General features: G+C 49.2%; 6 protein-coding genes across 9 annotated transcripts in view; 2 read left to right on the top strand and 4 right to left on the bottom strand.

The window, feature by feature from the left end:
* Positions 1-1,869: 1,869 nt before the first annotated feature.
* On the top strand, positions 1,870-7,245 carry LOC309541340 (interferon-induced protein with tetratricopeptide repeats 5-like). Its single transcript, XM_082239116.1, has 2 exons — positions 1,870-2,020; positions 5,145-7,245. Exons 1-2 carry the CDS (start codon positions 2,016-2,018, stop codon positions 6,532-6,534), a joined length of 1,395 nt encoding a protein of 464 aa, XP_082095242.1. The 5' UTR covers positions 1,870-2,015; the 3' UTR covers positions 6,535-7,245.
* An 889-nt stretch (positions 7,246-8,134) lies between these two features.
* On the bottom strand, positions 8,135-61,850 carry LOC309542444 (uncharacterized protein; the record flags this gene model as incomplete). Its single annotated transcript, XM_082241244.1, has 20 exons — positions 8,135-8,708; positions 11,923-12,014; positions 13,356-13,460; positions 14,442-14,588; positions 15,898-16,044; positions 17,349-24,113; positions 26,614-26,742; positions 30,086-30,279; positions 32,447-32,585; positions 34,269-34,398; positions 35,111-35,224; positions 38,784-38,936; positions 39,662-39,800; positions 42,817-42,941; positions 51,715-51,788; positions 54,132-54,209; positions 55,680-55,844; positions 57,060-57,152; positions 60,197-60,332; positions 61,789-61,850. 20 exons carry the CDS (start codon positions 61,848-61,850, stop codon positions 8,621-8,623), a joined length of 9,075 nt encoding a protein of 3,024 aa, XP_082097370.1. The 3' UTR covers positions 8,135-8,620.
* A 4,305-nt stretch (positions 61,851-66,155) lies between these two features.
* Positions 66,156-70,272, bottom strand: LOC309542209 (interferon-induced protein with tetratricopeptide repeats 5-like). Its single transcript, XM_082240841.1, has 2 exons — positions 69,874-70,272; positions 66,156-68,023 (listed from the first exon to the last, which is right to left on the bottom strand). Exons 1-2 carry the CDS (start codon positions 69,876-69,878, stop codon positions 66,634-66,636), a joined length of 1,395 nt encoding a protein of 464 aa, XP_082096967.1. The 5' UTR covers positions 69,879-70,272; the 3' UTR covers positions 66,156-66,633.
* Positions 70,273-73,274: 3,002 nt separating this feature from the next.
* SPMIP1 (sperm microtubule inner protein 1) lies at positions 73,275-79,671 on the bottom strand. The gene is made up of 2 exons (XM_082239316.1): positions 79,105-79,671; positions 73,275-73,449 (listed from the first exon to the last, which is right to left on the bottom strand). Exons 1-2 carry the CDS (start codon positions 79,565-79,567, stop codon positions 73,340-73,342), a joined length of 573 nt encoding a protein of 190 aa, XP_082095442.1. The 5' UTR covers positions 79,568-79,671; the 3' UTR covers positions 73,275-73,339.
* Positions 79,672-88,569: 8,898 nt separating this feature from the next.
* ATP6V1F (ATPase H+ transporting V1 subunit F) lies at positions 88,570-95,263 on the top strand. Its single transcript, XM_082239361.1, has 2 exons — positions 88,570-88,777; positions 94,080-95,263. The coding sequence occupies exons 1-2, from the start codon at positions 88,620-88,622 to the stop codon at positions 94,279-94,281; spliced, it is 360 nt and encodes a 119-aa protein (XP_082095487.1). The 5' UTR covers positions 88,570-88,619; the 3' UTR covers positions 94,282-95,263.
* A 780-nt stretch (positions 95,264-96,043) lies between these two features.
* The window catches only part of FLNC (filamin C), a 132,580-nt gene continuing 105,220 nt past the window's right edge, over positions 96,044-123,403 (bottom strand). For all 4 annotated transcript variants that reach the window (XM_082238677.1, XM_082238678.1, XM_082238679.1 and 1 more), the window contains 15 exons: positions 122,079-122,207; positions 120,791-120,964; positions 119,494-119,655; positions 118,331-118,534; positions 116,789-116,941; positions 115,796-115,918; positions 113,077-113,322; positions 109,382-109,651; positions 108,133-108,270; positions 107,481-107,596; positions 105,495-105,627; positions 102,625-102,801; positions 100,122-100,340; positions 98,988-99,212; positions 96,044-97,459 (listed from right to left, as the gene is read on the bottom strand). In XM_082238677.1, coding sequence (XP_082094803.1) covers positions 97,272-97,459; positions 98,988-99,212; positions 100,122-100,340; positions 102,625-102,801; positions 105,495-105,627; positions 107,481-107,596; positions 108,133-108,270; positions 109,382-109,651; positions 113,077-113,322; positions 115,796-115,918; positions 116,789-116,941; positions 118,331-118,534; positions 119,494-119,655; positions 120,791-120,964; positions 122,079-122,207 — 2,657 coding nt within the window. In that variant the 3' untranslated portion in view covers positions 96,044-97,271. The remainder of the gene's footprint in view (positions 97,460-98,987; positions 99,213-100,121; positions 100,341-102,624; positions 102,802-105,494; positions 105,628-107,480; positions 107,597-108,132; positions 108,271-109,381; positions 109,652-113,076; positions 113,323-115,795; positions 115,919-116,788; positions 116,942-118,330; positions 118,535-119,493; positions 119,656-120,790; positions 120,965-122,078; positions 122,208-123,403) is intronic.

Below are 123,403 nucleotides of genomic sequence, written 5' to 3'. Positions count from 1 at the left end.
ATAGCTCTCTTGTACTATTTCAGACACGTGGTTCATATATATGCGTTTGCCTTGCACATTTATGAATGTTTAATTTATATTTGAGATCTTAGAATTCTTAGAACAGACAGCTTTCCAAGTCGTGTGGCCAGCATGACTAAACTGCTTTTGGCGCAACGGAACACCGTGACGGAAACCAGAACGCATGGAAATGCCATTTACCTTCCCGCTGGAGCGGTACCTATTTATCTACTTGCACTGGCGTGCTTTCGAACTGCTAGGTTGGCAGGAGCTGGAGCAGATCAACGGGAGCTCACCCCGTCGCGGGGATTCGAACCGCCAACCTTCCGATCGGCAAGTCTAAGAGGCTCGGTGGTTAACTTTAGACCACAGCCCCACAAACCTTTATTTGCAACCTCAAAAGGGGTTCATTTAAAAGCTTAGCACACTTCTTCGCGATGCCACAAAACTCCATCCTCCAGCCCAGGCAGCTTTGAAGGTGCTGCACTGCAAATGGGGAATCAAGGAGGGGCACCGCTGTCGGGGTGCTCTGTTCCAGGAATGCAGCCATGCCCCTCGCCCTTGGAGCCTCTCCCCTTCACCCCCTTTGCAGGTTTCTCCTCCGTGGCCAGCCTGGGGCTTACTTCCAAGTAGACATGCCTGGAATCAGGAGAAAAAGAAAAACTAGAAATATCAATAACCTCAGATATGCAGATGACACAACTTTGATGGCAGAAAGTGAGGAGGAATAAAAGAACCTTTTAATGAGGCTGAAAGAGGAGAGCGCAAAATATGGTCTGAAGCTCAACAGCAAAAAAACGAAGATCGTGGCCACTGGGCCCATCACCTGCTGGCAAACAGAAGGGGAAGAAATGGAGGCAGTGAGAGATTTTACTTTCTTGGGCTCCATGATCACTGCAGATGGTGACAGCAGCCACAAAATTAAAAGACGCCTGCTTCTTGGGAGAAAAGCAATGACAAACCTAGACAGCATCTTAAAAAGCAGAGACATCACCTTGCCAACAAAGGTCCGTATAGTTAAAGCTATGGTTTTCCCAGTAGTGATGTATGGAAGTGAGAGCTGGACCATAAAGAAGGCTGATCGCCGAAGAATGGATGCTTTTGAATTCTGGTGCTGAAGGAGACTCTTGAGAGTCCCATGGACTGCAAGAAGATCAAACTTCTCCATTCTGAAGGAAATCAGCCCTGAGTGCTCACTGGAAGGACAGATCCTGAAGCTGAGGCTCCAAGACTTTGGCCACCTCAGGAGAAGAGAAGACTCCCTGGAAAAGACCCTGATGTTGGGAAAGATGGAGGGCACAAGGAGAAGGGGACGACAGAGGACGAGATGGTGGGACGGTGTTATCGAAGCTACCAGCATGAGGGAGGCTGTGGAAGACAGGAGTGCCTGGCGTGCTCTGGTCCAGGGGGTCACGAAGAGTCGGACACGACTAAACGACTAAACAACACCAGCTAATTCTGCAAAGCCTCGCAGAGGTTCGGAGGCAGATGCTTCACTTGCCGAGCTGGGGAGACCTTGCAAGTGTGGATTGACGATCCCTCCCGACCTTGTGGACATGGGATCGGGATGGGGAGGAGAGCGGGAGGCGCTGGGGAATCGGGGAGCGGACTGGGGCGCGAGCAGGCAAGGATGGAGAGCAAAACGAGCCGGGAGGAGCTTTGCATCGATTGCAGGGGAGAGCCGTATGGCCCCCGTTTAAACCCTGATTTACTCATTTCCGCGAGTGGGGGGCAAAAATGTTGCGCTTGGGGGGGAAATTTAAATTTAAATTAAATGTTGCGCTTGGAGACTTTGCAAGCAGCCAAGGAACATTCCTCTCCGCAAACAGGGAACGGATCTCTCTTTTGAGTTTCGGTTTCTAATCTGTCCGAGTGAGCTCACTGCGTTGCTTATATAATCTGAGAGGGCGAGGCAAAAGTTTGCAGACGGAGGTTGCATCCTGCAGACTGCTGGACCGCTGGCGAGGGAAAGTTCGCTTCCTGCGAAATTCAGCCTCCTCTCTGGAAAAGGAAAAATGAGGTAAGCAGGGACTCCCCCCCCCCTGCGTAGATCTGACTCCTCCGGCTTAAAGACCTCCCGTTCTGCATTTTGTGCTGCAGGAGTTAGAATCCCAGAATGGGAGAGATGGGAGGGAAACCCCCCCCCCTCGAATAGCCTGGCCCCCTGCAATGCAAGTTGGGTGTTGCTGGCCCCCAGCTTCGGCAGCCAGCATGGCCAAGGGCCGGGGGGAAACGGGAGCGGGAGTCCCGCGACATCAGGAGAGCGGCAGCTGTGGCTCAGTGGTTAGAGCACCTGCTTCGCAATGTAGAAGATTTCAGGGCTGGACTAGATGACCGGGGCTGTCTTAAGCATATGCAGCTGGGGTGGAAAGATCCGCCAGGCGCCGCCCCCCCCCCCCCAGCCCAGGGCAACAAACCAGCCCGAGGCGTCGGCATCTGCAACTGAGCGAAGCTGCGCACCTCCTGGTGTACCACATTCACAGTACAGTGGTACCTCGGGTTACATACCCTTCAGGTTACAGACTCCGCTAACCCAGAAATAGTACCTCGGGTTTAGAACTTTGCTTCAGGAGGAAAACAGAAATTGTGCTCTGGCGGTGCAGCAGCAGCAGGAGGCCCCCTTAGCTAAAGTGGTGCTTCAGGTTAAGAACAGTTTCAGGTTAAGAACGGACCTCCGGAGCGAATTAAGTACTTAACCCGAGGTACCACTGTACTGAGGAACAGAACCCCCAGGGATGTTTCCCTGAAGCACCCCCCCCCCACCCAGAAAGAATCCTGTTAACTGCAGTTTACACATCAGAGGGGCATTTCCAAGCATCCTTCAGTTCCCAGGGTTCTGGCAGTGCGTGCGCACTTTCAATGCGCTTTGAAGGATGGTGTGCGCACAGTCTCAGAGGCAGGCTGCCTCTGGCACTGGAGATCATGGAGTTGTGGAGTTGGAAGGGACCCCCAGCGTCATCTAGTCCAACCCCCTGCAAGGCGGGAATCTCAGCTAAAGAATCCCTGGCAGGTGGCCATCCCAGCCCTGCTTAAAAACCTCCAAAGGACTTTTGTTTTCCTCAAATTCCTGCGCTTTGCATGCAGAAGATATCAGGGCTGGACTAGATGACCCTCGGGGTCCCTTGCAACTCTAAAATCCTGTGGTCCCCTGATGGCATCTGCAGGTAGGATCGTGGAACTGTAGAGTTGGAAGGGACCCCAGGGGTCATCTAGTCCAACCCCCTGAAGTGCAGGGATCTTTTACCCCAGGTGGGGCTCGAACCCACAACCCGGAGATCCAGAGTCTCCTGCTCTACTGGCGGAGCTGTTATTCTGACACTCTTTGGCCAAATCTAGGGAGTAGAAGCAGGCACCTGCCCGTGTGGGTGGGGCCTAGGGATAAAAGTGGGCGGGCCTCGTCACAAAGTGGGCGGGGCCTATTGTTAAAGTGGGCGGGGCAACAGGTGTGACCCTTCCTTTTTTGGCAAGAGGCCACATTCCAGTGACAACCAAGTCTAAATCCTAAATCTTCTGGGCCCTTTTGGGCAAAGAACTCCTGCCTGCAGCACCCCTTCACCCTTTCTCTCTTTTTATTTATTTATAGTTTTATTAGATTTTTCTAATTTACATTTCAAGATATTCATTTAAACAACCTCAAATCATTGACTTCCCTTCCCTTCTTTCCGTGGTTCATTTTGCCTACCATACATCCCTGCATATTGTGAATGACCTAAACCATTCCGTATTCCATTGTTACACCATCAAAACTTATTTGCCCTGTTGAATTTACCTTAAGGCTGCCGGCATTTTTAAATGTATACAACTTTCACCCACATAATCAGTAAACATTTTCCAGTCTTCTTTAAACATACATGCTTCTTGCTCTCTTATTCTGTATGTCAAATCTGCAAGCTGTGCATATTCCATCAGTTCAAGTTTCCATTCTTCTTTGGTTGGAGCCTTGCTCAGTTTCCATTCTGGGGCTAGCAAAACACAGTAGTAGCAGTAGTAGCATACATAAAGGACCCCTGACCATTAGGTCCAGTCGTGGCCAACTCTGGGATTGCGGCGCTCATCTCGTTTTACTGGCCAAGGGAGCCGGCATACAGCTTCCGGGTCATGTGCCCAGCATGACTAAGCCGCTTCTGGGGAACCAGAACAGCGCACGGAAATGCCGTTTACCTTCCCACCGGAGTGGTACCTATTTATCTACTTGCACTTTGACGTGCTTTCGAACTGCTAGATTGGCAGGAGCAGGGACCGAGCAACGGGAGCTCACCCCATCACGGGGATTCAAACCGCCAACCTTCTGATCGGCAAGCCCTAGGCTCTGTGGTTTAACACACAGCGCCACCTGCGTCCCTTCAGTAACATACATAAATAGCCTTTTTTTGACACCTGGGAATTTCCCTCTGAATTATCCCCAACAAAAAGGACTCCGGTTTGTTGGTTTTGGAAAGGTACTTTAAAAAAAACAAAAAAACCAATTCATTATACAGTCGTACCTCAGAAGTCGAACAGAATCCATTCCAGAAGTCGACTTCTAAAGCATGGCTTCCGATAGGCTTCAGGAAGAATTTTGGAAAACCGGAACACTCACTTCCCGTTTTCAATCGTTTGGGAGCCAAAACGTTTGACTCCCAAGGCGTTCGGGAGCTGAGGTACGACTGTACAGTGGTACCTCGGGTTAAGTACTTAATTTGTTCTGGAGGTGAGGTCCGTTCTTAACCTGAAACTGTTCTTAACCTGAAGCACCACTTTAGCTAATGGGGCCTCCTGCTGCCGCCACCATGCAATTTCTGTGCTCATCCTGAAGCAAAGTTCTTAACCCGAGGTACTATTTCTGGGTTAGTGGAGTCTGTAACCTGAAGCGTATGTAACCTGAAATGACTGTAACCTGAGGTTCTTAACCTGAAACTGTTCTTAACCTGAAGCACCACTTTAGCTAATGGGGCCTCCTGCTGCCGCCACAATGCAATTTCTGTGTTCATCCTGAAGCAAAGTTCTTAACCCGAGGTACTATTTCTGGATTAGTGGAGTCTGTAACCTGAAGCGTATGTAATCTGAAATGACTGTAACCCGAGGTACGACTGTATATCCTCTCAAGAGTGTCCCTCACCCTTTCTCGATCTCCCTCCCTCCCTCCCTGCCTCTTCCCTCTGCAGCCGACCTCTGAGATCGAAGCTGGAGAGCTTGCAGTGCCACTTCACCTGGGACTTCGAGTTCAAGGACAAGGTGGATGCCTTGCACACCTTGCAGACCCTGGCCCCACAGGCCCAGCACACCCCACACCGCAACCAAGGTGCCTACCTTGCCATGAGGGCCTACCTCCAGGACTTCCAGGGGAACTACGAGGAGGCCCTGGACAGCCTCCGAGAAGCAGAGGGGGCTCTGAAGAGGGACCACCCCTCCAACTTCTCCCGCCAGGCCCTGGTGACCTACAGCGACTATGCCTGGGTCTACTACCACTTGGTCAATTACGACATGGTGGACCTCTACCTGGGACGCATCCACGACATCTGCCGGTCCTTGGCCAGCCCAGAGGCCTACTCTGTGATGATCCCTGAAGTCCATGCTCAGAAAGGCTGGTCCCTCCTGGCCGGGGGCTTCCGGAACGGGGACCAGGCTGCAGAATGTTTCCGGAAGGCGCTGGAGGCGGAAGAGTCCAACGAGGAGTTCCAGGCCGGACTGGCCATCTCCGTTTATGCCTCCTACACTCATTCCTGGACCACCAAAAAACGGGAAGAAGCCCAGAAGTTGCTGGAAGAAGTCGTTGCTCACCAGCCGCAGAACTACGAAGCCAAAGCTTATTTGGCTCAGACACTTATGGCGGTGGACACGGAAAGAGCGCTCTTCCTTGTGGACGATGTTGCCCGGGAGAGCGTGAACCCTGAAGTCCTCCGAATCGTCTCCAAGCTGTACAAGCAGCAATCCCTTCCCCGTACCATTTCCATTCTGAAGAAGGCCATTTCCATTCTGAAGAAGGCCATCGCCCTAGATCCTGGCTACCATCTCCTCCACTACGACCTTGGCATGTGCTACCTGCAGATGTTGGAGCACTCTCTAAGCGATGTCAGAGAAGAAGCCATCGAGCCTGCCATTGAGAGCTTCAAACGCGCTCTAGAGATGGATGCTTTCTCCATCTTCACCCAGCTGAAGCTGGCGAAAGCTTACGGTGAGAGGTCACCGGCTTACGAGGAAGAGATCTACCTTAACCTGATGGAGGATCTCCCGGGAGCCAGCAAGAGATGCCAGCAGTCCATCTACATGCACTGGGGGGACTTCCTCCTCCACAAGAAGGGGATGAAGAGCAAGGCCTTAGAGATGTACCAGGCGGCCGCCAGGATCCCCGGAGACCACTCCCTTGAGAGGAAGCAGCTGGAAATTCGCCTGAAGGGGCTGGCGAGGACGTTCAGGGAAGACGGAGAAATGGACCAAGCGAGCGCTGTCTACAGCTTCCTTAAAGAAACAGGGCTTCAGGTTACAAGTCAACAGGACGGATCGTGGCGAAGGGGAAGGGGTTCGTGGCGAGGGAACGGCAGGGCCCAGCAGTGAAGGACCTCCACACTCACACACTCGCAGAGAGGCAAGGGGTTGTGGCTCTTTCCTTCCAGTTTTGGAAGAGGCTCTTTCTGCAGCCTCTGAGACCCTGGACCCTCCAGCAGGTTTTGCTGGGGAAAAGCTGATTTCCATGAAGTTTCGTTGCAGTCCCCTCCCCGCACTAAAGGAGAGGAAAAAAAGCTTCCAGTTGTGTTTATCTGCAAAAAATGTGGTTGTTTCTAGAAGTGGCATTGCTAATAATAATAATAATAATAATAATAATAATAATACTATTTTTAGTCCTGGGTCCTGCAAGGGTTAAAATCCAATGGAGGATTCCATTGCTGAACCAAGGAGCAGCAGGTTTCTTTGTGGAATAATGGCTGTAGTTGCCACGCTAAGTACTGCCATTCCTTCTCTTGAATAGACATGGGTTTCCCAATCTTTTTCCCCCTCCAGACTACAACTCCCATCATCACTAGCTAGCAGGACCGGTGGTCAAGGATGATGGGAGTTGTAGTCCAAAAGCAGCTGGAGACTCAAGTTTAAGAAACTCCGAGTTAGACAAAGGCTGTTCAGTGCAATGATGAGTTTCTTTTCCGCTTGATTCCAAGGCTGTCAGTATGGAAGAAGCAAGACCTTTGGGGGTGTTAAGTCTGCGAGCCCCTCCATCTTGGGCTCAGGTTGTATATATGTTGTGCAAATAAACCATATATCCTAAGGACACCACGGTCTCCACTGTTGCCTTTTCCAAGGAAACCGAACCCTGGGATATCGCTCTGCTCAGAGATTTGGGGGCCACATAACAGTATTAAGATTATGGTGACCACATATTGCTTGCCCGTCACCCTAAGGTCCCAGGGCGGGTTGCAACCATTCAAGTTATTAATATATCGAAAGATGGCATTGCACAATATTGCAAACAGTTTAAAGCCAAGTAGGAATTGACGGGGGTTGAAATAGATTAGCCTTTGGGTCACTTCCAGAAAATCACAGAGGGCAACCAGAGTATTTTGAGAAGCAAAGTAGCTAGTAAGCCTGATCTTTATTCAAGGAAGTGTTGCAACAGGGTCCCCACTGACCCCACGCAGGACGGAGGAGAACCCCGAACAATGGTGCTGAAGCCCTTATATAGACTTTTGAAATTTCCCACCCTGTCGCCCAAGACCACCCCCCAAAAGCATCAAACATACATCACAGAAGGAGACTGTCTACAGCAGAAATCCTGTTTGCCAGAACACCTGATAATGGTCACTGATTGCTTCACCTGGGCAGCCTGGCCATTCTTTTGTGATGGTTAATACTTTAGTTCCTGAATCCAGGTCACAGGCTCACCCTATTCATCCACAAATACATCCTTAAGACAGGATTTGTAAGCAAAAAGACAATGGGAAGGCTTTCCCCATTTGCCTCCCTTCCCGCAGAGGAATATTTGTGGTCATTGTGAGAGTCAAAATGGCTTCAGGATTGCTCTCCTGTACTATTTCAGACACATGGTTCATATACTTATGTATGTGTTTACCTTGTACATTTAAAGGTAAAGGGACCCCTGACCATTAGATCCAGTCGTGGCCAACTCTGGGGTTGCGGCGCTCATCTCGCTTTACTCGCCGAGGGAGCCGGCGTACAGCTTCCGGGTCATGTGGCCAGCATGACTAAGCCACTTCTGGTGAACCAGAGCAGCACACGGAAACCCCGTTTACCTTCCCGCCGGAGCAGTACCTATTGATCTACTTGCACTGGCGTGCTTTCGAACTGCTAGGTTGGCAGGAGCAGGGACAGAGCAACGGGAGCTCACCCCGTCACGGGGATTCAAACCGCCGACCTTTCAATCAGCACATCCTCTGTGGTTTAAACCACAGTGCCACCCGCGTCCCGCCTTGTACATTTATGGGCGTTTAATTTATATTTGAGACCTTAGAATTCTCATAACAGAGGTGAAGCCATACAATTATTGCAAAGGGGAAATCGGAACAACCATTGAAGGCTTTCGAAAAGTTGAACTAGCAATAGGCTTAGAAACCTATGAGGAAGGTGGGTCCTGCAGGAAGGCAGGCGGAAGGGGGGCGGATCTGAGGGGCACGTCCTCCTCCTGCTCTGTTCACGACTCTCCAGGCTGTTCTTGCTCAGGAATCTCCTCTTCTTCGGCCACCAGTGGGTTCAGGAGCTCCTTGAATCGCAGCGTGTTCCTGCAGGATGGAGAGAGATCTTGTGGGGCGTTTACATCCCCCCCCTCCTTTCCCCCCAAGGAGTTTGAGGTTTGCTGTGCCGAGTTCTCCCCCTCCTCATTTAATCCCCACAACAACCCAAGGCTGAGTGTGGGGGGGGGGCAGATGCCCAACGTCCACCCCACCCCCCGCCAGCAGCAAGCTTTGTGCCCCTGTGGGGATCATAGCTGTCGACTTGCAGATTTGAAAATAAGGGACCAGCAGCCTCGAAAATAAGGGACCAGCAGCCAAAATAAGGGATCACAGGTCCCAAAGTAAAGAGCTCAGCTAATAGCAACAGTTCTGCTCCTCCTCTCGCCAAAGTTGCGCTTTGTGCGTGGGGGGAAAGCGGCGGGTTTAACCCTTTGCGTGGAAGCCTGCTCTCATTTCATTTTAAAGCACATAAATATATATACAGTGGTGCCTCGCAAGACGAAAAGAATCCGTTCTGTGATTCTCTTCATCTAGCGGTTTTTTTGTCTTGCGAAGCAAGCCCATTGACGGATTAGCGGATTAGCGCTATTAGCGGCTTTTAGCGGCTTATCTGCTGATCGGATCAGCTGATAAGCAGCTTAGCGGCTTAGAAAAAGGGGAAAGGAAAAAAAACCAGCAGGAACTCGCAAGACATTGTCGTCTTGTGAAGCAAGCCCATAGGAGATTCGTTTTGCGAAGCACCTCTAAAACGGAAAACTCTTTCGTCTAGCGAGTTTTCCGTCTTGCGAGGCATTCGTCTTGCGGGGCACCACTGTAAGTCGTCCCCATCTCCTCGCAGTCTCCGCTTTTCTTTTTCCCCCAACCACGATGGATGACGAGAAGGGCAGATGCCAGCAGCGCAAAAAGCGTGGCACCACAAGCAAGCCGCACGGGAGATGTGATCGGGGGCCGGGGGAGTGTTTGCAAGCCTCAGCCCCCGCCCCAAAAGCAATCGCGGAGAGCGACGGCCGTGAATGAACTGCCGCCGCGGCCGCCCCCCCCCAAAAAAACGCAGACACCGAGCAAGCCCTACGGCGCGCCTAGAAGAAAGGAGGAAGAAGAGCCGAGTGGAGGAAGAGAAGGAAGAAGAGGAGACAACAGCTCGCTACCTCCCTCCCGCCCTTTGCACCCTGCTGCCCGCTCCGGCCCCGCTTGCACAACTTGTCTCTCTTTTTTGCAAATCAATGCAATATTGCGCTTGACCTTCCCAGCTCGCCGGAGCCGCCGGCGTAAGACGTGAAGCCGAGGGGAGATTCTGCTCTGGTCAGACCTCACCTGGAGTACTGTGCCCAGTTCTGGGCACCACAGTTCAAGAAGGACACTGACAAACTGGAACGTGTCCAGAGGAGGGCAACCAAAATGGTCAAAGGCCTGGAAACGATGCCTTATGAGGAACGGCTAAGGGAGCTGGGCATGTTTAGCCTGGAGAAGAGGAGGTTAAGGGGTGATATGATAGCCATGTTCAAATATATAAAAGGATGTCATATAGAGGAGGGAGAAAGGTTGTTTTCTGCTGCTCCAGAGAAGCGGACACGGAGCAATGGATCCAAACTACAAGAAAGAAGATTCCACCTAAACATTAGGAAGAACTTCCTGACAGTAAGAGCTGTTTGACAGTGGAATTTGCTGCCAAGGAGTGTGGTGGAGTCTCCTACTTTGGAGGTCTTTAAGCAGAGGCTTGACAACCATATGTCAGGAGTGCTCTGATGGTGTTTCCTGCTTGGCAGGGGGTTGGACTCGATGGCCCTTGTGGTCTCTTCCAACTCTTCTAGGATTCTATGAGAGCAGCAGAGGCTACATGAGGCCCCAGCCAGGTGGGCGGGGCTCGAGCCGCCCGCATCCCAGAAACTGGACACCAAATAAGGGACGCTTGACAGCTATGGTGGGGATTCGAACCCTGGTCTCCCAGGTCCTACTCCGACACTCCACGCTGGCAAAGGGGATTTCGCTGGCTTTTCAGCTGGGTCCCCCCCCCACTTGGGGAGCCTCCACCTTCGCCCCAGAAGTGTTTACTGGTTGGGGAGGGGCATGCACTTTGCACATGCTCAAAAATCATTCTCACTTCACATGCGTCAGGTGGAGTTCTCATGGAAAGGGAACAAAAGATGGCCTCTCAAGCCCCTCTCATACCCTTGCTTTTTATTGCTTCTTTGCAACTTTTCCCGACCTGGTGCCCTCCATGTGGTCTGGACTATAATTCCCATCAGCCCCCACGGCAGGCTACACAACCACGCTGGCCGGGGCTGATGGAAACTGTAGTGCGAATCCGCCGAAGGGCGCTAGACAGGCTGCTAGATTGCCAGATTGACACTGGGCTGGACGAACTCTTGCTCTGAGCCAGCAGCCGGGCTCCTCCTGCATTTTTAGCCTGGGCACCTTTCATAGAATCACAGATCTGTGAGGTTGTAAGGAAACCCCAAAGGACATCTAGACCAACCCCTGCAATGCAAAAATTGCAACTGAAGAATCCCGGAGAGGTGGCCACCCAACCTCTGTTTAAAAGGCTCCAAGGAAGGAGTGCCCACCCCCTTTGAGAGCATCCTTTCCAGTGCTGAACGGCCAGGAAAGTTCTTTCCTGATGTTCAGTATCCTTTCTTGTAATCACTTGGTCCAGATCCTAGCCTCTTTTCTGTGGGGCAGCCCTTGAGATAGTTGAAAATGGCTCTTATGTCTCCTCTCGGTCTCCTTTTATCCAGGCTAAAGGTGAAGGTAAAGGGACCCCTGACCATTAGGTCCAGTCGTGACTGACTCTGGGGTTGCGGCGCTCATCTTGCTTTACTGGCTGAGGAAGCTGGCGTACAGCTTCCGGGTCATGTGGCCAGCATGACTGGCAAACCAGAGCAGCGCACAGAAACGCTGTTTACCTTCCCGCCAGAGTGGTACCTATTTATCTACTTGCACTCGATGTGCTTTCGAACTGCTAGGATGGCAGGAGCAGGGACCGAGCAACGGGAACTCACCCCGTTACGGGGATTCGAACTGCCGACCTTCTGATCGGCAAGCCCTAGGTTCTGTGGCTTAGACCACAGCGCCACCCGTGTCCCAGGTTAAACATCCAGTATCCAGGCTAAACATCCCAACTCCCTCAATTGGGCTTGGTTCCTAGGCAATTTTATCATCTTGCTGGCCCTCCTCTTTCCACTTTCTTAAACTGGGGTGCACAGAACTAGACACAGATTAGAGGTCCAGGGCAGATATTGATTCCCCCCCCCTCCTTCCTTACCTCTCCCTCTTGGACTGCATGACATAGGTCCGCTCTCTCTTCACCTTCTCCAAGTGAAGTTTCACTGCGGTTTTCTGTCCAGCCTGGTCTTGCTGGAACGGGAAACGCAAAGTTACGCTGGCTCCCCTCACAGCTGCCAAGGAGACGTCTCTTAGGACGCAGACATGGCCTAGGCAAGATGATACCCAAACCCACCCATGGAGCCATCCCAGTAAATCTGCAAGAACCAGAACCTGACATTGGAAAACTCAGAACAGGGTCCCGTGCAGAGATGCGGTGGGCACACTCTTTCCTGGGCGAGCGGTTCAGTTGCATGCCTGCACTGGGAGTGACGGAAGCGAGGTCACTTCTTCTGCTGAGATGGGGAAGGAGCTGCTGGGAAGGAGGCAGAAGGCAGAGCCCCTGTATCGTGCAGAGACACAACAGGCACCTTCCTCTGTGGACGGGTATTTCTGGACTCGCTGCAGGGTGCAAGCAGTTCTGATGCGGCACGTTGCAGTATGACCCTACTTTAAGTGGGGATTTGGTTTCAAGGGTACTCCATAAAAATGGCAATTGTGTTGGAGCTGTCACCATGGCTGGCAGCTGAGGTGGAAGGAGGGGGAGAGGGGGGGGACTCCCTGGTCCCGAATGGGGTAACTGTGCCCCTGAAGGACCAGGTGCACAGCCTGGGAGCCATTTTGGACTCACAGCTGTCCATGGAGGCGCATGTCAATCCTGTATCCAGGGCAGCTGTTTACCAACTCCATCTGGTACGCAGGATGAGACCCTCCCTGCCTGCAGACTGTCTCGCCAGAGTGGTGCATGCTCTGGTTATCTCCCGCTTAGACTACTGCAATGCGCTCCACGTGGGGCTACCTTTGAAGGTGACCCAGAAACTGCAATTAATCCTGAATGCGGCAGCTAGACTGGTGACTGGGAGTGGCCGCCGGGACCACATAACACTGGTTCTGAGAGATCTGCATTGGCTCCCAGTACGTTTCCGAGCACAATTCAAAGTGTTGGTGCTGACCTTTAAAGCCCTCAATGGCCTCAGCCCTGTATACCTGAAGGAGCATCTCCACCCCCATCGTTCAGTCCAGACACTGAGGTCCAGCACCAAGGGCCTTCTGGAGGTTCCCTCACTGTGAGGTTGCAGGGAACCAGGCAGAGGGCCTTCTCGGTAGTGGCACCCGCCCTGTGACCCTCCCTTCAGATGTCAAGGAGATAACGAACTACATAACTTTTAGAAGACATCTGAAGGCAGCTCTGAATTGGGAAATTCTTAATGTCTGATGTTTTACAATTTTTATATATGCTGTAAGCTGCCCAGAGTGCATGGGGAAACCCAGCCAGATGGGCGGGGTATAAATAATAAATTATTATTATTGCTGTTTCTCAAACGACCTTGGCATCCACAGACAACCGACCTCAGCCCGGAGGAATAGCCTCACCTGGCCCTCGTACTCTGATGGGAGAGGCCAGAACTCTGCCGGACTGCTTCCCAGAAGGTCATTCTCAGATTTGCGGTGTTTGGCAATGGACAGCCTCTCTTGGAACTGAAAAGGAAGAGAAGATTTGTCTCAGCATTTCCTGGTGGTTTGCATCTCCACCCCCATCGTCCAGCCCGGACACTGAGGTCCAGCTCCAAGGGCCTTCTGGCGCTTCCCTCCCTGTGGGAAGTGAGGTTACAGGGAACCAGGCAGAGGGCCTTCTTGGTGGTGGCACCCGCCCTGTGGAACGCCCTCCCATCTGATGTCAAGGAAATAAACAACTATCTGACTTTTAGAAGACATCTGAAGGCAGCCCTGTTTAGGGAAGTTTTTAATCTTTGGTGTTTTATCGTGTTTTTAATATCCTGTTGGAAGCTGCCCAGAGCGGCTGGGGAAACCCAGTCTGATGGACGGGATATTATTATTATTATTATTATTATTATTAGATTAGGTTATTATTATTAGATTCCGGAATCTGGTACCATCGAGTTCACCAATTTTGTTGTATTCATTAGAACAGCTTTTGCTGGGCTTTAAATAAATGTGCAATTGTTACCATTTTCAATTTTATTATTATCCTCCTTAGTGGTCTGTGCTACTCTGAATAACTGGAGATGAGTTTATGGAACAAACAGGGCGGCAGCCCTAAAATGTTTGGAAGCCACTGCTCTAACCATTGCACCACACTATCTACGTAGATCTGTGCACAGACAGGACACAGCATAGGTAGTGCAGCCTTCGCCAACGTCGTGCCCTCCAGAGACTCGGAGCTATGACTCCTGCCAGCATGGCCGACGGGAGTCGTAGTCACCCAGTGGGCGCTATGTTGGCCAGCGCTGCGTCAAGGAGAGCTGGCGCCCTCCTGCACATGCGAAACACGAGGTGGTCTGTGTGTGCACATGCGCAGCAAGTCAGGGTTTGGTGCTTTCTGCCGTTGGAAGGCACAGCCATCATAACGCCCCCCCCCCGAGCAGGGCATTTCAAGGGTGCTGGGTTCGAAACAAGAGGAGTCCCCCGACTGCCTCTCCGCCATGCTCCTGGTCTCACCCGCAGGGTCTGGCGCTCCTTGTCCCGCTGGTGCCGCCGTTCTCCCTCGGCCTGAAGTTCCGCCAAGCGCCGCAGAGCCGCCTCCTTCTCCTGGCGGGACAGCCACACAAAGGCCTTCTCCCGGCACGGTGGGCGAGGGCGGGGAGGCTGTGGGGCAGGGCAGGGGGCAAGGTGGAGGGGTGCAAAGGCGAGTCAGGAAGGTCCTCCGTACCCCGAAGGTCCTCCGTACCCCGAAGGAAAAGCTCCCCACCGGCGCAGGGGCAGGAAACGCACCCTCCAAACGTTGGCCGGACTCCCAGCCTCTGTCATGCCTAACCATTGGGCGTCCTGGCTGGGGCAGACGGGGGTTGTAGTCCGGCAAGATCCGGAGGCCGCCGTGTCGGCTGCCGCTGTGCTGGTAGTTCTAGCCCACCCACGACACACCTGGGACCTTCCAGACAGGGCCAGCTCAAGACATTGAGGCAAACATTCAGCATCTGCCACCTGAGGCCACGGTCTCCCTCTGCCTCCTCTCAGGACCGGCCCTTCTTCCAGATATCCTGAGCTGCATTTCCCACCGGAGCCGAGCCAGTTTACGAAATCATCCCCCAAATACTCTCGCCCCACTTTCTCCCCAGGCCAGACGTCTCTCTTCCTCAAGAACCTCCACCCAACTTTGAACCTGCCTGGATGGAGCTCAGAAAGGACAGGTGAGTTGTAGAAACCAGCCTACTTTACGAAGATGACATGTCGATGTGGGGGGCATGGACCAATATTGTGCCTACACACACACACACCATCGCTGTCAACCGTCCCTTATTTGGTGGGAAAGTCCCTTATCCCAGCGCTGTGTCCCGCTGCTGTCCTGGATTGATGATGTCCCTTAAATTTCCTGGGTTTCAAAGGAAGCAGCTCTTCTCCCTCCCTCCTTGCTGGCCAGGGAGGAGGGAGGCTCCAACTGTGTTGCTTGGCTGCCTTGCTCACCCAATAAGGAGTTGGAGAACGACTGGGGAGTGGAGCTTGCATGCCTTGTGCCGATCAAATCGGCCACGTTGCCTGGGGACTCGCCTTTGCTCAGCGCTTCCCAGCAGAGAGGTGACGGTGGTTTTCCTTGCTGCATCCCCTTTGCTGGGTTGCTGCGCTGTGGGAAACACCGCTTGAGGCTTCGTTTGGCTGCTGGCTGGGATTTCTGCCTTTGGCTCGGAGGGGCTCAGAAGTTGAACATACCTGTGCTTGGAAAATCCCTTATTTTGGTTGCTGATCCCTTATTTTCGAGGCTGCTGGTCCCTTATTTTCAAATCTGTAAGTTGACAGCTATGACACACACACACACACACACACACACACACACACCACTATGTGGCCCCTGCAGGAGAGAATGTGGCCCCCAGGCCAAAAACCTTCTCCCTCCTTGCCTCCTTGACGCAAAAAAATTACGGTGTGAGATCGATAAAAGCAAAGGCTGCATTTTCCTTACCTGGTGCCCACCTGCCTCTTCTGCAGCCGCACTGCGGGAGCTGCCTGCCATCGCCCTGGAGCCACTGTCTGCCTCAGAGTAAGCAGCTGACTCCTCCCAAAATGGAGAAATCATGGAGCCTGTGGAACTCATGTCAACTTCGCCGTCCTGGTACGGGGCAGAGAAAGAAATCAAGACAGGGAGGGATTGGGGCCGGCCCGAGACATTTTGCTACCTGTGGTAAGCTTGCTTCAGCAGTGGCAATGGGGCAACCCTCTTGGGGCAGTAGGGCAGGTGGGGGGGGTTAGGAAATCTGCAGTCAAAATGACCATTAAGTTTGTTAAATAAGCCTGTGGAGAGTTTAAGATTCACAAAGTTCCTGTATTGCTGGAGAAGACAGGACAGACCTATATCCTATACCTTGTGGCAGAAAATAGGTCAAAAGATCTTAATTGTTTCTCCTTCCTCCTTGCCTCAGTCTCTCCCTCTCTTCTTTCAAGCGAGGGCTCCGCATAGAGCCCAGACTTCATTTTGGAAACTAATTTTCCACTTTGTAACAAAGGAGAATTTTCACTTGTGTACTACTTCGATGTATTTGTTGCCTGCATTGAAATGTAAGTAAACCTTTTGTTTTTACTAAAACATGCGGTTCATTCTTAGCAAAGGGGGCAGAGGGGGGGAAAGGTCAGCAGACCACAAATAAGGAGGGTTAAAAGGTTTGATTTTCTAATTCCTAGTAAGCTGCAAAAGCGCATAAGTGCTAAAAGGGATTTGCAGTCTGTTTACTTTCATATTTCTCCCCACACATGTGGGATAGGAGGTTTAAATTACGTTTTATAGATTTATTCCTCAATTTATCTCCATCAAAGGGGTGTACAGCTCTGTCCCTTCCTTCTCGCTTACAACAAATCCAGGAGGTGGCAATTATTTGGCTCAGTCCACCATTGGCGCTGTGGTCTAAACCCCACTGAGCCTAAGGCTTGCCAGTCAGAAGGTCGGCGGTTCGAATCCCCGTGACGGGGTGAGCTCCCGTTGCTCGGTCCCTGCTCCTGCCAACCTAGCAGTTCAAAAGCACGTCAAAGTGCAAGTAGATAAATAGGTGCCACTCCAGCGGGAAGGTAAAAGGCATTTCCGTGCGCTGCTCTGGTTTCCCCAGAAGCGGCTTAGTCATGCTGGCCACATGACCCAGAAAAACTGTCTGCGGACAAACATCGGCTCCCTTGGCCAGTAGAGCGAGATGAGCGGCGCAACCTCAGAGTCGTTTGCGACCGGACTTAACTGTCAGGGGTCCTTTACCTTTACCATTGTCTCTGGTGCCATCAACTGCTGGGCCACCCTTCCACTCCCAGTGGGCACGAGACGTCAAAGTCCCATATCCATACTTGCTTCCCCCGTTCCTCCAGCAACACAGCCGCCCCACTTCTGTGCCCTAAACCAGGCCCAGATCCCACCTGCCCCACACTCCTCCTTACCCAAGACACTCCAGAGCACCTCTCGGGCTGGGCTATGCAGATGGAGCTCTCTCTTGACAGGCCCACGCCAAGAGCTGCTGGCGTCCACACGGACTCTTTGTCACGCTCTCCAGGGCTGGGGGGAGACAGCATGGCCATGGCGGTGGGCTTCCAGGTGCCAATTGGGGCCTGCTCCCACAGGGGAGATGCCTCCAGCCTTCTGCTCGGCGCTCCAGGCTCCATATCTCCCTGGTCCGAGTGGTACGTCCCAGGGGCTGAGAGCATCCTTGGTTGAGGTCCTTCAGCTGGCAATGCTTCCTTCAATCTCTGTTCCTGACTCTGAAAAGCCCGTGGTCCTTCCGTCCCTTGAGAATCAAGGGCTCCCACCTCTCCTTGGAGCTCCTGTTGCCTGCACACCCGGCACAGCTTCGCGCCTTCTGGGAGATGGCGCTGCACCCCGTCTTCCACCTGGAAATGATCACCCATGCCATGGACCTTGGCTTCCCTCAGATTCTGGCGGAAAAGGGTGTTTGGGTCCTGCACTTCCTCGGGAGTTCCCTGACGGTTTGGGAAATTGCTGTGGGGCTGAAGAGCTTGCTGTGGCTGGTAGTACGGTGGCTCTCGGGGTGAGGGCATCTCGCTGTCCTGAGAACGTGGGTCTTCTCCTGCCCTCCTCATTCCCCGGGTGTCCTCAAGGTCTTGTGTCCTCGTCAACTCCTGAGGGTCAAGAGACTTGGACCTCCCCAGCAGAACTCCCCACAACTCCAAGCGATGCTGCTCGTGGGGCTCTGTGGGTGCGGGTTCCAGCTGGGCCATGCTTCCCTCAGCTTTAAGGGAACCCCACTCAGCCTGTGGCTCCATGCTTTCCTGGGACTGGAAAACGTGGGGTTCGCTCACCCCTGGAACCTCGGCAGATGCCTCTGGTGAACATTCTTGCCCCGGGATTTTCTGAGGTGCCTTCAGCTTTGGCGATCTCACACGTCTTCCTGGGGGCTGGCAAGGCCCCTTCTGGCTTGGGGGAGGCTGAGGGATCATCTGCTGACCTTGCCGTGTCTCACGTGTCTCAGTGGCCTCCTGATCTGTTGGTGGAGGCTGGTGGGACTCCGAACCTCTCCACTCCTGAGGGATCTCAAGGCCCATGGTTCCCTGGGGTTCAGTTGCCGCTTGCTTCTCTGGTTCACCAAAATCCCTGTTTTCTTGTGGCTGTTGGGCCTCCCCAGTCCTCAGCCCTTGGGGCTGAAGAGCTTCCAGTTCATGGTAGAACCCTTCCAGTTCCGGGAGCTGCTCAAGATCGACCTGGGGGGCCTTGTGAGGAGGAAGGGACTGGGGCAAACTGACTGGCTGAGCTACGGACATCTCATCTCTTTGCTCCTGAAGGAAGTCCTGGCTCACAGGTAGAGATCTGGGGGATTTGATGCTCTCCGCCTCCATTTTGTAACCTTCTCTGTGGGAGTCAAGACTCCCTGGAGTCCCTTCAGCAATGTCCAGTGTTCTCTGGTCCAGTTGACTTTGCCCTTGAGTGTTTTGTGACTTCTGCCCCACAAGTCCCTGAAGCGGCTCCTTCACCGGTTGGTCACGATGGCTTTCTGGCCTTTGGACAAGACCATCTCCCCTTGTTGGGGTCCAGTGCCCAAGTGTCTTAGCCTTCCTCAGCAGGTTTCTCAGGAGCGGAGGGCTTTGCACCTCTCTCTTTTCTTGAGGATCAAGAGACTGAGGCTCCACCAGTTCCTGGGGCTCTGCTTCCCTTTGCACAAACCCCTGAATCTGAAGAGTCTCGCTCTGAGAAGATTTCTGGAGGGGAAGCTCCTCCACCTCTTCACATTCTTTGGCGTGGAAAATCTGGGCACCCTTCAGTTCTTGGGAACAAAGAACCCCTCCCCTGTTTCTCAGTGACCCCTGCACTTGGGGAGGCTCTTTCTCCACCTGCCCAGTCTTCTGGGTCCCACACTCAAGTTCTTGTTGGAATTGAGGGCCCTCTATGTGATTTGGAGGAGGTTCCTGAAGGGTTCCTGAATGGAGGACCACTGCTCCTCTTAAATCCTGAGGTTCCAGCTCACCTTGTCTCTGTGGGTGGCACGACTTGGAGATACCCATGTTTTGCAGGTTAGTGGGATCTCCTAGTTCCTTTCCCTGGAGTTCCCTCGGGTCAAGAGACTTTGATTTCCCCAGACCCAGCCAAGGTGGGAGGTCTTTTGTCTTCATATGTGATAAAGGCAGTTCAGCTTGGGACGTCTCATCCTCCATCAAGCTTTCCTCAAGCTGAAGAAGACACGGTTGCCTTGCATCTGGCGGACCAATGCCTTCCAGATCCCTTTGCAAAAGCCCTTGGATCTCCAGAGGGTTCTGCTCCATCTGTGGAGCTCCTGGTGGTTGGAGGTCTTCATTTTCTTTCTGCCCTTGGAGCTGTTGGTTGTCTTCCTGCGTTTCATTGGTGGCGCCTAGATCCTTCTGTCCAAGCTTCTCCTGAAGCTTCTGCACAGAAGATCCATCTTCGTTCTTTGCAACCGATGTGTCCTGCAGAAGGTTCTTCATCGCCTGTGTAGTTTCGCAAGATGTGATGTTTTCCAGCGCTTGGTTTTCAGGGACCTGAGGACAACCCTCTGCGTATCTCAGAGACTGGGGAGTTTCTAGTTCCTTTGAAGCCTGGCACCCAAAAGTGTGTGATCTTGACAGTTCCTGGGGCTCGAGAGACTTTGATTTCCTTAGCAGAGCTGCCTGAAGCTGAAAGGTTTCTTGCACATGGAAAGTTTGGGAAGATCTTCCCAGGGTGCCTTCCACCTCAGAGTACTGGTCATCCATCTTGACCCCACAGCACTGTGATTCACAATGTCCCTTGGGATCCACAGTTCCCTGGAGCTTGAGGTTCTCAGGATCTCTATGTGGTGAGCTCTCAGGTGGCCCCATCAGCTCACGGGATTCAGACGCTCTCTCCAAGCGGCTCTGAAGATGAGAAGGGCTTTCTGCATCTGGTCCCTGAGGCTGAGATGACCGTGATGTGCTCTGGGCCTCTGAGGCCTCCAGACTTCTCTCTTCCTGAGATTCAAAGGTCTGAGTCTCGCTTTGTGGTTTCATCTGGAGATCTTCCTGAACCCGAAAGGCTGTGGTCTCTGGCTGCCTTTGAACTGTAAGGGACTCCTGCTCCCTCAGTTTCTGTGGCTTCTGGGTCTGAAGATCTCTTGGGTCAAGAGACTTTGATTTTCCTAGTAATCTTCCTGGGGGCAGGAGACATTCAGTCCTACTCTGTCCCTCTAGGGCTGAGCAACCATTATCTTCAATCCTTCCAAGAGCCTCAGCCCTTTCCAGCCTCAGCTCCTTTCGGAGAAGGAACTGCGCCTCACCTGAGGGACCACAATCTTTTGTATCACACCCCTGGAGTTCCTGGCATGGATGAATGTGGCAGCAGCCAACTTTGTAGGAGCCACACATTTTGGGCACTTTTCCTTGTGACAGAGAAGACCCCCGTTTATCCTGCTTCTTTGGGGATCTCTTCACATCTTGGGGACCTTTTGCTGTCGGTGGAGATTTCTGGACAGGAACAGCCCTTGTCTCCTTCAGCACATCACGGGCCTGAGGGGTTTTCCTGGGGGGTTGAGTTGCTTCTGCCCTCTGCAAGCCCTGAGACCCCAAGCCTTGTGAAGCTGGCAACTTGGAGCCCACCTCAGGGAGAGTTTCCTGAGGCTGTGAAGATTTGGGGGCCTTCCTTTCCTTCTCCAGAACCTGAGAAGTTTCTGGTTCCTTTGGTTCCACAATATTTTGGTGCGCACGTTTCTTCGACTTCTGGGCCTCTGTCTGTAGCACCCTCTGGAGTTGGGCTGCTGGGGGCATTTCTGTTTCCTGGGGCTGAGGAGAGACCAACAAATTCCCATGTTGCGTCTCTTGCTGGGCCAGCTCCAAGGCCCACCACAGAAGAGGTGGTGTTTCTGGACTGCTACGTTTCTGATGCTGAGGAACCCTTGGGTTCCCTTCTGGCCCTGACTGTGGCTGTGTGCCATCATTCCCTATGTCTGTTTGGGTGGCCTGTGATCTCCTTGGTTCTTTTAGGATTTGGGGGCTCTGGGAGGCTATTTGTCCCTGCTGCCCATAGGACGCATCCGTCTCTCTCTGGATCTGGGTCTGAAAGGGACGTGGCCTCCTCAGCTCAAATGATTTTGCCTTCAGTCCTAGGATCCTCCACAGGAGAGGTGGAGATTCCAGGCTTCTGTGTTCTTCAGGCTGAAGAACCATTTCAGGCATTCTCTGGGCCCGAGACATTTCTGGAAACTTCTTTTTGTCAGTCTGAAGGGCCTGTGGAGCCCCCGATCTTTTAGAAACCGTCCCTGGGTCCTCTGATGGCTCCAGCTCTCTTTGTTGTTGTGCTTCCTGGCTCTCAAAAGCTGTTGTCGTCTTCAGTGGGGTTCCTGGGTCTTGATGTGCTTCCAGCTCTCTTGTTTCTTGACCTGGAAAGGTCTCCCTCTCCCTTAGAACTGGACCACATAACCTCTCAGGTGGAGCCCTCTGAGCTGGCAATACTCCATTTTCTGGCTGGGCCTGAGAGGCCTCATCTTCCCTCAGTTCCTGAAGAGTACAAGTATCTGGAACATTCCATCCCTGGGGCCTATGAGCTTCTGGTCCCACCGGTGGTCTTCTCTGTGACAGAACCATCAGTGACTTCTTCAGCTTGTGCTCTTCTGATTTCCTCATCTCAAAAGATTTTGACTTCAGTTCCAGAGCCCCCCACAGAAGAGGAGGAGACTCTGGTTTCTGGTCTCTCTGGGGCTGAGGACCCCACATCTCTTTTTGTGGCACAGTCTCTGGAGTCTGTGAGTCTTCCAGACTCTTCGTGTCACAGGGCTGTGATTCTCCTGAATGTCTAGGCCATCCCAGCTCCCTCTTGGAAATTTCCTCGCTCTGAAGTATTTGTTGACTTCTCTGTGGAGATTTTTCAACTAGATGGGTTTCCCTCTCCCTCATTTCTTGAGACATTTCTTGTCTCTGTCCATGGGTGAGAACATCTGATTGTCCCACCAAGGTTTCCTTCATCTTCTGATGATAAAGGATGCTCAGCTTTGGAGCCTCTGGTCGCGGCCCTGAACTCAGAAAGACATCTTTTTTCCTCATCTCAAACGATTTTGCCTTCTGCCACATAATTCTCCACAGAAGAGGCGGAGATTCTGGACTTCTGCGCTCTGGGGACTGAGGAACCTGTGTCTGCCTGTGTGGAAGTATGGCACCCTTTGCTCCCTCAGATGAAAAGTCCTGTGCTTCGTTCACATTTTGAGGCCTAGTAACCCTCACCCCTTTCTGGACCATCCCTTGCTCTAGAAAGGCCTCCTGAGGAAATTCCTGGTGGCTCTGTTGTTCCTTCTTTGCTTTCTTCGCCTCAAAGTCCTCTGGTTCCTGGAAATCTTGAGCCTGAACAGCTCCTGCGCCCATTTGTGGGTGCAGGGGCTGGGTGCCAGCGACATGCGGCTCCCTCAGTTCCTGGGGTTGAAAAGCCCACGACCTCCTCAGCTCAAGAGACTTTGACTTCCTCCACAGATTCCTGCAGTGAGGAGGGGTTTCAGGGTGTGAAAGTTCTGGTCCTTGCTGGCCTTGTGGGGTTTCCAAGCCCTCCGTCTTCTCCTCAGCTTGGGTCAGCTCCTGTTCCTGCTGCAGGCAAACATGGGACCTTCCTTGAGGTCCTCCTGGGATGTGAAGGCCTTCCAGCTGCCTCACACCCTGTAACTTTGCCATCTCCTCAGACTCAAGACCCAAGGGCTCTGGGACCTGAACGAGTGCGTCACGGCTTTCTGGGAACTTTTGACGCTGCAGACCCGCCCTCAAATCATGGCTCCTCAGACCTTCCTTCTCTGCCTGTGAAGTTCCCTCAACTTCCCATTCCTGGGGCTGAAGAGCTTGAGGATATCCACATTTCTGAGGTCCACATACCTGCTGCTGAATCTGTGGTGACCCCCATGTCCTTGCCCTGGATAAAAGCTGGGGCTCAAGAGATTTTGATTTCTTCCGGAGAAACCTCTGGAGTTGGGAGAGCTCTGGAGACCTCAGGTCCTGCTGGCACGGAATCTTGACATGTCTCGCGTCTGGATCCAGGGACTCCTTGTGGACATCTTTGTGGGTCTGAAGGACGTCCCACGATGGAGTAGCCTCTGACTCTCTCCATTCTGGGGGTTCGGGGAACTGTGTGCCCTGGGTGTGAAAGGCTATTTGACTCCTCTCACTGTTTGGGACTACTGGTTTCCCAGACACAAGGAGCTCCTGCTGAGGTTCCAGATCTGACGTTTCCCTCGTTTCGTTTTCTTGAAGGGCTTCTGTTTCCCTCTGTGGAATATACTGGAGGTCACCATGGGTCTGGGCATCTACGGCTTCCATCTCCCTACCCTGTGCTCCTGGGAGGTGGGCCATCTCCAGTCCTCCATGTGGTGTTTGCTGAGGGATCTCCACATCCCACAATCCTTGGGGCAGCGAATCCTGGCTCAACAGGAACTCCAGAGACCCCAGGGATTTTGATTTCCTCAGCAGCGCAACCTGTGTCTCTAAGGTATCAGGACTCAACTCCTGGAGCAGAAGACCTTGTTCAGCCTGAATCTCTTTGTCCTGAGGGAGGTTCCGGTTGCATCCAGGAGCTACGGAGCCCTGAGGGGCCTCTGAATCTTGAAATCCTTTTTGCTTCTTGTGTTGAGAAGTCTCCGGTTTCCTCCGCAAAGGCTCGCCTTCTCTCTCAGGTATCTCATCTGCAGTAAGTGCTTCTCCTTCAGATGGGGACGGTTCCTGGGTGAGGCGCAACTCCCGCTCCGTCTGCAGAGTTCCCTAGAAATCAAATCAAAGTTAAAGACTCAATGAAGTCCCATAAAACCAGATGTGAGCACCTCCTCCTTCTGGAAATGAATATTGAGGAATCAGCATTTCTGGAGCTGTTATCGCTCTGGCAGGGGCAGGCAGCGTGGGGGCCCTGCAGGTCTACATGACCCATAATCCACAAACTGGCTTATAAGTATAAAACCAAATTTACTAGAATAATAGCTAGAATAGAGATAGACTTGTAACCATTCAAGCAACAAACATATTCAGGTGCCATGTGCAAAAGAAAGCCTGAAGATACTGTAAACATGGAGTGGATAAATGTACAACTCTATCTTAACAAGTTACATGTGCACATGGGACGTGCCCAAGGATTAAGGCTTTCTGGGAGATGATCTATAATGAATTGAAAAAGGTATTTAAATATACCTTCTTGAAGAAACCAGAGGCCTTTCTCCTGGGCATAGTCGGCCAATTGGTGCCAAAGAAGGATAGAACTTTTTTTATGTATGCCACAACAGCAGCAAGAATACTCATTGCAAAGTACTGAAAGACACAAGATTTACCCACCCAGGAAGAATGGCAGATGAAGGTGATTGACTATATGGAACTGGCGGAAATGATTGGCAGAATCCGAGACCAGGGAGAAGAGTCGGTGGAAAAAGATTGGAAGAAATTTAAAGACTATTTACAGAAATATTGTAAAATTAATAAATGTTTGAACGATGTTGGATAGAAACTAAGGGGTTTTTAGCTGCAATACTATAAGGGAATATGAAAAATGGATTATTAATAGGTAAAGATTTAATGTTATAATATTTTAAGATTAAAGACTAGGATAAACAAAGAGGGGAAGGATTTGCTGAACCAACAAATTAAATTGGAATACAAAAAAGGGAGGCGTGAGGAGGTCCGGGAAACAAGCTAATGAAAAATAAGTAATGGAAAGATTGAGTTGTTTTTAATTATTTTTATTTTGTATTTTTCTTTTTTTATTATTATTTTGTAATACTTTGAAAATCTTAATAAATATCTTATAAAAAAAACAAGTTACTTGTGCAATAAACGTTATACATACTTTATAATTTCCTTAAACTTCAAGATCTGTCAGTATTTTTAAAGATATTCTTTGAACATTGTCCAATTTTCACTAAATTTCTGGTTAGAATCTCCTCTTATTCTCCCAGTCATCCTTGCAAGTTCTGAATACAGTCATACCTCGGGTTACAGATGCTTCAGGTTGCATTTTTTTTGGGTTATGGACCCGCCAAAACCTGGAAGTACCGGAACGGGTTACTTCTGGGTTTGGCAGTCGTGCATGCGCAGAAGTGCTAAATCGCACTTTGCGCATGCGCAGAAGCGCCGAATCACAACTTGTGTGTGCGCAGACGCAGCATTGCGGGTTGCGAATGTGCCTCCCGCACGGATCACGTTCGCAACCCAAGCGTCCACTGTATTCTATCATCTTCGCTTGTCAATCAGTTTTTGTGGGGATTACATCACCTTACCAGTTTTTTGCTATTAAAATCCTCGCCGCTGTGGTTGCGTACATGAAAAGGGTTCTGTGGGGTTTTTTGTACATCAATAAAAAAGCCCCAAATATTGCACCTCTCGCCATAGGGGAGTTGCTCCACCCCCCTGCTTGTTTTGGATGACCTTATCTGAAACTTTTGTACACGGAATTCCAAATCTGTGTACAGCCGACTTCTGGGGCTGCTGGAAGTTACAGCCCAGTAACTCCTGATGGGTCCCATGCGCCTGAGGTTGCAATATTAATAATAATAATAATTTGTTATTTATACCCCACCCATCTGGCTGAGTTTCCCCAGCCACTCTGGGCGGCTTCCAACAAAACACTAAAATACAACAATCTATTAAACATTAAAAGCTTCCCTAAACAGGGCTGCCTTCAGATGTCTTCTAAAAGTTTGGTAGTTATTTTTCTCTTTGACATCTGGTGGGAGGGTGTTCCACAGGGCGGGAGCCACCACTGAGAAGGCCCTCTGCCTGGTTCCCTGTAACTTGACTTCTCGCAGGGAGGGAACTGCCAGAAGGCCCTCGGAGTTGGACCTCAGTGTCTGGGCAGAACGATGGAGGTGGAGATGCTCCTTCAGGTATACTGGACCGAGGCCGTTTAGGGCTTTCAAGGACAGCACCAACACTTTGGATTGTGCTTGGAAATGTACTGGGAGCCAATGTAGGTCTTTCAAGACCGGTGTTATATGGTCTTGGTGGCCGCTCCCAGTCACCAGTCTAGCTGCCGCATTCTGGATTAGTTGCAGTTTCCGGGACACCTTCAAAGGTAGCGCCATGTAGAGCGCATGGCAGTAGTCCAAGCAGGAGATAACCAGAGCATGCACCACTCTGGCCAGACAGTCTGCGGGCAGGTGGGGTCTCATCCTGCGTACCAGATGGAGCTGACTGCAACACTTCCATCTTCCCACACCATGGCACTGACCCATGCCTTGGGCCCCGCTTCGTAAGTGGGTGGGCGAGCTTTCAAACTTACCCGTTGGCGGAGGGAGCGCTGCTGCTCCTGGGGAGAGGCGGGCTGCAAATCCCGGACCAGAGACGTCAGGGGTGATTCCTGCAGTCGGGCGAGGAGTTTCTCAAAGAGGGCAGGGCAAGAGGCTCCCTCCTGGGGGTGAGACGGCAAGCGGTGAGCCTGAGCGACCGAGTCACCTATTGCTGTGGGCTTGTGGGGTCAGTATGGATGATCTCCTGTCTCCCTTCCCATTCCTGGGGTCCTGCACCCAGTGAGGATTAGAATCCAGTGGAGGATTCTGTTGCTGAACTAGCCAGGCAAGCTCTTATGTAAGACAAGGGCCTCATAAGTGTTACTCCTTAACTTAAAGAAAACAAAAGAGATTATTGTGGACTTTAGGAAATGTAAATTGAATATTCAGCCACTCATTATTGAGGGGAAGTGTGTGGAACAGGTCTCGGTGTTTCGATTTCTGGGAATGGAGTTGAGAGATGACCTAACAGCAAAGACCTGATGAAGAGAGCACAGCAGAGGTTATATTTTCTGAGAATCCTCCGGAAAAACAATCTCTCCAAGGACCTGTTGATGGCATTTTACCATTGTACTGCTGAGAGTGTATTAACTTATGGTCAGTGTGTGTGGTTTGGGAGCTGCACGGTCAGGGGAAAAGCAATGCTGTTCAGGGTTGTAAAGACTGCGGAGAGAATAATTGGGTGCCCTCTTCCCACCTTGGATCAAATCTATGTTTCCAGGCAGTGCCATAAGAAAGCTGCAGAGATAGCACAGGATAGTGCTCACCCCGGAAATGATCTCTTTCAGCTACTGCCTTCTGGAAGAAGGTACAGGGTCATAAAGACTAGGACTAGCCGCCTGAGAAACAGTTTCTATCCGAATGCAATTTTGGTTTTAAACGCAGGTTTGGTTTTAAAGAGTCTCTATGGGAGTATATTGTATTTAATTATGGGGTATCAGAGTTTTTAGGGGGCTAAGTTGGGATAGTTGGGATAGCAGGCTTGTTGGTTTTTGAATGTCTTATGTAGATTTTTTTCAATTTCGTTGTTCTGTATGGGACAATGACAATGAAGATTATCGTATCATATCATATTGTAAGTGTTCTCGCCAGAATCCCAAAAGAACGAGCTAAGTTGCAAGAACTGCAGCTAAATAATGTGGGAACTGAAGGGGAGCAGCTGTGTGCACCTGGTGGCACAGCAATGAAACTGCACCTGGTGGCGCAGCAATGAAACTGCTAGCGCGTTTGCAAAGCTAAGCAGGGTCCAGTACGGTGTCAGATTGGATGGGGGACCATGTGGTGTGATTCCTGCATTGCAGGGGATTGGACTCGATAACCCTCAGGTTCCCTTTCATTCTCTGTGAATTGCTTCTCTGCATTAAAACCCAGGTTGTAAACGTGTGCAAAATAAACCATATTTCCTAAAGACTGTAGTCTTTGCTGTGCCTCCTTCCAGAGGAACACAGACTCTGGTTCAGGGCCAAGATCCCTGGAATTTTGCCACCCCTTGGCAGAGACGAGGGTGGCCTGCAATGCTGTGTGACGTGGGATCGCTGTTTCCTAGCGGAAAAGTAACCAAATAATTTAACACCTGTGTTGCAAACAATATATCAGTAATATCCAAGGCAACACGATGACCAAGTACAACAATGCGATGTCAATATAAACTCTTTATATAATCTATACAGAACATTGCACAGTATGAAATACCGTATGACAAACTGGAACGTGTCCAGAGGAGGGCAACCAAGATGGTCAAAGGCCTGGAAACAATGCCTTATGAGGAGCGGCTAAGGGAGCTGGGCAGGTTTAGCCCGGAGAAGAGGAGGTTAAGGGGTGATATGATAGCCATGTTCAAATATATAAAAGGATGTCACATAGAGGAGGGAGAAAGGTTGTTTTCTGCTGCTCCAGAGAAGCGGACGCGGAGCAATGAATCCAAACTACAAGAAAGAAGATTCCACCTAAACATTAGGAAGAACTTCCTGACAGTAAGAGCTGTTCGACAGTGGAATTTGCTGCCAAGGAGTGTGGTGGAGTCTCCTACTTTGGAGGTCTTTAAGCAGAGGCTTGACAACCATATGTCAGGAGTGCTCTGATGGTGTTTCCTGCTTGGCAGGGGGTTGGACTCGATGGCCCTTGTGGTCGCTTCCAACTCTATGATTCTATGATTCTATTTTTTGCTCTATAGGACGCACCGGACCATAGGAGGGGGAGAACGGGGGGGGGGAATTCTCCCCCTCTCTGCTCAGCGCCCCTTCAGCGAAGCGGAAGGAGAAACGGAGCCCCTTCCAGTTCTCCTCCCCCTTCACTGAAGGGGCGCTGCGCAGAGAGGGAAAGCTGCGCAGTGCCTCTCCAGCGAAGCGAAGCCAGGAGAGCAAGAGGGTTCAGTGTGCACTGACCCCTCCTGCTCTCCAGGCTTCAGGCGGCTATCTGCAAGCCTTCGGAGCGCAGCGAGAACTCCCGCTGCTCTCCGAAGGCTTGCAGATAGCTGCCTGAAACCCCCAGAGCGCAGCGACAGTTCGCGCTGCGCTCCGGCGGCTTCAGGCTTCTCCTTTTTAGCCACGGGGCTGGGGCGGGGGAAGCCTGAGCTTCCCCCAACCCCAGCCCCCAAAACAGGTCTGGGAGCGGCGGTCCCTTCTCCCTCCTGGGGAAAGCCCGCAAGAGCCGCGCGGAGCTTGTGTGCGGCTCTTGGGGGCTTTTCCTGCCTGCCTCCCCCCTGCATTCGCTCCATAGGAGGCACAAACTTTCCCCCTTAGTTTTTAAGAGGGAAAAGGTGCGTCCCATGGAGCAAAAAATACGGTATATAAAATGCACTCTCTGCAAAACCAAATAAACAGAAATCTTATAAATCTCTGAAAGTCACAAAATATGCACTCTTGTGGATTCTCTTGAAAGCATAGAACGAAATGAAAGTCTTATAAGACTCTGAAAGTCTTTGTAGACTATGCAAGTCTCTGAGAGAAGCAGCGGGCCAGATTCTTACCTGGTGAAAACAAGCCGTAAAGCTTTCTTTTATGACGTCCAATGCTGCCGAAGTGGTCCGCAAGCAGACGCAGTGAACAGTGATTTCGGATATACAGTACCCGCTGTTTCATGGAATTGCTATGGAGTAGTGATTTCTGTTTATTTGGTTTTGCAGAGAGTGCATTTCATATATTTCATACTGTGCAACGTTCTGTATAGATTATATAAAGAGTTTATATTGACATCACATTGTTGTACTTGGAGCAAGAGCAGTCCAGCAGGGGGAGGTTGTGGACTCTCCTCCTTGCTTGGAGGTTTCTAAGCAGAGGCTGGGCGGCCATCTGTCATGGATGCTTCAGCCGAAATTCCCGCATTGCGGGGGGGTTGACCCTCGGGGTCCCTTCCTATACAGTTCTATGGTTCTATTGTTCGTTTCATGGGCCCTGAATCTTTCGGGGCCCTTGGAGTGAGGTGACTGGCTCTGCTCCCCCTTCCCACCCTCCACGCCTCGCTTACCCTGTCGCTTGGGATCCCAGACAGACTCTCCAGGGTGCGGCTCAGCTCTTCCTGCTGCTCTCGCTGCAGATCGACCAGCACTGCGATGGCACCGTCCTGCCATGTCCCCTCCGTCCCGCTGGCTCTCCCCGGCTGCTTCAGCATCCGGGCGATGGCCTCGCACAAGGCCGGCGACGGGTCCTCTCTGCTGCGCTCTGTGGGGCAAGACAGGCAAAAGGCGACGTCTTACGGGGAGAGGAAGGGAGACGGGTTTGCTTAGGGCTCCGTAGTGAACTTGGGAAATCCTGGTACGCCAAACGTTGGTTCACGCAGGAGTGAGGCATTGTGGGAGAGATAAAATTGTGGCCTTCTGGGGGAATGGGTGTTTAGCCTCACGCGGGTGGCGCTGTCGGTTAAACCACAGAGCCTAAGGCTTGCTGATCAGAAGGTCGGTGGTTCGAATCCCCGGGTACGGGGTGAGCTCCCGTTGCTCGGTCCCAGCTCCTGCCAAACTAGCAGTTCGAAAGCACGACAAGTGCAAGTAGATAAGTAGGTACTGCTCCAGTGGGAAGGTAAACGGCATTTCCGTGCGCTGCTCTGGTTCGTCAGAAGCGGCTTAGTCATGCTGGCCACATGACACGGAAGCTGTACGCCGGCTCCCTCGGCCAATAAAGCGAGATGAGCTATTGTTTCTGTGTGAGTATAGCTTTAGCTGGTTATATTTTAAGGTAAAGGTAAAGGGACCCCTGACCGTTAGGTCCAGTCATGGCCGACTCTGGGATTGCGGCACTCATCTCGCTTTATTGGCCGAGGGAGCCGGCGTACAGCTTCCGGGTCATGTGGCCAGCATGACTAAGCCGCTTCTGGCGAACCAGAGCAGCGCACGGAAATGCCGTTTACCTTCCTGCCGGAGCAGTACCTATTTATCTACTTGCACTTTGACGTGCTTTCGAACTGCTAGGTTGGCAGGAGCAGGGACCGAGCAACGGGAGCTCACCCCGTCGCGGGGATTCGAACCACCAACCTTCTTAATGGCAGGTCCTAGGCTCTGTGGTTTAACGCAGTGAAAACCAGGAAGTAAAAAAAAAGGCTGGGGATGAGGGAGAGGGGAAAACTTCACAAATCCCCCGCGTCTCAGCTGATCCCCTGGGACGGAGCAGCTTGTTTTCAGGCAGGATAGATTTGAGCATTGTCTGGGTCCTAGTGCCCCTATCTCTTTTTGGTGCTCCTTTCTATTGCTGCTGGTGGCTGCTTATCACCCAGGCAGCAAGGAGAAGCGCTTTTACACAGCTAATGGCAAATCCCCTGCAATCCAAGTCCTCCTCACTTGCTCAAATCTATTCTGCCTCAAAACAAGGAGCGGAAGGAAAAGGCTGCAAACTGTTAAATGGAAAAAAACCCCAGGCACAGGGCAAATACCTTAAGTATACCTTTAAAGCAACAGTGCTCTTCCCCTCCCTCCTCCCCCCTCAGATCCCCGAAAAGCTCCTTCTCCACCCACCCCATGCGTGCTCCTTGTCCCTTGAGTGCTTTTCCTTCCCTCCCCACTTAAAACGTGGTTACAAAGCACGGATCCACCTGGATCCTCAGGATTTTTGCATTAGGCTACCCCAAACTCACTGTCAGATCACATGTCTGTGGCCACAGCATGAACCACAAAAATCATACATCCACTGTTTCATTTAGAATATTTTTTTCTTGTTTTCCTCCTCTAAAAACTACGTGTGTGTTATGGTTGGGAGCGTGTTATAGAGCGAAAAATACGGTATCTTAAATCCCTGCATATTTTACAAAAACTATACCATTCAGTATTCCATTATCGCATCCATCAAAACTTATTTACACTGTTGAAGTTATCTGAATGCTCATTTAATCTTAAAAAGACCGGAGGCCTTTTTATTAGGAATCATGACAACAGAAATTAAGAAGAAGGTTAGACCACCATTCATGTATGCCACAACTGCAGCCAGGATTCTAAATGCGAGAAATTGGAAAAGCGAAACCATCCCTTTGGGCGAGACAGGGAGGTGAGTCACCGGGGGATCAGAACCGGCTGTTACCCCGTCAGAGATAAAAGGCGGCCAGACCCCGCCCCAGGTTACAGGACCAACATTGTTGCTTTCTGGAGCCTACCTGAGCCCCTGTGCCTGACCTTGCCTGGTTTCCTGCCTTGGCCCTGTTGTACTGACTCCTCACGAAATCCTTGGATTCGGGAGGACCTGAACTGCGTGGCTCGGGTTAACCCCCGGGCCCAGCACAATGTGTAAATAAAGCCATATATCCTAAAGACACCACAGTCTCCACTGTCCCTCCTTCCAGGGAAAGCAAACCTGGGTAAGCGCTGGAATTTCTCTCTCTCTCACACTCCTTCCATTGCTGTACCTGCTCCCAAGGAGGTCAGCTGCTTTCTGCCACGGCCTCTTTCCTGGGCACCCTCTGGCTCAGCAAGAGCCAACAAGATCTGGATCAGGCAGGATCTGTCCCTCTGTTGCTGCAGCAGCAGGCGGTCCAGCAGCACCTGCTATGGGGCGAGAAGGAGAAACACACATGGCCTCCGTGGCCCCACATCTACAGTTCTATTGTTCTATGAATGCGCTACCCGAGCCCAGGTGGTGAAAGCAAGGGGAGGAGGTTTCCATACTGGGGGCAACATTCAGCCAGGTCCAAAGGCCCTGACCTTGAGACTGGAAGAAATTTAAGGACTATTTAAAGAACTATTGTAAAATGAATGAATGTTAGAAAGATGTTGGATAGAAACTAAGTGGTTTCCAGCTGTAATGCTTAGACATGAAAAAAGGATTATAAATGGGTAAAAGTTTAATAGTAAGGATTTGCTGAACTAACAAATTGAGCTGGAATACAAAGAAGGGAAGTATGAGGAGGTCGGAGGAAATAAGGGTATGGAAGTTCTGTCATTGAAAATTAATGTGCGTTTTTAATTGTTTATTATTTTGTATGTTTATTTTTTATTTTTTTTTCTTATATCCAATTTTTTAAAATAAATATCTTATAAAAAAACAACAACAAAGGCCCTGACCTTGGATACGTAAAACAGCTGTGCATTTGAAGCAAGTTTCTTATTTTATGTGCCTTTTTCCATCTCGCCTTAATTCTGGCAGCGTTATTCAAACAGGGCAAACAGCCTCCTTTTAAAAACAACCCCCTTCTTTTGTGGGGATGTTCGGGGAGACAGGAGAGGATATATTGTTTAATAATATCCTTCCTAATTTGTGCTAGCAAGTTCCTTTACTTAGCGGAGTTTACATTCCCCTTTTAAACACATAGCGGTTAGCTTGTTGCAAGCTGCTTCTCAGTATTAGGATTCCTTGTAATCCCCTTTTCTCCCCCTTAAAAAGAATAGACACGACATAATCTTCTGCAAAGTATACATAAAAGAAGTTTACTCACACATTCAGTTCACAGATGGATCCCTGAAGGCAGACTTAGCTACAGAGTATATACATGTGGAATCTACCCCATATGGGAATAGTCCCTTTGTGCATCTCTAGCTAAAAAGCTGCTGGTCCTACGATGGAGAGGAAGTCAAAAGAGAGAGTGTGCAGCGTGCCTTGTTCTTTTGTGTTACCTGGGCAGGTAAGGTCACGCAACCTCTAATCACATGCAGAGGAAGTTTGTCCCAGCTCAGGAGGAAACAGGAGGTTTTCTACTGACTGGAGGAAACATTCCCCTGCATGTCCACTCTAGGAAAACAAAGAATGTTGTACTTGACTGCTATCTATGCATCACATCCTACATCTTTGCCAAAGGGGTTTGCAAAAAGTAAAGCGCAACTTTATTGCTGGGCTGTGAAAAATGCGCAGCTTAAAGGCTCCTGCCATCCCAGCCTACCAGGAGGAGTGTGCCTGCCGCCTCTCTGAAGGATATGCTGTTCTTCAACCTGTTGTATTGCTGCATTGGTCATGAATGGTGCGTTTGACCACTCCCTGGGCAGTTTCCCAACAGAAAGTCCTCCCCAGAAAGGGATGTGCCCATTGTCTCTCTGTATGAGTAACAGCTCTGGGCTTGCCTCGCTCCATTTGCAGGCACGCACAGATCAGCAACTCGTGAGGAAGCAGAGAAGGGGCTCTTTTAAAGGCAGGAACCTGACAGCCACACTTGGGCCCTTTCTCTGCTGTTAAATGTTCCCCTTCGCCTCTAGTTGGCAAGCACCAATATCCCATTTGGCTGATCATCCTGGTTTTACCGCCATCAATCTTCCTGGCGCAGGTTTGGCCTCCTGCCATGCCGATGCTGGTCCACTCCCTGCGGCAAGCCGCAGCCGAGCCAACTCCAGGTGCCGGGCTCCGGGTTCGATGGGCTGCGAGTCCCAAAACCTGCCAAAGGAAGAGTCCCACGGAGTCAGCCTTGAATAGGAGCTGCCTGTCGTGATCTGAATTAGCATCTAAGCTGCTTGCCTTAGCTATGATTCCTGTATTGTAGCAGGGCTGGGTCCCTTCCAACTCTAAAAGTCTATTATTATTATTATTATTATTATTATTATTATTATTGATTTATATACTGCGCTGTGGGTTAAACCACAGAGCCTAGGGCTTGCCGATCAGAAGGTCAGCGGTTCGAATCCCCGCGACGGGGTGAGCTTCCGTTGCTCAGTCCCTGCTCCTGCCACCCTAGCAGTTCGAAAGCACAAAAGTGCAAATAGATAAATAGGTACCACTCCAGCGGGAAGGTAAACGGCGTTTCCGTGCGTTGCTCTGGTTCGCCAGAAGTGGCTTAGTCATGCTGGCCACTTGACCCGGAAGCTGTGCGCCAGCTCCCTCGGCCAGGAAAGCGAGATGAGCGCCACAACCCCAGAGTTAGTCATGACTGGACCTAATGGTCAGGGGTCCCTTTACCTTTATTTACCTTTTACCTACCAAACCAGCTTTTTAAGTGGTTCTCAACTATAAAAACGATCTGTAATTAAAACACACAATTCCATCAAGATGTTCTCCCTGTCCCAAGCGATGGCCTGCTTGCATAGGCCACCCTGCACCCTTCCGGCGAGAGCTGGGGAGACCCACCAAGGCCCCCCAACCACAGGCTCACCTTTCTCCCAAGAACAGCTCTATCGCAAGCAGAGCAGCTGGGAACGATGCCTCCTGGTGGACGAGCTCCGTCTGTGCGTGCAGATGTAACAGTTGGCGCGAGGTTTCTGGGTTGCTACAGAGAGAGGGGGGCAGCTTAGGGGATCCATTACCTCAGTGTTGCCTGCACTGACTGGCAGAGACTCTCCAGGTTTTCATGGAGGGGCCTCTCCCAGCCCAAACAGGGCTGGAGATGCCATTTAGGAGATGCCATTTAGGATCGAACCTGGGACCTTCTGCATGGGCCGCTGGCCCTCTGCCACTGAGCTATGGGCCTTCACTTAATGGGAAGGCAAGTCAGGGCCTTGATCCATCTTGCTCAGTACTCTCTACACCGACTGGAAGGCTCAGCACAGTTGTCCCTGAAATATAAGCCTGGGGCGTCTCTTTCTCTCTAGTTCCATGCCTTGAGGAGATGTTTTGCATGCATCTAGGCTGCACCAACAGGGACGCAGGTGGCGCTGTGGGTTAAACCACAGAGCCTAGGGCTTGCCGATCAGAAGGTCGGCGGTTCGAATCCCCGCGATGGGGTGAGCTCCCGTTGCTCGGTCCCTGCTCCTGCCAACCTAGCAGTTCAAAAGCACATCAAAGTGCAAGTAGATAAATAGGTACCACTCTGGTGGGAAGGTAAACGCCATTTCTGTGCTCTGCTCTGGTTTTGCCAGAAGCGGCTTAGTCATGCTGGCCACATGACCCGGAAGCTGTCTGTGGACAAACGCCGGCTCCCTTTGCGTATACAGTGGTACCTCAGGTTACAGATGCTTCAGGTTACAGATGCTTCAGATTACAGACGTTTCAGGTTACAGACTCCGCTAACCCAGAAATATTACCTCGGGTTAAGAACTTTGCTTCAGGATGAGAACAGAAATCACATGCCGGCGCGGCGGTAGCGGGAGGCCACGTTAGCTAAAGTGGTGCTTCAGGTTAAGAACAGTTTCAGTTAAGAACGGACCTCCGGAACGAATTAAGTTCTTAACCTGAGGTACCACTGTAGAGCGAGATGAGCGCACAACCCCAGAGTCGTCCGCGGCGGGACCTAACGGTCAGGGGTACCTTTACCTTTACCCAGGCTGCATCAACAGATGTCTAGTGTCCGGATCAAGGGAAATAATAGTCCCACTCTTTTCTGCCTTGGTCAGACCACACCGGGAATACTGTGTCCAGTTCTGGGCACCCCAATTTCTGAAGGGTGTTGACAAGCTGGGAGGCGTGCAGAGGAGGGTGACAAAGATGATCACGGGTCTGGAAACCAAGCCTTATGTCAGGGACCGTGCTGAGAAGGGTTCCACTGAGGAAGAATGGTGGGAGACACCCCCTTCCCTCGGATCCTGAATCTTCTCAGGAGCAGGACAGTATAGATTTGGAACAGTGGTTTGCAGAGGGGCACAGTTCAGAAGGCAGAAGCTGGGAAATACTGGATGGGGAACAGCTAGGAGAAGAAACACTGAAAGGGAGAGGGTTATCAGATTCACAGCATTCCTCCACCACCCTCCCCAAGATCGAGAAGAGCTCAGAAAGTCTGGGAACTGAAAACGCAGAGGATACAAGCTCAGCTTACAAGATGTAGGCGTGATGTAGATTAATAGGGGTGGAGCCTTAATTGGGAGCACTGCCATTCTAGGATGAACGGGTTCTTTTCTCTCTCACAGTGATTATTAAAGAATCTAAATGTTAAGACGTTCCTTCTATTTGATCTCTTCTTATTTAGAGGTCCCGGGCCCTAAGGAAGTCAGACTATCCTCCATCAGGGCCAGGGCCTTCTCAGTGATGGCTCCGACCTGGTAGAATGCTCTGTCCCATGAGACCAGGGCCCTGCAGGATTTAACTTCCTTCTGCAGGGCCTGTAAGACAGAGCTATTCCGCCTGGCCTTTAATTTGAATTCAGCCTGATCTTCTATTCCCCTTCCTTCCCTTCCCTTCCCTTCCCTTCCCTTCCCTTCCCTTCCCTTCCCTTCCCTTCCCTTCCCTTCCCTCCCCTCCCCTTTTTATGAAGATTACCCACTCTGGGATCCCACAGCTAATTCTCCCCTGGTCTCCTCACTGGCCCAAACAGGACTAATTTAGCCAGCCAGCCCTGGGGATCATCCAATGTTTATTAGATGGATTTCCCCCCTAAATTGATTTTTGAATTCTGAATTGTTATTCACGTTTTATACTGTATTTTATGCTATTTTTTGTTGCCTCAATTAAGTGTTTTAAATTTGTTGTTAGCCGCCCTGAGCCTGGTTTTTGAACCAGGAAGGGCAGGGTATAAATAAAAATTTATTATTATTTATTAAAATAAAATATCCAGAAAGCCTCATCTTCGGATGAGCAGGGGATGGGAGAGGATACATTGCAATCTAACCGGGAAGGGTGGGGTATAAATAGAAAATTATTATTATTATTTATATTATTTACTGCCACGTGGAAGGAAGCCAATTCCACGAAGCCTGACACATTGTGAGGAGCCCTTGAAGAAGCTGAGTATGTTTAGCCTGGTAAAGAGGAGACTGAGAGAAGATATGACAGCCATCTTCAAATATCTGAAGGGCTGTCACATGGAAGAGGGAGCAAGCTTGTTTTCTCCTGCTCTGGAGGGTAGGACTCGAATCCGTGGCTTCAAGTTACAAGAAAGGAGATTCTGACAGGAAGAACTTTCTAACAAAGCTGTTCCTCAGTGGAACGGACTCCCTCAGAAGATGGTGGGCTTTTCTTCCTTGGAGGTTTTGGAACTGAGATTGGGTGGCCATCTGTCAGGGATGCCTGAGCTGAGATTTCTGCATTGCAGGGGGTTGGACTAGATGACCCTTGGGGTCCCAGCTCGACAATTCTACGATTCTATGCAGAAGGTCTCCGGTTCAGTCCCCAGCATCACCACAACAGAGCTGAGAAAGGCCCACAAGATTGTGGGATGTGAAACACAAGAGCAGTCAAGTACAATATTCCTAGAGTGAACATGTTTACACCTGGGGAGGAATGTTTGTCCAGCCAGCAGGTCAACTTCCTGTTTCCCTCTGGGCTGGGACAGACTTCCTCTGCATGTGACTAGAGGTGGGCGTGGCCTCACCTGTGCAGGTAACGACAAAAGCACAGGGCAGGGCAGCCATCTCTCTCTTTTGACTACATGCATCGAAGAAGCAACATCTGCTTAGCCAAAGATGCTCTCTTGGCTTCTTTTTATACTTCTATAAAAGTATAAAAAGAGTTTACTCACTCACATTCTGTTCACAATTGGCTTCCGGCCAAGAGAGGACAAAGGGACTGTCTCCTTATGAGATAGTTTCCAGGTATATGTTACTTTTCTAAGCTAAGTCTGCCTTCTGGGATCCGATTGTGAACAGAATGTGAGTGAGTAAACTCTTTTTATACTTTTATAGAAACTGTGCCGTGTCTTATCTTTTATGCGGGAATAAGGGGGAAATACCAGAACAGTTATTATAGAGGCTTTACCAACCCTCAGCAAACATATCCGCTGTGAGATTAAAAAGGGGAATGTTACTCTGCTAAAATTGTGAACTTGTTAACACAAGTTGGAAAGGCTGTAATCGAACAATATATCCTCTCCTGCATCCCTGAACATTCCCACAAGGATGACACGGAAAACCAACTCAACACTTTCTGCTCTGGAGACATGTCCCTCTTCCAAACCTCACCTGCCGCCCTGGAGGTGCCGGTGGGTCAGCAGAGCCGCCGTCTCTGCCTGCCTCCTGCGCCGCAACTGCAGGAGGGCGTGGGCTGCTGTGCCCTCTGTGACCGAGGGGTCGAGGGGTCCCCCGTTGGTATCGCCCGCCTTCGGTGCCCCAGATCTGATGAGCAAAAAAGGTCGCACAAAGTTGGAAGGGTCAGGAAAGATAAAAGAAAACGCTTCTTTGTTCAGCACAGAGTTAGCCTGTGGAACTCCCTCCCACAGGAGGGATTAGACACATTAATAGTGCAGAGGGCTAAGAATGGCTGCTGGCTATGCTCTTCCTGAAGTAATAATGTTTCCCAATCAGAAAGTCGGTGGTTCGAATCCCCACGATGGGGTGAGCTCCCATTGCTCAGTCCCTGCTCCTGCCAACCCAGCAGTTCGAAAGCACATCAAAGTGCAAGTAGATCAATAGGTACCACTCCGGCAGGAAGGTAAACGGCGTTTCCGTGCACTGCTCTGGTTTGCCAGAAGCGGCTTAGTCATGCTGGCCATGACCCGGAAGCTGTACGCCGGCTCCCTCGGCCAATAAAGCGAGATGAGCGCCGCAACCCCAGAGTTGGCCACGACTGGACCTACTGGGCAGGGGTCCCTTTGCCTTTACATTCTGCATGGACTAGTTGGATGGCCACATGTGCAAATGGCTTGAGATACCTATTAGGTCCATCAATTACCATATAGCATATATTCCACACAAAAAACAGTGACAATTTGTTGTTGACAAAGGACAGCTGGACATAGAAAGGGCCCCATTACCTTCAGGAGCTGAGGCCCTCATCAGACCTAAATCTGGCCCTGGTGCCCATGCCCCCAGCTGGACTTTCACACATGTACTGAGTGCACCTGACTTCGTGCTGCGCCCCAGGCAGGCTGGAGAGGGGCAGGATACTTCCCTCGCGCAGGCCGAAATCCACCAGGGTCTCCAGCTCAGAGAGCTTGTCCTCTTTTGCGGCCTGAGACAGGGAGGTCCAAACCGGATGCCCTGAAGTGGGGGGTGGAGAGAGAGAGAGAGATACCCTAAGTCTACATGTTCAGTTGGCAGAGCATGAGACTCATACTCTCAGGGTTGTGGGTTCAAAACCCCACGTCGGGCAAAAGATTTCTCCATTGCAGGGGGCTTTGACGCGTTGATCCTCGAGATCCCTCCCAACTCTACAATTCTATGTAGATGTTACATGGGCAAAACCACTAGAATGCCCATATTATGCAAATCCAGTTGAAAAAACACGTAAACGTAATAGGCTGTATAAATACCAATTGTGAAGTTATTTACTAGAAACTACTTCTCAAAATTAGGGACGCAGATGGCGCTGTGGGTTAAACCACAGAACCTAGGACTTGCCAATCAGAAGGTCAGCGGTTCAAATCCTCGCGACGGGGTGAGCTCCCGCTGCTCGGTCCCTGCTCCTGCCAACCTAGCAGTTTGAAAGCACGTCAAGTGCAAGTAGATAAATAGGTACCACTCTGGCAGGAAGGTAAACGGCGTTTCCGTGCGCTGCTCTGGTTCACCAGAAGCGGCTTATTCATGCTGGCCACATGACCCAGAAGCTGTACACCGGCTCCATCGGCCAATAAATTGAGATGAGCGCCACAACCCCAGTCGGCCACGGCTGGACCTAATGGTCAGGGGTACCTTTACTTCTCAAAATTAGATACAGCTTCTCATAATGTCAAAATCAACATTGTGACATAACGTATTAAAATATAGCTTATTCAGTTGACCACCGAGTCCAGTACGTACAAAATGCTGGCACTTATTCGTGATAGATTTGGCCATGACTGAAAATCTATCATGAATAAGTTCCATGTAGCTGTTATATGCAGTAATGAACCACGCACGGCTGATGAAGCCCCTTGGGGCGAAACAGGGGAATATCCAGGAATCCTTGTCTTGTCTGCCTTTGCCAGCATCTACCAGTGCCAGTATTCAAATGATTTAATGTTGTAGTCTTCTAAGAAATACGTCAGACAGAAAAAGACAAGAGAAGATGAAGAAATTAGAATACGAATGTACTACGGGACTGACTTTTTCCAGTAGTGATGTATGGAAGTGAGAGCTGGACCATAAAGAAGGCTGATCGCCGAAGAATGGATGCTTTTGAATTCTGGTGCTGGAAGAGACTCTTGAGAGTCCCATGGACTGCAAGAAGAACAAACCTCTCCATTCTGAAGGAAATCAGCCCTGAGTGCTCACTGGAAGGACAGATCTTGAAGCTGAGGCTCCAAGACTTTGGCCACCTTGTGAGAAAAGAAGACTCCCTGGAAAAGACCCTGATGTTGGGAAAGATGGAGGGCACAAGGAGAAGAAGAAGAAGAAGAAGAGTTTGGATTTGATATCCCGCCTTTCACTCCCCTTCAGGAGTCTCAAAGCGGCTAACAATCTCCTTTCCCTTCCTCCCCCACAACAAACACTCTGTGAGGTGAGTGGGGCTGAGAGACTTCAAAGAAGTGTGACTGGCCCAAGGTCACCCAGCAGCTGCATGTGGAGGAGCGGAGACGCGAACCCGGTTCCCCAGATTACGAGACTACCGCTCTTAACCACTACACCACACTGGATGACAGAGGACGAGATGGTTGGACAGTGTTTTCGAAGCTACTAAAATGAGTTTGACCAAACTGCGGGAGGCAGTGGAAGACAGGAGTGCCTGGCGCGCTCTGGTCTGGGGGGTAAACAACTAAACAACAACAACGGGACTGACAAAATGGGAACTGCATTTTGTAAATACTGGACTTGGTGGTCAACTGAATAAGCTACATTTTAATACGTTATGTCACGATGTTGATTTTGACATTATGAGAAGCTGTATTTAATTATGAGGAGTAAGGTAAAGGTAAAGGTACCCCTGACCATTAGGTCCAGTCACGGGCGACTGGAGTTGCGGCGCTCATCTCAATTTACTGGCCAAGGGAGCTGGTGTTTGTCTGCAGTTTTTCTGGGTCATGTGGCCAGCAGGACTAAGATGCTTCTGGCAAACCAGAGCAGCGCATGGAAACACCATTTACCTTCCTGCCGCAGTGGTACCTATTTATCTACAGTCATACCTCATGTTACGACCACTTCATTTTATGTTCTTTCAGGTTATGTCCCGCGGCGACCCAGAAGTACAGTGGTGCCTCGCAAGATGAAATTAATTCGTTCCGCAAGTTTTGCCGTCTAGCGAATTTTGCGTCTTGCGAAGCACGGTTTTAACGGTTTAACAAAGTCGCGAGACGTTTTCGTCTCGCGAAGCAAGCCCATAGGGGAATTCGTCTTGCGAGGCAAATCGAAAACGAAAAAAACCTTTCGTCTAGTGAGTTTTTTGTCTTGCGAGGCATTCGTCTTGCGAGGTACCACTGTACTGGAAAGGGTTACTTCTAGGTTTCGCCGCTCGCACATGCGCAGATGTGCAAAATGATGTCACACGCATGAGCAGAAGCGGCGAATCGCGACCCGCGTGTACACAGACATGCCGCTGCGGGTTGCGTTCCTTTCATGTTGCGAACGGGCCTCCAGAACGGATCCCATTCGCAACCAGAGGTACCACTGTACTTGCACGTTGACGTGCTTTCGAACTGCTAGGTTGGCAGGAGCTGGGACCGAGCAACGGGAGCTCACAATTTTGAGCAGTATCTAGTAAATAACTTTACAATTGTTATTATACAGTCTATTACATTTACGTGTTTTTTTCAATGTGGTGTTACTTGGGCTTCATCTCCTTTTAGCTTTATCTCAATATTAATTCTTTGTTTAGTGTTTATAACTGAGAATTTTAGTCCTTTGAACCGCTTCAGGGTGTTTTTACAACCAAGTGGCGTATACCGGTACATTTTGCTAAAATAAAAAATCCACTAACCTAGTCGATCACCACATCTTGGTGGCCCTTTCTCTTAAGCGAGGGGATCTTCTTATGTCTGGACATCCAGCCTACTGGCTTGCTCTTCCCTCATCTGGGTCATCACTGCCCCCTTCCCCAGATGCAACTCCTGCTCTGCCCCACTGCTGTGCCCCACATTCTCACCATAGTGTGCCTGCAGCATCTCAGCGCACAGTTTCCTCTGGAGAACCCGGTATTTCCGCTCCAGCGCTGCCAGCACCCCGGAAGCCTCCTCCGCAAGCAGGGTGCTCAGACCCCCAGAGTCCCACCTGTGGCAGAGAGAAGGGTTCGGAATCAGGGGATGAAAAGCCAGCTCGGCCCCCGCTGGAGCATCTCCCTCTCAGCCTTGCCGCTGCGGAGATCCATCGACCTCTGCTCCTCCAACGTGTGTCTGTGACTCAAGCCAAGTAGCCTTGAGCACACATTACTCAGCAGCATAAACTGAGCAACAGATGAAGCTTGAGGCGTGGACACATACTAAACTACGCATTTATTATACATAAATCAGGGCAAAGAAAACATGGCATCTCTCCTTGCCATCTTCTCTGAGAGAGACCGAAAACAAAAGCAATACAGAGCAGAAGTTCCGTTCAGACTCCAGCAATCTGTGCTGGAATTGACATGCAATAATCCCACACATCTGCAGTGTAATCCCAACAGAAGGCACCTGACTTGCTGTTCTGAGAGCTTGCCCCTCTTGCAAAGGCATATATGTGCCTTGCAAGGTACACCCTCTGCTTTGACACTGGCAAGAGGGAGAAAGGCATCACTGAAAGGCATTTTGCATGCTGGCAGTCTTGTAATGGGAGGTGACTTGAGAGCCATCTTCCAATATCGGAAGGGATGCCCCATGGAAGATGGATCAAACTTGTTTTCTTCTGCTCTGGAGGGTAGGACTCGAACCAATGGATTCTGGTTACAGTGGTATCTTGGTTCTCAAATGCCTTCGTGCAAAAACAACTTGGAACCCAAACACTGCAAACCCAGAAGTGTGTGTACCGGTTTGCGAACTTTTTTTGGAAGCCGAACATGCTCTGATTTGAGTGCCACACTTCTGATTTGAGTGTTACCCTTCCGTTTTGAGTGCCACACTTCCAGTTTGAGTGCCACACTTCCAATTTGAGTGTTACGCTGAGATCTCTCTGTTTTTGCTATTTATTTCACGTTTTTGTTTTCACGGCTCTTTTTGTTTTGTTTTTGTAACTGTGTGGAACCCAGTTCAGCTATTGATTGATTGATTGATTGATTGATTTTGTGACTGCAGTACACTCTTTATTGCTTTCGTTTTATGGATCAATGGTCTCGTTAGATGGTAAAATCCATGTTAAAATGCTGTTTTAGGAGTTGTTTTTAAAAGTCTGGAACGGATGAATCCGTTTTGCATTACATTCTATGGGAAAGCGCGCCTTGGTTTTGGAACACTTTGGTTTCGGAACAGACTTCCGGAACGGAATAAGTCTGAGAACCAAGGAAGGAAGGAGATTCTGACTTAACAGCAGGAAGAAGTTTCTGGGAGTAAAAGCTGTTCAGCAGTGGAACAGACTCCCCAAGGACTTGGAAGGTAGCAGACTCTCCTTCCTGGGAGGTTTTTGGACGGCTGAGATTCACGGTCTCTTCCGACTCTACAGTTCTACAATTCCAAACCATTTTGTGGTTGCTTATGAAAAAGCCAAACAGGATATAAATTCCAGTAAATAAAACAAAATAAATAAGGCCATGATCCTCTACAAAAGCCACCAGGGAAAGGGGGGAGGCTCAAAAGGTACCCACATGGAATATTCGACTTCCGGTCGGTGCCAGCGCTTAATGGCGGTCCTACCTCCGAGCTCCGGAGAAGGACTGCTCCGCAAGTTTGGGTCTTACCCGCTACGGCGAGCGGGGGACCCCTAAAATCTCAGGCGCTGAAGCCTGAGAACAAGGAGATTCGGTGGGCACCTTTGCGCCCCCCCGGTACTGCGAAAGAGCCTTTTTAAAGGCTACGGAGCGGCATCGGGAGTGAGCGCGGTGCTGAGAGTCGTCACCCAGCCTGCGGAGTGAAGCCGCGTCGCCATAAGCGGAGAGCGCCGATTCCTTCCTGAAAGAAAATTTGGACTGAATTCCCGTGAGTAGGAATTGAAAACAATTGGGACCCCTTAAATTCTGAAAATCGGACTAAAAGCGGGGAGGTTAAATCAAGGAAGTCTCCCTCCCCCCGACTGCATGAAAGTGAAAGCAACGGAACTCTAAATCTGCATCCGTTGAAACTTGCTTTTATATAACTAAACCGGACACTCAGACCTTAGATCTCCCCTCTAGCTAGCAGGGCAGAGGGGAGGTGAAAGAGACTTTAGTAACTGCACAACCTATTTACAGTAAAAAATCCTCTGCTGTCTCAGCTAACAAAAGTATGAAACGGTCTGCCTTTTAGGACAATAGAACACTGAACTGACTTCCTCCTGTAAAAGTGATACTGCGATACAAAGTTTATACAGTGCCTGGCTACAGTACATTACAAGATGAAACAGTATATACTGGGAAACTGTGGCAATTTGTAGCTACAAGCCTCCAGTTATACTTGCTTTAACTGTGTTAAAAAACTTTTCTTTTTACATCCTTGGATATTCTCCTTTGTCTTTGTACTTGGACATTTTATTTTTGGCCATTTTGATTTGCTCCCTCTAGAGGGTAAAGTAAAACTTGGCACAGCTTGGGACAGTGGAATTTTCCAACTGGGAATAGCTCCTGTGGGAAACGACCTTGACATGAGTGGCTCACAAGAAGAGATAGTTACAAGAGCCAAGACCAAGCAACAACAACAGCAGCAGCTGCAGCAACAGACAAAGAAAAGAGGCTCAATTTCAGGCGTAGCTACTGGATCTGCAGGAATAACAGGACAAGAAAAAGGGACGGCTGTCTCTATGGATGCCGTGACAGAAGCCCTGCTTAAAATAAATCAATCTTTGGAGTCTCTGACAAAACAGACTTCAGAAAATACACAAAAATTAACAGAAATATCAGTAAGACTAAACCAGAATACAGAATCAATAAATAAATTGGTGGAGGAAAATGCTACTACGCGTAAAATTGCTGAAGATGCCAAAGTTACTGCTGAAGGGACACAAGAGAAATTAGAGCCGATCGCTAAGAAGGTTTATGAACACGACGCAACTTTGGCCCTGTGGGAGTTACAGAGAAAAGAGAGAAACTTAAAATTAAGACTGATTCCAGAGAATGAAGGAGACAATCTCGCGGAATATCTGACACGGGAGTTTGTTGACTGCTGGGATCTTGAAGAAGACGAATTCAAAATTACAACAGCTTTCAGACTGGGCAAAAAGCAGGACAGAAAGACCCCTAGAGATTGCCTGATTACATTCAGATCCAAGGACGAAAGAGATAAAATATTAGGACTACACTTTGGAAAGGCCTTGCAAATTGGAAATTCAGCTATACAGATTTTTAAAGATATTCCAAAATATATTCTGGATTTAAGAAACTTCTACAAAGATTTGACTCTTCTGCTGAAGAAAAACTCTATCCGCTTCAGGTGGGAATTTCCACAAGGACTGTCATTTGATTACAGGGGAAAGAAGGTGAAGATAAAGACTATTCAAGACAAGGATAAATTTTTAGCAAGAAATCAGGAGGACCTACAGAAGGGGACAGTGGACGTACTTGCAGAACAGAGGAGAGTACTAGACATCTTGAATCTCTCGTTTGGACAAAAACCACCACCATCAGAAGAAGAGCAACAACTTGGAGCTGTTGGAGGAGTTTCAGAAAAATAATAAGATGGCTTTGCAATTCCTTAGTTGGAATTGTAATGGACTTAATGGGCCTCTGAAGAGAAGACAAGTATTTCATATTTTGAACAGAGAACAACTGGACTTGATATGTCTACAAGAAACTCACATAACTAGAGCCCATAGAAGACTACTTATAAATAAAAGACTAGGACAAGAATTTATTGCATCAGATAAAGTTAAGAAAAGAGGAGTTGTAATATATGTGAAAGAGAAATGGGCCCCAAAAATGATATTTAAAGATGAACAAGGGAGATATCTGGCGGTGGAGATACAATTACAAGGAGAAAAATTTTTAGTTGTGGGAATTTATGCACCAAATGAAGGTAAATCTGACTTCTTTAAGAGACTTCATGAAACTCTGATGGACTATCTGGATTACAATATGATAATCATGGGAGACATGAATGGTGTGGTCTCCACTAACATGGACAAGGCACAAAGACTAACAGTTAGCAAGGAAGGGAGACTTCCTAAGACTTTTTTCGAAATGACGGAAAACATGGATTTGATAGATATATGGAGAACAAGGAACCCTCTGGAGAGAGAGGGAACCTTTTTCTCTCAAGCAATGATGACCTGGACCAGAATCGATCAAATTTGGATTACTAGTGGTATGGCTCCAAAGGTTAAGAAGGTGGAAATCTGCCCAAAAACTTGCTCCGACCATAATGCCGTGAGGATGGAGATGAAACTTACAACAACTGGTCAATTCAGATGGAGAATGAATGACACCCTCTTTCGAGATAAGGAGATCCTTATGAAGGCCCAAAAAACCTTAAAAGACTATTTTGAAATAAATTTGAGGACCGACGTGGAAAAGAGAGTGATCTGGGACGCAAGTAAAGCAGTGATGAGAGGCTTCTTGATTCAACAAAATTCAATAAAGAGAAAAAAACAAAATGAGAAAAAAGAAAAGATTTTGGAAAAGATAAAGGAAGGAGAGAAAAAATTAAGAACAAAACCAAAGTCCCAGGAGATTCTAAGAGAGATCAAGTTATATCAAACACAATATATGGAATTGATGAACCAAGAGATTGAATGGAAGATAAAACAAATGAAACAAAAGACATTTGAATCAGCAAATAAATGTGGCAAACTTCTGGCATGGCAACTGAAGAAAAGGCAGAAATTGAATACGGTTACAAGCCTAGAAGTGGATGGAAAGAATATATCTAAACCTAATGAAATTAGAAACTGTTTTCTGAGTTATTTTAAAAAGCTATATACTCAAGGTTCGCAAAACGAAGAAGATTTAGACAAATTCCTTGATAAATATGGATTACAAAAAATCTCTCATCAAAGTAAGATGGATCTGAACCAGAGAATATCAGAACAAGAGATAGAGGCCGCCATTCAGAACATGCAATTGGGCAAATCTCCAGGACCAGATGGACTGACTTCTAGATATTACAAATCGTTGAAGGAATGGTTGACTCAACCATTAAAAGAAGTTTGTAATGAGATCCTTGAGGGAAAGAAGGCACCTGAATCGTGGAAAGAAGCATATGTTTCACTCATACCAAAGACAGAGACTGAAAAGACTCAACTGAAGAACTACCGCCCAATATCACTACTTAATGTGGATTATAAAATTTTTGCAGACATTTTGGCAAAAAGATTTAAAAGAGTGTTGATGGAAAGGATTCATAAGAACCAAGCAGGCTTTCTCCCTAAAAGACACCTGGCAGACAATGTAAGGAATGTAATAGACATTTTGGAAAAGCTAGAGGTGAATATAAACACTAAAGCAGTACTGATTTTTGTAGACGCGGAGAAAGCCTTTGATAATATTTCTTGGAGCTTTATGATGAAGAACCTTCATGGGATGGGGGTAGGCCAAGGTTTTGAGAATGGTATGGCTGCAATATATTCTGAACAAAAGGCTAAATTGATTGTAAACAACGTAGTAACTGAGGAGCTTAAGATAGAAAAAGGAACACGACAGGGGTGCCCAATTTCCCCATTACTTTTTATTTCAGTTCTGGAGGTGTTGCTGAATATGATAAGGAATGACCAGCAGGTTAAAGGAGTGCAGGTCGGAGCTAAACATTACAAGTTAAGAGCGTTTGCAGATGACTTAGTTTTGACTTTACAAGAGCCAATCACTAGTACGAAAAAGGTTCTAGAAATAATACAACAGTTTGGCCAGGTAGCTGGATTTAAGTTGAATAAACAAAAAACCAAAGTTTTAGGAAAAAACTTAACAGATATGGAAAAGGAGAAATTCCAAGAAGAGACAGGGCTGACAGTGGTTAAGAAGGTCAAATACTTAGGGGTTTATTTGACATCTAAAAATGTGAACTTGTATAAGGACAATTATGAAAAATGTTGGTCAGAAATCAAAAAAGATCTAGAAATATGGTCAAATTTGAAATTGTCAATGTTAGGCCGAATTGCGGTGATTAAAATGAATGTATTGCCTAGAATGCTATTTTTGTTTCAGACCTTGCAGATTCTTGACAAGATGGAATGTTTCAAGAGGTGGCAGAAAGATATTTCGAAATTTGTCTGGCAGGGCAAAAAGCCCAGAATTAAATTTAAAATATTGACAGATGCAAAAGAAAGAGGGGGTTTTGCCCTGCCGGACTTAAAATTGTACTATGAGGCAGCAGCTTTTTGCTGGCTGAAAGAATGGATGCTCCTCGAGAATACGGACATTTTGGATCTGGAGGGTTTTAACAATGCTTTTGGTTGGCATGCATATTTATGGTATGACAAAGCTAATAGCGCTTTTAAAAATCATATTGTTAGGAAAGCACTATATAATGTTTGGACAAGATATAAAGATTTGTTGGAAAATAAAACCCCTAGATGGGTGTCACCAGTGGAGGCTAAAGCAGTGAAGAAACTCAATATGGAGGTCGGATGGCCGAAGTATTGGGAAATTTTGGAACAGGATGGAGATAAGCTTAAACTACAAAGCCAGGAGAAATTGAAACATAAAGTACAAAATTGGTTTCAATACCGTCAAATAATGGAGTTTTTTAAACAGGATAGGAAAATTGGCTTCCAGGTGGAAAAATCAAAACTAGAAACTGAGTTATTAGAACCCAATACTAAGATTTTATCTAGAATGTATAACTTGTTGCTGAAATGGAATACACAGGACGAAACAGTCAAATCGGTTATGATCAAGTGGGCACAGGACGTTGGGCACAACATCATGTCAGCTGACTGGGAATGGTTATGGAACACCGGTATTAAATTCACGGCATGTAATGCATTAAAGGAAAATATTATGAAAATGGTTTATAGGTGGTACATGACCCCAGTCAAACTGGCAAAAATCTACCATTTGCCCGATAATAAATGTTGGAAATGTAGAGAGACTGAAGGTACCTTTTATCACCTCTGGTGGACGTGCCCGAAGATTAAGGCTTTCTGGGAAATGATCTATAATGAAATGAAAAAGGTACTTAAATGTACTTTTCCTAAAAAGCCAGAGGCCTTTCTCTTGGGCATTGTCAGCCAATTGGTGTTTAAAGGGGACAGAACTTTTTTTATGTATGCCACAACAGCAGCAAGAATACTTATCGCGAAGTATTGGAAGACACAAGATCTACCCACTTTGGAAGAATGGCAGATGAAAGTGATGGACTATATGACATCGGCTGAGATGACAGGCAGAATCCGCGACCAACGAAAGGAGACGGTGGAAGAAGAATGGAGAAAATTTAAAAGTTACCTTAAGGACTATTATAAACTCAATGAATGTTAAAGTGTTGTGGTTTTCAGAGACAAAGGGATACAGTGGTATAAGGTCAGAATATAGAGAAGACTAAGATGACAGAGGTTGGAAGTAACAACTGGGAGTTGCTAAAAATAATGGACATTGGGATGCAGAAAGGGGGGGGGAGGGGAAGTCCAAGAAAAGAGGTTTATGAAAATATGGTATGAAACTATACGTGTATGTTTGTCTTTTTAAGTGTTTGTTTGTTATTTAAAAATTTTGTAAAACCAATAAAAATTTTATAAAAAAAAAATAAAATAGCTAGCAATATTCATATTAAAGCAATAAAAAAAAAAAAGGTACCCACATGGTGCTGAGAGAACAATCTGCACCTAAACATTGGCAAGACAAAGGAGATGGTGTTGGACTTTCAGAGGAAGAGAGGGGAGCTAGCCCCGTTGTATATCGGGGGGGGGGGGGCTGTGTGGAGAGAGACTCTTTCTTTAAATTCCTGGGAGTCCATCTTAGTGAAGACCTTACTTGGAAGGTCAATACAGCCCACGTGGTTAGGAAGGCCGAACAGAGACTTCATTTCCTTAGGGTCTTGCAGAAGAACAATGTTAGACAGCAACCGATGATTTCCTTCTACCAGTCCATGATAGAAAGTGTTCTCTCATATTGTATTACGGTGTGGTACGCTGGTTTGACAGCTGTGGACAGAAAGTCCCTACAGAGGGGGGTGAAGACAGCACACGATATCATGGGTCGTCATTGCATGTTATCACAGGAGATGTTGCCTCAGAAGACCAAGGAACATTCTCAGGGATGACTCACACCCTGGCCATCACCTTTTAAATCTCCTGACCTTGGGCAGGAGATATAGAAGCACGATAAGCCACACCAACAGGTCAAACAGTTTCTACCCATGGGCTGTGAGGCTGCTGAATGGAAGACAGCAACATTGCAGCTGAGGTTTGGGGTTGGTGGTCGTATGACAGCACACAGAGTGTAACAAGGACTGAGAGATTGGGGGGGAGGGGGACTCATTTAATCTCACTGTAAACAAGTGGTACAGTGACAATAAACAGTTACAGATAGGTAGCCGTGTTGGTCTGCCATAGTCAAAATAAAAAAATTCCTTCCAGTAGCACCTTAAAGACCAACTAAGTTAGTTCTTGGTATGAGCTTTCGTGTGCATGCACATGTGTGTATCTGAAGAAGTGTGCATGCACACGAAAGCTCATACCAAGAACTAACTTAGTTGGTCTTTAAGGTGCTACTGGAAGGAATTTTTTTATAGTGACAATAAAGTGTTTCTATTTCTATTTTGCAATTAAAGGCAGAGCTCAGAAGAAGTCTCCTCCATTACCCTTGCTTGCAAAATTGCTCTTTTTTTTCTCCCTTCCCCATCATTTCTGCAAGGCTTTTGACAATCAGATGTCAATCATGCGACATCGCAAGACCTTGTGAGATTGACAAGTGAGTTTCCCTGTCAAAGCTTGACCTGCAGGGATGGAGGTTTCCTCTTGCTGCTGCTATAGATCCTTACTCGAGAGTAAGTCCCTTCCTCTGAGCAGGGAGACCTACCGTTCCAGCGGCTGCTCATCCCATCTCCTGATGCCCCAGCGATAGAGGGGGCTGCTCCCCCTTCCGCTTGCACCCTTCGAGAGATAGAAAAACCTCAAGTCAATGTGGCTGGGCAGAAGGACTTGAATTTCACACCAGGGGTGCTATTCAATTTTCATAACTCCTGATGAGGCACTATTTACCGTATTTTTGGCTCTATAAGACTCACTTTTTCCCTCCTAAAAAGTAAGGGGAAATGTGTGGGCGTCTTATGGAGCGAATGCAGGCTGCGCAGCTATCCCAGAAGCCAGAACAGCAAGAGGGATCACTGCTTTCACTGCACAGCGATCCCTCTTGCTGTTCCGGCTTCTGAGATTCAGAATATTTTTTTTCTTGTTTTCCTCCTCCAAAAACTAGGTGTGTCTTGTGGTCTGGTGCATCTTATGGAGCGAAAAATACGGTACTTATAGTTTCTGATCCCAAAGGGTGCCGTCAAAAGCTGCAAACTGTAAACTGTAGGCCACAGAGGAGCACCCTTTTTCTGACACAATTTTGTTATTGATTTTCACAAGTTTTACAAACTTAGCTCAATTTCAATACAGGGGTTCCTCGTGATGTGAACGGGATCCATTCCGGAGCCCCGTTTGCATCCTGAATAGAACGTAAGACACGACGGTGCATCTGCGCATGCGCGGGTCGCGTTTTGCCGCTTCCGCGCATGCGCGTGATGCCATTTTGAGCATCTGCGCATGCGCGAGTGACGAAACCCGGAAGTAACACACTCTGTTACTTCTGGGTTGCCGCGGAGCACAACCCAAAAGCACTCAACCTGAAGCACATTCAACCTGAGGTATGACTGTATATGTTTTTCTTAAAATTTTGACTTCCCAGCCTTACCTTTTTTTGATTCCAGACTTATACCTAACCTTCCCCCCCCCGACTTAAATCTATTGTTTTATATGACATATTTTTATCTAATACAATTATCCTCTATTTCACTTATCATTGCTTTCATCCCGCTGCTCATAATTTGAACCCAGCCCTCATTTTCACTTGACCGTAACAGTTCTTCAAATAGTTCGAAAAGGGTCTCCATGCCTAGAATCATAGAATCCTAGAAGAGTTGGAAGAGACCACAAGGGCCATCGAGTCCAACCCCCTGCCAAGCAGGAAACACCATCAGAGCACTCCTGACATATGGTTGTCAAGCCTCTGCTTAAAGACCTCCAAAGTAGGAGACTCCACCACACACCACTGTCGAACAGCTCTTACTGTCAGGAAGTTCTTCCTAATGTTTAGGTGGAATCTTCTTTCTTGTAGTTTGGATCCATTGCTCCGTGTCCGCTTCTCTGGAGCAGCAGAAAACAACCTTTCTCCCTCCTCTACGTGACATCCTTTTATATATTTGAACATGGCTATCATATCACCCCTTAACCTCCTCTTCTCCAGGCTAAACATGCCCAGCTCCCTTAGCCGTTCCTCATAAGGCATCGTTTCCAGGCCTTTGAAATGAAGCCTCCGTGAACAGTTTCCCTCTTTTATCTGATAGATAAAATCAGATAAAATCTATCGTCTGGGGGCTGATGGAAGCTATTGCTCAACAAGATCCTCGGGTTTGGGAAGCCTGAGCTAAGGAGATGGGTGCTGCTGAGCAGGAACTAAATTCCTCACTTTGCAACTTGGACTACTGCAAGAAGATCAAACCTCTCCATTCTGAAGGAAATCAGCCCTGAGTGCTCACTGGAAGGACAGATCCTGAAGCTGAGGCTCCAGTACTTTGGCCACCTCATGAGAAGAGAAGACTCCCTGGAAAAGACCCTGATGTTGGGAAAGATGGAGGGCACAAGGAGAAGGGGATGACGGAGGACGAGATGGTGGGACAGTGTTCTCGAAGCTACAAACATGAGTCTGACCAAACTGCGGGAGGCAGTGGAAGACAGAAGTGCCTGGCGTGCTCTGGTCCAGGGGGTCACGAAGAGTCGGTCACAACTAAACAACTAAACAACAACAAGTTTTAACTTTTAACTTTGTCTCCATGTGGGGGTTTTGAAATGCTCAGAGGAAATCTGATTGGTTCTTACGAACACTGTGTAAAAAGTTCTTTCGTGAATAAAACGACCTGGGCCGAGGGGTAGAGAGGAATTATTATCGGCACCTCCTTCCAGAGTCTTGCTGGTCAAGCCTCGTGTATATTTTATTAATCAGACTCCAATCCTTCCTTGCTTTGGGAACGCTAAATCCCGGGCCCTAATCTGCCGCTCATTGAAAGCCATCCAAACTGATGGCCATCGCTGCCCTCCTACAGCAGTGAGTTCCATAGCTGAGCTACTCCTAGGCAGCCCGCCCTCTCCCAACCACTGGGGCCCGATCCTGGTTCAGACATCGCCGAGCCTCGATTCCCGAGCAGTTTCCATCCCAGGGTTGGGTCCCGCTCCTACCTGCTCGCTGAAGCAGCTCCTTCTCAGCTCAGTGCGGGATCTATCCACGAGCAGGTGGGGTGGTCTGAAAAGCCAGTCCTTGTGGGGTGGGGAGAAGCAAGAGGAAACCGGGTGAGGGGTCTGTGTAACTCCCCGGCCATGCAGGCAAGCTGGCACCCCTCAATATTGCCCCCCTGCAACATATGGGTCCTGCTTTGCCCCCGAACCCCATTCGCTCCTCCACCTAGGACCACCCGTCTACCTCAAGGTGGAGAACGTTAGGCCCTCTGGGGGCAAGTGTGGCCCTCCTCGTCTCACCGCCTGGCCCCCGGGACCCTTGCTGGCCCAATCCCCTCAGGCCCTCCTGGGGCGCAGGACATTTTGCCGCCTGAAGCCAAACGGAAAACTGTACATCGTCATGGAAAACCGCCCGAAGCAGCTGGAGGCGACTGGAGGAAGCCCATTGCACTGGGAGCTGGCGCCTGAAGCCAGCGCCTAACCACGTCTTGAAGGGGAACAGTTAGGATTACCCCCAAAACCCTAAAACTGTTTGTGAATCCCACCCCCCCAGCCAGGGTCAAAAGCCTCGCCTCAAGCATTTTTAAAAACTGCATTTCCTCAAAGGCAAAAAGCATTAGCTAAGCATATTCCTCTTGCTGCAAGTAAAATACTGTAACAAAAGGTAGGGAGCAGAGTCCGTTGTTTTCTCAGAGCCTTTGGCCTTGCTTAGACTAGATTGCAACTTGCTTCTGTCCAGGAACCATGCCAAAGCACAAGAATGAAACATAACTGGAACACTCTGAAACCCCCCTTCCCTGGGAAGAGCCCCAAAATGGTCCCAAGACAGGAACTTTCTGTTCATGCTCAGGAGACACATGGGAGGAGAAAGGGGGAGGGAACTGGAAGGGGGATATATACTCTGTGCAAACGCATGTGAACTCGTGCTTGTTTTTGTGAGTTATCACACTTGCTCCTCTGCCCCCCCCCCATGGCAGAATAAAAGCTCTTTCTCTGGATTTAACCCCTTGGTGTCGTTTGGCTCCTTTTGTCCCTGCTCGGGTGCAACATTTTCCTATCCATCGTTTCCGAGCACGATTCAAAGTGTTGGTGCTGACCTTTAAAGCCCTAAACGGCCTCGGCCCAGTATACCTGAAGGAGCGTCTCCACCCCCATTGTTCTGCCCGGACACTGAGGTCCAGCTCTGAGGGCCTTCTGGCGGTTCCCTCACTGCGAGAAGCCAAGTTACAGGGAATCAGGCAGAGGGCCTTCTCGGTGGTGGCGCCCGCCCTGTGGAACGCCCTCCCATCAGATGTCAAAGAGATAAATAATTACCTGACATTCAGAAGACATCTTAAGGCAGCCCTGTTCAGGGAAGTTTTTAATACGGTTTTTAACACTGATTGGGAGCCGCCCAGAGTGGCTGGGGAAACTCAGCCAGATGGGCGGGGTATAAATAATAAATTATTATTATTATTATTATTATTATTATTATTATTATTAAAAGGGGCTAGAAAGGCTAGAGTCTCCTGCATGGGACAGTCTCCGCTATTTCCGCGGCCCAACCGTTACCTCGATGTCCCTCCAGGAGAAGCTGGGTCCCCGGCTCCTGAGGAAGTCTTGCCAGGCCTCCCCTGCAGGGTGGGCGTGTGGCACCTGGGTCAGGAGCAGCTCCACATCGCGGGCGGAGAGGTAGCCATCGTGGTCGGAGTCCAGGAGTTGAAAATCCCAGTGCAGCTAGGGAAGGGTATCTCACATAGATATCTATGTACAGTCACACCTCGGGTTACAGACGTTTCAGGTTGCGTTTTTTCGGGTGATGGACCGCCGATACCCGGAAGTACCAGAACAGGTTACCGTATTTTTCGCTCCATAAGATGCACCTGACCATAAGACGCACCTAGATTTTAGAGGAGGAAAGGGGGAAAGCCCTGGTTTTTTTTTGGGGGGGGGAATCAGCTCCCAGTTGCGCAGCTTCTTTTGCAAAGGGGAAAAGGCCTCAGCTCAAAGTTGTTGAGCTTACTTTGCAAAGGGAAAAAATCCTGTTTTTATGGGGTTCAACTCACAGTTCTGCAGCTTTTTTAGGAAAGGAAAGGGAGCCGTTTCTACAGTTTCCAGACAGATAATCTAATCCAGTGTTTTTCAACCTTTTTTGGGCAAAGGCACACTTGTTTCATGAAAAAAATCACGAGGCACGCCACCACTGTGTGCGGAGAGGGAGATGTCAGAGCCCCGCTGCTCTCTATGGGGAATCGGATGAGAGCGGACCGCCTGTCCGCTCTCATCCTATCCCATCCGATCTGATCCCCACCCAGGACAGATGGAAAATAGGGTGGACACAGTCCAGCGCCCGCCTAGTGGGCAAAAATTTGACTTTTTTTAAAAAAAAAATCTTTCGAATTTTTCCCACGGCACACCAGGCAACATCTCGCGGCACACTAGTGTGCCGCGGAACAGTGGTTGAAAAACACTGATCTAATCAGCCAGTCCCATGGGGAAACAAACAGCCTCCGTCTGCAGAACATTCAACAATGGAGGCCTGGGCAAGGGGTTGGAAAGGGAGCCAGCGATCGACCGCACATTCACTCCATAAGATGCACAGACATTTCCCTTTACTTTTTAGGAGGAAAAAAGTGTGTCTTATGGAGTGAAAAATATGGTGCTTCCAGGTTTTGGTGGTTGCACATGCGCAGAAGCGTGCTCTGGTCCATGGGGTCACGAAGAGTCGGACACGACTAAACAACAACAAAGCATTTAGCCTCACCCTAACACGTGGCGCTTGTAGGAGTAGCAGTTCTTCATTTCTACTTTCCTTCCGCTACAGGGGGTGCCTAGGAACGCTTTTGAAATGGAGCACCCCACCGTTCAGCCCTGGTCAGAGGCGGATGAGAGAGAGAGAGAGAGAGAGAGAGAGAGAGAGAGAGAGAGAGAGATGGGGACCTCTGAACTCACCTGTTGCTTCAGGTAACACTGCTGCCCTGCTTCAAGCAGTGCCTCCAGGAGCTTGTCGGAACAGCAGCCGTGCCACGCATGGCTCCCAAATACCTGTGTGGCAGAGAGGGCATGTTGGGCGGATGCCTGATGATCGTCTTCCAAAGCAACTATTCTACTCCGAACTTAAAAATAGAAAGCGTAATGCTGGTGGTCAACAAAGGAGGTTTAAAGACTGTCTCAAGGCAAATCTTAAAAAAAATATGTAGTACATGGGTAGGCAGACTAGCCCATCACCTGTCAGTATATGGAAACATCACCGCTGCAGAAAGCCAGTTTGTTGACATCACATGATGCGCCTATCTGTGGGAAAGAAGAATTTCCCAGGACATTCACAGGCTGGATAAGTCTCTGTGAAGAATGTAATTTGAAACCTTCCGTGTGCGCATGTACAGGAAGTTTGTCAGGCTTGCTGGAAGAACTGAACTGAAAGGACGTGTTTTTCTCTAGTGCTGTAATGTCAGAAATAAACATCATGTAAATAGATTTCTGACTTATTTTCTTTCCCCTGCGGAAGCAGGAGGGAGGGGTTGTGCATTTTACCCACGCTTGGGAAAATGTCGCCTATCAAAATCTCCCTGGTCTGTCTGGATATCAGCCAGAGGAGGTTACCGGTAAGCAAGCTCCGAGGACAGTGAGAGGGGCTAGCCTCTGTGGAGGGGGCTTGCAAACCAACACCGCCTTCTCAATCTGGCCCACGGACGGTCCGGGAATCAGTGTGTTTTTACATGAGTAGAATGTGTCCTTTTATTTAAAATGCATCTCTGGGTTATTTGTGGGGCATAGGAATTCGTTCATTCCCCCCCCCCCAAAGAAATATAGTCTGGCCTCCCACAAGGTCTGAGGGACAGTGGACCGGCCCCCTGCTGAAAAAGGTTGCTGACCTCTGATGTAGTATAAACACCAACAATTGGGAAACACTGGCCTGCGAGCGCTCCAGTTGGAGAACAGCCTCTACCAAAGGTGTCATAGACTTTGAAGACACTCAGGACGCAAGGGAGAAACGTGCTAAGAGGAAGGCATGCTTGGCAAATCCACACCGGGATCAACTCCTGCCCGGAAACCTATGTCCCCACTGTGGAAGGACGTGTGGATCCAGAATTGGCCTCCACACTCACTTACGGACTCACTGTTAAAACCGTGTTTATGGAAGACAATCTTACCTAGCCCTTTCCTACCTGGCTTGGGAGAGTGGAGTGCGGACTGACTCCAGCTACAAAAGCTGAGGCTGTTGAACAGATTTTTGAGCTGGAGTATTGTTTATGGGGATTGAGAGAGCTTGTTGCTTTTATTGATATTATTGTCGTATCTTTACTTTTAGATCTTACGATTTACGTGGAAATTGTTTCTCTTTGGTTGTGTACATTTTGATGTGTTTTATTTATTGTTTATTACTTCTGCTATGTCTGTAATTATGTAAATCTTCTCATGAGCATAGTTTCAACTATGGAAAGAAGAAGAAGAAGAGAAGAGTTTGGATTTGATATCCTGCTTTATCACTCCCCTTAAGGAGTCTCAAAGCGGCTAACATTCTCCTTTCCCTTCGTCCCCCACAACAAACACTCTGTGAGGTGAGTGGGGCTGAGAGACTTCAGAGAAGTGTGACTGGCCCAAGGTCACCCAGCAGCTGCAGGTGGAGGAGCGGAGACGTGAACCCGGTTCCCCAGATTACAAGACTACCGCTCTTAACCACTACACCACACTGTCTCTCACTGGAAAGGCGGCATAAAAATAAAATGATGATGATAAGATAAAATCCCCACCAGAGAGGAACAGCTGTTGGACTATGCCAAAATGGCAAAACTGACCGGAAAGCTCAGGAACCAAGAAGACAATAACTTCAAGAAAGAATGGGGAAAGTTTATAATCTATCCGGGAGACCACTTTTAATCAGCTGAAAACATTACCAGGATTTTAACAACACTTGTAATGTAACTAACATGATGGAAATACGGACAGATACAAAATACGTATTATGTAATAATATGCAGTTGAAAATGTTGACAATAGGAGCCAGGGAGGGGAAGGTGGAAAGTCGAGGGATTCAGAGAAATCTCTGTAGATGGTTATGTATTTGGTAATGTGGTAACTTTTGTAAAATCAAATAAAAATTATTTCTACCAAAAAAGGGGGGGAATGGGAGGGACCCAAAGGATCACCTAGGACAGCCCTCTGCGGCCGGAGAAATCACATCTAAAGAATCCCTGACAGCTGGGTTGGAAAGCAGTAATGGCAGGTGTGGAGCATCCCTGGTCAAGAGCAGTCTACCTGTGCCCGTCGCTTTCCCCATTTCCAGAGGCATCTCTTCTGGCCACAATGGGAGGCCAAACACCAGGACGCTTGCAACCATTTGCAACTGTCGCAGGAAACCCCCCCCCCAATCATTCAGTTTGTACAAACTTCACACACACACACACACAACATACGCTACGCTTCTGTTATAAATTCATAGAAAATCAACCATACATCGGATCTGGACTGTTCCACTTTTATTTTAGTCCATGAAGGAAGGACTACAAAAGGGGGAAGGTTTGATACAGGCCAGTCATAATCCCTTCACCATCCCAGCACATCCACAGGAGCCCTGCCCAGTTGCTATGCCAACCCTGATGGTCCTAGACAGAAGACCATCAAGATCACAAAGAACTTGCATATGGGAGTGGATTCAGCACGGACTGGAGCAAAGGACAATAATCAGCTCTTCCCTCTGGGGGCAGGAAACTGCAAACTCCCCTCTGTCACCTGGAAAGTACTCATGGGGAGGGGGAAAGGAGGAACCGGCCAGGTGACAGGACACTCAGGTTACCACCACAACTCCTCCCTCAACCCTCCTTTTTGTGATGTAGTTGTGATGTAGTCTTAGGGGTGTAGTTTGGGGGATTAGTAACTAATAAAAGTTGGGGTCTTCTTTTGTTCTGGGCTTCTATTTTGCTTCTTCTTATTGCGGGTGGGAGTATTCAAAAAAAGGCCAAGCCTACAGGCTGCTGTTTTGCTCCAAGTTATCCTGGTTGGTGTCTTTGTCTTTGTCCCAGGGAGCCCTCGGATTTTTCCGTTAACACAATGCTTTGATGACGCGGAAAAAGGGGTTGCGACCTCACCTGGTGAACAGCCGTCTGCAGCTGGGCCCTGTCTGCCACCGTCCGGAACAGCCCAGGCTGGAGGCGCCGCAGATCCCCGAGGCCCCACCCGCCCAAACCGGACCCTCGTCCGTCCATCCGGCAAGCCGCCCTGCTCCTGCAATGGGGGAAAGATGGAGCCAGGTTTTCACCGTGGCCAGTCAGAAAGCCGCACTACAGAGACCACAGCATAGCCACCATGGCTGGTAGCCATCGATAGGCCTCCTAGACAGGACCCAGGTACGTACCCTGTAATTTCTGGGCGCTCCAGGACGCAGGTGGAGGCTGGGGGGGGGAGAGCCAGGCTCTCCTTTGGGCCAGGCGACGTGGCTTTTCGCTGGCAGCGCAAGTTCCAGGCAGTGCAATGCTCACCGCAAGATCTCTATTATTCATGGAGCGCCCTGGTGCCTTTGTCTGTTGTTATATGAGATGCTCTAAACACCACAAGACGGTGGAGCCAGGAAGGCAGAAAGGAGATCCAGCTTGCATTCAGAAGCCACATAATCCCTTTCTGCGTTTGCAAGAAATCGATCTTTCAGCACGGCAGCCCTTTGGAACTCACCGCCTATTGATATCAGGCAGGTCCCTGCACTATATTCTCTTTCTTTCTTTCTTTCTTTCTTTCTTTCTTTCTTTCTTCCTTCCTTCCTTCCTTCCTTCCTTCCTTCCTTCCTTCCTTCCTCTTCCTTCCTTCCTTCCTTCCTTCCTTCCTTCCTTCCTCCCTCCATCTCTCCCTTCCTTCCTTCCTTCCTTCCTTCCTTCCTTCCTTCCTTCCTCTCTCTCTCTTTCTTTCTTTCTTTCTTTCTTTCTTTCTTTCTTTCTTTCTTTCTTTCTCCTGCCAGAAATATTCTTTATTAGTCCTTCCTGCCCAGATGTTTGGAAAGTTGCCGTGGGTCTTCATCTGCTTATTTCGTGAAATTTTGTGAAATTTGCACGCCGCTCGATTGTCAGTAACCTCCGAGCGGTTTAGAAGAAGGTAAAGAACCCAGAAGAATTGGATTAAACCCGCTGTTAAAACATGCAGAAGCTAAAATACCGAAACACATTATAAGCGCCACGATTTTCCCGCACGTGGTGGTCTGGTAAGAAAGTGAGGGTATTTGGGGGGCAATGAAATAGGATGAGATAAAGGGGGGGGGAAAGATGTTTAAAGTGATTACACACACACAAAAAGAACAGTGAAGCTTTTCTACAAGGGAAAGAAATTAAAAAAAAAGATTCTTATGTAACTGAAGCAGCCAGGATTCATTACACCCAGAAATGGAAAGATGAAGTGGGGGGGAGAGGCACTGATGTAGAATAGGATGTCCCTATTTTTATCAGAGGAACGTTGGCAGGTCTGTGTTTGTCACCTGCTCCTCACGAGGGGCTGGCACATAGCCGCTGCTTCACTTCATAAGAGCATCCAAAGATCTGTCTGGTTGCAGGATCAGGCCCAACGTGGGGAGCTCACAAGCAGGGAAGGAGCAGGAGAACCCCCACTTTCCTCCTGTCTCAAACCCCTACCTCGTGGAAGTGTCAAGTTGGAGGGGACCCAAGGGTCATCTAGTCCAACCCCTGCAACTAAACCATACATGACCGGTGTCTGCCCTTGCAAGGTGACGAAACTGTTCCTTTGCTGGAAGAAAAGCAACATCGGGAGTGGAGAGCCCTTTCTCTTGTGAGTTTCCAATTATAAGTTTCAGTTTCCATTTCCCCCGGAACGTATTTGCATTTCTCAAGTCCTTGCACAGAAGCTACTACGTCCCAGCTATGGCCAGGCTGACTCTAGGGGGAAAGACCACCCTTCCTTGGAGGAAATGGTCCTGGGGGAAGGCAGAACGAAGGAAGCAAGCGCCCACTTCTCCAAATCCTGCTTCTGTTTGGTTGGGAAGGAGTGTGTCTCTTCTCTGAGCCACCAGGTCCCAATTCCAGATTATTTCCTACTTTTCAGACTGCGGAGAGAGCCAAGGTGGGCCTGGGGGTTCCTCTGCCTGATATAACTGGAAGCCTTTTTTGGACCGTTCAAAGAACTATTATAATATGACAAATTTGAAAGCAGGATTTGAACAACAGAGATTATTGTGTTATGATTTGGATAAAAGAGTGAAGACAGGGGGCAGCAATGGGGAGGGATGGAAAACATCGCAGAAAATGGAAGGGGAAGTTGATAATATGTTATTATTAGTACATTGATACCTCGGGTTACGGGACGCAGGTGGCGCTGTGGGTTAAAACACAGAGTCTAGGGCTTGCTGATCAGAAGGTCGGTGGTTCAAATCCCCATGATGGGGTGAGCTCCCGTTGCTCTCTCCCAGCTCCTGCCAACCTAGCAGTTCGAAAGCACGTCTAAGTGCAAGTAGATAAATAGGTACCACTCCGGCAGGAAGGTAAACGGCGTTTCTGTGCACTGCTCTGGTCCGCCAGAAGCGGCTTAGTCCTGCTGGCCACATGGCCCAGAAGGAAGCTGTACGCCGGCTCCCTCGGCCAATAAAGCGAGATGAGCGCCACAACCCCAGAGTCGGCCAGGACTGGACCTAATGGTCAGGGGTCCCTTTACCTTTACCTTGTGTTACAAACACTTCAGGTTACATACGCTTCAGGTTACAGACGCTTCAGGTTACAGACTCTGCTAACCCAGAAATAGTACCTCGGGTTAAGAACTTTGCTTCAGGATGAGAACAGAAATCGTGGGGCGGTGACACAGCGGCAGCAGGAGGCCCTATTAGCTAAAGTGGTGCTTCAGGTTAAGAACAGTTTCAGGTTAAGAACGGACCTCCAGAACGAATTAAATTCTTAACCCGAGGTACCACTGTGTTGAAGAAAAAAATGGTTATGTAACTTTATTTGGAATTTGTGGGAGTTTCATGAAATATATTCCAAAAAATAAAAATGAAAAATAAAACCACTTTTGACTTTTGAGTTGCGGTGATGGACTCTCCCTCCTTGGAGGTTTCTAACAGAAGTTGGGTGGCCCTCTGTCAAGGATTCTTTAGCTGAGATTCCTGCAATGCAGCCGGGGGTTCGACTGGATGACCCTCCGGGTCCCTTCTGACTCTTAAGATTCTACGATTCTAAGCATCTGAGTTGGCTTGGTTATAGCAGGGGCCGGAAAAAGTACAGCGAAGGCGCCGCCTGCTTGGTGTCAAGTGGCAGGGAGTTCCACAGTCCCCTGTAACAGGGCCAATTCCACCTACTGAAGCGGTCAAATGGGCTCCGATAGGTTTGGGCGACCGCATAGGCAAACGTGCATCAATGGCTGTTCCAGAAGAAGACTGCTGGCTGGGTGGCAGTTTCCTGGAAAAGCCCCCCTTTCCTAAAGGTTAGGTTCTGTAGCCTTCTTAAACTTTACCAACTGGTGGTGTCTGCGTTGCTCCCGGGAGGGAGAAAGGAAGTCAAATGTCACCGAGGTTGATTCAGAGAAAGAGTTCACAGCAAGTCCAAAGAAATGAGAAATTTCATGCAGTATATATATCCTCCAGGCACCCTCTTCCCCCTTCCCCAGGAATCCAACCACGTCAGCTTATACACGTAAGTTGACATAGAATCATAGAATCATAGAGTTGGAAGAGACCACAAGGGCCATCGAGTCCAACCCCCTGCCAAGCAGGAAACACCATCAGAGCACTCCTGACATATGGTTGTCAAGCCTCTGCTTAAAGACCTCCAAAGTAGGAGACTCCACCACACTCCTTGGCAGCAAATTCCACTGTCAAACAGCTCCTACTGTCAGGAAGTTCTTCCTAATGTTTAGGTGGAATCTTCTTCCTTGTAGTTTGGATCCATTGCTCCGGGTCCGCTTCTCTGGAGCAGCAGAAAACAACCTTTCTCCCTCCTCTATGTGACATCCTTTTATATATTTGAACATGGCTATCATATCACCCCTTAAGCTCCTCTTCTCCAGGCTAAACATGCCCAGCTCCCTTAGCCGTTCCTCATAAGGCATCGTTTCCAGGCCTTTGACCATTTTGGTTGCCCTCCTCTGGACACGTTCCAGTTTGTCAGTGTCCTTCTTGAACTGTGGTGCCCAGAACTGGACACAGTACTCCAGGTGAGGTCTGACCAGAGCAGAATACAGTGGCACTATTACTTCCCTTGATCTAGATTCATCCATGACCATAAACAGATATTCCTGTTCCGGTACTCTTGACCATAAAAGGTTGTTCCTGTTCCTATACTCTTATCTTGGGGCAGCAGGTCACCAACTCTAAGAACATTCCTGGCACCGTTTCCAGGTGTCTTGTCACTTGACAAGGTCTGTGTGTCTTTTTGTGGTCAGGATGTAAGATAAGACCCAGACGATGTAAGATAAGACCCAGACTTGCCACTGGAACTGGCAAGGCCATCCATTGCAGTCACAGACTGATAAAGGAGAGGGCTTTGAGCACTTGGTTTATACAACTGGCTTTCTGTTTATACATTGACTCAAGAGCTCAAGTTAATGCATTTTAGAAATGCTCCCTTGGAGGAAAAATGTGGATTTTGGATCCCGTTTCAGACTGACTGCACAGAAACCCATTCCTTCAGTTCCAAGCTGCCCTCCCTCCTGCAGTTTCCTGGTCTACAAACCCAGGCGGGATGAGAGGGTGGTCCTCAACTTGGAATTTAAAATCTGGCCAGCTGGTCAGGAGCCTCAGGAAATACAGCTTCCCCCACCAGCTCCCCCCTGCCCAAATTCATCCTCCCGCCTGATCCCTCTGGAGACTCCAGCATCCTTTGCCTGCTCTCCTCTCCTGTGAGGGAGGGATATCACTTTGCAGCCTCCCTCCCTCACACTTTCAAGGCACCTCTGGGAGCTTATTTCATCCTTGAAAGAGAAAGGAATGCAAAACAGCACCCTCCCCTCTTGAGATTGTGGGATGTGATCCAGGAGAGGCAGTCAAGTACAATATTCCTTGTAATGCTAGAGAAGACATGCGAGGGAATGTTTGGTCCAGCCAGTCGAAACTTCCTGTTCCTCCTGGCTGGAGCATCCTTCCTTTTGCATGTGATAGGTGGGCGTGACCTCACCTGTCCAGGTAACAAAAGGATGAGTCACGCAGCACACCTCCCTCTTTTTGACTTCCTTCTTCGTTTGACCGGCTTTTAGCTAGGACTGCTCTGCTAGCTCTCAGCACTGGGATTATTCCCCCATGTGGGGTAGATCCAATGTACATATTTGCAACCAAGTCTGCCTTCAGGAATCCAACTGTGAACTGATGTGAGTAAACTTCTTTTATCATCTCTGAATAAGATTGTGGCGACTTTATTCTTTTAAGAGGGATTCAAGGGAATTTACCAGGAATGTACAATCTTAGACAGACTGAATTGTATAATAGTGAGAGGCTTACACGAGCCTGCGACCATCTCTCTGCTGTGCATGTAAAAAGGGGGGTGTAACTCTGCAAGTTAGGAAGGATATTAATAAACAGTATATCCTCTCCTGCCACCCTGAACGTTCCCAAAATCATCCGGCACCGCACGGCTCTGCTGAAGGTTTCCTGGTTCTCTTTCAGCCTTGCTGAAATCTGCAGGTGCAGAGCAAGACGATGGCAGGCTTGAGACTGGTGCTGGGAAACTTCCCAAAGAGTGGCTCTCTTCCCAAGTTCTCGTTTGTGTTTGTTCTGCAGCTAAGACATGGAAGAGTCTCAGCCACACACCACCTGTGGTATTTCGACCCCTGAAGTGTGTCTTATGAATGCCCAGCTCACTTCTGCTATTAGTTGGAAGGGACCCAAAGGCTAATCTGTTTCAACCCCCGGCAATTCCTACTTGGCTTTAAACTGTTTGCAATATTGTGCAATGCCATCTGTTGATATATTAATAACTTGAATGGTTGCAACCCGCCCTGGGACCTTAGGGTGACGGCCAAGCAATATTTGGTCACCATAATCTTAATACTGTTACGTGGCACCCAAATCTCTGAGCGGAGCAATATCCCAGGGCTCAGTTTCCTTGGAACAGGCAACAGTGGAGACCGTGGTGTCCTTAGGATATATGGTTTATTTGCACAACCTACATACAACCTGAGCCCAAGATGGAGGGGCTCGCAGACTTAACACCCCCAAAGGTCTTGCTTCTTCCATACTGACAGTCTTGGAATCAAGCAGAAAAGAAACTGATCATTGCACTGAACTCCAGCAATGGAATACTCCGTTAGATTTTAACCCTTGCCAAATCCAGGACTTTCCACCTGCAACTAAAAATAATAATAGTAATAGTAATGAAAGCAATGCAACTTCTAGAAACAACTACACAGATAAACACAACTGGAAGCTTTTTTTCTCTCCTTTAGTGCGGGGAGGGGACTGCAACGAAACTTCATGGAAATCAGCTTTCCCCCAGCAAAACCTGCTGGAGGGTCCAGGGTCTCAGAGGCTGCAGAAAGAGCCTCTTCCCAAACTGGAAGGAAAGAGCCACAACCCCTTGCCTCTCTGCGAGTGAGTGAGTGTGGAGGTCCTTCACTGCTGGGCCCTGCCATTCCCTCGCCACGAACCCCTTCCCCTTCGCCACGATCCGTCCTGTTGACTTGTAACCTGAAGCCCTGTTTCTTTAAGGAAGCTGTAGACAGCGCTCGCTTGGTCCATTTCTCCGTCTTCCCTGAACGTCCTCGCCAGCCCCTTCAGGCGAATTTCCAGCTGCTTCCTCTCAAGGGAGTGGTCTCCGGGGATCCTGGCGGCTGCCTGGTACATCTCTAAGGCCTTGCTCTTCATCTCCTTCTTGTGGAGGAGGAAGTCCCCCCAGTGCATGTAGATGGACTGCTGGCATCTCTTGCTGGCTCCCGGGAGTTCCTCCATCAGGTTAAGGTAGATCTCTTCCTCGTAAGCCGGTGACCTCTCACCGTAAGCTTTCGCCAGCTTCAGCCGGGTGAAGATGGAGAAAGCATCCATCTCCAAAGCGCGTTTGAAGCTCTCAATGGCAGGCTCGATGGCTTCTTCTCTGACATCACTTAGAGAGTGCTCCAACATCTGCAGGTAGCACATGCCAAGGTCGTAGTGTAGGAGATGGTAGCCGGGATCTAAGGCGATGGCCTTCTTCAGAATGGAAATGGCCTTCTTCAGAATGGAAATGGTCCGGGGAAGGGATTGCTGCTTGTACAGCTTGGAGACGATTCGGAGGACTTCAGGGTTCACGCTCTCCCGGGCAACATCGTCCGCAAGGAAGAGCGCTCTTTCCGTGTCCACCGCCTTAAGTGTCTGAGCCAAATAAGCTTTGGCTTCGTAGTTCTGTGGCTGGTGAGCGACGACTTCTTCCAGCAACTTCTGGGCTTCTTCCCGTTTTTCGTCGGCCCAGGAATGAGTGTAGGAGGCATAAACGGAGATGGCCAGTCCGGCCTGGAACTCCTCGTTGGACTCTTCCGCCTCCAGCGCCTTCCGGAAACATTCTGCGGCCTGGTCCCCGTTCCGGAAGCCCCCGGCCAGGAGGGACCAGCCTTTCTGAGCGTGGACTTCAGGGATCATCGCAGAGTAGGCCTCTGGGCTGGCCAAGGACCGGCAGATGTCGTGGATGCGCCCCAGGTAGAGGTCCACCATGTCGTAATTGACCAAGCGGTAGTAGACCCAGGCGTAGTTGCCGTAGGTCACCAGGGCCTGGCGGGAGAAGTTGGCGGGATGGTCTCGCTTCAGAGCCCCCTCTGCTTCTCGGAGGCTCCCCAGGGCCTCCTCGTAGTTCCCCTGGAAGTCCTGGAGGTAGGCCCTCATGGCAAGGTAGGCACCTCGGTTGCGGTGTGGGGTGTGCTGGGCTTGTGGGGCCAGGGTCTGCAGGATGTGCAAGGCATCCACCTTGTCCTTGAACTCGAAGTCCCAGGTGAAGTGGCACTGCAAGCTCTCCAGCTTCGATCTCAGAGGTCGGCTGCAGAGGGAAGAGGCAGGGAGGGGGGGAGGGAGATGGAGAAAGGGTGAGGGACACTCCTGAGAGGATATACAGTCGTACCTCGGGTTACAGTCATTTCAGGTTACATACGCTTCAGGTTACAGACTCCACTAACCCAGAAATAGTACCTCGGGTTAAGAACTTTGCTTCAGGATGAGCACAGAAATTGCACGGTGGCGGCAGCAGGAGGCCCCCTTAGCTAAAGTGGTGCTTCAGGTTAAGAACAGTTTCAGGTTAAGAACGGACCTCACCTCCAGAACAAATTAAGTACTTAACCTGAGGTACGACTGTACAGTCGTACCTCAGCTCCCGAACGCCTTGGGAGTCAAACGTTTTGGCTCCCGAACGATCGAAAATGGGAAGTGAGTGTTCCGGTTTTCCAACGTTCTTCCTGCAACCAGTCGGAAGCCGCACTTTGATAGTCAAATGTTTTGGATGTCGAAAAGACTTCCAGAACGGATTCTGTTCCAAGGTACGACTATACAGTGGTACCTCGGGTTAAATACTTAATTCATTCCGGAGGCCTGTTCTTAACCTGAATAACAGCTCCGTCAGTAGAGCAGGAGACTCTGGATCTCCGGGTTGTGGGTTCGAGCCCCACCTGGGGTAAAAGATCCCTGCACTTCAGGGGGTTGGACTAGATGACCCCTGGGGTCCCTTCCAACTCTACAGTTCCACGATCCTACCTGCAGATGCCATCAGGGGACCACAGGATTTTAGAGTTGCAAGGGACCCGAGGGTCATCTAGTCCAGCCCTGAGATCTTCTGCATGCAAAGCGCAGGAATTCGAGGAAAACAAAAGTCCTTTGGAGGTTTTTAAGCAGGGCTGGGATGGCCACCTGCCAGGGATTCTTTAGCTGAGATTCCCGCCTTGCAGGGGGTTGGACTAGATGACGCTGGGGGTCCCTTCCAACTCCACAACTCCATGATCTCCAGTGCCAGAGGCAGCCTGCCTCTGAGACTGTGCGCACACCATCCTTCAAAGCGCATTGAAAGTGCGCACGCACTGCCAGAACCCTGGGAACTGAAGGATGCTTGGAAATGCCCCTCTGATGTGTAAACTGCAGTTAACAGGATTCTTTCTGGGTGGGGGGGGGTGCTTCAGGGAAACATCCCTGGGGGTTCTGTTCCTCAGTACAGTGGTACCTCGGGTTAAGTACTTAATTCGCTCCGGAGGTCCGTTCTTAACCTGAAACTGTTCTTAACCTGAAGCACCACTTTAGCTAAGGGGGCCTCCTGCTGCTGCTGCACCGCCGGAGCACGATTTCTGTTCTCATCCTGAAGCAAAGTTCTTAACCCGAGGTACTATTTCTGGGTTAGCGGAGTCTGTAACCTGAAGGGTATGTAACCCGAGGTACCACTGTACTATGAATGTGGTACACCAGGAGGTGCGCAGCTTCGCTCAGTTGCAGATGCCGACGCCTCGGGCTGGTTTGTTGCCCTGGGCTGGGGGGGGGGGGGGCGGCGCCTGGCGGATCTTTCCACCCCACCTGCATATGCTTAAGACAGCCCCGGTCATCTAGTCCAGCCCTGAAATCTTCTACATTGCGAAGCAGGTGCTCTAACCACCGAGCCACAGCTGCCGCTCTCCTGAGGTCGCGGGACTCCCGCTCCCGTTTCCCCCCGGCCCTTGGCCCTGCTGGCTGCCGAAGCTGGGGGCCAGCAACACCCAACTTGCATTGCAGGGGGCCAGGCTATTCGGGGGGGGGGGTTTCCCTCCCATCTCTCCCATTCTGGGATGCTAACTCCTGCTCCACAAAATGCAGAAGGGGAGGTCTTTAAGCCGGAGGAGTCCGATCTACGCAGGGGGGGGGGGAGTCCCTGCTTACCTCATTTTTCCTTTTCCAGAGAGGAGGCTGAATTTCGCAGGAAGCGAACTTTCCCTCGCCAGCGGTCCAGCAGTCTGCAGGATGCAACCCCCGTCTGCAAACTTTTGCCTCGCCTCTCAGATTATATAAGCAACGCAGTGAGCTCACTCCGACAGATTAGAAACCGAAACTCAAAAGAGAGATCCGTTCCCTGTTTGCGGAGAGGAATGTTCCTTGGCTGCTTGCAAAGTCTCCAAGCGCAACATTTAATTTAAATTTAAATTTTCCCCCCAAGCGCAACATTTTTGCCCCCCACTCGCGGAAATGAGTAAATTAGGGTTTAAACGGGGGCCACACGGCAAAATTGTATCTTGGCTCTCCCCTGCAATCGATGCAAAGCTCCTCCCGGCTCGTTTTGCTCTCCATCCTTGCCTGCTCGCGCCCCAGTCCGCTCCCCGATTCCCCCGCGCCTCCCGCTCTCCTTCCCATCCCGATCCCATGTCCACAAGGTCGGGAGGGATCCTCAATCCACCCTTGCAAGGTCTCCTCTGCTCGGCAGGGCAACATCTGAGCCAAACAGTTGTCTCTGCGAGACTTTGCAGAATTAGCTTCTCTTTTTCTCCCGATTCCAGGCATGTCTACTTGGAAGTAAGCCCCAGGCTGGCCACGGAGGAGAAACCTGCAAAGGGGGGGGGGTGGAGATTGGAGAGGCTCCAAGGGTGAGGGGCATGGCTGCTGGAACAGAGCACCCAGACAATGGTGCCCACCTTGCGGCTGAAAACCAGGTGGGTGCTGGTCCAAACCGGCAAAAGACCTCCTTGATTCTCCATTTGCAGTGCAGCACCTTCAAAGCTGCCTGGGCTGGAGGATGGAGTTTTGTGGCATCACGAAGAAGTGTGCTAAGCTTTTAAATGAACCCCCTTTGAGGTTGCAAATAAAGGTTTCTGGCGCTGTGGTCTAAAGTTAACCACCGAGCCTCTTGGACTTGCCAATCGGAAGGTCGGCGGTTCAAATCCCTGTGACAGGGTGAGCTCCCGTTGCTCTGTCCCTGCTCCTGCCAACCTAGCAGTTCGAAAGCACGCCAGTGCAAGTAGATAAATAGGTACCGCTCCGGCGGGAAGGTAAATGGCATTTCCATGCGTTCTGGTTTCCGTCATAATGTTCCATTGTGCCAGAAGCGGTTTAGTCATGCTGGCCACACGACTTGGAAAGCTGTCTGTTCTAAGAATTCTAAGATCTCAAATATAAATTAAACATTCAGCAATGTGCAAGGCAAACACATGCATAAGTATATGAACCATGCGCCTGAAATAGTATGGGAGAGCAATCCTGAAGCCATTTGTTCTCTCCCAATGACCTCAGATATTCCACTAAAGGTAAAGGTAAAGGGACCCCTGACCATTAGGTCCAGTCGTGACCGACTCTGGGGTTGCAGCGCTCATCTCACTTTGTTGGCTGAGGGAGCTGGCGTACAGTTTCCAGGTCATGTGGCCAGCATGACTAAGCCGCTCTGGCAAACCAGAGCAGCGCACAGAAACACCGTTTACCTTCCCGCCGGAGCGGTACCTATTTATCTACTTGCACTTTGACGTGCTTTCGAACTGCTAGGTTGGCAGGAGCAGGGACTGAGCAATGGGAGCTCACCCCGTCACGGGGATTCGAACCGCCGACCTTCTGATCGTCAAGTCCTAGGCTCTGTGGTTTAACCCACAGCACCACCCGCACCCACATTCCTCTGCAGGAAGGGAGGCAAATGGGGAAAGCCTTTTTTTTTTGTCTTTTTGCTTACAAATCCGGTCTTAAGGGCGTATTTGCGTATGAATAGGGCCTGAGCCATGGAATCAGGAACTAAAATATAAACCGTCACTAAAGGATGGGGAGGCTTCCCAGGCAATGCAGTCAGTGATCATTATCAGGCATCCTGGCAAACAGGATTTCTGCTGGAAACTACCTCCTCCTATGATTAATAAATAAATAAATACAAAATTGTCCAATAGCACCTTAAGGAGCAACTAAGTTGTTCTGGTTATAAGCTTTTGTGTGCATGGTCTGTTATACCCAGAACAACTTAGCTTGTCCCTACTGGAGAATTTTTAAAGCTTTTGAGGGAAGGATTCTGCAGACCATCACAGCTACCTACATGAATCCTTATATGATGTATGTATGGTGTTTCTGGGGGTGGTCTTGGGCTACAGGGAACCAGGCAGAGGGCCTTCTCGGTAGTGGCGCCCGCCCTGTGGAACGCCCTTCCAGCAGATGTCAAAGCGATAAACAACTACCTGACATTCAGAAGACATCTTAAGGCAGCCCTGTTCTGGGAAGTTTTTAACGTGTGATATTTTACTGTATTTTTGGTTTTTATGGAAGCCGCCCAGAGTGGCTGGGGAGGCCCAGCCAGATGGGCGGGGTATAAATAAATTATTATTATTATTATTATTATTATTATTATTATTATTATTATTATTACAGGGTGGGCAATTTCAAAAGTCTATATAAGGACCTGCGCACCATTGTTCGAGGTTCCTGTGTGCGGTGAGAGAGGGACCCTGTTTCAACAAATTAATAAAGATCAGGCTTACTAGCTGCTTTGCTTCTCAAAAATACTCTGGTTGGTCTCTGTTATTTCCTTCTACTGATAGAAAACCAACATAAGGACTCTATACGCTATGAATTGAAGGGCTGTGAGGGCCGACCAAAGTTGTTGACCTTTTTTTAGGATTGAAGTTGTTTATTTAGGATTTTACCCTAGGAAATAAACATGGGCCGGGCCGGATTAAACTGACTTGTGGGCCAAATTAGGCCCCCAAAATGGACTTTGGACATGCCTGCAAAGGGAAAAGGAGCAGGGTTTTTTTGTATAACACCTGTGCGTTAATTTTATCGTTTCACCTTGTTTTGAGGCTTTTCTTTCTCTCGTTAGCGGAGTGTAAATTTTATGGAACAAATACATTTTTTTTTAAGTGTTTATCCTACAATGGGTGGGGTAACCCAGCCAGATGGGCAGGGTATAAGAAATAAAATGGTTATTGTTATTGTTATTAATAATAATATTAATAGTAATGCAATGAAAAGACCAGCCCTCAACACAGGTGTCTATGGTGTTAAAGACACTCAGCAGTTGGCAACTCTAACAACCAATCTGGCTTTAAAAAACAACAACTCTGGGTTTGATCTCAAGCGCTTCCATCGAATAAATCTGGTATCTTGTGCTCAGGCTGAAATGAACAATTGCTCTTCCGCAAGCTGCACTTGGCTCCGCCCTCTTCCCACGGAACCCACAGGCTCCGCCCTCTGCCCCGCCCCCAAACCCCATAGGCTCCTCCCCCAGCCATATCAGTCAAGGATTGCCCTTGTCCCTGCCCATTCTCCAGGTGTTTGGAAGTCAAGGAAGGAAATCAAAGGAAGGCACCAGAGAAGGAGACTCGAGTGATAAAACATGTAGAGCTTTGTTTGCAAGCGCGAAGCCGGGGGAGCAGGCAGATCTCGCTCAGAGGGCCACATCGCGCGGGTGGAGCAGGGAGAAGGCGCCGTTCTTGCGGAAGAAGCTGTCGATACGGCACTTGGGGGTGGGGGCGATGTGGCTGGTGGCCAGTTTCCCTGGGGAGACACAAAAGGGTCAAGGTGATGAACAGCAGAGCCACCTGCAGGATCAGGCCAGAGAGTGGCCCACCTACTCTAGTGTCTAATAATAATAATAATAATAATAATAATAGAAAACTTTAGCAACTTAACTTCAAATACAATTTACATCCAGCGTTTCTATATGCCAAATAAGCGTTCCTTAAAGCTTCCTTCCCAATTTTCCCAGTCGTGATGTATGGAAGTGAGAGCTGGACCATAAAGAAGGCTGATTGCCGAAGAATGGATGCTTTTGCATTCTGGTGCTGGAGGAGACTCTTGAGAGTCCCATGGACTGCAAGAAGATCCAACCTCTCCATTCTGAAGGAAATCAGCCCTGAGTGCTCACTGGAAGGACAGATCCTGAAGCTGAGGCTCCAAGACTTTGGCCACCTCATGAGAAAAGAAGGCTCCCTGGAAAAGACCCTGATGTTGGGAAAGATGGAGGGCACAAGGAGAAGGGGACGACAGAGGACGAGATGGTGGGACAGTGTTCTCAAAGCTACCATCATGAGTTTGACCAAACTTTGGGAGGCAGTGGAAGACAGGAGGGCCTGGCGTGCTCTGGTCCATGGGGTCATGAAGAGTCGGATACAACTAAACGACTAAACAACAACAAGGCTTCCTTCTTTGTGCGGCACTCTTGGTCAAACCAACAGTGCCCTTTAGCAGTGCGTGGCTTGCCAGCTGAGTTTATGTTGACAGAGACCACATCCTGCAAGGACTCAATGAGATTTTCGTAAGCCGCCAGGGAGGAATCTAGTGATAAATTGTTTATTACAACTGATCTTAATTGCAGTTTGTTTGTGTGCTCAAGACATTGATTCCATAAAACATATTTTTTTGCACTGTGCAAAATATGAGCAGGACAGGGCTGAACTGATATTACCCTTGCTGGTACCTTTCCTGGGAAAATCAGAGGCTCACTATGTCAGGTTCCTATTGGAAGACCGGACAAACTCCAGAACATTAGCAGTGGCGAAGTTTTTATCGGTGGTTGCAAGAACCAATGATCCCTATATTCTGAACAAAATGCTTGTTTAACCTGGAGGTAGGTTGTATGAATTATGTATTGTTTTGTAACGATTTGTTGGGTCTCTGGACCGTAATAAAGATTGATGATGAGTTGACATCCCCCTTGCAAAATAAAATGACCTCCCACCCTTACCTCTGGGGTATCTTTCTATGCCCCCCCCCCTTGTTCTGCTGCACTGTATGGTGGAATCTACACCCATATTTTTTATAAAAAAATGCTGCAAAAAACCCACGTTTCGAAAAATACATTAAATTTGGCATAGCTCGCCGCCGCCATCCGATGTCACATTCATGTATTGCACTTTGCAACGCATTTAAAACGTTTCCTTTGCAGCCGTAAGTCCTGCCAAACTAAATCTAATACGTATTTCCTCTAACGCATCTCTTGTCATTTTCAATCTGCTGCTCATAATTCAAATCCTGCCCACGATTTCACTTGGTTATGAATATTCCCAGATATTCTGAGAAGGGTTTCCACTCTTCAACGCAGAGTTTGCCGTTTTGATTTCTCCTTTCCGGCGTCCGCCAATTCTGCAGAGCCTATTAGTTTTGCATGACATTCCTCTTTAGTCTGGTCTTCTTCTTCCCGCCAATTCTGTGTCTATAGGATATTGGCGGCTGTTGTTGCGTACATAAATAGTTTGATCATATTTTTTGGTACGTTTGTCCCCAATATCCCCAGAAGAAAAGCTTCAGGCTTTTGGAGAATTGCTAATTTTAACATCTCAGCACCCAGTGTCAGGAGTTAAGCCTACACTCGAGTAGGACCCTGGCAGAGACATATGCCCGACTGACATGTTCCCTCCCTCCTGGTCGATCGCTTGGGAACTTCAAAAGCTTTCTTCACTTCCGAACATCACAGCGACCGATGCCAACAGACATCGGCACACTTAGGAATCCGCAGAGTCTTTGCAGCTTTTCGTGACAGACCTCAGCAACTCAGCATTTTGGCTAATCTACTTTATTTACATATAAACACACACAGAGCACTGCAACATGGCTCCCTTTCTCTCTAGCATCAGACAGCAAAGAGAAAGAACAAAGGACAATAGTCTCACTTCACAGAACGCAGTAACACAAACATCCTGTCTCCGTCACTTCCCATTCTGTGGAGTCAAAACATATACCGTCATGTGATAGACAAAAATCCCATGACTGCAGTCAGGGAGCAGGATTTCTAACACCCAGCTCCCACAGGGGCCAATGATATGCCCCCCCCCAAGGGAAACCTGCAAGCAGGATTTGAGCACAAGAGCAACTCTCCCTTCCTGCAGTGTCCAGCAGTTCAGAAACTGTGTAGGCAGAGCATGGTCTGTTAGAATTCCTGCTCCGTGACTGCAGTCATGGGATTGTTGTCTTTCACCTGATGGTATATGTTTTGACTCCACAGAGGGGGAAGAGGCGGAGAACAGCCGAGAACAGCATTGGCCTTTTTTGCTGCTGCATCACACTGTTGGCTTATGTTCAGCTTGTGGTCCACCAAGACCTCTAGATCTTTTTCCCGTGTACTGCTAGTGAGCCGGGTGTCCCCCATCCTATATTTGTGCATCTGGTTCTTCCAGCCTAACTGAAGAACCTGGCATTTGTCCCTATGGATCAGTCCCCCTTTGGCCAAACCCAGCTGTAGCCAACTGCTCTCCTGATGTTCTTCTGTCCTTTCCCGTCCGCCCTGCCAGGTTCTCTCTAGAATAGTATTGTCAGGGAACTGCCATCGCAGTCAGGAGTGGAGGAACGGCTCCCGAGCGATGCCGGAGAAGGTCCCAGCAGGAAAAGAGGGGACTCAGTGACAGGGGAAGGAAATCAGCGTTACACCAGGGAGAAAGGCGGGCAGAGGCGGGTTTCAGAGGGATGGCTCCAGGACTCTTCGCCAGAGACCAGCGGGGAGAGCATTGGTCCTCCACTGCCCACACCCACCCTGCGCAGAAGACTTCCGCGCAGGGAGGCTAGGCAGAGACTATCCGTCAAGGAACTTTTATGTTGGAAGAAGTTCAGGAAACGCCCACTGACGGATTCTGCCAGTGACTGAGACAGACGCGGAATCAGGACTGTCCAGCCAGGGAAAGGTTTATCCAGGCAACCTCACCGAGAGTGGCGGCAACTTACACACGAGCAACCCCCAATTCCCATTACAAGTATTGGCCTTTTTTGCTGCTGCATCACACTGTGGGCTCGTGTTCAGCTTGTGGTCCACTAAGACCCCGAGATTTCTGTGGAGGCAGCCCAGAATGACATTGCTGCGCAACCCAAATCTTATTCCCGCCCACTAGTCTTTTCCAGGGAGCACCCAGGACTCCCTTCTTCTCCTAGCAGCTGTAAGGAATGACATGGTTTGAATGGACCTAAAATGGTTGGAGACCACCAACACAAAACGGATGCTGTTGATGAACTAACAACAAACTGTGTTTGTCAAAGAACCAATGGAATGTGCATGTTCCAGCCAAGTGAACGGTACACGCAAGGAAGCATAAAGACTGACTATACTACACTAGTTGCAAACAATGAGCGTTGAAACATGCCAAAAGCTACTCAGCACTAGTTCCGAGCAATGAGTGTTGTGATTTGCCAAGAACATGCCAAGGACAAAGGACCTCTTGTTATTAAATATACCAAGAAAAAAGCCCACCAAGAACTCTGGCCAATATAAGTTTCAGCAGTGGGAGTGGTCCCTACTCCCAAATCAATAGTCAATAATTCGTTACAGCATTAGAGAAAATAAGTTATAAAACATCTAAATTCTAAATTATCATAAGTTATGATAATTTAGAATTTAAATGTATTTTTGTGTAATGTTTGATACTTCCTGCTGATGAAGGTGAATACATCGAAAGAGGGCCCTGTCCTGGTTTCTGATCCATAATTTGACTTCTGACTTCTGCTCAATGATTGAAACTAAGACCTTCACGTTGAATTTGACTATAGACTAACATGAACATCTCTACTCAAAAACTCTTATCTTTAATGCTGTAACGAATTATTGTGTTATACATATCCTTATGGGTTTGAGTTTGTAATCCTTGTTTGAGTTTGTAATCTCTATTTGAGTTTGTAATCCTTGTCAGAATACGTACTTTTGAATGGATTAGTTTTGTTACAATTGACTATTGATTTGCGAGTACAGACCACTCCCACTACTAAAACTGATATTGGCCAGCGTTCTTGGTGTGCTTTTTTCAAGGATGAAGGACCGCCAAGAACATGCCAAGGAGCAAGGAGTGACAAGACTCAGAAAAGCAGCAGGAAGAGCATATAAGAAGACTTTTCAGACTGGTTGCGCTTTCCTAGGGTACACGGCGTCTCATATATGTTAAACAACGATGAAATATTTCAGGGAGTCAATCCCCAAAAGCTTATGGACATTGCCATTCAAATGGGTGTTTGCCACATCAAGGGATCAATTGTGCAGGGTGGGGCTTGTTAACGGAGAAATCTGAGGGCTCCCTTGGACAAAAAACAAGGACACCAGCCAGGAATACCAGAGCAAAACAGCAGCCAGGAGGCTTGGTCTTGATTGAAGACTGTCGCGACAGGACTCCCACCTGCCACCAGGTGGAACAAGATGGAAGCCCCAAACAAAAGAGAACCCAAACTTTTATTAGCTGCTAATGCCAATGTTACACCCCCCCCAACAAACTACATCACTAATACATCACGGTTACATCATGAAAGGGGAGGTTTGGTTGCCATAATCTGAGCATCCTGCACTCTGCCCCATGGTTCCCCTTGCCCTCCACCAAACACCCATCCAGTGTAACAAAAGAGATATTTACATTTCCCTGTTTCCCAGCCAAGTGAATCACACCCTTTTGTCTTCATCTGGGTTTGTTATTTCTGGAATGGCTACCTGTCTGGCACTCAGGTATCAGGATGCCAGGAATTATCACTCAGGCAGAGGGGCCGCTGAGCAGCTGAGCTCACATGCATATATGAATTTCTGAAGTTATCGCAGTGAGCAAGTACATAGAGACATTGATCTGTGAATTCTTACATTTGGTATCGTGCAGCAAAGGCCCTTTGAATAGATAGGAAGAAACTGTGATGAAGTGTTTTGTGGGGACAAATCACAAAAGCGACTGTGCTGATTTTGGTAGTGGGCTGCATGTGCATGATATCTGCTGGAGGGGCAACCCCCCCCCAACCTATACATAAATTCCTGCAACAGCTTACCCCCCCCCCGACATTTAATTTATCCAAAAACAGCAGCATCCCTCCCGCAACCCCTTGGTTAGTGCTGTGGGTTAAACCACGGAGCCTAGGGCTTGCCGATCAGAAGGTCGGCGGTTCGAATCCCCGCGTCGGGGTGAGCTCCCGTTGCTCTGTCCCAGCTCCTGCCAATCTAGGAGTTCGAAAGCACAAAGTGCAAGTACATAAATAGGTACCGCTCTGGTGGGAAGGTAAACAGCGTTTCCATGCGCTGCTCTGGTTTGCCAGAAGCGGCTTAGTCGTGCTGGCCACATGACCTGGAAGCTGTACGTTGGCTCTCTCAGCCAATAAAGTGAGATGAGCACCGCAACCCCAGAGTCGGCCACAACTGGACCTAATGGTCAGGGGTCCCTTCACCTTTTAGCAGCACCCCTCCCACACCCCCTCGCTCCCACTCACCCATCTGCCAGCCATAGTTGAAGTTGGTGGTGACAGGAAAGGTATATTTGTCCTCTGGGTTCAAGAGCAGGCGCAGCTTCAGGTAGCGCTTGCGCCCTTCGTCCTCGTGCGAGATGCCCTGGTACAGGAGGTTGCGCAACTCCCGAGGCGCAGGCCGCATTTCCATCTCCAGGATCGCGGTGTCCACCCCGGTCAGGTCCCGTTCCCGCGCCAGCCCTGCGGGGGCTGCCGTTAGAGGCAGGATGGGGCGCTGGGGGGTTACGTCCAGTGGGGCGGGCTTGACAGAGGGGAGCCGTAAGGTGTTGTCCACAGCCTTCTTCCGACGCTCCCTCTGCGCCTGCTGCCTGGCCTTCACGATGGCGCCGTATTTCTGGTGCCAGCGGTAGCGCACCACGAGCTCTTTGTTGTACTCCTCCTTCCAGAAGTTCTGTTGTAGGGTGTCCATGTTCAGCGCCCGCGCCATGGCTGGCTAAGGGACCTGCGGGCAGCGCCCAGGACTGCCCTCGTTGCCACAAGCCAACCGGTGAGCCAGAGTCAGTGTGCCAGGGGTAGCATCCCTGGGGAGACCTCCTTGGGGTAGGCAGCGCCTCACAGATGCTTCAAGCAGCCCCTTGTGATGTCATGGGTCTCCCCAGCCTCCTGCCAAAGGCATTGGTGGGGGGCAAAGGGACCCTCAGCGGTGGTCCAGCTATGCCCCTTTCTGGACAGGGATAGCCTAACTCAGGGGTAGGCAAACTAAGGCCCAGGGGCCGGATCTGACCCAATTGCCTTCTCAATCCAGCCCGTGGATGGTCCGGAAATCAGTGTGTTTTTACATGAGTAGAATGTGCCCTTTTATTTAAAATGCATCTCTGGATTATTGGTGGGACCTTCTGACATTCTTAAGAGTATTAATAAAAAAATTCCTTCCAGTAGCACCTTAAAGACCAACTAAGTTAGTTCTTGGTATGAGCTTTCGTGTGCATGCACACTTCTTCAGATACACTGAAACAGAAGTTGCCAGACCCTTCTATATAGTGAGAAGGTGGGGAGGGGTATTACTCAGAAGGGTGGTGGGAATGGGAGATTGGCAGATAGCTGAGATGAGCCTGTTGACGACTCTTAACGACTGCAATAGGTCTTACAGGAAAAGGCAAGGGGTGAGAAGGTGAGAAATGGCTTAGTCATGTATAATGAGATAAGAATCCAATGTCTTTGTTCAGACCAGGTCTCTCCATGGTTTTAAGTTTGGTAATGAGTTGCAATTCAGCAGCTTCTCTTTCCTCTCTTTCTCTTTCTCTTTCTCAATACTCAATAAGAGTATTGTTCAGAATAGCGGTTTAGAAGACATACTAAAGAGGATAAAAACTCAATGAAATTCAAAACATTGACGATCAGTTGCACATTTATTCAAAACCCATTTAAAACTATTTAGTGAATTAATTCAACAAGATTTGATCCTGGTGATACATCAGAGCGAAGGAAATTCAGAGCATAGAATCTTTACATATATCTCTGTACCAAGATGTGCAGTCCTTAATTTTGAAGGTTGTCATAGTGCAAAAAGTGAAAGTCTGGACACAAAAGTTGTTGAGCTATATATATATATATATATATATATATATATATGCTTTCGTAGATTTTCACGGGTACAGGAATGCAGGTTTTGGTGTCTTCGGGTGTCTTCCCGTGTAAGAGTCGGGGTGTCTGTGCGACGTTTCGACGAGGTCTCACTCGTCATCTTCAGGCTGGTGCTTTCGACTTCTTGTTACTGGAACAGAGCAGAGTCTGGTGTTTGAGTTCCTATAAATACTGTTGTAATCATGGAAGCCATCGAGATAGAGTGTCGCACAGACACCCCGACTCTTACACGGGAAGACACCCGAAGACACCAAAACCTGCATATATATATATATATATATATATATATATATATATATATATATATGCAGGTTTTGGTGTCTTCGGGTGTCTTCCCGTGTAAGAGTCGGGGTGTCTGTGCGACGTTTCGACGAGGTCTCACTCGTCATCTTCAGGCTGGTGCTTTCGGCTTCTTGTTACTGGAACAGAGCAGAGTCTGGTGTTTGAGTTCCTATAAATACTGTTGAGGGGTGTGGTGTATAGCCTCCAACGTTCTGGGTAGAGAGGAAGTTCCTAGATTAGTGTGCCTTTTCTTCTTTTGTTCCTTAATTACTTGAGGGATATCTTGGGTGATTTCATGAGTGATATTCTGAATATCACTGGGTGGGTCATTAATTACTTGAGGGATATCTTGGGTGATTTCATGAGTGATATTCTGAATATCACTGGGTGGGCCATTAAGTGTAGATTAGATTGCTAAAGCTCTCGTGTCTTGACCTCTTGAGCTTGTGAAGAGTTTTTCTGAGAAGATGGCTGTGCTGCATTTAGTTGTGCTCTGGCTTGGCTTCGTGTATAGGGGCGAGCTATGGTTTTGTGCCTTGTGCCAGCCAGATCTGTGTAGGGATTGCAGGGGGGTGCAGCATCCGGAGGTGCCACTATAGTTTGGTTGCTGGATGGAGTCTGTAATATGTCTGTGGAGAGGGTCTGGGTTTGGGTCTGGTGTGGTTGATTGGTGACGGCGTTCTGTGTGCCTCTGGTTCTGGTGTCGGTTTTTGTGGGGAGGGCTAATTTCCAGATGTCTGGCAGGCGGGACGTGTCGTCACGCTTGTTCATGTTGTGAGGGTGTTTCTCTATCTCGATGGCTTCCATGATTATTCTCTTGTGGTGATGTTCCATGTTAAAGAGCAATTTGGAATCTGCAAAATTAATTTCGTGTCCTGTTTCTTTCATGTGTTGGAAAAGAGAGGAAGTTTTTTCTTCTTTTTTGACGGCATTCTTGTGTTCTGCGATACGTGCATTTATTCGTCTGTTTGTTTGTCCAATGTACGTGGCTGGGCAGACTTTGCAGGGTATTTCATAGACCCCTTGGTTTTCCAGCTGGATTTTGTCTTTTGGGTTTCTGAGGATATTGGCTATTTTTTGGTTGGTGCAGAAGGCTGTTTTGATATTGTGTTTATGGAGGATTTTGCTGATTTTGTCTGTAGTGCCCTTGATATAAGGAAGGAGGGCCATGCCATTGTTTTCTTCTGTGTCTTGGTTTTTGGGGGGTGTTTCTTTTTGGATTAGCTTCGTAACCCTGTTTTTCTGGTATCCATTGGCGATTAACACATTTGAGAGATTCTGTAACTCAGTTGTCAAGTGGTCTTTGTCAGCCAGGCGTTTGGTTCTGGAGATGAGAGTCTTGGCTACGGAGTTTATTTGTGCAGGGTGGTGGTGTGATTGTGCATGTAAGTAACGGTTGGTGTGTGTTTTTTTCCGGTAGATAGTGTGTCCTAGGGAGCCATCAGGTTTTTTGTAGATTAGGACGTCAAGAAAGGGGAGTTGGTTGTTGTCTTCTATTTCCATAGTGAATTGTATTTTGGGGTGTAGGCTGTTGAGATGTGTGAGGAAGCTATCTAGTTTTTCTTTTCCGTGTGGCCAAATTTTGCAGATTCCAAATTGCTCTTTAACATGGAACATCACCACAAGAGAATAATCATGGAAGCCATCGAGATAGAGAAACACCCTCACAACATGAACAAGCGTGACGACACGTCCCGCCTGCCAGACATCTGGAAATTAGCCCTCCCCACAAAAACCGACACCAGAACCAGAGGCACACAGAACGCCGTCACCAATCAACCACACCAGACCCAAACCCAGACCCTCTCCACAGACATATTACAGACTCCATCCAGCAACCAAACTATAGTGGCACCTCCGGATGCTGCACCCCCCTGCAATCCCTACACAGATCTGGCTGGCACAAGGCACAAAACCATAGCTCGCCCCTATACACGAAGCCAAGCCAGAGCACAACTAAATGCAGCACAGCCATCTTCTCAGAAAAACTCTTCACAAGCTCAAGAGGTCAAGACACGAGAGCTTTAGCAATCTAATCTACACTTAATGGCCCACCCAGTGATATTCAGAATATCACTCATGAAATCACCCAAGATATCCCTCAAGTAATTAATGACCCACCCAGTGATATTCAGAATATCACTCATGAAATCACCCAAGATATCCCTCAAGTAATTAAGGAACAAAAGAAGAAAAGGCACACTAATCTAGGAACTTCCTCTCTACCCAGAACGTTGGAGGCTATACACCACACCCCTCAACAGTATTTATAGGAACTCAAACACCAGACTCTGCTCTGTTCCAGTAACAAGAAGCCGAAAGCACCAGCCTGAAGATGACGAGTGAGACCTCGTCGAAACGTCGCACAGACACCCCGACTCTTACACGGGAAGACACCCGAAGACACCAAAACCTGCATTCCTATACCCGTGAAAATCTACGAAAGCATATATATATATATATATATATATTTGCTTTCGTAGATTTTCACGGGTACAGGAATGCAGGTTTTGGTGTCTTCGGGTGTCTTCCCGTGTAAGAGTCGGGGTGTCTGTGCGACGTTTCGACGAGGTCTCACTCGTCATCTTCAGGCTGGTGCTTTCGGCTTCTTGTTACTGGAACAGAGCAAGTCTGGTGTTTGAGTTCCTATAAATACTGTTGAGGGGTGTGGTGTATAGCCTCCAACGTTCTGGGCAGAGAGGAAGTTCCTAGATTAGTGTGCCTTTTCTTCTTTTGTTCCTTAATTACTTGAGGGATATCTTGGGTGATTTCATGAGTGATATTCTGAATACCACTGGGTGGGTCATTAAGTGTAGATTAGTTGCTAAAGCTTTCGTGTCTTGACCTCTTGAGCTTGTGAAGAGTTTTTCTGAGAAGATGGCTGTGCTGCATTTAGTTGTGCTCTGGCTTGGCTTCGTGTATAGGGGCGAGCTGTGGTTTTGTGCCTTGTGCCAGCCAGATCTGTGTAGGGATTGCAGGGGGGTGCAGCATCCGGAGGTGCCACTATAGTTTGGCTACTGGATGGAGTCTGTAATATGTCTGTGGAGAGGGTCTGGGTTTGGGTCTGGTGTGGTTGATTGGTGACGGCGTTCTGTGTGCCTCTGGTTCTGGTGTCGGTTTTTGTGGGGAGGGCTAATTTCCAGATGTCTGGCAGGCGGGACGTGTCGTCACGCTTGTTCATGTTGTGAGGGTGTTTCTCTATCTCGATGGCTTCCATGATTATTCTCTTGTGGTGATGTTCCATGTTAAAGAGCAATTTGGAATCTGCAAAATTAATTTCGTGTCCTGTTTCTTTCATGTGTTGGAAAAGAGAGGAAGTTTTTTCTTCTTTTTTGACGGCATTCTTGTGTTCTGCGATACGTGCATTTATTCGTCTGTTTGTTTGTCCAATGTACGTGGCTGGGCAGACTTTGCAGGGTATTTCATAGACCCCTTGGTTTTCCAGCTGGATTTTGTCTTTTGGGTTTCTGAGGATATTGGCTATTTTTTGGTTGGTGCAGAAGGTTGTTTTGATATTGTGTTTATGGAGGATTTTGCTGATTTTGTCTGTAGTGCCCTTGATGTAAGGAAGGAGGGCCATGCCATTGTTTTCTTCTGTGTCTTGGTTTTTGGGGGGTGTTTCTTTTTGGATTAGCTTCGTAACCCTGTTTTTCTGGTATATATATGCAGGTTTTGGTGTCTTCGGGTGTCTTCCCGTGTAAGAGTCGGGGTGTCTGGGCGACGTTTCGACGAGGTCTCACTCGTCATCTTCAGGCTGGTGCTTTCGGCTTCTTGTTACTGGAACAGAGCAGAATCTGGTGTTTGAGTTCCTATAAATACTGTTGAGGGGTGTGGTGTATAGCCTCCAACGTTCTGGGCAGAGAGGAAGTTCCTAGATTAGTGTGCCTTTTCTTCTTTTGTTCCTTAATTACTTGAGGGATATCTTGAGTGATTTCATGAGTGATATTCTGAATACCACTGGGTGGGTCATTAAGTGTAGATTAGTTGCTAAAGCTTTCGTGTCTTGACCTCTTGAGCTTGTGAAGAGTTTTTCTGAGAAGATGGCTGTGCTGCATTTAGTTGTGCTCTGGCTTGGCTTCGTGTATAGGGGCGAGCTGTGATTTTGTGCCTTGTGCCAGCCAGATCTGTGTAGGGATTGCAGGGGGGTGCAGCATCCGGAGGTGCCACTATAGTTTGGCTACTGGATGGAGTCTGTAATATATATATGCAGGTTTTGGTGTCTTCGGGTGTCTTCCCGTGTAAGAGTCGGGGTGTCTGGGCGACGTTTCGACGAGGTCTCACTCGTCATCTTCAGGCTGGTGCTTTCGGCTTCTTGTTACTGGAACAGAGCAGAATCTGGTGTTTGAGTTCCTATAAATACTGTTGAGGGGTGTGGTGTATAGCCTCCAACGTTCTGGGAAGAGAGGAAGTTCCTAGATTAGTGTGCCTTTTCTTCTTTTGTTCCTTAATTACTTGAGGGATATCTTGAGTGATTTCATGAGTGATATTCTGAATACCACTGGGTGGGTCATTAAGTGTAGATTAGTTGCTAAAGCTTTCGTGTCTTGACCTCTTGAGCTTGTGAAGAGTTTTTCTGAGAAGATGGCTGTGCTGCATTTAGTGCTGCATTTAGACAACAACATAATCTGTGCTGCATTTAGACAACAACATAATCATTCTCCCAGCAGACAAAGGCAACGCCACTGTTGTGATGAACACATCGGACTACCAAGCAAAACTATCAAATCTACTCCAAGACCCTACCTACCAACCTATAAAAACAGATCCCACCACCTATCTGGAAAAAACCACCAAATCCAAAATAAAAGCCTCTCCTATCAGTGAAGAAATCCAGCTAAGAATCATCCCCAGAGAAAAATCATCCAGATGCCCCAAACTCTACGGTCTCCCCAAGATACACAAAGAAGGAACACCACTCAGACCAATAGTCAGCTCCATAGGCTCACCTCTACAAAATCTCGCTAAATTTCTCGCTAAGCAACTTCAGCCCTATGCAGAATCCATCGCTTCACACGTTACTAACTCCTTCCAGTTCATAGAAACAATAAAGAAGCAATACCTACATCCCGATGACCTTCTTGTGAGCTTCGATGTTGTATCTCTCTTCACTCAAGTACCCATTAATGAAGCCTTGACAGCCATCCAAAACAAATACAATCCCCCCAAATACATCCTGGACCTGACCAACCACTGCCTAACCAACACGTACTTCATCCACAATGGACAAAGATACAAACAGATAAAAGGAGCACCTATGGGATCACCCCTCTCACCAGTCATCGCAAATTTGTACATGGAACACTTTGAAACCAATGCTTTAGACAAGTCAGAACACAAACCCAAACTTTGGCTCAGATATGTTGACGACACCTTTGTAATTTGGCCACACGGGAAAGAAAAACTAGATAGCTTCCTCACACATCTCAACAGCCTACACCCCAAAATACAATTCACTATGGAAATAGAAGACAACAACCAACTCCCCTTTCTTGACGTCCTAATCTACAAAAAACCTGATGGCTCCCTAGGACACACTATCTACCGGAAAAAAACACACACCAACCGCTACTTACATGCACAATCACACCACCACCCTGCACAAATAAACTCCGTAGCCAAGACTCTCATCTCCAGAACCAAACGCCTGGCTGACAAAGACCACTTGACAACTGAGTTACAGAATCTCTCAAATGTGTTAATCGCCAATGGATACCAGAAAAACAGGGTTACGAAGCTAATCCAAAAAGAAACACCCCCCAAAAACCAAGACACAGAAGAAAACAATGGCATGGCCCTCCTTCCTTATATCAAGGGCACTACAGACAAAATCAGCAAAATCCTCCATAAACACAATATCAAAACAGCCTTCTGCACCAACCAAAAAATAGCCAATATCCTCAGAAACCCAAAAGACAAAATCCAGCTGGAAAACCAAGGGGTCTATGAAATACCCTGCAAAGTCTGCCCAGCCACGTACATTGGACAAACAAACAGACGAATAAATGCACGTATCGCAGAACACAAGAATGCCGTCAAAAAAGAAGAAAAAACTTCCTCTCTTTTCCAACACATGAAAGAAACAGGACACGAAATTAATTTTGCAGATTCCAAATTGCTCTTTAACATGGAACATCACCACAAGAGAATAATCATGGAAGCCATCGAGATAGAGAAACACCCTCACAACATGAACAAGCGTGACGACACGTCCCGCCTGCCAGACATCTGGAAATTAGCCCTCCCCACAAAAACCGACACCAGAACCAGAGGCACACAGAACGCCGTCACCAATCAACCACACCAGACCCAAACCCAGACCCTCTCCACAGACATATTACAGACTCCATCCAGTAGCCAAACTATAGTGGCACCTCCGGATGCTGCACCCCCCTGCAATCCCTACACAGATCTGGCTGGCACAAGGCACAAAATCACAGCTCGCCCCTATACACGAAGCCAAGCCAGAGCACAACTAAATGCAGCACAGCCATCTTCTCAGAAAAACTCTTCACAAGCTCAAGAGGTCAAGACACGAAAGCTTTAGCAACTAATCTACACTTAATGACCCACCCAGTGGTATTCAGAATATCACTCATGAAATCACTCAAGATATCCCTCAAGTAATTAAGGAACAAAAGAAGAAAAGGCACACTAATCTAGGAACTTCCTCTCTGCCCAGAACGTTGGAGGCTATACACCACACCCCTCAACAGTATTTATATAGGAACTCAAACACCAGATTCTGCTCTGTTCCAGTAACAAGAAGCCGAAAGCACCAGCCTGAAGATGACGAGTGAGACCTCGTCGAAACGTCGCACAGACACCCCGACTCTTACACGGGAAGACACCCGAAGACACCAAAACCTGCATTCCTGTACCCGTGAAAATCTACGAAAGCAAATATATATATATATATATATATTTGAAGCTTTTGAGCTATTTTTAAGGAATATCTCAACCCAAAAACAAACACATCCGACATGGGTGGCCATAGACTCGAATTTCCTCAGACATTTAAGCCTATTTTTGAAAAATCCGCTTAGATGTTATTTCTAACCAGCGAGCCCGGGAAATTCCAGACGCATGGGAGCCCTAAAATGATGAAGTAGAGCAGTGCTTTTTTCCTGTAAACATTTTGTAAATCTCTGTCTTTTGCCCATTTACTGTCTTTTCCCAAAATGGTGATTTTCTTGAGTCAAAAATGAGAATACCCCTAAACATTTTTTTTAAAGGAAAAATGCACTTAAGAGGAGAAAGGCTGCAATTAGTTCTTTGCTCTGAAGATGTGAAAAAAACTCATTCCCCAAACATTCCGGCCAAATCAAAGGCAAGAAATCAAAAAGGCCTCTAGTTAACCCGGAGTAAAAACAACCCACGTGTCCCTCTGTAGTTTCTTATCTCTGTGGAAGAGGCTGCTCTTCCGCCCTTTCTCCGTAAGGCTTCTCCAACCGCCACTACGCAAGCGCCACAGGAGGGCACCGCCCCTTGCGGACACCGCGCCTGCGCCGCCCCTCCCCGCGATTTCCCCGCCCGCCGCATAAAACCTCCTTACGGCGGCTGCGCGGGGCCATTCTTCGCGGAAGTGCGCTCCCTGTCCTCGTCCGTCAGCAGCCATGGCCGGCCGGGGGAAGCTGATCGCGGTTCTGGGCGACGAGGACACCGTGACCGGGTTCCTGCTGGGCGGCGTCGGCGAGCTCGACAAGCACCGGCGCCCCAACTTCCTGGTGGTGGAGAAGGAGACGGCGCTGGCCGAGATCGAGGACGCTTTCCGGTGAGGGCCGCGGGGGGGGGCGGTTGCCGGGGTGACGGCGCGGGAGAGACCAAGACCCCTCGGGGCGGGGGGGGTGTCCTCGGGAGAGACCATTCTGCGGGCACGGGGGGGGGTCCTCTGTGTGTGTGTGTATGTGTGTGTGTATACGTGTGTGTGTGTGTGTGTGTGTGTGTGTATATATATATATATATATATATGTGTGTGTGTGTGTGTATGTATATATATATATATCGGCAAGAACAGATATATGTGTGTGTGTGTATGTATATACAGTGGTACCTCGGGTTACAGACGCTTCAGGTTACAGACTCCGCTAGCCCAGAAATAGTACCTCGGGTTAAGAACTTTGCTTCAGGATGAGAACAGAAATCATGTGGTCGCAGCGGGAGGCCCCCATTACCTAAAGTGGTGCTTCAGGTTAAGAACAGTTTCAGGTTAAGAACGGACCTCTGGAATGAATTAAGTTCTTAACCCGAGGTACCACTGTAGTACGTTGATAGCTGTCAGGTCCTCAGTTTGGATATACAGTGGTACCTCGGGTTACAGACGCTTCAGGTTACAGACTCCGCTAACCCAGAAATATTACCTTGGGTTACGAACTTTGCTTCAGGATGAGAACAGAAATTGCGCGGCAGCAGCGGGAGGCCCCATTAGCTAAAGTGGTGCTTCAGGTTAAGAACAGTTTCCGGTTAAGAACGGACCTCACCTCCGGAACGAATTAAGTACTTAACCCGAGGTCCCACTGTATATGCAAATCTGCAAGAACAGATATATGTTTCTGCCTCTGAGAGATCCCAGATTTATTTCTCCCCAAGGCTCTCCTTTAACCTTTCCTGAAACGGCTGTCTGACCTTTTCCTGAAAGTAGTAAAGGAAAACCATTGAGGTTATCACCCAGATGCAAGCAGCTGGAGTTGCTGAACCAGATGGCTTCCATTTGCAATACAGTGGTACCTCGGGTTACAGACGCTTCAGGTTACAGACTCCGCTAACCCAGAAATAGTACCTCGGGTTAAGAACTTTGCTTCAGGATGAGAACAGAAATCGTGCTCCAGCAGCGCAGCGGCAGCCCCCATTAGCTAAAGAGGTGCTTCAGGTTAAGAACAGTTTCAGGTTAAGAACGGACCTCCAGAACGAATTAAGTACTTAACCCGAGGTCCCACTGTATATGCAAATCTGCAAGAACAGATATATGTGCCCGTGTGTGTGTGTGTATATATATATATATGTTTAAAAAGCTCCATTATCCGCTTGTTCTCCTTCTCTGAATTTTATTGACGTTCCCCGCCTTTTCCCTCTCCTCCGAGGAGCCCCATAGGGGCATTTACATGGCTCCCCACCCCCCATCTCATTCCCCCCCCAACAACAGCCCTGCAAGGTAGACTGGGCTGAGAGATGCAGAGGTTGCCCGGCAAGGTCACCCCCAGTGACCTTGCTTGGCCGTCTGGTGGGATTCGAACCAAGGGCCTGTTTCTCATAAATGTGGCTTGCTTCTGTCCTTGTCTGTTTCCTGTTTCTTACATTTCAGATGCTCTGCCACGCAGCAACGGGCCTTCCCAAAGCAGAAGGGGAAACGGACAGTGGGGAGGGTGGGTCCTGCGCCCTAGAGCTTGTGCAGCCTCGCCCTAGGGGCACGGTTGGCGCTGTGGTCTAAACCACTGAGCCTCTTGGGCTTGCCAATCAGAAGGTCAGGAGTTCGAATCCCCGCGACGGGGTGAGCTCCCGTTGCTCGGTCCCTGCTCCTGCCAACCTAGCAGTTCAAAAGCACGTCAAGTGCAAGTAGATAAATAGGTACCACTCTGGCGGGAAGGTAAACCGTGTTTCCATGCGCTCTGGTTTCCGTCACGGTGTCCCATTGCGCCAGAAGCAGTTTAGTTTTGCTGGCCACATGACCCGGGAAACTGTGGACAAACGCCGGCTCCCTTGGCCTGAAAGCAAAATGAGCTGCAACCCCATGGTCGCCTTGGACTGGACTTAACCGTCCAGGGGTCCTTTACCTTTACCTTATCTTCAGGCAGGGGTCAGCAAACTTTTTCAGCAGGGGGCCGGTCCACTGTCCCTCAGACCTTGTGGGGAGCCGATCTATATTTTGGGAGAAAAATGAACGACTTCCTACACCTCACAAATAACCCAGAGATGCATTTGAAATAAAAGGACACATTCCACTCTTGTAAAAACACACTGATTCCCGGACCGTCCACAGGCCGAATTTAGAAGGCAGTTGGGCAGTATCCAGCCCCCGGGACCTTAGTTTGCCTACCCATGCCTTAGGCTGATGCCAAGCGTAGTTTAGGGATGGCATATGAATCCAGGCCGCTGAGTGCAACCCAACAAAAGCCGACCATATTTACACTCCACTGCAATTTTGTGGTACTTTCCACAGCTTGCGTTGCAGTCATTGCAGTGCAACGTTGCCTCCTGAAGTCTGTGATTCCTGCATTGGACTAGACCAGTGGTTCCCAACCTTTTTTGACCATGCCCCACCTAAGCATCTCTAAAATCCTGATGCTCCCCACCCCATGACACATAATTCTTATTATTCGAAAAGCGAACTCCTATTCATGTGGAGGAAGCTTGAAAGGCCAGCCACTGTTAATAACTCATTCTCGAGTTGCCCCTCTTAAAAATCGAATATTTATGTCCCAACCCCGCAAGTCTAAGCCCCTTGGCTGCAATCTTCCTGTTGATCTTGAATGGCCTGAAAAAGATATACCAAGAACTCTGGCCACAACTTACAATATAAGGAATAATTCCTACTCAAGAGTTGAGATGAAAAACGTGTATATTCTGCTAAGAATCACGGTTTGAAGCTAGTTTAAGTACAGAAATAATGATACAACGTTTAAGTACAAAATAATGTAGTTTCAAATATGCAGTGATATGGTACAAAGGTACGTGAAATACCAGTGCACAACAATTGTTTTATACAAGTCTCAATGGCAGTCAAAAAGAGTATACATGTTTTTCATCTCAACTCTTGAGTAGGAATTATTCCTTATATTGTAAGTTGTGGCCAGAGTTCTTGGTATATCTTTTTCAGTGCATTTCCAACAAGATCTTGAATGGCCGCCTTTTGTGGACATGCAGGCAGCATGTCCAACAGGTGGATCATGCTCTAATGGTAGATCACTGGACGCTCCCCTAAAAAAAGCTCACCCACTTTGCCCTGCACCCCAAAAAGGAGGGTAGATCACTGCCAGTTTTTAACTCTGTGAGTAGATCGCAGTCTCTTGGGAGTTGGCCACCCCTGGTGTACAGCAAAGGGAACTGGTGGCTTGCTTTCTCCCCCCACCCCTTTCCAGAAGAAGCTGGGTTCAGGCAGTGCTCTGTTGACACACAAACACCCTGTCCCAGCCAGGCCCTTCGGATCCGGCCACAGCAGCCCTCCACCAGCCCTCTCTGCTCCCTGGCACCCAACGAAGGATCTGCCTGCTGTTCCTGTGACCTTGAGGAAGCTCCTTGCAGCGGATCCTTCTGTTGGATGTGCCCTTTGCTGACCCAGGGGGCTGGTGGCTCTGTGGCAGGCAAGTTATCCAGCCTTGGCCGGTGCATACGAAGCAAGGAAGCCTTACTGGATGTGTGGTGTGTAAATAGGCCCACCAACAAGAAGTAGCAGTAAGAAAAGATAAGAAAAGAAGAAATGTAATAATATCGGAATTAGCCCCATAGGTTATACACCGCGCATATGAACTGTATATGTTGCACATACTGGAATAGACCTTTATGATAGCAAATAACCACTAAATTTTTTCACAGTTGTTATCATTCAGCTTGTTGCGCTTTGTGTATTGTGACAACTGTATTTGCTTAGCAAGGACTCAATCTCCCATCAGCCCCAGCCAGTTGCTAGGGATTATGGGAGTTTTAGCACATGCAAGCAGGAGTTGTGTTGGTACTGCACCTCACAGCCTATAATCTCCCTGCCTGCCACCCTCTCTGTTCCCGAACTTGCAATGGGGCAGGGTCCACTTCTGAGATTGTGGAATTGTAGAGTTGGAATGGAGCCTGATGCTCCTCTAACCCCCTGAAGTTGTTGTTATTGTTGCAGATTACACAATAATAATGAAATAATAATTTATTATTTATACCCCACTCATCTGACCGCATTTCCCCAGCCACTCTGAGCAGCTTCCAGCAAAATATTGAAATACAATAATTCATCAAATATTAAAAGCTTCCCTAAACAGGGCTGCCTTCTAAAAGTCTGGTAGTTGTTTTTCTCTTTGACATCTTATGGGAGGGTGTTCCACAGGGCGGGAGCCGCCACCGAGAAGGCCCTCTGCCTGGTTCCATGCAACCTCACTTCTCACAGGGAGAGAACCGCCAGAAGGCCCTTGGAGCTGGACCTCAGTGTCTGGGCAGAACGATGGGGGTGGAGATGCTCCTTCAGGTATACTGGACCGAGGCCGTTTAGGGCTTTAAAGCACCAGCACTTTGAATTGTGCTCGGAAACGTACCGGGAGCCAGTGTAGGTCTTTCAGGACCGGTGTTATGTGGTCTCGGCAGCCACTCCCAGTCACCAGTCTGGCTGCCGCATTCTGGATTAATTGTAGTTTCCGGGTCACCTTCCAAGGTAGCCCCACGTAGAGCGCATTGCAGTAGTCCAAGCGGGAGATAACCAGAGCATGCACCACTCTGGCGAGACAGTCTGCGGGCAGGTAGGGTCTCATCCTGCGTAACAGATGGAGCTGATAAACAGCTGCCCTGGACACAGAATGGACCTGTGCCTCCATGGACAGCTGTGAGTCCAGAATGACTCCCAGGCTGCGCACCTGGTCCTTCAGGGGCACAGTTGCCCCATTCAGGACCAGGGAGTCCTCCACACCTGCCCGCCTCCTGTCCCCCCAAAACAGTACAGTGGTACCTCGGGTTAAGAACTTAATTCGTTCCGGAGGTTCGTTCTTAACCTGAAACTGTTCTTAACCTGAAGCATCACTTTAGCTAATGGGGCCTCCCGCTGCTGCTGCTGCGCCACTGGAGCACGATTTCTGTTCTCATCATGAAGGAATGTTCTTAACCCAAGGTACTATTTCTGGGTTAATGGAGTCTGTAACTTGAAGCGTCTGTAACCCGAGGTACCACTGTACTTCTGTCTTGTCCGGATTCAGCCTCAATCTGTTCGCCGCGATGCAAAGATATAAATGGGACAACGTTTGCCCCTTGTCTGCTGTTGCAACCGGCTCCAGGTACCAGTCACCCAGCCATCCTTGCGGCTGTCTCCCAGTCCCCAGAGAGTACTAGGGACACCCCTTTGGGGCAGGCCAGCAGTGACCCTCTTTTGCTCTGCCCTTCCCTATCCTCAGGAGCTTCTTGTGCCGCGACGACATTGGCATCGTCCTCATCAACCAGTACATTGCGGAGATGATCCGGCACGCCATTGACGCCCACACCAAGTCCATCCCGGCGGTTCTGGAAATCCCCTCTAAGGAGCACCCTTACGATGCCTCCAAGGACTCGATCCTGCGCCGCGCCAAGGGAATGTTCACCGCTGAGGACCTGCGGTAGACCGGCTGCTCCTCCAGCATCACCTCTTCCATCAAGAGCTTTCCTCTCCTGTTGCTCCGGCACATTTACCGCCATTCAGACCCTTCCTCTCCCTGCCCAGGGAATGTCCCTGTGGTCCCCTACATTCCCGCTGTTTGGAATTTCTAGCTCTCTATTGTTTCTGCGATATTTTGGGAGCTGGGAGGGTGGGGACAGCTGGGAGCTAATGTTGCACTTTCTGCTGCAGTGGGAGTGCTGCCAATACTTCCCTCCCCCCCCCTTAGCTAGAGCTGTGTTCGAGTTCCCTTGCGTGCTGTAATTTACCAGGGAGCTTCTCCATATACTCCTGTGGCCCTTTCTCCCACCCCACAAAAGGGGGTCCCAAGGTATATTTCTCAGCAGAACGATTTGGGATCTTTTGAGGGCCCCACATTTCCTTGTCCTTCAGGACTAAAGTCCTGATCCCTGGTTGTGGATGCAGCAATACACTTACAACCCAAATCTACACACACACACACACACACACACACACTCCTATCTGTGAAGTGCAAACCGGTGATCTTTAATTAAACTGAAAGGCAGAACGTGCAATGCTCTGCAATTTGTGTCTCGAGGATGCATGCAGGAGAAAATGTTATGATACCTCGTCAGAGGTGGTGTCGCGCCGGGAAAAATTTCTGCTGCTTTCATTCTGCCGTCCTCCGTCAGACCTCTCTGTAGCCCTCAATTTGCACAAATATTCTCCACTGAATACCGCTTGTTTCTTGCAAAAGTCCTGCCTGGGGTGAGTCTCCTAGAGAAAATCGACACCCAGCCGTGTTCTTCTGTGCTTTTCCATGTTTATAACTTGTGCTGTTTGTTTTGTTCTGAATATAAGATATATGTGATCTTTAATAATAGCTAATCGTAGTTATTATTTTTGTGATTCCTTGTGAATGAACCTGTTAAATTGAGGGGAGGAACTTAAGGAGTGGACTCAATAAAAACTGTCTGTGAATCACTATCCTTTTTTCCACGGGTATTTTTTCCTCACCCCCGTCTCCTGTCCAGAGCCAGGAATTATTTTCAGCTTCGACTGCGTGGGTCATTCTTTCCCTGAGACTGCAATGAGGAAGTTCTCCAACTCAGTTGCCCCATGTCTGCTGAGCTGGCAGCAAGCACGTCAGCAGCAGCAAGCTCTCTGCCTTTTTTCCCCTTTTACTTTGCTGCCTCTCCTGGTCTGCCCCGCGGAGGACCCTAAGGTCCACAAATGACAACACTTTGGAGGTCCCAGGTCGCAAGGTGGTTAGATTGGTCTCAACATGCCCAGCTCCCTTAGCCATTCCTCATAAGGCATCGTTTGCAGGCCTTTGACCATTTTGGTTGCCCTCCTCTGGACATGTTGCAGTTTGTCAGTGTCCTTCTTGAACTGTGGTGCCCAGAACTGGACACAGTACTCCAGGTGAGGTCTGACCAGAGCAGAATACAGTGGCACTATTACTTCCCTTGATCTAGATGCTATATTCCTATTGATGCAGCCCAGAATTGCATTGGCTTTTTTAGCTGCCGCGTCACACTGTTGGCTCATGTCAAGTTTGTGGTCAACCAAGACTCCTAGATCCTTTTCACATGTAGTGCTCTCAAGCCAGGTGTCACCCATCTTGTATTTGTGCCTCTCATTTTTTCCCCCCAAGTGCAATACTTTACGCCTTAGAGGCATCCACCAAAAGAAAAAGGAATCTGGATATGCTCTGCAGGATTTTACCCAGCAAATGTACACACAGAAACAGGCCACACCACTGCATTTTAAAAGCAAGTCATCTTTATTGCCTGGGAGGGGGGCAGGCTGGGCTCTGATGTGCTGGGTCTCCCACTGCCCACCATAGGAAACATGCAACCACAAACACATTGCTATAAAAAAGCCCCTCCCTCGAGGGGCTGTCAGTTACAAACAGTCCTGCCCGTGTGGGCCAAGATTCTTATCATCCCGTTTCCCCAATATTTCTTTATTATCATTATTTTTCTTTCCCGCCCCCTTTCTTCATCGTCTTCTATATAAAAAGGCTCTCCTCTCTCTTTCACTCTCTCTGGCTTGGGCTGCCCCCATTCCCAGCGACAGCAAACCAGTTTGCGGATGGGGTGGGAGGAGAAGGCACGGAAAACCCTCAACGGGTCTACTCTGGGGTGGGGGGAAACCCCAAAACTTTGGCCTCGGTCAGATGAGAAGGTCTGCTGCATAAACCCCCATCCAACGAGCAGGGGGTCGCATGGCGGACCTTCCTGGGAGACTGTAGCCCAACCAGCCTTCGCTCTCGGTCAAAACGGCATCCTTCCCTTCAACCCTCGCCTGCCCCACAAGCCATCGCCACTTGACGGGGCAGCTGCTCCTATAGTTCGGGGGGGTCACGGATGACCCCGGTCCACCTGGTCCCAGCAGAAGTCTTCTAAACAACCCTGCGTTCTGCTCCCCCTTCTTCCTTATCTGGGCTGCCTCTCCACATCTCCGAAGAAGCAAAACTCATTCAGCAGCGCCGGGAGACAGATGCCCCGGCACCTGCGGTGTGAAAAATCTGGGCCCATAACCTGCCAAGCTCTGCCTTCCTCACCCCTCTCGCAACCCACTTTTTCGGGCAGTACCTCGTGGGTCCACTGTCGGGGGGCACCCCGCCACACGCCCCCTTCCCAGTGAACACCAACTTCTGACACTTCCTCCTCCACGACTTCCGGTTTCCTCCCCCCCTTTACCCCCTCCCCATTGTGAACCCCACCCTTTCCCAGGTAAAATGGTGCACACCCCTTGCCCTTCCCCCCCGTCCCCCCCACAAACACCTTCACAGCCGGGAGAAATAGTTAAAAAGGCAAAAAAAATAAAGCGCCCCCAAACAGGCGAAAGGAATTGTCCCGAGGTTCCTCGTGGTGCCGGCCCCGCCCTGGGGCAACGTGGGGAGGGTTTTGGGAGGGGGGGCAGTCTTTGGCATGGGGGGTGCAGGGCGGGGCCCGGACGAGGGGGGATAGGTGCCAGCCCCCTCCTCCTAAGGGACGTTGACTTGGTAGGGGCTTCCGGGAACGCTCTCGTCGCCCCATTTGACGATGAGGATGTAGTCGCCTTTCTCCTTGACGGTGTACGTGACGTTGTAGACACGGTTTCCCATGTGCTTGACGTAGACCTCGTCGCAGGGGGTCTTGGGGCCGTGGACCCCCACCATCAGCATGTTGGTGCCTGCGGAATAATAATAAAAAGAAGAATAACAGTAAGAATAATTGGGATTGCTTTAAAAACTACAGTATTTTTCGCTCTATAGGACACACTTTCCCCCCTCCAAAAATTAAGGGGAAATGGGTGTGCGTCCTATAGAGCGAATGCAGGCTGCGCGGCCAAGCCCAAAGTCAGAACAGGGAGTCGGAGCACTGCGCAGCGCTCCGTCTCGCTGTTCTAGCTTGGGGTTAGCTGCGTAAAGCCTCCGCAGGGCAGCGGGGTGCCTTCACCCCGCTGCCTTGCGGAGCCTACAAAGGCTGTCCCCAAAGCCTCAAGCCTTTGGAGCGCAGCGGGACCTCGCGCTGCGCTCTGAAGTCTTCAGGGATCCTGGTCTTCAGGGAGCGCTTCCCCCCACCGCCAGCCCCACAAGCTCAGGGGGCAGCGGCAAGGCTGTGCGCAGCCTTTGCGCTGTTCCCCGACCTGCTCTTTGGGGCTGGCGGGGGGGGAGCAGCGCTTCCCCCTGGCAGCCCCAAAGAGCAGGGCGAAAGGAACTTGAAGCCTCCGGAGCCCAGTGGGAACTCCTGCCACGCTCCTGAGGCTTCGGGTTGCCTTCACTGAAGTCTGGAGAGTGAGAGGGGTCAGTGCGCAGCGACCCCTCGCTCTCCAGGCTTCCAAGGTAGCCGCCTGAAGCCTCCAGAGCGCAGCGGGAACTCCTGCTGCGCTCCGGAGGCTTCGGGTGAACGCACCTTGAACGCACCTTGATTTAGAGGGGGAGAACAAGAAAAAAAAAATTCCCTGTTCTCCCCTTAATATGGTAGGTGCATCGTATCTGCCTGCGGACTGTCTCGCCAGAGTGGTGCATGCTCTGGTTATCTCCCGCTTGGACTACTGCAATGCACTCTACGTGGGGCTACCTTTGAAGGTGACTCGGAAACTACAACTAATCCAGAATGCGGCAGCTAGCCTGGTGACTGGGAACGGCTGCTGAGACCACATAACACCGGTCTTGAAAGACCTACATTGGCTCCCAGTACGTTTCCGAGCACAATTCAAAGTGTTGGTGCTGACCTTTAAAGCCCTAAACGTCCTCGGTCCAGTATATCTGAAGGAGCGTCTCCACCCCCATCCTTCTGCCCGGACACTGAGGTCCAGCGCTGAGGGCCTTCTGGCGGTTCCCTCATTGCGAGAAGCAAAGCTACAGGGAACCAGGCAGAGGGCCTTCTCGGTGGTGGCACCCGCCCTGTGGAACGCCCTCCCATCAGATGTCAAAGAGATAAACAACTACCTGACATTCAGGACACATCTTAAGGCAGCCCTGTTCAGGGAAGTTTTTAACGTGTGATATTTTATTGTATTTTTGGTTTTTATGGAAGCCGCCCAGAGTGGCTGGGGAGGGCCAGCCAGATGGGCGGGGTATAAATAATAAATTATTATTATTATTATTATTATTATTATTATTATTATTATTATTATTATCCTATAGAGCGAAAAATACGGTATCTCACAAAACACGGTTCCAACCACAACACTCCAGAGATTCCCTGCCGCTTACCAGCCTTGCTGCAGTCGACGGTGAAAGTGTTCTTCTGCCCGACAAAGGCTTTGGTCAGCCCAGGCCCCCGGGCGACCACCTTGCTGGCGTCGGAGGAGAACTTGGGCAGGGCACTGTAGCTGCCGCCCACCGAGGATGATGAAGATGAGGAGGAGGCCCTGGTCACCGTCTCCACCAGCACCGTCGAGGTTTCGTGGAGGCTGTGCCCGCCTGACAGACGAGGTCCTGGGGAAAGGGATAGAGAGGCAGGAATGAAGAGACACCGTTGGCTTCTTCCGTGTAGCTGACCTCTGGAACTCCCTGCCACTGGAGGGAGGTGACAGCCACCGGGCTCCGAAAGCGGATTAGGCAAACCCATGGGCTATGGGTGGCTCCTAGGCGCTGCCTCTGTGGTGGTGGCCCAAGAGGGCCGCAATAAACGTGATAAGGTGTACCCCTGTAAATCCTTGAGTGTGCTTCTAATAGGGGAATTATGGTAGCCTGTTGCTTTATGAAACTGATGGATATGATAATCTTTATTGTCATTGTCCCATACAGAAGAACAAAATTGAAAAATCTACATAACACATTCAAAAACCAACAAGCCTGCTATCCCACGTATCGCAGCCTGGTTAACCCCCTAAAAACTCTGATACCCCATAATTAAATACAATATACTCCCATAGAGAATACCTTACACTGCGTTTAAAACCAAAATAGCATTTGGATAGAAACTGTTTCTCAGGCGGCTAGTCCTGGTCTTTATAACCCTGTACCTTCTTCCAGAAGGCAGAAGCTGAAAGAGATCATTTCCAGGGTGCGCACTATCCTGCGCTATCTCTGCAGCTTTCTTATGACACCTGGAAGCATAGATTTGATCCAAGGTGGGAAGAGGGCACCCAATTATTCTCTCCGCAGTCTTTACAACCCTGGACAGCAAGCTTCTGAGTCACACAGGATGCTTCTTCTTCAGGGTCTACTCTAGAGGGAAAGGCTCTACGGACCGGTAGTGAGTTTGCTCCTGGTGCAAAGGATGCAAATGCTGTTCTTCCTTGGAACGCTGTTCGGATCTGCCTCTAGCGGGGGGGTGCCAGAGGGATCTTTGCACCGCGGCGCCGGATATACGTAAGACGGGCCCCCTTTCAAGATACCTACCTGTGACCTTGGCCTTGAAGGGGCTGCCCACGATGTGCTGGGGTCCACCGTACTTGATGGAGATGAGGTAGTTTCCGGGCGCCATGGGCATGTAGGTGACCTTATGGCCCTCGGGGTACTCTTGGCAGTCCATCTGCACCTTGGAGGGGCCGTCGATGGTGACCGAGAGGGCCCCCGACCCCGTGTTCCGCGTCTTCACGAAGAACTCGGAAGAGACGCCTGCCAAAGGAGGAGACGGGGGGTTACGCAACTCTGAGCTGCGAGAGGACTGGGGAGAAATTGAGAAAGGCCAGCCCCGCGGAGCGCCTCCTCAGCTGATAATTTCATTGTTCTTTCCCCAAAAAATATAATAATAATAATAATAATAATAATAATAATAATAATAATAATAATAATAATTAATTTATTATTTATACCCCAGCCACTCTGGGCAGCTTCCAGCAAAATATCAAAATACAATAGTTCATCAGATTTTAAAAGCTTCCCTAAACAGGGCTGCCTTCAGATTGATTGATTTATTGGATTTTCCATATTAAAATGTACATTCACAACACAACATACTATATGAAAGCAAGATTCCCAAGAATCTCCTGGAATTCACTCCTCCCCTTTGTGGGTTTTATTGTTAGTCTTTTCCTTCTGCCTCTTTTATTATCCAGATTTTCATAGCTCTTTGTTACATTACAAGTGTTACTGCAGTCCCACTAACAGTTTTAACTGTTTGCAATGGTTTCTTAAGATTAATTGTAAATTTCCCCCATTCCTTATTAAAGTTTTGGTCCTCTTGATTTCTGATTCTTCTGGTCATGTTTGCCATTTCAGCGTAGTCCATCAACTTAATTTTCATTGTTCTATCATGTTTCCTAAACTGCTTCGTCAGTCGCTGGGTGTGTGTGTGTGTGTGTGTATGTGTGTGTGTGTGTATATATATATATATATTTGCTTTCGTAGATTTTCACGGGTACAGGAATGCAGGTTTTGGTATCTTCGGGTGTCTTCCCGTGTAAGAGTAGGGGTGTCTGGGCGACGTTTCGACGAGGTCTCACTCGTCATCTTCAGGCTGGTGCTTTCGGCTTCTTGTTACTGGAACAGAGCAGAATCTGGTGTTTGAGTTCCTATAAATACTGTTGAGGGGTGTGGTGTATAGCCTCCAACGTTCTGCCCAGAACGTTGGAGGCTATACACCACACCCCTCAACAGTATTTATAGGAACTCAAACACCAGATTCTGCTCTGTTCCAGTAACAAGAAGCCGAAAGCACCAGCCTGAAGATGACGAGTGAGACCTCGTCGAAACGTCGCCCAGACACCCCTACTCTTACACGGGAAGACACCCGAAGATACCAAAACCTGCATATATATATATATATATATATATATATATATATATATATATAAAACTTTCATGAAATAAGTAACCACTAAGAACGGCTAAGTAATTTGTAACAACTGGAGCCTGAGCTTGCTCCTCTTCCTTTTCCTCTTCCCTCCTCCTCCCGTCTTCCTTTCGTGTTGTCTCTTGGAAGCCCACTGCAGGCGGGGGCTGACTTTTCTCTCTGATTGTTTCAACCGATCTGGTGCAAGCCACTTGTTTGTGGCTGAAGAAGGAGGGACAGGGTAGTGTGTGTGCATCTAATAGTAATATAATAATAATAATAATAATAATAATAATAATAATAATAATAATAAGTTAATTGGGTGGAATAAGGGAGCTGGCTGGTGATACTATTGGCGCTGCTCCAGACTTGTCAATGAGGGTCTATAGCGGTCCGACACATATGAAAGTTGGCCAATGTGAGGGTGAGTTGCAAGGAATTGCAACCGTTACAGCCTTATTTATTTATGTATTTATTTATTTATACATACCACGCCCGTCTGGCTGGGTTTCCCCAGCCATTCTGGACAGTTTCCAACAAAAGATTAAAAATACAGTGGACGTTCGGGTTGCGAACGTGATCCGTGCGGAATGCAGGTTCGCAACCCGCATGCACGGGTTGTGATTCGGCACTTCTGCACATGCGCAAAGCGCGATTTAGCGCTTCTGAGCATGCGCGACCGCTGAAACCCGGAAGTAACCCGTTCCGGTACTTCCGGGTTTCGGCAGTCCGCAACCCGAAAAAACGCAACCTGAAGCATCTGTAACGCGAGGTATGACTCTACCATAAAACATCAGTCATTAAAAACTTCCCTAAACAGGGATGCCTTCAGATGTCTTCTGATAGGCGGATAGTTCTTAATTCCTTGACATCTGATGGGAGGGCACCACCACCGAGAAGGCCCTCTGCCTGGTTCCCTGTAACTTGGCTTCTCGCAGGGAGGGAACCGCCAGAATGCCCTCGGAGCTGGACCTCAGTGTCCGGGTAGAATGATGGGGGTGGAGACGCTCCTTCAGGTATCCTGGGCCGAGGCCGTTTCGGGCTTTCAAGGTCAGCACCAACACTTCAAATTGTGCTCAGAAACATACTGGGACTCGATGGCACCTGATGGGAGGGCGGGGTGCTTACCTGTGGTTCCGCCCTCCAGGCCTGGGCCATAGGCTGTGACGAGTCCTGGGTCCCCAGCCTGACTCTGTTCCCCAACGCGGATCTTGAAGGGGCTGCCAGGGATGTGTCTCCCGTTGAACCGGACGTCGATGGAGTGGACGCCGTTCTCGTGGGGGATGAAGCGAATGGCGTACTTGTCTGTGGAGGGACGAATTAAGTACTTAACCCGAGGTACCACTGTATTCATTGAAACAACCTTGAAGTATCAATGACTTCCCTTCTTCTCCTTCCACGGTTCATTTTGCATAACATAGTAAAGGTAAAGGGTAAAGGGACCCCTGACCATTAGGTCCAGTCGTGACCAACTCTGGGGTTGCGGCGCTCATCTCGCTCTATAGGCCAAGGGAGCCGGCGTTTGTCCGCAGACAGTTTTTCCGGGTCATGTGGCCAGCATGACTAAGCTGCTTCTGGCGAACCAGAGCAGCATACGGAAATGCCGTTTACCTTCCCGCCGGAGCGGTACCTACTTATCTACTTGCACTTTGACATGCTTTCGAACTGCTAGGTTAGCAGTAGCTGGGACCGAGCAACGGGAGCTCACCCCGTCGCAGAGATTCGAACCGCCAACCTTCTGATCGGCAAGTCCAAGGCTCTGTGGTTTAACCCACAGCGCCACCCGCGTCCCTTTGCATTACATAAATTCCTGCATATTTTATATAAACTCAACCATTCAGTATTCCATTATTACTTCCATCAGAACTTATTTACACCGTTGAATTTATCTTAATGCTGCCCGCGTTTTCAAGTGCAGTTTCCCCCCATATAATCAATAAACATTTTCCAATCTTTTCTTCTTGTTCTCTTATTCTGTGTTAAATCTGCAAGCTGCGCATATTCCATCAGGTTAAGCTGCCATTATTTTTTGGTTGACACCTCGCTCAATTTCCAATTTGGGGCTAACGAAACACGGGCCGCAGTAGTGGTATACATAAATAACCTTTTTTGACACCTGGAAATTTCTGTCTGAATTATCCCCAACGAAAAGGACGCTGGTTTTCTTGGGGAAAGTGCTTTTAAACAATTTTTTCAATTCATTATGAATTATTTCCCAATACTCTTTTATCCTTTTACAGCTCCACCACATATGACAGAATGTACCCTTAGTCTCATTGCATCTCCAGCACTTATCTGATTCACATCTTAGCAAGTCTAAAAAGGTAAAGGTAAAGGTACCCCTGCCCGTACGGGCCAGTCTTGACAGACTCTAGGGTTGTGCGCCCATCTCACTCAAGAGGCCGGGGGCCAGCGCTGTCCGGAGACACTTCCGGGTCATGTGGCCAGCAGGACTAAGCCGCTTCTGGCGAACCAGAGCAGTGCACGGAAACGCCGTTTACCTCCCCGCCGGAGTGGTACCTATTTATCTACTTGCACTTCGTGCTTTCGAACTGCTAGGTTGGCAGGAGCAGGGACCGAGCAACAGGAGCTCACCCCGTCATGGGAATTCGAACCGCCGACCTGATTGGCAAGTCCTAGGCTCTGTGGTTTAACTCATAGCGCCACCCGCATCCCTCCTTCAAGGAATAACATGCTGTAAATGTCAGATTGCTCTTCCAAACATCTAGACCTGCCTTTCAAACCACTGTTCCGGGCAATGCATGATGGGATTTGTAGTCCCGTGCAGGTGTGGGGCGCCAGGGCTAATGAAAGCAGACCTAGGATCTATTTAAAAAACCCTGGGATTCTCAGGGGCTTGAATTGAGCCCCAGAATCTGTTGCCAGTGCTAAAGGGACGCATGCCTGCAATTGCAATTTCCGCTACAGTCTCCTGGTCCTAAGTGGGACCTTTTCTGGATATTTTGTACCCCTAGATCATCAAATATCTGAGTGGCTGTCCCGTGGAAGATGGAGCAAGGTTGGTTTTTTGCTGCTCTGGAGGGGAGGACTCGAACCCAAGGCTTCAAATGACAAGGAAGGAGAGTCCCAACTAAATGTCAGGAATATTTCCCTGATGCTTGGACTGTGGAAGATGGTGGACTCTCCCTCCTTAAAGGTAAAGGTAAAGGGACCCCTGACCATTAGGTCCAATCACGGATGACTCTGGGGTTGTGGCGGTCATCTCGCTTTATTGGCTGAGGGAGCCGGCGTACAGCTTCCGGGTCGTGTGGCCAGCAGGACTAAGCCTCTTCTGGCGAACCAGAGCAGCGCACGGAAACACCGTTTACCTTCCTGCCAGAGTGGTACCTATTTATCTACTTGCACTTTGATGTGCTTTTCAACTGCTAGGTTGGCAGGAGCTGGTACCGAGAAACAGGAGCTCACCCCGTCGCGGGAATTCGAACCGCCGACCTTCTGATCGGCAAGTCCTAGGCTCTGTGGTTTAACCCACAGGTGTGTAAATAGAGGTTGCATGGCCGTCTCCCAGGGATTATTTAGCTGTGATTCCTGCACTGCAGGGGGGGTTGGACTAGAAGACCTTTGGGGGGCCCCTTGTACAACTCCGTGATTCTATTCTTCCCAGAGATGCGGCAATATAGAGGAGAAATTCACGCCTGCTTTTCAAACCTCATTGACAGCGGTTGCCTAACGCAGTGGCTTGGAAGGGGCATTGCGAACCCAGCTGCCTCGAGTTCGAATCTCGCTTCAGGCACACACTTTGAGGGAAGGCTGTGCCGGCTGGGACTGCCCGAAACCTCCGGGGAGCGCCAAGCTGGCTGGCGAAGGCTGAGTTACCCCCTCTCTGGTATGCAAGTCCCATCTGGTGTCGGGGCTCAGTGCATTAGCGGGGGTTGGTCTGGATGGCCTCTGGGGGTCCCTTCCGACTTTACAACCCTATGAAACTCGAAGACGCAAGGACTGTTTCCTCCTCCTCCTCCACCGCCTGGCGAACTCACCGCTGTCCAGTTCTGAGACGTAGCACTCCTCGACCACGCCGGCGGGCGTGTGGACTTTGGCATCGATCACGCCACGAGCCCCGTTCAGTTGCACCGCGAAGGAAGCCGGCTGGTTCACCTTTAAGCCCGTCTCCTGCGGGGACACGGAAAGGAGGGCTGGGTGAGACCCACATGCAGGAGATCGGGGGGTGGGGCTGCCCAAGAGATCAGAAGGCATCAGGCGACCCCGGAATTCTGATGAAATCTGTGGAATCTGCAACATTACTGGCACTGACTGCGGAAACAGAGCCATTATGGCTGGTAATAATAATAAATTATTATTATTATTATTATTTATACCCCGCCCATCTGGCTGGGTTTCCACAGCCGCTCTGGGCGGCTTCCAGCAAAATATTAAAATGCAATAATTTGTCCGATATTAAAAGCTTCCCTATAAACAGGGCTGCCTTCAGATGTCTTCTGAAAGTCAGATAGTTCTTTATCTCGTTGACATCTGGTGGGAGGGCGTTCCACAGGGCGGGCGCCACCACCGAGAAGGCCCTCTGCCTGGTTCATTGCAACTTCGCTTCTCACAGGGAGGGTACCGCCAGAAGGTTTGGTTTCGGAACGGACTTCCAGAACAGATTAAGTTTGGGAACCAAGGTACCGCTGTATTCCCCGGAACGATTCTCCCCGGAGGGTAGCACTTGAACCCGTGGCTTCAAGTTACAAGGAAGGAGATCCTGACTCAACATCAGGAAGAACTTTCTGACAGCAAGAGCTGTTTGACAGTGGACCGGTCTTCCTCAAGAGGTTGTGGCCTCTCCTTCCTCGAAGGTTTTTAAGCAGAGTTTGGATGGCCATCTGTCAAGGATGCTTTAGCTGAGATCAGGGGTTGGACTAGATGACCCCTGGGGTCCCTTCTAACTCTACGATTCTACGACTGACAATCTCCTTTTAAAGCTATCCAGGTTGGTGTCATCGCTACTTCTTGGGGGAGAAAGTTCCGTAGGTCAACTACTGTATTTTTTGCCCCATAAGACGCACCTGACCATAATACGCACCTAGTTTTTAGAGGCGGAAAACAAGAAAAAAAATATTCTGAACAAAACAGTGAATGTATGATTTTTGTGGTTCATGCTGTGGCCACAGAAATGTGATCTGATGGTGAATTTGGGGTGACCCAGTGCAAAAATCCTGAGGATCCATGTGGATCCGTGCTTTGTAACCATGTTTTTGCACCATTGCGGCCCCACGAAACAGTGGGTGCATGTGTTTTTTGGTGCAGGCTGTAGCCATGGACATGCTATGTGATCTGATGGTGAATTTGGGGTGACCCAATATAAAAATCCTGAGGATCCATGATCTTTAACCTCCCCCCTCCCAGGCAGCCTCCCTTATTGCGTCCCTTATCTCCCTCCCAATCACTTGCCGATCAGCTGCTTCCTTTCAACACGCCCTTCCCTCTTGTTTGCCTTAGCATCTTTTCCTTAGCTGGAACAGTTTTTTGCTCCTCCTTTCCTTCTAATTTCTCTCCTTATTGCTTTAGTCTTCCTGTCTCCTCTCCTTGCAAATTTGCTGTCTTTACCTCCACACTCCCAGGCAGCCTCCTTTATCTCTAGCGTCCCTTATCTCTCTCCCGATCGGCAAACGATCAGCGGATTTGTTTCAACACCCCCTTCCCTCTTTAAAAAAAAAGAGCATGATCTGCTTTTTGCCCCTGGGCAATTGGCTCCAGGGACCACACATTCACTCCATAAGGCGCACAGACATTTCCCCTTACTTTTTAGGAAGAAAAAAGTGTGTCTTATGGAGTGAAAAATACGGTACGTGCTGCTTAAAGAAACGCTTCCTTTTATGTGCCCTGAATCTGTCCCTCCCTGCCCCGTCCTTTTCGTTCCCCAAATCCATCAATCCATCAGAAGCTCTCCAGGACTCCCCTTGGGGGGGATACACACTCCCTCCTGCAGGGGGCACCAGGCTGGGCAAGGCTGGGCAGGCCGGTACCTGGAGGCTGGTGACCGTCAAGCGGTGTGCGTCGTCTGAGAGCGAGGCCACGGGAACCACGAAGGGGCTGTCGGGGATGTGCTCGTCATTGAATTTGATGGACACCTCGTAGTCACCTGACGGAGAGAGGAGGGGATAAGACCGGAGGTGGAGCAATTCCCCTTTGCAGTGGTTGGGGTTTTTTTTTATCGTTTAGGGAAAAGGCGAGTAAATGGGGGACATTTCACTTCATTAAACGTACGCACCGCTTGGCTGCAAAAGGAAAAAAAACCCAATTCGTTTGCAAACGGAACGAAACAGCAGAATTGTCGGTCAAAAGGACAGCTTAACAAAGATGAAACTGGCAATATGCTAAAACCAGATGTACAGAAACATTCTGCGTGGGCTTGCCTAAACAAGAATGCTTTCTGTGGGTGCTGAAAAGAATGTCTGCCTGACATCAATGATAGAAGTTTACAGAATCACACAGGACGTGGAGAGACGCAAGCTCCCCTCCCTTTCTCGTCTAGAACCCGTGGACATCCAAGCCAACTTGTGGGTTCTGTGAAAGGAAAGGGGGCACAGAATCCTTTGGAAGAAATAGAACTATGCTGGGGCTTCGGTGTCTGTTTGTGGGCCTCCCAGACCAGAGGCATCAACCAAAACACCCTACCTGGTTCCTGGACGATGTAGGAAACTCCGCAAGAGCCGTCTTTGCGGTCCTCAAAGGCAATCTCCGCCTTGCTGGGACCTTCCACGGCGATGGAGAGACCCCCGGCCCCTGCCTCCCGTGTCCAGATGCTGAACTCGGCTGGGGAGAAAAAGAGGAGGGAGCTTTTAGGCCACCTGTCAGGGATGTTTCCGTTGGGATTGCTGAATTGCATGACCCCTAGGAACACCTCCCAAATCTTCAATTCTATCTTTCTTCCACTGCAATTCCTGTTTTTCCCGCCCTATAAGGTTTTCCTTCCTTGACCTTGCTATGGACCTTGGTTGGTCGCCGTTGAGGGGCCTGGTAGGAATTTTTCCACGTGGCAAATTGGCACCGGCCACTTGGTTTTCGCCTACCTCGTAGCAAACTGTCACAACTTTCTGGGTACTGGCGGTTAGGCATTGGTATTGCTCTGTAGATGGAAGAGGGGAGGTAGCGCCATCACCTGCCCCGCATATTGAAGGGTAGTCCGATAAAGGATACCGGGCGGAGTGGCCCTGTCCGAAACCTAGGGAGGTGAGGGCCTAAGGCACGCCCCCTATTGGTGACCCCGGGGGAGTTCCTAGTTGATGTGCATCAGCAGGACTCCCCCTACTGGTGGTTAACCCTTCCCGGACTTCAAGCGGACGGGCTGAAGTCGGATATAGTTGGTTAGGACCAATGCCTAAGCCAATACCGCTCATCACCTGTAACCAATAAAGCTGTGGCCTTATTTGTTAGGATATTTCCGTTCCACCTTAAAAGGGAGCAGGATGTTTGTGTCACAGCCTGCGCATTTCCTGTTCACAGGATGTTTATGTTTGCTGTTGCTTTCGTTTCTCTCTCTCTGTCGGAGACACTGACACAGAACAGTCATGTCTTTCTTTGTTCTGATCAACACTGAATAAAAGCCTGTAAATAATGCTATTCTGAGTGCGACTTCTGGCTGTGTATTATCTGCTGATAAGAGCATGCACGAGCCCTGGAATGTGGCAAGGAAACTCGTGTCGCTAATCGCTATGGGAGATCGATGGATCGTCCGGCAGCCGGCTTGGGGGCCATGACGGACTTTATCTCCCTGGCAGTATCCCAACATTATTTAGCCCATTAACCTTAATAATTGTATCATGTGTCTTTATTTCCACTGGGGGGGGGGACTGGCCACGCAACTATGGCCGATGGCGAAAGCAAATAAAGATTCATTGATGGAGACTATCATGTGCTCTCTTACCTGGGACTCCGGCCACGCCTCTCTCCAGGCCGGTGCCTCCCGCTCGCACCTTGTGGGAGCCTCCTTCCCCCAGAGGCCCCACGGTGAACTGGAAGGGGCTTCCCGGGACGTGCTGCCCTCGGTACTTGACGTGGACGGTGTGGGGCCCCATCTCCTGCGGCACAAAGCGCACCGAGTAGGCGCTGTCGTCCCCCTCGATGATCTCCGCCTCCGCCATCTTCCCCGACGGGCTGGTCACCTGAGCAGTCATGGCCTGCAAGCCCGCCTCACCTAGACCGCAAGGAGGAAGACAGGGGGAGAGTCCGTCAGAAGGCCGCCAGCCAATCGAGAGCCTGCAAAAAGGCCCGGCCAATCCCGAGCAGCCTCACGCGCATGCAGCCTCGCCAATCAGAGCAGCCCGAGGCTTCCCCCCCCCCCGGATGCTCCTGTTCCCGATTGCTCATAACAGAAGGAACGTGTGTTTAGTCCTCATGACTGTAGTTTGGAGATACAATAGGGAAAATGCTTCCTTAAAACAGGTGTTTTGGGGGACGTATTAAAGGTAAAGGGACCCCTGACCGTTAGGTCCAGTCGCGGACGACTCTGGGGTTGCAGTGCTCATCTTGCTTTATTGGCCGAGGGAGCCGGCGTTTGTCCGCAGTTTTTCCGGGTCATGTGGTCAGCATGACTAAGCCGCTTCTGGCGAACCAGAGCAGTGCACGGAAACGCCGTTTACCTTCCCACCAGAGCAGTACCTATTTATCTACTTGCACTTTGACGTGCTTTCGAACTGCTAGGTTGGCAGGAGCAGGGACCGAGCAACGGGAGCTCACCCCGTCGCGGGGATTCGAACCGCCGACCTTCCAATCGGCAAGCCCTAGGCTCTGTGGTTTAGACAACAGTGCCATCTGTGTCCCTGGGGGAAGTATTAGGGTATATAAATATCACGGTGGGGAAAGCGCTAATAATTTTTAGAAGATAACATCCTCTTAACTATATAGCGAATATACGGGGCCTGGCAATCGGTCAATGTAAATGCATTTTCCATGTCCTCACATCTGCAAAAAGACTGATACTGAAACACTGGAAGGAGAAATATGGTTTTCCTTCAATAAATTGACAAATGACATAGCAACTCTGGAAACCCATCAACGGTTCACTTTCAGGTGCAGACTATGCATGGACAAATTTAATATTTAGAATGTGTTTTTCGAAACCATAGTGACACATGGATTAACACACCCTTGAGGGAAACAACAAGTTTATCCATCTAAACAATATGTTTATCCATCTAAACGGCTAAAGCTTTGTAGCCTTATACAGTGGTGCCTCGCAAGACAAAATTAATTCGTTCCCGCGAGTTTTGTCGTCTTGCGATTTTTTTCGTCTTGCGAAGCACGGTGTCGGGAAAGTTTGGAAAAGCTTCAAAAATCACCAAAGTCTTCAAAAACCTCAAAAAAGGCTACCACGATGTGTTCTATGAGTTGCTCCTCAAAGTCAAGTCGCAACTGTATTAACGGTGTTAAGAAAAAGGAAACACACTTGCAAGACGTTTCCGTCTTGTGAAGCAAGCCCATAGGGAAAATCGTTTTGCGAAGCAGCTCAAAAAACAAAAAACCCTTTCGTCTAGCGAGTTTTTTGTCTTGCGAGGCATTCGTCTTGCGAGGTACCACTGTATGGTTGTTTTATTGTTGCTGATTTCCTCTGCTTTTAAAAAAGTCTTTTATGTATTCTCTTCCTCCTTTTTTCTTTTCTTTCTTTTCCTTTCTGATTTAATGTATAGGCAAAGGGACCCCTGACCATTAGGTCCAGTCGTGGCCGACTCTGGGGTTGCGGCGCTCTTCTCGCTTTACTGGCCGAGGGAGCTGGCGTACAGCTTCCAGGTCATGTGGCCAGCATGACTAAGCCGCTTCTGGCAAACCAGAGCAGCGCACGGAAACGCCATTTACCTTCCCGCCAGAGCGGGACCTATTTATCTACTTGCACTGGTGTGCTTTTGAACAGCTAGGTTGACAGGAGCAGGGACCGAGCAACGGGAGCTCGCCCCGTCGTGGGGATTCGAACCGCCGACCTTCTGATCGGCAAGTCCTAGGCTCTGTGGTTTAACCCACAGCACCACCCGTGTCCCTTCTTTCTGATTTACTTTGCTATGATAATCTCAATATAATAATCAATATGGGGGGGATGATTGCAGTTTGGAAATGAATACGCTGCATCCACTGAAAGCTTTAAAAGTAGAGGAGCCTCGGCAAAATTCTGGTCCTGGATGCCCCATCCCTTGACCCCTTGTGCGAATATTCAGAGTCATGCAAGAGACCAGGTGTTGGAGCTGGGACAAAACACGCAAATATACTGTGACCATGCATGAACGAGCTTAATGCAGTTCTAAACTCCGTTTGGAGCACTGAATCGACACAGGCACAAACACAGGGAGAGGATATCAAGAGCTTCAGAGCAGTGAATAGCAAATAAGCAAAATTCTCGTGCAACGTTAAGAAAGGGCTGCCTCTTCAAGCCGCCAAGGCGTAGATGCCTGGTTCAAATCCTCAGTTTTGCCTTCATGGCATAGGAGCCAACCCCTAGGAACCAAGTCCCTTTACCCCACGGGCACAGGAGGACAGCTCCTCAAAAATTATTGAAAAGCATTAAAAAATACTCAATTTCAGAAGCCTGCCCCCTGTAATGTCCACTTTTGGGGGGCATTTTTACCCATGATCTCCCCCAAAGCTGAACAACTTTCTGGACCCCCCCCCCTCACAAAAACCCTGGCTACGCCCATGCTTTGCCCCCCCCCATAAAATATCTAATGGAGCCCCCCCCAAAAAAAAAGTTGGTGGGCATTGCCATTCAAATGGTGCTTGTGACTGAGAGGGAGAAAAAAAACCAATTTAAAATACAAAAAAAGAGAGGGAGAAAAAAAACCAATTTAAAATACAGTGGTTCCTCGGGTTAAGTACTTAATTTGTTCCGGAGGTCCGTTCTTAACCTGAAACTGTTCTTAACCTGAAGCACCACTTTAGCTAATGGGGCCTCCTGCTGCCGCCGTGCCGCCGGAGCACAATTTCTGTTCTCATCCTGAAGCAAAGTTCTTAACCCGAGGTACTATTTCTGGGTTAGCGGAGTCTGTAGCCTGAAGCATATATAACCTGAAGCGTATGTAACCCAAGGTACCACTGTACAAGTTAAAATGCAATTTAAAATGCAGCCTCATTTTAAAGTAGCCGATAAATCAAAACCATAAGGGGAGGGAAACATAAGGGTCAGACTGAGTCCAAACCAAAGGCCAGACGGAACAGCTCTGTCTTGCAGGCCCTGCAGAAAGATGTCCCGCAGGGCCCTGGTCTCTTGTGACAGAGCGTTCCACCAAGTCGGGGCCAGTACTGAAAAGGCCCTGGCCCTAGTTGAGACCAATCTAACCACCTTGCGACCTGGGACCTCCAAAGTGTTAAGGTCCTCCACGGGGCATACCAGGAGAGGCGGTCCCATAGGTATGTGGGTCCTAGGCCTAGTGATGAGGGGAACCATGCATAGCCCCCCCTTGAGCTCCTCCTTCCCAAAAGTGGGGTGCACATGCAATTAAGTGTAGAGCGAACCTCCTAAACGTCTGCCCGCTCGCAGGCGCACCTCTGCCCGACTCCGTGCAAAAAAAACCCCGCACACAGGCGCACACGAGAGGCCCATGCAACCCCACAACATGGCACACTGCGCCCACGCACCCTCCTGGGTCGTCCGGGCGATGCTCCCGAAAGAGCCGAGGCTCTCGCGCCCCAGGAAGTCTCCGAAGACGTTGTGGAAGGGGTCCCCGCCCACTTGGGTGGACTCCTCCACCCGCACCTCTCGCTTGGTCTCGCCGCCGCGCGTCTTGCTGATCTCCGTCCGCTCAGTGCGCGTGTATGTGTGGCTGCTGCGCGTGAAAGTGCGCGTCAGCCGCTCCTGGGCCGAGACCATCTGGAACCAGTTCCCTGCGCGGGAGGCGGAGACGGAGGAAGGAGAAGCAGGGGCAAGACAGAGGGGAGACAGGAGGGTTAGAAAGAGGGTCCCACGACGAAATTTTAAAGATTATCTAGCTAAATATTGTAATATAAGATAATTAGAAAGTACTTGGAAGTATCAAACAGGTCTGGGGTTAGAATAAGAATGTTGCACAGTAATATGGATTTAAGCCAATAAGAAAAGAGATGAAGATAGTAAATTGAAGGAGTTAATTTTGTTAGGAAGATGACCGTGTCACAAAGAAAACTTGGTGTCACAATGAAATTCAGTTGGGGGGGATTTGAGGAAGTCAGACAACAATGAAAGTTAATTTGGAATTTAGAAGTAAAAAGTGTTTTTTTCTTTCAGTATCGTAATGTGTTTCGTTTGGTGTCTTTTATATGTTATATTTGTTATAAATGTGGAAAATCAATTTTAAAAAAATTGATAAAAAAGAAAGGGGATCCTTGCACCATAGCTGTCAACGTTTCCCCTTTTTAAAGGGAAATTCCCTTATTCTGAATAGGATTCCTTGCAAGAAAAGGGGAAAGTTGACAGCTATGCCTTGCACCAGGAATGTGGGATGTGATCCATGAGAGGCAGTCAAGTACAACATTCCTTGAAATGCTAGAGAAGACATGCCAGTGAATGTTTGGTCCAGCCTGTCGAAACTTCCTGCTCCTCCTGGCTGGAGCATCCTTCCTTTTGCATGTGATAGAAGGTGGGCGTGACCTCACCTGTCCAGGTAACAAAAGGACGAGTCATGCAGCACACCTCTCTCTTTGACTTCCTTCTTCATTTGAGCAGCTTCTAGCTAGGACTGCTCTGCTAGCTCTCACCTAGCAGAAGCACTGGGACTATTCCCCCATATGGGGTAGATCCACACGTACATATTTGTAACCAAGTCTGCCTTCAGGGATCCAACTGTGAACTGACGTGAGTAAACTTCTTTTATCATCTTTGAATAATATTGTGGCGTCTTTATTCCGTTAAGAGTGATTAAAGGGAATTTACCAGTAATATACAATTCAATACTGAATTTTATAATAGTGAGAGGCTCACACGAGCCTGCAACCAGCTATCTGCTGTGCCTGTAAGAAAGGGGGGAGGTAAACTCTGCTACATAAAGAAACTTGCTAGCACAAGTTAGGAAGGATAGGAATAAACAATATATCCTCTCCTGCCCCCCTGAACATGCCCACATGAAGAAGCCCACTCTGCCTCTAACTGCGAAAGCCTTTTCACATTGGTTCTGAAAAGGCAAGTGGCTAGTCCTCATTGCCACAGGTGTTGCTACTGACTTAGATCTGGGCGGGCTTTTTTCTGTCACCAGGGGCTAAGCCAGTGGTGTCCAAACTTTTTTCAAAGAGGGCCGGATTTGATGAAGTGAAGGGCTGTGAGGGCCGACCAAAGCTGTTTAGCTTTCATTAGGATTGAAGTTGTTGAGTTTTTTTAGGATTTTACCCCAAAGTTGTTTAGCTTTCATTAGGGTTGAAGTTGTTGAGGTTTTCACCCCAGGAAATAAACTGCTGGATTAAGCAGAGGCTGGATTAAGCCGACTTAAAATTTCACAATGACGTATCAACATACAATATCGAAACAAGATTCCACAGAATCTCCTGGACTTTCCTCCTCCCCTTGGAGGAGTCCTTTCCTCCTGCATCTTTTATAATAACCCAAATCTTTTGCATCTCCTTTGTGTCCCAAAATCCACCATTAAACTACAAGTGATATTCCGACCACACTAATGACTTTAGCTGTCTACAGTGGTTTTTAAGATAAGATTAAAGATTCCCCCCATTCCTTATTAACATTTTGGTCTTCCCAGTTTCTGATTCTTCCGGTCATTTTTGCCATTTCGGCAAAATGCCAAAACTACGCATAGTTTTAACTAGGGTTACAAAAGAGGGAGGAAAGGGTTTTCTTCTGGACTATTCAGAATTAGATAAATTAACAGGAAGGATTCGAAACCTGTGGGATCAGAGATTCTTAGAAGACTGGAGCAAATATATGAACTATTTGAAAAGTAATTGTGATGAACAGATTACGCTAGCAGGACTGCAAGAAGTTTGGTAAGGTGGATTATTTGAAATATTGCAAGAAAGACAGCAATGAGAATTATTAGTTAAGGACAATTAAATGTAACAGGAAATTAAGAAATGTAGAATAAGCGATAAAGAAAGGAAAATCATCAGAGGTGTTGATGGAAGTCAAAAATATTATATAAGATGGGAAGATATGTTGTTTGATTGTTGGAACTGATATGTTAAAAAATTATTAAAAATGTGAAAAGAAAAGAAAAGGGTTTTCTTCTTCAAAATTCTGGGATCCCAGATTTGTGCAACAGGTGTTGTTTCAGCTGCAGTCTGGACCACACCAGTGACAGAGCAGAAAGGAGGAAGGGGGTGGGATGGGGGTGGAAACAAAATTCCCCTGGTGGTCCTGTTCCTGGGACCCCCTTACCTGGGATTTTGAGGTTCAGGTCGCACGTGCTGCCGATGGTGGCGATGGATGGGGCCTGGCGCCGGCGGGTGATGCTCTCTTTCATGCGCCCCTCGCCCGACATCTTCACGGTGAAAGGGCTTCCTGGAAAGGCAGCGACAGCATAGCTGTTACCCTGAGATCCCGGTGGTATCCCAATTACGCCCAAAAGGCGGCTGGGTTTTGACTCTGGGATGAAATTTCAGAAAAATTCTATACCACTTGTTTATTTGTTTTTCTGGGGACGGGGGGAACCTCAAAGCGGTTTACAAAAAATGTAAGGCAAGAAAATCTTACAACACTTTAAAACAGGGGTCAGAAAACCTTTTCAGCAGGGGGCCGGTCCACTGTTCCTCAGACCTTGTGGGGGGCCGGACTATATTTTGGGGGGAGAAATGAACGAATTCCTATGCCCCACAAATAACCCAGAGATGCATTTTAAATAAAAGGACACATTCTACTCATGAAAAAACACACTGATTCCCGGACCATCCGCGGGCCAGATTTAGAAGGCGATTGGGCCAGATCCGGCCCCCGGGCCTTAGGTTGCCCACCCATGGTTTAAAGCATAGGAAAAGGAGAAATCCTGCAAAAGAGGTTAAAATTCTCGCCAACTTTCTCTAAGCGTCTCAACTAGAATGTTTCCCGCAGGTGCTGAAAGGAAAACCAATTGGCGGGGAGTTCCAAAGGGCCAGCGCTGCCATGCTGGACAATCGAGTTCTTACAAGCGCGGAACAGGTATGAGGTGGCGAGGAGCCATTGACAGCAATCTCCTCCTCCGGGAATTTGTCTAACCCTCTTTCCAAGTGACCCGCGGCCGCCTCCCCTCCATTGCGAGAGGCTGGGGGGGGCAGGTCACGTTTTGCAAGTGTCGCTGGTGGGGCGGAGAAGCAGAGAAGGCCGGGAAGCTGAGGACTAGAACCTTGAAGTCTGCAACGCACAGAGAACACGCCAGTGAGAGAGAGAGCCACAGACCTGGCACGTGCTTGTCGGCAAACTTGATGTTGATGATGTAGTTCCCCGGCTCCGTGGGGCAGTAGGTGACTTTGCAGGTGCCGTCCTCCATGTCCTCACAGTTGATGTCGACTTTGCTGGGGCCCTCGATGGACAGGCCGAGGCCGCCATAACCTGGAGGGGAAGGAAGCAGGCAGCGTTAGGCCCCTCTTTCGCTCTCGATTTAAGAAAATTGGGGGAGATGGGCCCCTTGGATAAGACACCCCCAAATTTTGGACATTATTTTCTGGGGGGGGACGACCTAGTCTTATACATGGAAAAATACGGTATGTCCCAGCCAGGAGGAAACAGGAAGCTTTCGACTGGCTGGACCAAACATTCCCCTGCATGTCCACTCTAGGAAAACAAGGAATGTTGTACTTGACTGCTACTTATGTATCACATGAGCTCTATGCTGAGCCTGTCTACAGTCTTGCATTTCCTCCCAATCTTCCTGCCTTCAATATTGAAGCAATTTCATCTGAGGAGTGACCTCCCTCCCGGAGGCTTCTGCACCCAACCTTTTCCCAGGCCACGCCCCCTCCCCACAGGCCACACCCCTCTCTCCCGCCCGCCTCGAGTGGCTTTGCCTAGCTGGAAGATGCCCTTCCGATCTGACCATGCTTGCCTGGATGGTGGACATAGGTCAGGGTCGGGGGAGGAACCAGCCTCCTCTACGAAAGTCACATTTGTTGCTCCGCCCACTTTTACTTTCGGCCCCCGACAGCTTGACACGGCCCTCGGGTGGGAAGAAAGGTTCCCTAATGAGGATGGGCTCCCGGGGTCATTCTGAAGAAGGTGCGCCGAGGGAAGAACACGGAGGATAAACTACGAAAAGCTAAAATCCTCCTTTGGGGAAGGTTCTCAGGCAGGGTGGAAGGAGAAAGAACTTGCCCATGTGAAGACCACCTGGTGGAAACCCTTACACATTTGGTTCTCAATTGTAAACATAGCTGTCAACTTACAGATTTGAAAATAAGGGACCAGCAGCCCAAATAAGGGATTTTCAGAGCACATGTATGTTCAACTTCTGAGCCCCTCTGAGCCAAAGGCAGAAAGCCCAGGCCGAGGAGCCGGCATACAGCTTCCAGGTCATGTGGCCAGCATGACTAAGCCGCTTCTGGCGAAGCAGAGCAGCGCACGGAAACACCATTTACCTTCCCGCCAGAGCAGTACCTATTTATTTACTTGCACTTTGACGTGCTTTCGAACTGCTAAGTTGGCAAGAGCTGGGACCGAGCAACGGGAGCTCACCCCATCGCGGGGATTCGAACTGCCGACCTTCTGATCGGCAAGTCCTAAGCTCTGTGGTTTAACCCACAGCGCCACCCGCATCCCTTTTGTATGTTGTATGTGATGCCAATAAAGGTGTTACAAAAGACAGAAAAGCTAAAACTGTGTGTGATCGAGTCAAGATTCTGGGAGCTAGACTAGGTGACTTTTGGGGTTCCTTCCAAGTCTACATTACCACGATTCCTATCCTGAGACAAACAGGTGCATCTCTACGCCCCCTTCTCCGCTCACCTGCGGTTCGCGTGTCCACGATGAATTCGGACACCTCGAACGTGCGTCCTTCCACCAGCCCTTTTCCCGAGACTTTAACCTTGCTGGCGTCTCCGATTTCTGACTGCCCCACCATGATCTTGAAGGGGCTGTTGGTGACGTGTTTGCCGCTCTTCTTCACGCTGACCACGTGCTCCCCGACCTCCTTGGGGGTGAAGGAGATGCCTGGGGGGGAGGGAAGAGTCAGTGCCATAGCTGTCAACTTACAGATTTGAAAATAAGGGACCAGCAGTCTCGAAAATAAGGGATCAGCAGCCAAAATAAGGGATTTTCCGGGCACAGGTATGTTCGCCTTCTGAGCCCCTCCGAGCTAAAGGCAGAAAGCCCAGCCAGCAGCCAAACGAAGCCTCAAGCTGTGGTTCCCACAGCGCAGCAACCCGGCAAAGGGGATGCAGCAAGGGAAACCACCGTCACCTCTCCGCTGGGAAGCGCTGAGCAAAGGCGAGTCCCCAGGAAACACGGCCGATTTGATCGGCACAAGGCAGGCAAGCTCCACCCCCCCAGTCGTTCTTAGACTCCTTATTGGGTGAGCAACGCAGCCAAGCAACGCAGATGGAGCCTCCCTCCTCCCTGGCCGGCAGGGAGGGAGGGAGAGGAGCTGCGTCCTTTGAAACCCAGGAAATTGAAGGGACATCATCAATAAGGGACAGCAGCGGGACACGGCGCTGGGATAAGGGACTGTCCCGCCAAATAAGGGATGGTTGATGGCTATGGTCAGTGCAAGGGGGAACTGGAGAAGCAGCAGCAGAGCCCCCCCCAGACCCTGGGGCTCCCCTATCCAAACAAAATGAGCCCCATAGGAATTGGGTTCAGCAACGGCGCCGCCGACTGACGAGCAAAGGAACTTCTCCCCAATAGATTTTATGAAAGTTTGAAAGAAGATAGAAAGATACAATCCAATAACTTTTTGATATGCATATGGACTTTATGATATGCATTGGTATAATTTGGAATAATTAATGTGTTATGAATGGATTGTTTAATGGAAAACTTAATAAAAAATATTTTAAAAAGAAAAAGGTAAGGCATCAAGAGAGCACACGTTTGCGAGTTCTCACAGGTCTCCTCCGTCTGTCGGTGAGCAAAATTTGCAGAAAAAAGGAGAAAACTGTCAGCAAACTCACCGATGTGCCGGTTCGGGAGGCGCTTGAGCAAGCAGGGTTCTTCGTTGCCGGACGGTGCACGGATACTGGCCGTCAGCAGGCTCAGGTCGCTCTCAGTGATCTTCAGAGAGACGTCAGTGGAGGTTCCCACGTTCAGCTGAGAGGTGCGCATGGAATCGTCGCCTGGGAAGGAGAGGTCCGTGAGCGAGACCGAGCGCAACGCAGGGACGCCAGAAGAAATACAGCGGTACCTCCGGTCGCGCACAGAATCCGTTCCAGAGCTCCGGTCGGATCCCGAGGAATTCGCAACCGGAGGTTCTGCGCAAGTGTGCAGCGCATAAAGCGCTTCTGCGCATGCACGCACGGTGAAACCCCCAAAAATGTGCCGTGTGCATAACTCGAAGGATACACAACCAGAGGTGTGCGTATCCAGAGGTACCACTGTATTCTGATTCTTCTCCCTCAGTAGAACAGGGCCCTCATTTCATGACCTCAGCTTGCCCAACCATTTACTTTTACAATATACAGCTTTAGTCTCTACTAGGGATGCTTTTAATGTTTAATAGATTGAAAGTGTTGAATAGTGTTGAAAAAGCCCTGACTCTGGTTGAGGCTAATCTGAGTTCCTTAGGGCCCGGGACGACTAGTGTGTTGCTATTTATGGACCTTGAGGCTCTCTGTGGAGCATACCGGCAGAGGCAGTCCCGTAGGTACGAAGGTCCTATTTATACCCCACGCCGCTGTGGATTGCGTTCTTTTCATGTTGTGAACGGGCCTCCGGAATGGATCCCGTTCGCAACCAGAGGTACTGCTGTACAGTGGTGCCTCGCAAGATGAAAAGAATCCGTTCTGTGATTCTCTTCGTCTAGCGGTTTCTTCGTCTTGCGAAGCAAGCCCATTGACGGATTAGCGGATTAGCGCTATTAGCGGCTATTAGCGGCTTATCTGCTGATCGGATCAGCTGATAAGCGGCTTGGTGGCTTAGAAAAAGGGGGGGAGGGAAAAAAAAAGCAGGAACTCGCAAGACATTGTCGTCTTGCAAAGCAAGCCCATAGGAGATTCGTTTTGCGAAGCACCTCTAAAACGGAAAACTCTTTCGTCTAGCGAGTTTTCCGTCTTGCAAGGCATTCGTCTTGTGGGGCACCACTGTATTAAGTTTCCCCTCACGCAAGTCCCCCACAAGATAATCCGGGGCAGTCTGTAGGAATTCGGGTCACTGATGTTCTGAAGGGTGTGTGCGAAGTGAGAGCGGGCCCAGCGGCGAAAGAGGAAGAAGTGCCGTTGCGCCGTCCCACATTAACTGGAGAGCAAGGCTCACCGGTGATCTTGGCGGTGAAGGGGCTGCCGGGGATGTGCTTGTCGTCGAAGCGCACGATGATGTTGTAATCCCCGGGGGCCGTCGGCAAGTAGGAGACAGTGCAGGTGCCATCTTTGTTGTCCTTGCAGGTGATCTCGGCCTTGGAGGGACCCTCCACAGCAAGCGACAGGCCTCCTGGGGTGAGGAGAAAGCAGCCGGGTCATAGGACTGGCACTCACTGGTCCTCCCTTCCACCCAGAAACCACAGAAATGCTCTATTTTCCCCTCTCTTCCCTTTCAGCTTCTGCACTGCTGTCAGTCGGCTGTGCGCATGCAAGGTCCCCTGGATTGGACGCTGCCCTGCCTGACATCCCTCTCGCCTCCACACCTGTCCTCGGGTACCAGCCGGTCCACCTTCCCTCCTCCATCACCTGGGAGATCTTGGTGCAACTTTGCCCTGGCTATGGACACCAGAGAGCGGTCTGTGTGTGTGGTTTGGGAGCTGCACGGTCAGGGGGAAAACAACACTGTCCAGGGTTGTAAAGACTTCAGAGACTATAATCGGGTGCCCTCATCCCACCTTGGATCAAATCTACTCTTCCAGGTGCTATAAGAAAGCTGCTGAGATAGCGCAGGATAGTGCGCACCCTGGAAATGATCTCTTTCAGCTTCTGGAAGAAGGTACAGGGTTATAAAGACTAGGACTAGCTGCCTGAGAAACAGTTTCTATCCAAATGCAATTTTTGTTTTAAACGCAGTGTAAGGTGGCGCTGTGGGTTAAACCACAGAGCCTAGGGCTTGCCGATCAGAAGGTCGGTGGTTCCTCTTGCTTGGTCCCTGCTCCTGCCCACCTAGCAGTTCGAAAGTACGAAGTGCAAGTAGATAAATAGGTACCACTCTGGCGGGAAGGTAAATGGCGTTTCCGTGCGCTGCTCTGGTTAGCAGAGGTGGCTTAGTCCCGCTGGCCACATGACCCGGAAGCTGTACGCCGGCTCCCTCGGCCAGTAAAGCGAGATGAGCGCCGCAACCCCAGAGTCGGCCACGACTGGACCTAATGGTCAGGGGTCCCTTTACCTTTATCTATGACTTCCTTTGATCTGGACCCTAGGTTTCTTATGATGCAGCCTAGAATAGCATTCACTCTCTTTGCTGCTGCATCACACCGTGGACTCAGGTCAATCTTGTGGTCCCCTAGGACCCTGAAGTCCTTAGATGCTGAAATATCTGCTTTGAGGACCCAGCTGATTCCTGCAACTGCAGCTTCCTTTTAGATACAGGATGTGCTGCACCGCGGAGGCACCAGTCTTACCTTCTCCGGCATCCTTTGTGACGATGGTGAAGGTCGCCGGCTTGTTCACCATGCCGTGGCTCAGCCCAGGTCCGTAAGCGCTGACGTGCCGGGCGTTGATGGCATCCACGTAGAACTGGAGAGGGCTCCCTAGGCGCAGAGATAAGAGACGTCAGCGGGAGGGGCACAGGCTGCTTGAAAAAGATTTCTAATTCCCTCCATTTCTGGCGCTCAGAAATGTGTGCCGATTTACGTGTAGACATGCACAAGAGAGGGGGGGTCAGGGAATTCAGGGGAGGCTTGGAGAACAGGTTGGGTGAGTGTGCTCTGAGCAGGCTGGAGTGAAAACCCCAATAAACCCCAGTGAGTGCCTTGGGGGGGGGTTGCAGTGGAAATTTTAGCACATGCATGGATAGTACATGTGAAGATGTAAAAACTGTCAGTGGGCATGAGACTTTCATATGTCCTGAATCTTCCCAAATTGGATTCTAGTGCTCTGCTCACTGAATCTGGCATCCAGCTCAATAATAATAATAATAATAATAATAATAATAATAATAATAATAATATTTTATACCCTGCCCATCTGGCTTCCAACAGAATACAGTGGTACCTCGGGTTACAGACACTTGAGGTTATGCGTTTTCAGGTTACGGACGTGCCGAAACCCGGAAAAACTGAAACAGGTTACTTCTGAGTTTTGGCGCTGACACATATGCAGAAGCAGTAAATCACGCTTTGCGCATGCACAGAAGCGCTGAGTCGCATCATGTGCGTGTGCAGATGCGGCGCTGCAGGTTGCGAACGCGCCTCCTGCACGGATCACGTTCACAACCCGAGGTTCCACTGTATTAAAAACATGAAAAAACATCAAACATTAAAAGCTTCCCTGAACAGGGCTGCCTTCAGATGTCTTCTAAAAGTCAGATAGTTGTTTATTTCCTTGACATCTGATGGGAGGGCGTTCCACAGCACAGGCGCCACCACCGAGAAGGCCCTCTGCATGGTTCCCTGCAACCTCACTTCTCGCAGTGAGGGAACCTCCAGAAGGCCCTCGGCGCTGGACCTCAGCGTCCGGGCAGAACAATGAGGGTGGACGCTCTTTCAGGTATACTGGACCGAGGCTGTTTAGGGCTTTCAAGGTCAGCACCAACACTTTGAATTGTGCTCGGAAATGTACTGGGAGCCAATGAAGGTCTTTCAAGACGGGTGTTATGTGGTCTCAGCGGCCGCTCCCTGCTCTGATAACACAGGCGTGCTTTTCCTCTGACCACATGACTCGGTTTCTACAAATGTGTCGGCTAAGGCATGAGGATTCCTCTATGTGAGCTGTGCGATTCACGGGT

This window comes from Podarcis vaucheri (genome assembly GCF_965113315.1).
Source record: "Podarcis vaucheri genome assembly, chromosome: 10".
Taxonomy (NCBI): domain Eukaryota; kingdom Metazoa; phylum Chordata; class Lepidosauria; order Squamata; family Lacertidae; genus Podarcis; species Podarcis vaucheri.
The sequence above is the reverse complement of the archived record's forward strand: the minus strand, read 5'-3'. Positions and strand labels throughout refer to the sequence as shown.

Bases quoted from the DNA above. Each gene is read 5' to 3' on its own strand.
- SPMIP1 (XM_082239316.1), bottom strand. From the start codon at position 79,567: ATGGCGCGGGCGCTGAACATGGACACCCTACAACAGAACTTCTGGAAG. The intron at 73,450-79,104 runs GTGAGTGGGAGC...GTGTCTCCCCAG, and splicing joins CAACTATGGCTGGCAGATGG to GGAAACTGGCCACCAGCCAC.
- ATP6V1F (XM_082239361.1), top strand. From the start codon at position 88,620: ATGGCCGGCCGGGGGAAGCTGATCGCGGTTCTGGGCGACGAGGACACC. The intron at 88,778-94,079 runs GTGAGGGCCGCG...CCCTATCCTCAG, and splicing joins GAGATCGAGGACGCTTTCCG to GAGCTTCTTGTGCCGCGACG.